Source organism: Zea mays, chromosome 2 (assembly GCF_902167145.1).
Source record: "Zea mays cultivar B73 chromosome 2, Zm-B73-REFERENCE-NAM-5.0, whole genome shotgun sequence".
NCBI classification, from domain to species: domain Eukaryota; kingdom Viridiplantae; phylum Streptophyta; class Magnoliopsida; order Poales; family Poaceae; genus Zea; species Zea mays.
Window position 1 is genome coordinate 172,441,195 of NC_050097.1, and position 144,179 is coordinate 172,585,373.

The following is a 144,179-nucleotide window of genomic DNA, read 5'->3' on the forward strand; positions in this document are numbered from 1 at the left end:
AAGGTCAAAGATATTCTGGAGTGGAAACCCCCAACCACTGTTCACCAAGTCCGGAGTTTTCTTGGACTAGCTGGATATTATCGCAGATTCATACCAGATTTTTCTAAGCTTGTGAAGCCAATCACAAGTTTATTGAAGAATGACATTAAGTTCAATTGGTCTTCTAAGTGTAATGAAGCCTTTGAGCAATTGAAGACACTATTGACCACTGCTCCGGTATTGGCTCAACCGGACATCACTAAGCCTTTTGATGTATATTGTGATGCATCTGGCAGTGGGCTCGGCTGTGTACTGATGCAAGAGGGCCGAGTAATTGCGTATGCTTCAAGGCAGTTGCGCCGGCATGAGGAGCATTATCCAACCCATGATTTGGAGCTGGCTGCTGTGGTTCATGCCCTGAAGATATGGTGTCACTATCTGCTGGGAAATATCTGTCACATATATACAGATCATAAAAGTTTGAAGTACATCTTCACCCAGTCAGAGTTAAATATGAGGCAAAGACGATGGCTTGAGCTTATTAAAGACTATGAACTGGAGATCCATTATCACCCAGGCAAGGCCAATGTGGTGGCAGATGCACTGAGCCGTAAGGTTTCCTGCCACTGTCTTACAATGAAGACCTCTGACAACACCTTGTGTCAAGAGATGGAAAAGCTAAACCTGGGAATAATCCAACAAGGGACTCTGAATCAGCTAAAGCTTGAGTCAATCATTTTGCAAAGGATAATTGATGCTCAAAAGGATAATCTGGGTATGAATCACATACGAGAGAAGATAAGGACTGGAGTAGCCAAATGTTTCAAGGAAGACGATCAAGGTGTGATATGGTTTAAAAACCGCATAGTAGTGCCAAAGAACGAAGAACTCCGCCAGCAAATGCTTGATGAAGCACATCTTAGTCGTTATTCTATTCATCCCGGAAGCACTAAGATGTACCAAGATTTAAAGCAACATTACTGGTGGACAAAGATGAAGATTGAAATTGCACGATATGTGGCTAGATGTGACACTTGCAGACGTGTCAAGGCCATACACATGAAAACTGCTGGTCCATTACAATCTTTGCCAATCCCAACATGGAAATGGGAAGACATCAGTATGGACTTTATTGTGGGACTGCCCAGGACGGCCAAAGGGTATGATTCTATTTGGGTTATCGTTGATCGACTCACAAAGATTGTCCATTTCTTACCTGTAAGGGCCAAATATACAGTAGCCACTTATGCAGCATTATATATCAGCCGTATTCTCAGTTTGCATGGTATTCCAAAGACCATAGTGTCGGATCGTGGACCTCAGTTCGTATCCAAGTTTTGGGAAGAACTTCATAAATCCTTGGGTACCAAATTGCTCCACAGTTCGGCCTATCATCCTCAAACCAGTGGACAGACTGAGAGGGTGAACCAGATACTCGAGGATATGCTGCGGGCATGTATTCTGGACTTCTCGCAGAAATGGGATGAATGTTTGCCCCTAGCGGAGTTTTCATATAATAATAGCTATCAAGAAAGTATCAAGATGGCACCCTTCGAAACTTTATATGGACGACGGTGTCGAACTCCGCTAAATTGGTCTGAACCTGGAGAAAGATACTTCTTTAGGCCTGATATGGTGAAAGAGGTCGAAGAAAAGGTTTAGAGAATTATTCATAATATGAAGAAAGCTCAGACTCGACAGAAGAGTTATGCAGACCGACGACGACAACCCTTATGCTTTCTGGTAGACGATTATGTCTACTTAAAAGTTTCACCAATGAAGGGTGTATCGCGTTTCGGGGTTAAAGGGAAGCTTGCACCCAGGTACGTTGGTCCATTCCTGGTGATTGAGCAATGTGGACCAGTGGCATATCGACTCCAACTACCCGAAACATTGTCTGCTGTACATAATGTGTTCCACGTGTCACAATTGAAGAAGTGTCTTCAGGTTCCCGATCGAACCATTGAAGTGACTGATGTTGTCCTGGAACCAGATTTAACATACTCAGAACATCCTATTCGAGTTCTGGATCAAAAGGACAGGGTCACCCGAAGAAAGACTCTCAAGTTCTACAAGATACAGTGGAACCAGCATTCTGAAGATGAGGCTACATGGGAAACCCAAGACTTTTTAGACAAGAATTTCCCAGGCTTTTTAGCCTCTTGTAAATTGTAAAGCCTGTATAACTGTGTAATAGAGAAGTGACCCCCACATCACCCCTGCCTTGTACCAAAACTTAAGAAATAAAAATGTGATGTGTTTCCTTTACCATTACCTACCCTAGGATTTTAATCTCGGGACGAGATTCTTTTATGGGGGGAAGGATGTAACACCCCTAGTGTTACTATAACTAAAACTTGAGCATGACATCATAAGCATTAGCATTGCATATGTTTGACACACCTAGAGTGCATTCACTAGGCAAAAATTTCAAACAAGTTGTATTATTTTAATGTTTTGCAAATAGAACACTAGTTAAAGGACTTAACCCTAAATAGTGGTTAAAGGGGTAACACTTAACCCAAGTTGAGAAAACCCAAAAGCTTTAGGGTAAAAGTCATAAAATGACCCCAAAAATAAACTTGAATCACATTTATGCCCCTGGGATACCAGAAACCCTAATTGGAACCCTGGAAAACCCTAAAACCAAATCCTAGGGACTTATGTGCAAAAGTGATGAACCTTTGGACTAAAGTGTAAAAACTACTATGTTTGAACATATAAAGTCATTTGGTTCACAAATATGTGAATTTGCAAGGTAAACCCTAAGTTTTGGGCTTATTTGCAAAAATCACCTCTTAAGCACTATAGAGCCTAAGTCTGAAATTCAGTTTTGTTGGTTTAACTTTGGAGCCCTGTATCTTTTAAAATATAGGGAATTTGCCCAAAGTGACCACAACAAGTTTGAAGACCAAACATAGGAGAACAACTTTGTTTAAGGATTCAAGCCATGTTCTTATAAGAAATAGGGAGAAAATCTCAACCTAAGTTGGACTGTCAGGCTGGTTCTGTCTGAATATCAGGCTAACTGATGCATGCCCTGAACTTCAAGCCCAATTTCAAACCCGATGCAGTGGCTTTTTAGGGCAACATCATATGGCAATATTGTAGATGGCATATTGCTCTACAACTTTGCTGCAGAGCTTGGTATGAGTTATCATCAGAAATCAAGAGAAAACTTGGCTTCAAATTTGGCTGTCAGGTTCATTTAACTGAACTTCTGATGGTACAGTGCTCTAACCGGATCAGCTCGACCGCCATAGAAAAGATCTCACCGCCGGTGGCTTTCCGCCGTGATTCACGTCGCCGGCGTCATGATTCGTGCTCGGGTATGTGGATAACTTCGCGGCGTCAAAAGATCGTCACCGCCCATGACCTGGACACCACTCCGACTAGCCGTAGCCCATCTCCCCTGGCTCACCGCCCGCGGTAAAGTGCTCACCGTCGACCGCCGCCTCCCGGTCGTGCGCCGCGTGGCTCAACCCTTCCACCGCGTCGCTGTAACTTGCTACTGCTGTCAAATCAACGCCGGTGAGGTTGCCACGGCGTAGGACACTAATTCGCGTGCGCCAGTGCTCTTCTCCATCTCCGGCCGCCGCGCGTCTTGCTCGAAATTCGCGGCCACCGCCCGCTAACACTATAAATTGACCCCTCCCCGACCTCCGTAGGGTAGTAAGCTGTCCAGCCACCACGAATAAACCGCAATCGTTCGCTGAGGTTCGCGAATTCGGAGTTTCCCCCAAATCCGATTTCCGCCACCGTGAAACAAGCCTCACCGTCGCCAGCCATACTCTGGTCAGTTCCCGTCCTCTGCTCCCTTGTTTAAGCATTCACATACGTCTGCGATACTCGCCAACCCATCCAATTGAGCTAGGATCCCATAAATCATCGGGAACATGTAGGTTGTTAGTTCATCCGCGCGCTCACCGTGGCCAGAAACATTTGGTTAGCCGTTCTTGAAATTAACTTGGGGAAAACCTTCACTCGACCCTGAATTTGGTTTCGACCAACGTAGAGCGCCAGTACTTGCCCCACTCGGCCGGTCCAGGACCTCGCCGGAGTCTCTCCGCGCACGTCGCCGTCGTGGACCGCCCACTGCGAAGAAATAGAACCTCAAGGGCCTCTGTGCAAAGCGTCAGTGACACAGGAAAACAGTAGAAAGACCGGATCCCAGTTAATGAGAACCCCGAGGGTATTTTTGCAAAGCCGCCAGCGCGGGCGCCTTTCTGCCCTAGCTGGGCCGCCTGGGCTGCATTCGGCCCAGTGCTATTCAATTGTTTTTCTTTTTCTTTTATCTCCAGAGCCAAAACAATTATAGAAAAATGTAGAAAAATGCGAAAATTGTGAAACTAATTTTCCTAGGCTTGTTATTTTCCCTAGAAGTTAATAAAAATAGTTTTGTGATTTTTAGTGGAAATAAGAAATTTTAGGGTATTTAAAGTAGTTAAAGGTATTAGTTATGGATTTTTAGAAAATAATTGGTAAGTCCAAAAATGCCCAAACTTTTTATGGGAACTTAAAACAATATTTATAAGCCTTGGGTAGAGTTTGAATTGATTTGGACCTTGTTTGATCACCAAACCCCAAAACACCCCCCTGCCCTATGAACTCCTTTACCGACTCCGGAAACCCTAAGTTCTCGTTCCTTGAAGGAAAGTTGTATTCAAGACATAGATAATAAGTTTATATTATCTTTGCATCCTCATGAGCATCCCATGGCATCCATTCTTATACATATGTATGGTTATGATTAGAATGTGAAGAAGAAATCGAAGTAACTGAAGAGGAGACACCACCACCACCTTCGGAATCTCAGGCCAGGAATTGTTTCTACTTTGATATCTGTGGATCTGAGCCTGATTCACCTGTGAACGAAGGCAAGCCCCGGTGCATGCAACCCCTTTCCTTGTGTTTTTAAATACTTTTCGCACACTTAAGTCTAGTGAAATGTGCATTAAGTTCATAGGAGTTGCTTGGAACCCTTTGATGCATTACTTTCCTTGATATCCATACCTTTATAGATACTTCTGTGAAGTATCAAAATATGTTTTACAAAAATGCTTAGCCTTGCTTAGATCTTGTGGATAGAGGTTGTCCTCAATTTAACCCGGGAGGGGATGGCTTCTACCTGCAAGTATATTTTCATTGGAGCAATAGTGGGATCTTACTGCAAAGCTCCCTGTGATGCTCTTTCATCCTAAGGAACAGACACAATCCTAAGGATGGGAATACTGAAATTGAGACTTGGGTTAGGAACAGGTGATGTTCTACCCAAGTTGGTTAAGGATTAACGCGTATGTAGGCGTGCTGACCGAGGACCCTTTAACTGGTCACATGCCTCGTCATGGGTAAGCCTTGCCTCGGGCAGACTAAGGCCGGAATAAGATAACACGAAATGGGCGTGGAGCGGTGGCGAGAGTAGCGTGTACCCTCCGTGGCAAGAGGCCGGACGGTGGTGTATCTGTGCTCTCGGTTTGCGTGAACCTGATCCGGTCTTAAGAACCCCGGTGGCGGGTTGACATATGCAAGGGTTAAGTGCTACATATGTCGTGTGATTGGAGATCCTCAGCTGAGTATAATCGATTCGGATCGCCGTACCTTCGCGGTTATGAAGACTTGGTCACTTCCCTGCAACCTAAAGTCAAGACGTGAACACTATGGATAAAAATGATGTTGTCTTGATGTGATGTGAAATTAGACTAGATGCAAATAGAGTCTATTAATACTCAATATGGCGTTAAAAGATTGAAAGTAAGGACTCACTTTAGTAAGCTACTTCTGCAAAACTATAAGTTGATTTTTGCTAAAGCCTCTCCTTGACTCCTATTTATCCAGCATACCCTTGAGAGTCTTTTTCTTAGTCGGGTAAGACTTGCTGAGTAATTCCATACTCAGGGTTTATCCCTTTGTTGTTTTTAGGTGAGGAAGTGACAAATTTTTGTTGCTTTTGCTCCAAGGTGGTACCAAATGAAGAAAAACAAGACTGAAGTTCGGGAGGACTCGGTCCTCCACATAGGATCTTTTGCTTTAGCTTATCAGGAGGAGTTTGTGCCTCCCTTGGTTTGTATAATATTACTACTCAGCACTCACCTTTTTAGTTCTGGTCTGTAACAAAATAACTTAAGCTTGCTTTTGAAATAAATGTAATTTATGTAATCCCTTCCGCATTTCTTTATCTCCGATGTTCTGTAATGTCTGCAAGACGGGTGAAACGTTCCTGGTGAGGTAAGGAAAGATACCGAGCTTGTCAAGTGACTTAGGAACATCTACAGGGTGTCTGATGTCTGTTAGACAAGGACAACTGTAGGTGGGCCTAATTACTTGGGAGGTTCCGTCACACGAGATGCGCGCAACGATGATCGCGCGTGACATCCTCCAATACTTCGCAGTTTTGGGCGGCCCGAGTGACGACCTACATTTGTGCTTGTGTCATCGACGACGTCCTCCGACCACTACCTCCTTCGATTCGTGTTTTATTTTCGAATATTGTGTTTTATGCCTACCACATGTATTATTTACGCTAAAAACTTTACGATTTCATGCTTGAACACGGAGTTCGTATATTAGTTTACTGCATGCACATTGGAAAGGTAATTCCTTGATTTATGCTGTTTGTAATTTGCGCGTATGCAATAGAAACTCCCACGATTTTTCCATAATTTTTGGATCTGTATAAAAATAGAAACTGCATGCATGCGGCTGCCATGTTTTTCGGATCTGCCATAAAAATAGGATCGTAATAACAACCTACTAGAGCTATCAACCTCTCACATTGGCTCGATATTTACGCTTATAATTGAGGAATTTTATGCTCAAAACTTAAGGTTTTTATGCTCCACTCGGAGATGCGTCCACCAGTGAACAACATGCCAGATTTTTTACGCAGTGTAACGAATTGCATAAATACCTACACCGTGTAGTATAATTTGTATCAGTATATATCATAAACTAGTTCTAATGTGTTTAGCTGCATGACTGTTGGAGTGATCCTATACTTATGAAGGAAATAAAACATTAAATATGATTTTTTTTATTTCTATGCATGCAATTCATTTCCTTTTATTGCATATTCTTTCCATCATAAATTCGTGCGCATGCAACCGGTAACAAATTTTTACGCAGTATACCGAATTGCATAATTATTTACATAGTGTAGCATATTTAGTATCAGTATATATCATAAAATGGTCATTACGAGTCTAGTTGCTTGGCTGTTGCAGTGATCCTAAATTTATGGAGGAAATAAAGCATTTAAAAATAGAAACCGCCACACATATTTTTCCTAAATTTACGTGCATGTAAGGGAACGTGTTTGACCAATGCATGCATTTCGCCATAATTTTTGGATCTGTATAACCGCATGCATGGTGCTGCCATGTTTTTCGGATCTGCCATAAAAATAGGATCGTAATAACAACCTACTAGAGCTATCAACCTCTCACACTGGCTCGATATTTACGCTTATAATTGAGTGATTTTATGCTCAAAACCTAGGGTTATTACGCTCAAACCTGAAGATGCGTCCACCAGTGAACAACATACCAGATTTTTTACGCAGTGTAACGAATTACATAAATACCTACACCATGTAGTATAATTTGTATCAGTATATATCATAAACTAGATCTAATATGTTTAGCTGCATGGTTGTTGGAGGGATCCTATATTTATGAAGGAAATAAAACATTAAATACGATTTTTTTGTTCTATGCGTGCAATTCATTTCCTTTTATTGCACATTATTTTCATCATAAATTCGTGCGCATGCAGCTGGTAACAGTTTTTACGCAGTATACCGAATTGCATAATTATCTACAAAGGGTAGCATATTTAGTAGCAGTACATATCATAAAATGGTCCTTACGAGTCTAACTGCATGGCTGTTGCAGCGATCCTAAATTTATGGAGAAAATAAATCATTTAAAAATAGAAACCACCATACATATCTTTCCTAAATTTACGCGCATGCAAGGGAACGTGGTTGACTCATGCATGCTTTCCTTTTTTGTGCGCACAGACGTGGGCACGGGTGGCGCAACCGACAACCTGGTTCAGTCGGTGCGCTGGGTTGAACCAGGTTGCAAAGGTGATCGACCTAGGCTTTCTTTAACTATTGGAAGCCCAGGGCTCCCGTTATACCTGCCATATATATATATACACACCAATGGGTGCGAGAATTGAGGATCACGACCCTACCAGCGCGCGGATGGCAGAACTTAGTTGGGGAGGAAGAAGGCCCTGACATGTGGGACCCACAGAGGTGTGGCACCAGGCGAGCGTGGGTGAGGTCCCGACCAGTGGGTCCCTCATGGAAGTGGTCGACTGATTTAGGGCATGGGAGAAGAGATGGCTGCGTGGGAGTAAGGGGGATGGGCCGACACCAGGGGAATACGGCCCAAGGCGCCAAATGGACTCTTATTCTTTTTATTTATTTCTGTATTCATTTTCTTCTCTGTTTTCTTCCCTAATATAAAATTATATTCAAATTCAAATTTTGAACTAACTTCAAATGGAGTTCAAATTTAAAGTATATTTAAGTGCTCAAACAAAAACTCCAACTTGTTATACATGGTTTATTTTATTTTCTATATCCATTATTTACTTAGTCAAATGAGATATTCCCATATTATTCCCTTTTTTATTTAAAAATATTCAAATTCCAATCCATGATAAATTTTAAGAATTCAAATTTAATACACACTCAAAATCAATCATGATGCAGTAGATATCTATTTATCTTAATTAATTTATTTGTTTGATAGATGTTTGAAATATGAAACACACTCATAATGTTTCTTTCTTTTTAGGAAGATAGCATTTTGAATGTGGGATAAGAATTAAAAGTTACTCCAAAATAAAATATTCATTATCTATTTATTTTGAAAGAAGTTATTGTATACTTTTATTCAAGGGCTTCTCGATTGTTTTAAGAGTATGTATAATTTATGAGGAGAACAAATCAATGGAGTAACTTTTATTATTTATTCTCTCGAGCTTCCATTTTATGAGTTAAATTTAAAAAGACTAGTCGAGATTTGAGTCATCTAAATTTTAATACTCTTTTAAATAAATGTTTAAAGTATATCTTTTAATGAAATGAATAATCTTTTAGTTGAACAGAAAAGCTTTCTATTATTTCTTTTCTAAATTAATTCTTGGTTTCAAAATTCAACCCTCAAAAATCAGACTCAAATATAATTTGAGATATCTGAATTTACTATTTTATTTATTTATTTATTTCCTTATAAAATTTTTGGGCTTTACAAATCCTACCCCTTAATAGAAATCTCGTTCTCGAGATTTGTAAGAAAAAAGGATGTATTACCATATTGTCTCAACACATATGTACAAGCAAAAATCTTAGCTTGATACATAACTTATTAGCAACACATAGGGTCAAATAGACCTTATTATTATTCCTAAAATAGTAAAATACTAACTACTAACTAAAGTAACATTTAGGTCTTACAAATAGTTATATATATGTATCTTGGTGGAGCTGGTGGTGGTGGTGGAGGTAGTGGGTGTTGTTGTTGTTGTTGTTGTCTTTCCAACCGTTCTGCCTCATTTCTTGACGCATCTCCAACCGGTCCTGACATATTTCTTGGCGTTCTTGCCTTATCTGATTTTGCATTTCGTTCCCCGTGTTTGTCATTGTTGTAGTACCTGCATTTGGGCGGCAACCACTGGATCAGTTCCAGCCGGTGGAGGATTTGGAGGATTCATTTCTATTTGCTATTGCCTGATAATCCTCCTATTGTGGGGGTTGGCTAGTAGATTGATTCCTCCTCCCTTCCTGGTATTGACCATCTGAGTTAGAAGCATATGGTAAGATAGTTTTGCAAGGGAAATTATTTGGTAGGCAGAACGAATAGGCTAATAGCTAGTCATAAACTGAAGATTCTTTGGCAGGTCTTAATCTGTTGTTTTATGTCAAGATTGGGATAACTAGTCGTATAAGGTGAATGTCCAAAGGTAAGATAGAATATGTCCGTTTAAATAGATCACGTTAGATTAGATCACATTAGAATATATAATCCTATTTAAGAATACCATTTAGTTGAGCATATCAAGCTGACTTTATCTTTATGAAATTCTAGTATCTTTTTTTCTTTTTTTATCTAAGTGGAACTTCCCATTAGTATTTTTTTATAAACCTAATATTTTTCATGCATTAGCAGGTAGGGCATAGAAAAAAACGGTACATCTGGTTTTAGCTATTAGGTGAGTGTAGAGAAGATTTGGGGGTAAGGGAAAGTTAGGTAAGGGAGACTTTTTTATTCTGGATGGTGGATCTTGATTCATCTGAAGATCTGTTTCTACTCATATCGTTCATTGTCGAAGTTAACCTTCTTGGGTCTGGTCTAGGAACCATCGGTTGTGGTGTTAGATGCCATTATCTGAGTTGGGATAACAATTGTGGGTATATGGGGTAGGTTGATTAAACAGAATTTGGCTTTGCTTTTGAGATAGAATGGATTATATGGTGCAGGTAGGTCAGAATCTCTGTTAGGTTAAAATAGAGGGGTTATGCAACCATCGGATGGTTAAGGTAGTTGCATGACACCGAGTTGGTCTGTCGTTCTTAATTTAGTGCAGAGTGAATTAAATTAGAACATATTTTATAGGAGTAGAGTCTCATTTATTTCATCAGTATTATCCTTCTTGTTAAGCAACTTACATTAGATTAGCTCCACTTTAGCCTTCGTTAGGTTAGATTAATTTATCACATTAGATCAGATCTAAGTTATATTTGTGTGACTAGATTAGACTAGATAAGATCTTATTATTTTGGATTAGATCCCGGTTGTTACTTTAGGATGAGATAAGTAAAATGGTTAGGATAAGATGAATCTTTCAAGATAAGATGAATTTATTAAGATAAGAGAGAGTCTTTTAAGATAAGATGGATCTATTAGGCTTGATATATTCTAGTGGGGGCATTCTTAGTTGGTCTAGTTTATCTTATAAATAATTTATGAGGATAAGATTTTTTTAACATAAGATCAACCTATTAGGATAAGATAGTCCTTTAAGTTAAGAAGGTTCTATTTAAAATAGATACACTTTAATGGAGGATAATCTAGGTTGTTTAGTTATCTTATGAATTTTATTTATTTATATTTATGCCTATATGTATATGCAGATGTAATTGTGAACATTACTCCATAACTCATCACACTCAATCAAAGATCCAAATCAGACATGTATCACAAGAACAAACATTCAAGCATACAGATATTTACAAAAATAGTTTTGATTTTGTTCCTAAGAGTAGGTCTCCTATTCCTAAAGGTCACTTTAGGTACATGATTTTAAAGTGTGAAATCCACTTTTGTCTTTAGAAGTGATAAGGTAAGAATATTCAGAGTAAAGTAGAAATACATGAGAAAAGATTAAGAAAAGTTTAGAAAAGAATTAGAGTAGCAAAGGTAAGTAAATAAGTGTTGTCCAGTTCTATCTAGGTTTCGTCTTACAGTCAACATTCCTCTGATACCACTTCTGTCACACCCAGGTTTTAGGGACCTGGGCACGAACATAATCACCAGGTGTGCTGGACCAAGTCTCACACATATGATGAATCATGGTACAGAAACGAATTTCACATCTTTACTATATAATAGGAGTTCTATACAAAATAAATAAATAAATAAATACATCGAAAGGAGACAACGATAGAACAACCCAAAGTTGAATGGGAGACGACGACCTAGATCTCTCACGAACACATCGCAACATTCCTCCATGCGCCTCATCATGTGGTACCTGTTCTTGACCTGTGGGGTGTGAGACAGCAAGGGTGAGCTCACATATGTTCATCGCTCAACAAGTTGTGGGGAATAATATGCATTAACTCACCAAATGTGGGAGTCCATGTGAAGTGTAAGGCTAATCAATAATGGGGGTTAAAGCTGAGCATTGCTTTTAATAAGTTGGTCAAATTTTATTAGCAGTTACTAAATGTAAGTAAATACCAAACCATAATATTGGAACAAAATTAATAATAAATCCAATGCAATGCAAATGATAAATTGAATTTAGTTTCATAATTTAATCATGTGAGAGTCCTGAGCTGCTCATGACCGCGAGCACGGCTAGTATACCAGTTTTACACTCTGCAGAGGTTGTACCCTATACCCACAAGTTGTGTATCCCATGTCACCAGGGTTAGCCAGACCCTAAGACACTACCGAGGTGAATGGCTAGGGATCCAGTACGATGTCTTTACAAAGTTCCACTAACTTCAGAAAACCCGGTACAGTTTCTAGGAAGAGCAATGCAGGAATCCCCCGTCTGACCACCATCGCACCAAAATCAACTCGGGAACCTCCCTACACGCCTACTGCCCTTGCCCCTATCGAGTAAGGTAGTCCTCCACTAGCTTTGCTAGTTAGTCAGCCAATGACGTCCCATTCCACCCTTGTGGTGGCACGTGTTTCTCAAGTTAAGCTCCATGTTCCAATTAAAAATAATGATCTTGACATGAATAATAAATAAAATAACAATATAATTGGAACATGGACATAATGTAATATTAAACCCAAAACTATATAGAGCAATAGCAAAACTACCCAAATAGTTCATGGGTAAACAAGGTATAAAGATAACCAGACTAGGGTGACCTATTGGGTCCCATCAAAATTAAGCCTATGCATGAATAAGTGATAATAAAGAACATTATTGGGTAATAAAAGTGGTCAAGGGCACAAATTGCCTGGGACTTGAGATTCCAGGTACCAACTTGCTTTTTCGGTGACTCGTGACCTCACTGCTACACGTAGCAATACAAACAAACATGGTATAGGCAAAATTAACATCACACCAAACATAAGAACAAACTGCGTAACAATGATCTCCGCGTTGCTACGAGATCGTGGCTCGTGAATCACTAAAATTGGAATTATGGTTAAAGAATTATGATTTATGATAGATCTATGTGGTTTAAATATTAAACTTTATTATAAATTTGTTAGTGTATATCATATGAGAGACTATTCCATAAATAATTAACTCAACCTTAATCTAAGTCATTACTTGATTAAAGATCATCTTTTAGTCAAATTATAACCATAAGATCAGAATACTATATTAATATTAGAAAAGCTAATCCAATAAACATAGATTAATCCGAATAGTTACTTAATCATAGAAGTATGTGATATCTAATATTGCTACTGTGTAGTAAATATTTCTATGAGGTTAACACAATTAGAATGGATCAAATCGGGGTTAAGGTGTAAAAGTTATGATTTTATCAAAAATTTAGGTGTCAAACATAAAGCAAAATGAGTGTTATTTTTATAACTAAGTTACATAGTAAAATATGGTTACTAAACGATAGACAATATTATCATGAGTCTAATGCAATTGGAATGGATCGAATCGGAACTAAAAAGAATTAGTTATGCTTTTTCTAAGATTTTGGAATTACTTTTGCATTAAAAATTATTTTCAAATTACTCTTATTGAAAAACAGATTTCCATGGACCGCAGCCACCATTTTATAAAAGACCAGGGGGTTGCCTATAAGAACCAGGGGCTAACATTAAGTATTTTCCGTAGATAAGGGACTGTGGGTTTATTCAAAAAAAGGGCAGGGACTCTTATGCAAAAAGTGGAGGTCGAAGGGGTATCTTTAATTCCCCACCATCTGATCAAAAACTGAGGGCCCAGATTTTAACCTAGCTCATGCAAACGGGTATGCATTACCTACCATGGGATCTTAGGTAGACGCCTCGAATATTATGAAGCTCGAATACAATCTCGTTCCTTGGTCACGTTATCAACGACCCACGCGTATCCGGACCGAATCGTTACATGAGTTTTAATCCCGACCGCCAATACCCGATCAGATGGCCGCGACTTTGTGGGCCAGCTACATTAGATCTCAGACATTCGATACACATCGACGATAATTGGGTTATCTTCGTTCCCCAGACACGGACCATGGCGGCGGGACACCAACTGTGGCGGCGCCATGGTTGAGCTGCACCAACCATCGATCCCTAGCACTAAGCTCCGATCTGCGGTATTCTATACATAGGCGATACTTAGGCGAACTAGATGAGGGCTTCCTTATCGGCGATTGTGCCATGATGACCATCACCCACGGAGCAGGGCGGTCCACGGCGGCGTAGTTTTTTCCGGTGAGAGATTCTGCCTCCACAGCTTGCCATACCCGCACAGGAGAAACACACCGACGACCGCCGTGCCCTGGCATACGCGCCCAATCACCTCACTGAGGCATGGCAATCCCGCAGCCCAATACCGGAGATCACAGTAGTGGCAGACCTGGCGATGCTTCTCTATTTCCTTCTCCAGACCCCCCCCTTCGGCCATGGCTCCACTACTTCACGCGGTGACTTGTCCTCTCGACTTGGATAGGAAGAGGAGCGCAGGGCGCATTTATATATATACCCATGGGTGCGAGAATTGAGGATCACGACCCTACCAGCGTGCGGATGGCGGAAGTTAGCTTGGAGGAAGAAGGCCCTGACATGTGGGACCCACACAGGTGTGGCACCAGACGAGCGCGGGTGAGGTCCCGACCAGTGGGGCCCTCATGGAAGTGGTCGACTGGTTTAGGGCGTGGGAGAAGAGATGGCTGCGTGGGAGTAAGGGGGATGGGCCGACACGAGGGGAATACGGCCCAAGGCGCCAAATGGACTCTTCTTCTTTTTATTTATTTCTGTATTCATTTTCTTTTCTGTTTTCTTCCCCAATATCAAATTGGATTCAAATTCAAATTTTGAACTAACTTCAAATGGAGTTCAAATTTAAAGTATATTTAAGTGCTCAAACAAAACTCCAACTTGTTATACATGGTTTATTTTATTTTATATATCCATTATTTACTTAGTCAAATGGGATATTCCCATATTATTCCCTTTTTTATTTAAAAAGAATATTCAAATTCTAATCCATGATAAAGTCTAAGAATTCAAATTTAATACACACACAAAATCAATCATGATGCAGTAGATATCTATTTATTTTAATTAATTTATTTGTTTGATAGATGTTTGAAATATGAAACACACTCATAATGTTCCTTTCTTTTTAGGAAGATAGCATTTTGAATGTGGGATAAGAATTAAAATTTACTTCAAAATTAAATATTCATTATCTATTTATTTTGAAAGAAGTTATAGTATACTTTAATTCAAGGGCTTCTTGATTGTTTTAAGAGTATGTATAATTTATGAGAACAAATCAATGGAGTAACTTTTATTATTTATTTTCCCGAGCTTCCATTTTATGAGTTAAATTTAAAAAGTCTAGTCGAGATTTGAGTCATCTAAATTTAATACTCTTTTAAATAAATGTTTATAGTGTATCTTTTAATGAAATGAATAATCATTTAGTTGAATAGAAAAGCTTTCTATTATTTCTTTTCTAAATTAATTCTTGATTTCGAAATCCAGCCCTCAAAATTCAGACTCAAGTATAATTTGAGATATATGAATTTACTATTTTATTTCTTTATTTATTTTATTATTTTTTCCTTATACAAATTTTGGGCTTTACAGGATGTAAAATGTAAAATCAGGCAATGGAGGACCGAACCAGTCTAGTGTGCACCAGACAAGTCAGGATGCAACGACTACTTCACGTCTCAACGGTCATCTGCTGACGTGGACCTGACATGGCAGGTCCGGTGGCCCACTAGACTGGTTACTGTGCCAACCACCCATCAGAATAGTAACATGCTAAGTCAGGTGTCAGGCAGTCCGGTGATGCACCAGACTAGCACTGTAGGGGTCTGGTGCACCAACTGCAGTGTAGATTTGTCCCACTTCTACAATGATTATTTGGGGTGGTTGGGGCTATAAATACCCCCAAACAAGCATATTGAAGACACAAGAGCTACACCAATCATCCATACATTCATTGCAACTCCTCCCAAGCATTCAAAGTCACACAAATGTCACATTTGATCAATTTGAGTTAGAGTGACATAGCGCTTTGTGTTCTTGAGTTCTTGCAAGGCCTTGTGCTCTTATTTTGGGTTTCATTATATCTCTCACCCCATTCTCACATTTGTAAAGCTAGCAAGATACAACTAAGTGTGTGGTGATCCTTGCAGGGACTAAGTGTCCCTCGAGATTGAGAACACTCAATCGGTCTAAGTGACTGTCTAAGAGAGGGAAAGCGTTAAAAGAGACCCATCCTTAATAGACTCCTCAATGGGAAGTAGGTTCTTCGAACTGAACCTCGAGAAACAAATCGTCCACGTTCTTTGTGTTTGATCCTCGATTGTGATTTCTACCTTCCTCTCCCCTATCTCTAGTTCTCTTACTTGTGCTTGATTCCATATAAAAAGTTGCTCCCAAAGTTATCCGCAAATATTTTGAGAAACTTGTGTAAGAAGAACTCCCTCTCCCTCACTCTGATTATTCTCATTCTCGTTCTAACGCCTAACCTTGGTTGAAGTTTGGTTTTAAAGTTATAAATTTCAAGTTTCACATATTCTCCCCTCTAGGCAACTTTCATAGTAAGATCCAAAAAAATCTACACCAGCCTCACACCTTCTATCAGTCTACGTAACCAACGAAAATCATGTCAGGTGGCACCGGACTCCGCCTCATCTGCCACCACATTAGCTAGTCATTAGAGTAGAAACTTGTCATTGAGTCTAATAAGTCTGGTGCACACCAGACTAGTTTGGCGCCATGTGCTTTAGCTCTTCAATAGACAATCGTTTTGTGTAAGTGGTCTGGTACACCATCGTAGTGGTCCGGTGCACCAGGCCACCAAAGCCCTGTAGGAGTCCTCTCTGTATAATTGGTCCTATGCACCATCAGACAAGGCTGGTGCACCAAGCCATAGAAACCCATAAACGCCTTCACTATGTACTTGGTCTGGTGCGCCATAGACATGTCGGAGTTAGGTCCAAATTGGGCTTTTCTTCCTCGATTCAATTTAGCCATCTTTGATGACTTAGAAAATCTTTTGTATAGTCTATCCAACTAGTCCAAATCATAATTCTTCACCTTTTTTAGCTCTCTAACTTATATTCTAGTTTTGGCTCAAACTAGGCTCCAAATGCACCTTTTCAAAAATCTAAACATGTAGTCCTACTAAGGTGCTCAAATATGTCCCTAAGGACATTTAGAACTTATCCAAACTTATGTACTACTCATAGTTCACCTCATCCAAAGTATAGCCTTCCAAGCCTTGGTCTGAGCTTATACTTGCTTTGAATACTTCAATTTGATTCTTATGAATCTGCAACCATATTCTTAGCAAACTAGTTAGATCACAATGTTGTGTTGGTCATCAAACACTAAAACCAATATAGAAATGGCATATAACTCATTTTCATTTCAAGCAAGAAACCCTTCAAGGTCCTCGGTGGCATTCTTGTACCGTTTCGATGTCACATATGCTCACATCGCGTCCCTGGCATCACGCAACCTCATTTGCAAGAGAACAAAGGTGATTGAGTAGATGGTGCCTAGTGATTAAGATGTCTCGAGGACTCCGGGCAGTTATGTTGTCTCCTTTCTACCCTTCCATAAGTGTGGCCTCACTTCACCTCCTCATCGCTTCCTCCGCTAGCTCCTTCACTATTATGGCATCGAGTTTCAACACTTGACTCCAATGGGATCCGACACATTGTCACATTGTGGCCCTTTGTGAGGGATTTCTGGTAATTGAGCCCCATTTCGAGTTATGGCGACTTCTCTTCATGGTCTCCATCTATAGGAAAAAAGAGCGCTCATGTGCCTTCTCGGCACTGCCGATTGGTCGCGCTAGTATTCATCTCTAGGGGTCCCAAGCCTCGAAGTACATTAGTGCCCCAACAACAAATCCCAACAAGAGGTGGCATGCGGAATGGTTCTACTTGAAGAACGCCCTCGAAGCATGTTTTCCAACGTTCTCAGGACGAGCGATCATGGAGTAGCCCATGATCTAGGGCTAATGTTGTCCAACCGATAAGAAGAGAAAGCTAGCTAAGGTGGGCCCTATCCTATATATATAGGCTAATCGACCATGACATAAAGGTTGTCAGTATGATCAAAGCCTACCATGCGATGTGAGAGCACCTAGAGGGGGGTGAATAGGTGATCCTGTAAAAACTTGAAACTTAATCCGCAAAACTTGATTAGGAGTTAGCACGAAGAAGCCAAGTAGCTAGAGAGAACTTGCACAACACGATAACCACAAAGAGATCAACGCAGAGATGGCACAGTGGTTTATCCCGTGGTTTGGGCAAGTCCAACACTTGCCTACTCCACGTTGTGGCATCCCAATGGACGAGGGTTGCAATCAACCCCTTTCAAGCGGTCCAAAGACCCACTTGAATACCACGGTGTTTTGCTTTCACTTTACTATATCCCGCTTGCGAGGAATCTCCACAACTTGGAGCCTCTCGCCCTTACACTTTGAAGTTCACAAAGAAGCACAGAGTAAGGGAGGGATGAGCAACGCACACAAGATACGAAATCAGAGTACCAACACGCACACAAGTCACAACAAGAGCTCACAACACAACCCGGCGAGTTCACAACTCAAATGGAGCTCTAGTTGCTATCACAAAGAATCAAATGCGTGGAATCGAAGTCTTGGTGCTTAGGAATGCTTAGAGAATGCTTGGTGTGCTCCTCCATGCGCCTAGGGGTCCCTTTTATAGCCCCAAGGCAGCTAGGAGCCGTTGAGAGCATTCCAGGAAGGCAATTCTTGCCTTCTGTCGCCTGGCGCACCGGACAGTCCGGTGCGGATCTCTGTCCTTATTTGGCGGAGCCGACCGTTGCAGTCTTGGAGCCGTTGGCGCACCGGACACTGTCCGGTGCACACCGGACAGTCCGGTGCCCCATCCGACCGTTGGCACTTGCCACGCGTCGCGCGCGGATTCCGCGGCCGACCGTTGGCCCGGCCGACTGTTGGCTCACCGGACAGTTCGGTGAATTTTAGCCGTACGCCGCCGACGAAGTCCCGAGAGCAGCTAGTTGACGGATGCCAGCCTGGCGCACCGGACACTGTCCGGTGCACCACCGGACAGTCCGGTGCACCCAGACTGAGCAGACTCTTGGCTGCTTCGAGCCACGCTTTTCCAATTGCATTTTCTCTGATTCTAACATTTAGACAAACATGTTAGTACACAAAAACCAATGTACTAAGTCTAGAATCTTACCTTTGTATTGATTTGCACCTTATCCATCATTTGGCATAGTTTATCACTTAAGCACTTATGTTGGATACTAAATCACCAAAATACTTAGAAATGGCCCAAGGGCACATTTCCCTTTCAATCTCCCCCTTTTTGGTGATTTATGCCAACACAACATAAAGCAACTAAAAGAAGTGCAACATCAATTCAAATGAGAACACGAATTTGTTTTGAATCAAATTTGGCATATATGGATCATTCTTTGCCACCACTTGGTTTGTTTTTGCAAATCACACTCAATTCCCTATCTCTAAGTCAAACATACTTGTTTGAGACATAAAGAGAGTTGTTCCAATAGAAATTGATCAAAGATTTCAAAAACTCCCCCTTTTTCCCATAATCAACCATTCTCCCCACAAGTGGCCAACTTTTGACAAAAGAGACAATAAGAGATTTTTGACAAATCAAAAGTTATATTCTACTATTTTAAAAATTCTCAAGTGGTAGTTGATCCATTTGTTGCTTTGGCCTTATTTTCTCCCCCTTTGGCATCAAGCACCAAAACGGGATCAATTTTGGCCCTTTAACCCCATTGCCTCACCAAAATCTTCAACTAAGAGTAAAAAGACAATAAGAGTACAAAGATGAACTTGGTATAAGTTACTCTTTCATCGGAGTGCAGTGGAAGTCTTGCATGGTCCAAGTCCACCTTTTCCCTTTCAAACCTCCTTTGAGACTAAATTAAGCAAACTCAAGCACACAGTTAGTCTCAAAGGGTCAAGTTGTAGCACATCTCCCCCTAAATTTGTGCATCACTTGCAAATGGACTTGTAAGGTCCGGGGAGTGCCTGTACAACCTGAGCACCATAAATAAACAACAAAATGCTTAAGGAACATGATCAAGGCATAAAACACATGTATGCTATAAATCAATCCAAGTTCCGCGAATCTAGGACATTTAGCTCACTACGCAGCTTGCAAAAGGTCGACTCATCTAGAGGCTTGGTAAAGATATCGGCTAGCTGGTTCTCGGTGCTAACATAAAACACTTCGATATCTCCCTTTTGCTGGTGGTCTCTCAAAAAGTGATGTCGGATGTCTATGTGCTTTGTGCGGCTGTGTTCAACAGGATTATCCGCCATGCGGATAGCACTCTTATTATCACATAGGAGTGGGACTTTGCTCAAATTGTAGCCAAAGTCCCTGAGGGTTTGCCCTCCAAAGTAGTTGCGCGCAACACTGTCCTACGGCAACGTACTCGGCCTCAGCGGTGGATAGGGCAACGGAGGTTTGTTTCTTAGAGCTCCACGACACTAGGGACCTTCCTAAGAATTGGCACGTCCCCGATGTACTCTTCCTATCGACCTTACACCCAGCATAGTCGGAGTCTGAATATCCAATTAAGTCAAAGGTAGACCCTTTTGGATACCAGATCCCGAAGCAAGGCATAGCGACTAAATATCTAAGAATTCGCTTCACCGCCACTAAGTGACATTCCCTTGGATCGGCTTGAAATCTAGCACACATGCATACACTAAGCATAATATCCGGTCTACTAGCACATAAATAAAGTAAAGACCCTATCATAGACCGGTATGCCTTTTGATCAACGGACTTACCTCCTTTGTTGAGGTCGGTGTGTCCGTTGGTTCCCATTGGAGTCTTTGCGGGCTTGGCGTCCTTCATCCCAAACCGCTTGATCAAGTCTTGTGTGTACTTCGTTTGGGAGATGAAGGTCCCATCCTTGAGTTGCTTCACTTGGAACCCAAGGAAATAGCTTAGCTCGCCCATCATCGACATCTCAAACTTTTGAGTCATCACCCTGCTAAACTCTTCACAAGACGTTTGGTTAGTAGAACCAAATATTATGTCATTGACATAAATTTGGCACACAAAAAGATCACCATCACAAGTCTTAGTAAATAGAGTTGGATCGGCTTTCCCAACCTTAAAAGCATTAGCAATTAAAAAGTCTCTAAGGCATTCATACCATGCACTTGGGGCTTGCTTAAGTCCATAGAGCGCCTTAGAGAGCTTACACACGTGGTCGGGGTACCGTTCATCCTCGAAGCCAGGGGTTGCTCCACGTACACCTCCTCCTTGATTGGCCCGTTGAGGAAAGCGCTCTTCACATCCATTTGGAACAACCTGAAAGAATGGTGAGTAGCATAGGCTAACAGTATGCGAATTGACTCTAGCCTAGCCACAGGAGCAAAAGTCTCCTCAAAGTCCAAACCTGCGACTTGGGCATAACCTTTTGCCACAAGTCGTGCCTTGTTCCTTGTCACCACCCCGTGCTCGTCTTGTTTGTTGCGGAACACCCACTTGGTTCCCACAACATTTTGCTTGGGACGAGGCACCAGTGTCCAAACTTCATTTCTCTTGAAGTTATTGAGCTCCTCTTGCATGGCCAACACCCAGTCCGGATCTAGCAAGGCCTCCTCTACCCTGAAAGGCTCAATAGAAGAGACAAAGGAGTAATGCTCACAAAAATTAACTAATCGAGACCGAGTAGTTACTCCCTTGCTAATGTCACCCAAAATTTGGTCGACGGGATGATCCCTTTGAATCATCGCTCGGACTTGAGTTGGAGGTGCCGATTGTGCTTCTTCCTCCATTACATGATCATCTTGTGCTCCCCCTTGATCATACGCCTCCTCTTGATGAACCTGTTCATCGTCTTGAGTTGGGGGATGCACCATTGTTGAGGAAGAAGGTTGATCTTGATCCTTTTGTTCCATTGGCCTCACATCTCCAATCGCCATGGTGTGCATTGCGGCTGTTGGAACGTCTTCTTCATCTACATCATCAAGATCAACAACTTGCTCTCTTGGAGAGCCATTAGTCTCATCAAATACAATGTCGCTAGAGACTTCAACCAAACCCGATGATTTGTTGAAGACCCTATACGCCTTTGTATTTGAGTCATAACCTAACAAAAACCCTTCTACCGCTTTGGGAGCAAATTTGGAATTCCTACCCTTCTTCACTAGAATGTAGCATTTACTCCCAAAAACTCGGAAATACGAAACATTGGGTTTGTTACCGGTTAGTAGCTCATACGAAGTCTTCTTGGGGAGGCGATGAAGGTAGACCCGGTTGATGGTGTGGCAAGTCGTATTCACGGCTTCCGACCAAAAGCGCTCTGGGGTCTTGAACTCTCCAAGCATCGTCCTCGCCATGTCTATAAGTGTCCTGTTCTTCCTCTCTACCACACCATTTTGCTGTGGTGTGTAGGAAGCGGAGAACTCGTGCTTGATTCCTTCCTCCTCAAGATACTCCTCCACTTGAAGGTTCTTGAACTCGGACCCATTGTCGCTCCTTATCTTCTTCACCTTGAGCTCAAACTCGTTTTGAGCTCTCCTTAGAAAGCGCTTGAGGGTCCCTTGGGTTTCAGATTTTTCCTGCAAAAAGAATACCCAAGTGAAGCGGTAAAAATCATCAACTATAACAAGACCATACTTACTTCCTCCTATGCTCAGATAGGCGACGGGTCCGAAGAGGTCCATATGAAGCAACTCCAGGGGTCTTGATGTTGTCATCACATTTTTGGCATGATGAGAACTTCCCACCTGTTTCCCTGCTTGACAAGCTGCACAAGGTCTATCTTTTTCGAAAGTAACATTAGTTAGACCTATCACGTGTTCTCCCTTTAGAAGCTTGTGAAGGTTCTTCATCCCCACATGTGCCAAACGGCGATGCCACAGCCAGCCCATGCTAGTCTTAGCAATTAAGCATGCATCTAGACCGGCCTCCTCTTTTGCAAAATCAACTAAATAGAGTTTGCCATCTAATACACCCTTAAAAGCTAATGAACCATCACTTATTCTAAAGACAGACACATCTATATTTGTGAACAGACAATTATATCCCATATTACATAATTGACTTACGGATAACAAATTATATCCAAGCGACTCTACTAAGAATACATTAGAAATAGAGTGCTCATTTGAGATTGCAATCTTGCCTAAGCCTTTAACCTTGCCTTGATTCCCGTCACCGAATATGATTGAATCTTGGGAATCTTTATTCTTGACGTTGGAGGTGAACATCTTCTTCTCCCCTGTCATGTGGTTTGTGCATCCGCTGTCGATAATCCAGCTTGATCCCCCGGATGCATAAACCTGCAAGGTAAATTTAGGCTTGGGTCTTAGGTACCCAACTCTTGTTGGGTCCTACAAGGTTAGTGACAATATCCTTAGGGATCCAAATGCAAGTTTTATCTCCCTTGCATTTTGCCCCTAGTTTCCTAGCAATCACTTTCCTGTCCTTTCTACAAATCGCGAATGAAGCATAAATTGTAGAAGGTTCATTTATTATTTTCCTAGAAACATGAACAACATTTCTTCTAGGCATGTGATTAATAACATTTCTCCTAGCTAAATTTCTATCATGCATAATAGAAGAACTAGAAGCAACCATGGCATGAGAATCAAAAGCATCATAACTTCTATAAACATTTCTAGAATGTCTCCTATCATGATACATGAAGGCATGGTTCTTTTGAGCACTACTAGCCATAGGGGCCTTCCCTTTCTCCTTGGCGGAGATGGAAGCCTTATGGCTTGTTAAGTTCTTGACTTCCCTCTTGAAGCCAAGACCATCCTTAATTGAGGGGTGTCTACCAATCGTGTAGGCATCCCTTGCAAATTTTAGCTTGTCAAATTCACTCTTGCTAGTCTTAAGTTGGGCATTAAGACTAGCCACTTCATCATTTAATTTAGAAATGCAAACTAGGTGTTCACTACAAGCATCAACATTAAAATCTTTGCAGCTATCGCAAATCATAACATGTTCTACACAAGAGTTAGATTTATTTGCTACTTCTAGTTTAGCATTTAAATCATCATTAACACCTTTTAAAGTAGAAATAGTTTCATGACAAGTAGATAGTTCACAAGAAAGCATTTCATTCCTTTTAACTTCTAGAGCAAGAGAATTTTGAGCACTAACAAATTTATCATGCTCTTCATATAAAAGGTCCTCTTGTTTTTCTAGTAATCTATTCTTATCATTCAAAGCATCAATCAATTCATTAATCTTATCAATCTTAGTTCTATCTAATCCCTTGAATAAGCATGAATAGTCTATTTCATCATCATCACTAGACTCATCCTCGCTTGAAGAAGCATAAGTAGTATTGTTTCGAGTACATACCTTCTTCTCCTTTGCCATGAGGCATGTGTGATGCTCGTTGGGGAAGAGGGATGACTTGTTGAAGGCGGTGGCGGCGAGTCCTTCGTTGTCGGAGTCGGACGAGGAGCAATCCAAATCCCACTCCTTTCCAAGATGTGCCTCGCCCTTCACCTTCTTGTAGTTCTTCTTCTTTTCCCACTTTCCACTCTTCTTTTCCTAGTCACTATCATTATCGGGACAATTAGCGATAAAATGACCAATCTTACCACATTTGAAGCAGAAACGCTTCCCCTTCGTCTTGTTCTTGTTGGGGTGCTCCTTGCGACCCTTTAGCGTCGTCTTGAACCGCTTGATGATAAGGGCCATTTCTTCCTCATTGAGCCCGACCGCCTCAACTTGCGCCACCTTGCTAGGTAGTGCCTCCTTGCTCCGTGTCGCTTTGAGAGCGACGGTTTGAGGCTCGTGGATTGGGCCATTCAATGCATCATCCACGTATCTCGCCTCCTTGATCATCATCCGCCCGCTTACAAATTTCCCAAGAATTTCTTCGAGCGACATCTTGGTGTACCTAGGATTTTCACGAATATTGTTTACCGGATGTGGATCAAGTACAGTAAAGGACCTTAGCATTAGGCGGACGACGTCGTGGTCCGTCCATCGCGTGCTTCTATAGCTCCTTATCTTGTTGACGAGGGTCTTGAGCCTGTTGTACGTCTGTGTTGGCTCCTCCCCTCTTATCATCACGAATCTCCCGAGTTCGCCTTCCACCAACTCCATCTTGGTGAGCATGGTGACGTCGTTCCCCTCATGTGAGATCTTGAGGGTGTCCTAGATCTGCTTGGCATTGTCCAAGCCGCTCACCTTATGGTACTCGTCCCTGCACAATGAGGCTAACAACACAGTAGTAGCTTGTGCATTTTTATGAATCTGTTCATTGATAAATAAAGGACTATCCGAGCTATCAAATTTCATTCCACTCTCTACTATCTCCCATAAACTAGGATGGAGAGAGAACAAGTGACTACGCATTTTGTGACTCCAAAATCCGTAGTCCTCTCCATCAAAATGAGGAGGTTTACCAAGTGGAATGGAGAGTAAATGAGCATTGGTACTTTGAGGAATACAAGAATAATCGAAAGAGAAGTTTGAATTAACCGTCTTCTTTTTCTCATAGTCGTTGTCGTCGTCCTTTTGGGAAGAAGAGGATTCGTCGCTGTCGTAGTAGACTATCTCTTTGATGCGCCTTGTTTTCTTCTTCCTCCCATCTTTTCTTTTGTGGCTCGAGCCCGAGTCAATAGGCTTGTCCTCCTTTGGATCATTGACAAAGGACTCATTCTCCTTATCGTTGACCACCATCCCCTTGCCCTTAGGATCCATCTCTTCGGGCGATTAGTCCCTTTCTTGAAGAGAACGGCTCTGATACCAATTGAGAGTACCTAGAGGGGGGTGAATAGGTGATCCTGTAAAAACTTGAAACTTAATCCACAAAACTTGATTAGGAGTTAGCACGAAGAAGCCAAGTAGCTAGAGAGGAGAACTTGCACAACACGATAACCACAAAGAGATCAACACAGAGATGGCACAGTGGTTTATCCCGTGGTTCGGCCAAGTCCAACACTTGCCTACTCCGCGTTGTGGCGTCCCAATGGACGAGGGTTGCAATCAACCCCTTTCAAGCGGTCCAAAGACCCACTTGAATACCATGGTGTTTTGCTTTCACTTTACTATATCCCGCTTGCGAGGAATCTCCACAACTTGGAGCCTCTCGCCCTTACACTTTGAAGTTCACAAAGAAGCACGGAGTAAGGGAGGGATGAGAAACGCACACAAGACACGAAATCAGAGTACCAACACGCACACAAGTCACAACAAGAGCTCACAACACAACCTGGCGAGTTCACAACTCAAATGGAGCTCTAGTTGCTATCACAAAGAATCAAATGCACGGAATCGAAGTCTTGGTGCTTAGGAATGCTTAGAGAATGCTTGGTGTGCTCCTCCATGCGCCTAGGGGTCCCTTTTATAGCCCCAAGGCAGCTAGGAGCCGTTGAGAGCATTCCAGGAAGGCAATTCTTGCCTTCTGTCGCCTGGCGCACCGGACAGTCCGGTGCGGATCTCTTTCCTTATTTGGCGAAGCCGACCGTTGCAGTCTTGGAGCCGTTGGCGCACCGGACACTGTCCGGTGCACACTGGACAGTCTGGTGCCCCATCTGACCGTTGGCACTTGCCACGCGTCGCGCGCGGATTCCGCGGCCGACCGTTGGCCCGGCCGACTGTTGGCTCACCGGACAGTCCGGTGAATTTTAGCCGTACGCCGCCGACGAAGTCCCGAGAGCAGCTAGTTGACGGACCGGTGCTCCACCGGATAGTCCGGTGCTCCACCAGACAGTCCGGTGCACCCAGACTGAGCAGACTCTTAGCTGCTTCGAGCCACGCTTTTCCAATTGCATTTTCTCTGATTCTAACATTTAGACAAACATGTTAGTACACAAAAACCAATGTACTAAGTCTAGAATCTTACCTTTGTATTGATTTGCACCTTATCCATCATTTGACATAGTCTATCACTTAAGCACTTGTGTTGGATACTAAATCACCAAAATACTTAAAATGGCCCAAGGGCACATTTCCCTTTCATGATGAGAGTGGCGCCACTGATGGAGCGCTAGATCCCCATCTTTTGGATGACTCTAGATCCATCCTAGAGGGGTCACTGATCTGTGACGTGAGCTAAAGGACAATGAAATAGGCTAGTGGATTTGTGAGGTGATTGGGAACTCAAATGTTGAGTTCACGGTTGTGGGTCACCCCCTGATGTTGCCTGCACCTAACGGGAACACGATGGATGTGTTGATTTTCTTCATTCTTTGTTTTAGTGTTTTTTGAATCTTTACAACTCTTTCGCCCATGGTCCGATTTCCAAATCCGCCTTTCACGTGTGCTGCTCCCTAAAGACTCAATCTTGCATGCGGTGAACTGTAGTGCCACTGAGGCAAAAAAGAAGAAGGTCAAGAAGAAGAAGAGGGACTAGAAGCTTCAGAGGGATCCTGCACGCCGATGAAGGCTAGTGGTACGAGGATGAAGAGATCGATACCGATGAGGACTTCAACAATGACTTTAGCGACGACGAAGTCAATGACATGTATTTGTTTGGGCCTTTGTCCAGCGAGGCTCGAACACTGCTAGTGAAGGTGAAAGTGGTTGCTTCTCCTCATGTTTTACCTATTGAGGAGAGTGAGGGAGTCAAGGTTCCCCCGCTGCTTTTGGACCAAGCTTCACCTCTGGTGGCCCTAGGATAGGGAAGCCTAGCCGTCTCTTCGATGTTGTTAGTGCCATTATTCGAGAGTTGACACGGGCGAAAGCCTTGGCGGCAGTGGTGGGCGTAGTCGGGGAGATCCCTACCCCCACCTCGGTGGGCTTATCTATGGTGGTGATGGCTCTGATCTCTCTATCGGCTTTGGTCATACTTCCTTCCACTGGAGCATTACCATCATCCTCCGAGCAGGCTCCTCCTCCTAGCCCAGGTCTATTAGCCTTCGCCAAAGGAGGGGTGCTCCTTCTAGGGTGGATGACTCAATGGCCCTCGTGTTGAACCCTCCGGCCTTGACTGACGTTGTCGCTAGACCCAAGTTAGGGTCACCCACGTCCATTCCTATCATCGATGGGTCAGGCGTTGGCGAGGGATCCCTCGGGTTCACGTGCGGGCTGGTCCATCGGTGGATCGCTCTCCCTACCGAATGCGATGGACAAGGAGCGACGACTTGTCGGTGGTCTCGCTCTAGATAGACGAAGCTGTCGAGATGAGGGTAATGGACACCATGATGGCCCTCCAAATTGAGGCATTTGCTTTGATCCAGGTATGTTATCCCAACCCCTTGTGTCTGCATCCTCCAATCTTGGTTTAAGCCTTTCATTCCTCAGGACCTGAAGAGGAGAGAAGGTTTCCTCTTTTCGCAGGTAGAAGGAGGTGTGGGGCGTCTTTCTAGAGAGGAGGCCTGGCATTAGGAGGCACTAGAGATTCTGTTCTGGAGACAGCTTGTCATGCCACAGCCGACGCTCGAGAAGTGGAGATCGTGGCCCTTAGACGTGCCCTATGAGGTTGAGGAGGAAGTGGTCGTGGCCCGGGCTATGGACATCGTTGTAAGGAAAATGGACACAGTCCCATTTGACTAAATGATTTTGGTGTTTGATGGTCAACATAACATGTGAACTAATGTGTTTGTTAGTGTTAGTGTTTGTAGTTCACAGGATGCAAATTATTGATGGACTAAGTAAATGAGGAAATCAACACTTCAAAGAAGACATTATAAAGTCGTATTGAAAACCTTTATATATGCTAAGAGTCCAACACACCAAGAAGTAGAAGTGAGATGCAAAGCCACAAACAAAATTGAAGTTATCAAAATTGAGACAAAGGGGTGACTGAATTAGTAGTGTCTCACGATTTTTTTATATACTCAAATTGGCATGGTTTCAACTCTGAGATGTAGATCTTTTCATGAGCTTTCCAAAAAGTTGAAGATCAACAAAATCGAAGTTTGAAGCTAAGAGTTATGACCACAATACCAATTTGGGCGGCTGAAAAAAGGCGCAACATAGGAGTGGACTACACAGGTGCTTGGTGCACCAAATATACTCAAACTAACATGGCTTCAACTCTGGGATGTAGAGAACTTTATAGGGACCGACGAAAAAATAGGAGTTCAGAGCTAAAAGTTATTCCCAAAATACAAAAAGCATCATGTTTGGTTAGAAAAAACGTAAGAGGTCCACTGCGCCACCAGACCGGTTTGGTGCGCCAAGTACGGAAGGTCCAATGCGCCATCTTCAGAAGCTTGAATGGCTACCTCTAACAGTTAGTACACGTGGTGGTCCCGTGTGCCACAAAAAAACTGCAACTTGCTTTCTAACAACTAGTTAAGATTTACCGCCTATATAAACCATATCACCCGGCTATTTGGAGGTGTGGGAGCCCAAGCAACATACCAAGTGAACTGAGGAATATCTTCATAGCTCTAAACACCCAAGTGCTTAATATAATCACTTGATGATTATAGTAGTTGCTTTACGAAGTGCTTAGGTTAGTTAGACCACTATTGCGCTTGATTTAGGGTGCTCCTAGTAGATCGAGTGTGGTTAGAAAAAACCCACACAAACCCCTCAGCTCTTGCTCGAGCCATTGTACTTGTACCGAGTTTGTGGTGTGGCCGCCACCGTGTATCGGAAGGAACGAGGCCTGCGACGTTTTGGCTGAAAGCTCGATAGTGAAGACAATGGGGAGCATTTGAGTAGGTAGTCAACCTTTTGGGGTTGCCCACAACTACATGCGGAATTTCCACTTGTCATTATTGTCTCTTATCTGCCCTCATGTTGCGCTTCACGTGCTTGAAGATTTGGTGTGAGTTCCCTCATTGGAAATCCTCCCGTCCCCCCTTCTGACAAGGTTGGTTAAGGGTTTTAGCCCTCAAGCGGTCGGGGCTTGGGCTCAAATACTCACTACAATCGTAGTGACCCCCACGCCTAGGATGGTGAACATGCGGTGCTTCAGGTTGCTCCCTCAGCGTCACGCTTGGCCTTCTACTAGTGTGGGGATCACCCTTAAGGGACACAGCCATGCCGACCTTCACGGTGGACATGCCCTGATCGGAACTTCTCCCATGTCGTCTAGTGAGGAGCTCCACGTGCTTGGCCAAGGCACACTCAAAGAGCGGGTGTGTTTCCTTGCTTGTTTTGGGGGAGAGATGGTTACTTTCCTCATCAATGGAGTAAAATGACTCGTAAGCAAGGAGGTCATATATAAATTCGAGGGCATGCTTGGTCATACCCACGAACTCGATGTTCGCGGGGAGTCACCATGCATGCGGCTCTCGGAGCAGGAATGAGCTAGGGATGACCACATCCTTCATTCGAGGACTCCATGAGGACATTTACAACATGGGCCACCAGACTACAAAGTTTTAGCCCTTGGAATGCCTTGATGGAGGCGGAGACAAAGGGCTGTGTGGGTGTCATGACCAACACTAGAGACCCTTTGCCTTCGGTCGTGATGATGATGTCAAGAGCCCCAAAACGCACGCTGCCGCCTAGAACCCAGTTGTTGGCATTTTCAGCCATCTACACCAAGTGGTGTGAAATGCATCATGACACGCAAATGATCCCCTACCTGGTGCGCCAACTATCGATGTTCTAAAACCACTAGAGAGTGATCTGCATGCTTTACACATCCGGTGCAGAAGGTGTGCAAAGGATGACACAAAGATTTTATAATGGTTCGGGCATAATGTCCCTACGACTAGTGGGTTACTTGTGTACCCTGCAATAAGTTTGTAATGGGTGTGGATGAATTCCATGTGTGTTGTAAGTGTGTTCACTATTTGTGCTATCTAATTGCTCATGTCCTTTAGTCGCCACCTTGCCCTTCCTTTTATAGACCAAAAAAGGGGGATGGCCTTGGTACACAAACACATCGTCTTGACCGGTCGGATGAAGCTTTCATTTTGCTACTTTGTCCTTTCGTCCCATTGAATGCCCATCGTCCAATGGTGACATCGTTGTTCCTTACCGTGTTGTTGTCCTGACCCGAGGCATGTGTGTCTTGTCTTATCTTGGTACATACACCTGGTTGTCCTTTGATTCATAGCTTGGTTCTTTAGTTAGCTTTTGTACTGATGGAGCGTGTGGGTGCCCTCTCTAGAGTGGTCATTCAAGTTGTCCGATCATCAGAGCATGTGTTTCTAGTTTTTAACTCATGTCCTGACATTCAAGCGTTGGTCTGGTACTTTTGTACCATCTTCGAGATGGGCTTCAGTAATGCTTTCTAGAGTATGTGGCCCTCGAGGGGTTGGGCACAGCCTCTGACCTCTAGGTCAGACAAGATGGTCTTCCCTAGAGTTTGGTATTGTGTCTCAACCTCTAGGTTGAGCGAGCCGATTCCTACGAGAGCGATTTTGCGTCCGAATCTTTAGGCAGTCGAAGGTTGGGTGAGTCGGTGACCTATGGTCGGGACTCAACTGAAGTAAGACTATTCTCGAGGGTCGAGAAATTGATTCACATGTTGTACCTGGGTTATTCATCCTTGGGACTACTAAAATAAAGTACATTAGAAACGTAGGTGTGCAACAGAACTCACACTGAATGAGGCACCGGATACAACACTCAAAGAAGTATATAGCATGTTCAGGAAGATCCACAAGGCACTAACTGTGTTCGGTATGACACTAGATACCACACCGAACATGTGAATCATCTAGGCCCCTTAGTGATGTTTTGGTAATTAATGACAACTATTTGTAGACTAACGGTTCTTGGAGAAATAAGAATGCAGGTTGGACCACATAGAACCGAAAATCTTGGAGACTTATAAGCATTGGTTGTGGATCAAGTGAAGGCAAAGGTATAATATAGGCTTTTGTTTTTGCCGGTCTCCAGGAGTTTAGAGAAGATATGTGACCGGATTAGTAGGCTAGATGGCCATACTATTAAGAGGGGTCAATGACTTTGGTCTGTGTAAAACTTAGTGCCTCATAGAGCATCTAGTGGTTGCATTTGCATGAGGACTAACAGTTCTTCCAGTTTCGAGAGTTAAAAATCTTTTTGAAAGCGTGTTTGAAAAGATGCTAAGTCATGGGGCTGGCGGACCGTCCGGGCCAAGTGGGCGAACCGTCCGCGATCCATCCAGTGGGGACTGAAGTAGTTCACTTCGGACTGGTCCTGTACATTTGTACTGCGGACCGTCTGGGCCTTGGGGCTGGACCGTCCGCAGTCCTGACAAGAGAGGGTTGATCTCTGCACAGTCCCTGTATTATTGTGCAGACTGTCCAGCCAGGGTCGGTAGACCGTCCGCAGGTGCCAAATTTGTTTGGGCAGGGACTGTGTCTTTTTGGGCACTTGTACTACGGACTGTCTGCGGCCTAAGCCCGGACAGTACTGACTCGCAGGTCGCGGACCGTCCGGCCTTGTAGGGCGGACAGTCCGCGTGTGTTAACTCTTCATGGTCAGAGCTATGGTGCTCCAAGTTGCCAGGTCTCGGACGGTCTGGCCAAGGTTGGCGGACTGTCCGGACCTCGCTTTTCTGACAGCTCTGACAGATTTCAAATGGGAAAACTAGCCGTTACTTGTACGGTGGGCTGTCCGACCTCAGGGCGCGGACCGTCCGCGTGTGCGCAAAAAGTGTGCTAGTTGCACATAACGGTTGGAATTGAGGTGGGCTATAAATAGAAGGGGAGCTCGTGTGTGAGGGCTCTCTTGTCCATTCCTTGCACACATTGAGCTCATTTGTGATCCTCCCGCTCATTCTCTCACACTCCTTGATTGAGATTGCATTCTAGTGAGAGATTGAGAGTTCCTAGTGCATTTGCATCCATTGGTGATTCTTGAGGCACTAGGTGGTACACCGGGCAAGCGTCATCGACTTGTTACTCTTGGAGGTTGCCGCCTCCTAGACGGCTCAGATGTTGTCTTCGTCGAGCTCTCCAAGAAGATTGTGGAGGAGTCGCAGTGTTGATTGTGAGGGGTTCGCGCCTACCTCGCCGAAGCGGCAAAGGTGACATTAGTGGAAACTAGGTATTGAGTGATTTCTTGTCCACTTGGCTCAAAGATCAAGTCGTGTCTTGATAGAGGAGCAAGTGAGAGCTTGAAGTCCACCACAACGTGGATTAGGGGTGATCGGCAAATTATCGATACCACGTGATAAAATCTGGTGTCTTTCTTTTCTTGCATTGCTTATTACCGTGCAAGTAATTAGTATTTCGCATATTGCTCTTCTTGTATACAATTACCATAGTTGATTCTCATAGATTGCTTACTTGTTATCACTAGAGAATTTATACCTCTTGTCATATTGATTAAATTTCTCTAGTGTTTTTTATTTTAGTCAAAACCGTCTATTCACCCCCCCCTCTAGCCAGTGTCCTAGATCCTACAAGTGGTATCAGAGTCGAGGACTCCATTGTTTGTAGATCTAATCATCCCGGAGTGGGACAAAATGGCTAGTAACAACAATGTGCACATTGGGAAGCCACCGCATTTTGATGGGAATAACTATGACTATTGGAAAATAAGAATGTCAATGCATCATAGAGCAATGGGTGGAAAATTTTGGCCAATTGTCAAGGATGGGTTTGTTGTGTTGAAAGAAGATGAACCATCGGCTACTGACAATGAAAACATTCTTACAAATGATCAAGCCATGAATGTATTCTATGATGCTCTTGACATAAATGAGTTCAATCGTATCAAGAATCTCACAACTGCTCATGAGATTTGGATTAAGCTAATGGAAATTCATGAAGGAACTACAATTGTGAAGAGTGCAAAGCTATATGTGTGCAAAGGAAAATTTGAGCAATTCATTATGAAAGAAGATTAAAGTGTATCCGATATGTTCAACAGGTTAAATGAGATAGTGAATGGGCTCAAGGGACTTGGTTTTAATGTACCAGATGTGGATTTCACTCATAAGTTCCTTAGATCTCTTCCGGAGAAGTATGAGACTATTGTGACCATGTTGGTAAGAAGTGATCTATCTACAACTTCTCCAACCGAAGTATTGGGGGAAATTCTTACTCAAGATATATTCAAGAAATCTCAATCTGATGCTATAAGTTTGGCAAAGAAAGTGAAAAATGAATCAATTGCTCTCAAAGCTAAAGCCTCTAAGGCAATTGAAAAAGAAGATAGTGATGATGAAGAAAATGAAAGTGAGAGTGATGGAGATATGGCTCTATTTGTAAAGAAATTCAACAAATTTATGAAGATGAAGAGGGGTCAACCTAGAAGAGGCCAAACATCAAGAAGAAATGTTTTTAATGATAGAAAATGTTTTGAGTGTGGGGAACCTGGTCACATCGCCATGAATTGCCCTAACAAGAAGAAGAAGGGCAAAGATGAAGATGATAAGAAGAAGAAGAAATTCTACAACAAGAAGAAAGATGGCAAAGCCTACCTAGTTGAATGGGATTCGGATGATGATGATGATGATGATGACACCTCATCCAAGCTTAATGTCGGAATTGCCATCAAGGAAGCCCCTTCACTTTTCTCATCCCCTCATTGTCTCATGGCAAAGGGAGATGCCAAGGTAAAAATCATCACCAATTTAAATGATATAGATGATGATGATGATGTTGAGGATGATGGCTATTCATATGATGATCTTGTTAGAATGTTAGGTGAGGCCGATAACTACATGCACAAAGAAAAAGAAAAGTTTAAGACCTTGAAGGAATTGTATAAAAACCTCCTAGTGTCTTTTGAGGAACTCAAGACCTCTCACAACGATCTAAAAGAGAATTGTGAGAAGCTTGTGGAAGCTCAAAACTCATCTATTGTGCATGAAGTTGTGGTGGTCACCGAGGATGTTGGGGTCACTTGTGACTTACTTGATAGTCCTACAAGTGAACCACAACCTACTAACTCTATTTGTGATAATGCAAAGTTTCTCTTATAAATGATAACATTGCTCATGATGAATCACAAATCATTGTTGAGAATGAAGTATTAGTAGATAGAGTGAATGCTCTAACCCATGATCTAGAAAATGCATATGGTGGAAAGGCTAAATTGGATTTCATATTGGGGAGTCAACGGTGCTCACTTAATCGTCAGGGTCTTGGATATGTTCCCAAGAAAGGAAAGAATGCTTTTGTAAAGCAAAAGACATTGTTTGTGAAAGAATGTGATAAAGTGTGTCACAAGTGTCACAAGAAGGGACATATCAAGAAGAATTGTTGTAACACCATAAAAGCCATCAACTAAAAATAATAATATTTAGGTTATTATGTTAAATATGGTAATAATTTTTTAAGTGTTTAATTATTTATTTGCATTTTGATCATTTTTCTTTGTATGCGCATGATTGATGATTGGATGTTTTGTAGCAATTCTTTTTAAAAGAAAATCCTAGTAACTAATATAATAATTATTAGTCTAAAAACAAGTATTTTATTTATAAATAACTTTGGTGAATTTTTAGGGAATTTTTGAGCTCTTTAAAAATTCATTTCGAAATTTAAAAAAAAAAGAGAAACCCTCCCTAACCCTAGGCCCAACTAAACTACGAGCCGCGCCCCCCTGCTGGCTCCTCCCCAAGCCGCCGCCGCCAGCCTCCGTTCTCCCTCTCTCCTCTCATCTCTCTCTCCTCTCATCTCTCTCTCCTCCCTTCTCTTCCCTCTCTCTTCTCTCACCCACGCGCTAGGGAGCCGCCCCGACACGCCCTGCCCAGGCCGCGCTGCCCAGGCGCGCCGCGCCTTGCATGCCGCCCTGCCACGCCATCCCGCGCGCGCCCCAAGCCCCGCGATGACCCCGCCCCGACGGTGCCCTGCACCGCACGTGGCGCCCTACCAGTCCCGCCCGCGCCAAGCCGTGCCGCCGAGCGACCCCGCACGTTCACTTCGTCGCGCGATACCGAAGCCCAAGTGTCGCCGTCTGTTCGTCTCGCGATTTATTGGAGCATCACTGCATCCGTTTTCCTCCCCTCATTCCTCCTCTCCCCATTACGAGCAGGAAATGACAGCACCATTGAAGTCCTCCATGAAGACCCGTCGGCGCCCTCATGAACTCCCTGGCCACCTCTCCATCTCTCCCCTCCCTCTCTCTATAAAAAGGAACCGATGCCCTCTCCTCTCTTCCTCCCCTACCCGAGCTCGCCTCTTTCTCTAGCTCTCCTCGCTCGCCATCGCTAGTGCACTGCTCGTCGCCGGAGTTCGCCGGAGTTCACCGGAGCTCGCCCCGCCGGAGCCCGCCCGACGTCGAGGACCCCTGCCCGCTTCTCTTTCTCGATCGACCTCCTTACCGAGCCATCTCCATCTCCCTGCGCAAGCGAGAACCAAGGTTAAAGACGACCCAAATTAATTTGTGTATTTTATAAAATACTTTTGATTCGATTCATGAATTGTATATTTATGTGGTTGTAATATGAACTTGTGTGATCCAAAATTCATGCGAGCGCGTTATGGAATTTTTGGTAGATACGTAGTGCACTGTGATTGTTCATGTTAGTCGATGCGATGATTTTTGGATTAGAGAGAAATATGACGAAAATTTAGTAGTCACGCGTTGGAAATTTTTTAGTTAAAATTTGGTCACAATGAACTTTAGAAACTAATTTGGTCACAATGAACTTTAGAAACTAATTTGGTCACAATGAACTTTAGAAACTATTTGGAGAATTGTAGTCATAGGTTCATTTTAATGGATTTAGAAAATAGTATGAAATTCATGTCATATAAACATTATAGGATTTTAAATGATTTAGCTCCGATTATTTTATTAATATTTTCTTTTAGAAAGAAAGGAGAAAATACCACTAGTAGTATGGAAAATAGATTTTTACTAGCCAAATAAACATGTTCGCAAGTATAGCACTTAAATTTTTAGAGTAAGCGAAGTACTTGTTTATGTCAAAATAACCCGCTTATGTTATAAAAAGTCCAATTAATAATTTATATGGATTTTTAGAATATTAATATTAATAGATTCATTTTTAGCCATACTCAACAATTCAAGTTAGGAATAAAAAGAATAAAAATTACTAGTCTATTTATTAGTATTAAAGACAATAACTACCATTTATTTTCATTGATGATGTTAATACGGATTAATACAAGTTAAAATTGTATTTATAGCACCCACTCATAAATTCACCATTTAGGACTCACAATAATAGCTATAATTGAATTAATAAGTATTTACGCGTTTAGGACGTATTTAAGGTGTGATACGTGCGACGTGTTAATGTGTATGTAATGGTGTATGTTTATGTAATGGTGCATGTTTATTTATTGGTGTATGTTTTCTCTTTGTATGGCAACGTACGACGTTATTAGAAGCTGATTTTGTGGTAGAGGATCCGAATTCGTTCGAGGACGATCCGCAGGACGCATTTGAACAAGGCAAGTGGATTCTCCCTCTGCATATTCTTTTTGTACCCAATCATTGCATATAATAATGTTTACTTTTTGTTACACTGCATAACTTGATGGGTTTTACCTAATTAAGGATTTCCAAGATTTACCAACTGTATTCCTTGTTTACCCTGAGAAATTATTAAGCTTTGCAATTTATGCTACCGCTCAACTTAATGATTTTGATGTCACTCATTAATTGGTATTAATGTTCCAAAATTGAAATTAGCAATTATGACATTAACCCGATGGTTAAAACAACATTATTTCAAATTAATTGGAACATGGAGTGACCACCCAGGATAACAGTGCAACCACGAGTGCTATCATGACTCTGGCTTTGGTAATTAGCTTTATATGCTTAGTGCCTGGCAACCTTACCTGAAATATGGGCAAGAGGGGGAGTGGTGGTGTTGGCAGCCCACGTTAACATGGGGACCTATTCTTGGCTAAGGTACCTCACCCAGGGGGTCACCACCATCGGCTTTAGAAACCTTAGCGGGTTGCTTCGTATTAAGTGTATTTTATGAAAGCCTCATAATGGATCCCTAGCCGTTCACCTCGGCAGTGTTTAAGGGTCCGATCAACCCGGGCTAGATGGGATACATGGCTTGTGGGTAAAGTTGTACCACCTCTGCAGAGTGTAAAACTGATATATCAGTCGTGCTCTCGGTTAAGAGCGACCTGGACTCCTCACATGATAATTAAACTTGAAGATGGAAATAAACTGAGATCCGATGATCTGCCAATTGTTCGCTTAAGTGGTTTCACTTAAGTGTTTTTGTTATACTCATATTCCTTTGTTTAATTGGGATACTTGGGATTCACACTTATTAGTAAGACAGGTGTTGTTACTAAAATGTTGACCAACTAAAATGCTTACTGCTCAACCTTAGCCTCACCTTGTTATACCTGCATTAATTTTTCCCCCACTTGCTGAGCCCCGACCATAAGTGAGCTCACCCTTGCTAATATTTTGATCAGAGGGTGATGCTGGAGACTTTGATAGAGATTTTGACGACGATGAACTCTAAGTCTAACGATACGTCGGTCATCTTCCTGTGGGAGATTGCCCCTGTTATTTAAATTCCGCTTTACTTTGATGTGATACTTGTTAAAGATACAATGATTCAGATGATGTAATAAAGTATTCTAATCTCTTTACGCCTTTATTGCATTGTCTTTTGATATATTACACTTGTGACGTCAACATATGTGTGGAAATGGATCTTGGCACACATATGGTATGCGCTCAGTTCTACCCCCTGGAACCGGGTGTGACAATTGTCCTAAGCTAAAGAATGTATCCTCCACTTGTTTTGAGCATTGTTATGTTCTTTCTCATAATGCAAAAGGTGTTCATGCTAAATTTGTTGGTACTTCAATTGTTGGCAATAAGAAGAAAGCTATTTGGGTGCCTAAAAGAGATTGATTTCCTTTTGTAGGTAAACTACAAGGCGGGAGGGAATCATTAGGTGTTGGATAGTGGATGCACTCAACACATGATCGAAGATATGAAAATGTTCACCCAAGTGAGTGCGGAAGATTGCTCAAGTTATGATAGTATCACATTTGGAGATAATCGGAAAGGAAAGGTTAAAGGTTTGGGTAAAATTGCTATTTCGAATGATCATTCCATATCAAATGTGCTCTTGGTTGAGTCTTTGAATTTTAATTTACTGTCTGTAGCTCAATTATGTGATTTAGGATTTAGTTGCAATTTCACCGTTGATGATGTTATTATCTCTAGTGTTGATGGTAGCAATCTTAAGTTTAAAGGTTTTAGATATGAAAATCTTTATCTTGTTGATTTCTCATCTAGTGAGGCAAAGCTCACAACTTGCTTATTCTCAAAGGCTTCACTAGGTTGGTTATGGCATAGAAGATTTGGTCATATTGGAATGAAGCAACTCAATCGTTTAACCAAACATGATTTAGTTCGTGGCTTGAAAGATGTGAAATTTGAGAAGAACAAATTGTGTAGCTCTTGTCAAGCCGGAAAGCAAGTGGCAAATACTCATCCAAATAAGAGTCAAATGTCTACTCATCGGCCTTTGAAATTACTTCACATGGATTTATTTGGACCAACATCTTTTGTGAGTATTGATGGTAATTCCTATTGCCTTGTGATTGTGGATGATTATTCTATATTTACTTGGGTTTACTTTCTTCGGGATAAATCTAATGTGTTTGAAACATTCAAGTCATTTGCTATATTGGCTCAAACCAATTTGATTTTGATATCAAGAAAGTTAGAAGTGATAATGGGTCGGAATTCAAAAATGCTAGAATTGATTAATATTGTGATGACAAGGGTATTAAACATGAATTTTCTTCCAAATATACTCTGAAACAAAATGGTATTGTTGAAAGGAAGAATAGGACTCTCATTGATATGGCTAGGTCTATGTTAGCGAAATATAATGTGTCGGATTCTTATTGGGTCGAAGCAATAAACACCACATGTCACTCATCAAATAGACTATATTGTCACAAGCTCTTGAAGAAAACTCCCTATGAATTGCTCATTGGTAGAAAGCCAAATATCTTATATTTTAGAGTATTCGGTTGCAAATGCTATATTTTGAGGAAGGGAAGCTAGCTCTCTAAATTTGAGAAGAAATGTGATGAGGGTTTTCTACTTGGATATTCATCAAATAGCAAGGCTTATAGAGTTTTCAACAAGACTCATGGTATTATTGAAGAAGCATATGATGTTGAGTTTGATGAAACTAATGGGTCTCAAGATGAAAGCGATAATCTTGATGATGTTGGTGGAACTCAATTGAGAAATGCTATGAAAACAATGGCTATTGGTGAAATAAAGCCAAAGGAAGATGATGATGATAATAGTGTGGTTGTCATTCCATCCTCTTCAACCCTAAATAAAGAAAATCACCAAAGCCAACAAAATGATAAAATTATGGATGCTCATGATCAAGATACTTCAAGTTATTCGGTTCCTCCTCATGCTTCAACTAGCAATTCTCAAATGGTATCAAGAATCCATCATTCTATTGTGAAGGATCACCCAGTTGATCAAATTGTGGGTGATATTAGTAAGGGTGTTCAAACTCGCTCTCGCATAGCTTCATTTTGTGAACATTTCTCTTTTGTATCTTGTATGGAACCTAACCGTGTAGATGAAGCTCTACTTGATGTTGATTGGGTGAATGCAATGCATGAAGAATTAAATAACTTCACTCGAAATGAAGTTTGGGAGCTTGTTGAGAGACCAAAGAACCACAATGTTATTGGTACCAAATGGGTGTTTCGCAACAAGCACAATGAAGATGAATTAGTTGTAAGAAACAAGGCAAGATTAGTTGCAAAAGGGCATACTCAAATAGAGGGATTGGATTTTGGTGAGACATTTGCTCCCGTGGCAAGATTGGAAGCAATCCGGATCCTTCTTGCTTATGCTTGTGCTCATAATATCAAGCTCTACCAAATGGATGTAAAGAGTGCCTCTCTAAATGGTAAGATTAGTGAACTAGTGTATGTTGAACAACCTCCCGGTTTTGAGGACCCTAAAAGACCTAACCACGTGTACAAGCTTTCTAAAGCTCTCTATGGGCTTAAGCAAGCCCCACGCGCTTGGTACGAAAGGCTTAGGGATTTCATGCTTTTCAAAAACTTTAAAATTGAGAAGGTTGACACTACCCTATTCACTAAAAGAATTGGCAAAGATTAGTTTGTTTGTCAAATTTATGTTGATGATATTATCTTTGGATCTACTAATGAATTGTTTTGTGAGGAGTTTGGAAAATGATGTCAAAAGAATTTGAAATGTCTATGATAGGAGAATTGAGCTTCTTTCTTGGTCTTCAAATCAAACAATTGAAAGATGGAATCTTTATAAGTCAATCGAAATATTTGAAGGATATGCTCAAGAAGTTTGGCTTAGAGAATGCAAAGCCTATCAAGACTCCAATGGCAACAAATGGTCATCTAGACTTAGATGAGGGAGGTATTATGGTTGATCAAAAACTTTTTCGCTCAATAATTGGTAGTTTGCTTTACATTACCGCATCTAGGCCCGATGTTATGTTTAGTGTTTGCATGTGTGCTCGATTTCAAGCTTCACCTAGAGAGATTCACTAGAAGGCCGCAAAAATAATTCTAAGATATTTGAAGTATACCCCCAATATTGGTCTATGGTATCCCAAAGGTGCTCAATTTGAATTAATTGGATATTCGGATTCGGATTATGCGGGTTGCAAAGTTGATAGGAAGAGCACCTCCGGTTGTTGTCAATTTCTTGGGAGGTCTCTTGTTTCATGGTCTTCTAAAAAGCAAAAATTATGTTGCTCTCTCTACCGCTGAGGCAGAATATATATCGGCCGGTAATTGTTGCGCTCAATTATTATGGATGAAACAAACTCTATTGGATTATGGGATCATTTTTAAGAATGTGCCTCTCATGTGTGATAATGAGAGTGCGGTAAAATTGGCTACAAATCTGGTCCAACACTCAAGAACGAAGCATATTGATATACGGCATCACTTCTTGAGAGATCATGTTGGAAAGGGAGATATCACTATATATTCGATTGGCACGAATGATCAATTGGTCGATATATTTACAAAGCCATTAGATGAAACGAGGTTTTGCTCATTAAGAAGTGAAATGAATGTGATAGATCTCTCAAACGTGGCTTGAGGTTGAATACACATGTGTAGTATTGCATTTCAATTCTAAATATTCTCTTTAGGCTATTTATTGTGTATTTTTGATGAATTTTTGACTCTTGTTTGATCTAAATAGTTTTATATGAAAATTTGTATTCCTCAAATACATAATGTGTATATGCATGCATACTAACCCTTGGATTGGTCAAAATGTCTATATATGAGCGACAAATCAAATTTGAAATTCAAAATCAGAAAGTGGACAAAGTTTGGAGATTTGAGTATCAGGTTGCGGACCGTCCGCCGTATCAGGATCTGGACAGTCCGAGTCAGTAGAGCAGACCGTCTAAATTGACAGGGCGCGGACATTCCACGATAGGCAGATAAGTCGGGCAGAAGCAGTCAGAGTGTCACTTTCAATGGTTGTCTCTCTCTCTCTCTCACCACACGCCAAAAGGTGACTCTTGTTGATTGTGAGCAGACGGTGAAGCGCACTTGCGCACGGACTGTCCGGGAGATTGCTTGGAGTTCATCAACCATGTCTTCATCTCGGTATTTCAAAATCTCATGGACTTTGTCAGATTTATTCAAATTTGGGGATTCTACAGATTTTCTCTCTGATCTAGAATTGGGCAGTGGATTTACAAATATGATTGGTGGAATTGCTAGTGTTACTCATTGTGAATGTTGTGCAAAAATTTGAACAGATTTGGATGGTTATTTTCTATCGAATCATTGATTAAATGGATGGGGCGGCTAGGGTTCTAGAAATCGCCCCTGAACGGTCGCGGACCGTCCGCCAGGATGGTGCGGACAGTCCGGCCCCCTGGCACCGACAGTCCGGCCCCCTAACGCGGACAGTCTGGTCCCTGATAGAAAGTTCCACTTTCTTTCTCTATGTTGTGGCGTTATCAACTATTCACCAGTGGCTATTTCTCATATATATTGCAGTGGTCTGGGTGGTCTCAGGAAGAAGCTTGCCGGTCGTTTCAAGTCGAAGTGCCCTCGTGCAGATGATGTGGATTATAATCCAGCTACAGACTTTGAGGCTCAATCCTCAGCTGGGGGCAGCATCTCTATGGACACAGAGGATATTCCACATGCTCATCCAGATTATCCAATCGACATCACAGGATGGACTTATCCAAAGAGAAGATTCTCTATGTCTGAGTACTACTCCAGGAGGACAATTAATCAGTATGACCTGCCCTTAGACACCAACATTCAATTCTTTCATACTCAGCTTCAGTTTGATGTCTTCTGGGGAACACTAATGGATATAAACTTTCACAAGCATCAAGTTATCGATTGGACTTTTATGCTGGGTCAATCAGTCATGAAGGGATTGATTCCAAAATTCGAGGCTCTCTTTATCTCATTCTCTTTATCTCGATAAAAATATTAACGTATCGATGAGCGTTCATATCTGTATCGTATTTAAGATTTCACATTTATATTGTGTTTATCTGGTTATATGATGTACCTTTCTTGCTTAGCTATATGTTAGTGGATAGGTTTGGAACCTATGTTGCATAACTTTTTGCGGTAGAGATAGTAACACTTAGTCAAAACTATAATTGTACATAAGATAGATTGGTTTAGTATAGCTTAGAGAGAAATTAGACTACCTAATTCAATGCCCTATTAGGTGTCACCGTTTCTAAGATTTACTTCATTATTTACTATACCAGTACATAATTTCAAGTTTTAATTCAACCTGAGGTATAAAAAAAGAAATATATCAATATGGAAGATTAGAAAATAATACTCCGTTCATCCTATTGATTAGGGCGTATTTTTTTGGCACAGTTTTTAAAGCAAAACTTTGACCATTCATATCTTTCAATGAATACAAAAAAAACCATTATGTTAAACTACTTTTACATATGATTCCAAATATATAGCATGCATACATAGAGTGAGGCGGAGTCACAAAGAAATGGCCTCATGTCGATGGCAATGATTCAGAGTAGGCTTGGGCAACACAAATTGAAACCAAAGACTGAACTGGATTAACCAAAACCAAATCAACTCTTAGTAATTTTGGTTCCATATTTAAAAAAAATAAACCAAAATATAATATTAGTCCAATAGACCAATAAAACATTAGGCCTAGTACAATATAATCTTTCCAAATCCTAAGTATATAAACACATGACCCTTCCAAATCAATCCATCCACAACCTCAATCATCTATCTAGTCACCTACACACCTTTGCAAATTGGGGTGTGTTGTTTTTTTTACTAAACTTCGGTAATGTTTGATTAGATCCAAAACCGAACTGAAAGAACCAAAACAGAAATTCTCGGTTCCGCTTGTCCTAAATGTATCCGTACATCCAGCCACAATTCAGACTGCGTCGGCGGCTCCTTTGTCCCAAGGAGAAGTCAGACGGAGCTCGACCATCTGAATCTACCGCTTGTCGCCTAGTCCGTGTTGATGCAATTTGCAGCTCCTCCAGAACAGCGTCCTCCCTTGCGTCTGCATGAACGATCATTCGCTGCTATGTTCAACGGTTCAATGCTCGTGATGCCTTCACTCACAAGTGATACACATATCAGGATATTTTTTTTATTACAGTACCACGCATACACAACCCTATAAACACTAACAGGCAAACCCTACAACACATACAAATTCGAATCGAAGCCGGTCAGATCCTAAACAGTTAGGGCGTGTTCAGTCATTCTTATCCCATATGGATTAGATATGATTAGAAAAAAATATTAAACCCACTCAATTCCATCCAATCCATATGGATTAAAAGCAAAACAAATAAGCCCTTAAGTGTAACTGCAGGAGCAACGTAACTACAGAGGAATGGCTTCCCATTTGAAGACTGAATCCATAAATTCTAGAAACGAGATTAACAAAGGCACCGTACACCGTAGGCATCGAACTCGTTGAATCATAAAATATTCAATCAAACCTAGAACCTCGTGTACTACTGCATATGCTTCTGGGGCTCTAGTAACCAATAGGCTACATGCTCTTTCACACTGAAGCCCTCTGTTCCCATCATGGGAATCCCATGCGCTTTCATGTTTACTGCCCAAAATGTAAGACTTACTACCAATCAATTACTCCTAATGATTTTGCCCTGTAGACAAGACATCATCAGTTTGTTCGAGTCTGTTAGCTTCCTGGAGGAAGGGGAAAGCAAGACGGCGACAGGGAAGGAGAAGACTTGGAAGAGGGGAAGAAGATAGGCAGTAGTGTTTTCTGTTCTTTTTTTCGATGTCCCAGTTTACAGACTGAAGCCATAAATATGGCACAACGACTGGGCCACACTATTACAGTCAACGAACCCACTCTGGGCCGGACACCTTGCTATTGGGCTTAAGCTTCCTTTTTAATCTTGGCTGTAGCAGCACACCATCTTCTTCGCTTCCAGTCTCTGGTGCAGGTTCACTTGTCTTGGCATCCTTGCGTGTGCTAACAGTACCCCCGCCTTGAGCGCCAGCTTGTCCCCAAGCAGGTGCTGATGGAAAGCGCTGTCGCAGAGCCTCCAGATCTTCCCATGTAGCAAGTGACTGGGGAAGGGACGACCACTGCACCAGTCCTTGCTGCACCGCGCGAACTCCGCGAGATACCATGCGACGCTGAAGAATAGCCACAGGCACTTGAAATGGGTCAGACAAATCTGGTATGACAGCAGATACCTGTGTAGGAGGCTGAATAAACAGTTTGAGTTGTGATACGTGAAAGACGGGGTGAACTGTTGATGAATTTGGTAGGTCCAATTTGTATGCAGCTGAACCAATCTTGGACAGAATCTGGTAAGGACCAAAGTAGCGAAAACTGAGCTTCTAGTTGGCACGAGAGACCAGGGATGTTTGGACGTATGGTTGAAGCTTGACAAACACCAAATCCCCCACTTGGAATGTGCGATCGGAACGACGCTTGTCCGCTTGATGCTTCATATGTTGTTTGGCACGGTGTAGATGTTGCTGCAATAACAGATGGATACGCTGTTTGTCTTGGATGAATGCAGCCAAATCAGACGAAGAATTCTCCAATGTCGGAATACCGAAATGCCGTGGGACATAGTCGTAGAGAGCTTCAAATGGCGATCTGTCAATAGAGGAATGGTGGCTAGTATTATACCAAAACTCTGCTGAAGCTATCCAATTAGCCCACTTGGAAGGACAAGAGTGTACAAAGCATCTTAGGTACGTCTCGAGGCATTGATTCACGCGCTCGGTCTGCCCGTCCGATTGAGGATGGTATGCACTGCTCATGTGGAGACTGACCCCGGCTAGCTTGAAGAGTTCTTTCCAAAAATTACTTGTGAAAATCTTATCTCGGTCAGAGACAATAGCAACTGGGAGGCCATGCAGCTTGTAGACTTGCTGAAAGAATACCTGAGCAATGGAAACTGCTGAAAATGGGTGCGCCAATGGAATAAAGTGAGCATACTTAGTGAATAAATCAACCACCACTAAGATGCAGTCAAAACGTTGTGACCGTGGCAACCCTTCAATAAAATCCATTGAGATCGTATGCCAAGCAGCTGTGGGAACCGGCAAGGGCTGGAGCAAACCAGGTGAAAGTGTGCGGTCTGGTTTCGCCTGTTGACAAGTAACACAGGAAGCCACCCAAGTCTGGACAAAGGACTTGAGACCCGGCCAGGCAAACACTTGCTTGATCTTCCTGTAAGTGACGGGCACGCCGGAGTGGCCACCAACGGGGCTATGGTGGAAGGCAGTAACCAACTTGTGTTGAAGTTGAGGATCAGAGCCAACCCAGATTCTGTTCTTGTACCGCAAAAGACCATCCTTGAGGGAGAAGTGGGGAACAGAGGAGGCATCCAGAGGAGAGTTTAACCAATAATTCCTGAGCCTTCGAGTCATGCAAATAAGAGTCAGCGACCGATGAAGCCCATGATGGTGCTACGGTGGAAATAGCAGCACAACTGGAATCATGAGAAGGTTTTCTAGAGAGAGCATCTGCTGCACTGTTTTCACTTCCTTTCTTGTAGGAAACCGAATATTGCAGCCCCAAAAGCTTATAAAAAACTTTCTGTTGCCAAATTGTATGCATCCGTTGTTCATTCAAATGGACTAAACTTCTCTGATCCGTGTGAATAACAAATTGCGAATGCTACAGATAAGCTCTCCAATGGTCGACGACCATTAATATTGCGAGGTATTCCTTTTCGTATGTAGAGAGGCCTCGAGTTTGTGGTCCCAGTGCTTTACTGACATAGGCGAGTGGGTGGCCACCTTGCATTAGCACTGCCCCGATGCCCTGGTCACAAGCGTCTGTTTCAAGCACGAAAGGCTTGGAGAAATCAGGCAAGGCTAAAACTGGTGCTTGGCTCAGCTTGGTTTTTAGACAATGGAATGCAATGTCCTGTTCTTGAGTCCAAAGAAATCTGCTATTCTTCTTGAGTAGTAGGGTTAAAGGCTTGGAGATAATACCAAAGTGTTGCACGAATTTCCTGTAGTATCCTGCAAGGCCAAGGAAACTACGGAGTTCTTTGACATTAGAAGGTGTTGGCCAATTGACCACTGCAGTAACTTTGTTGGGATCGGTCTGCACTCCAGCTTCACTGATCACGTGCCCCAGATAGGAGATAGAACGAGTGGCAAAGGTACATTTGGACAGCTTCACTTTCCATTGATCTTTCTGCAAGAGAGATAGTACCACGGACAGGTGCTCCACATGATCGTTCAGTGTTGGACTGTATACTAATATATCATCGAAGAAAACAAGTGCGAACTTGCGCAGAACAGGCTGCAAGGTAGAGTTCATGGCGCTCTGGAACGTTGCTGGTGCCCCAGTCAAACCGAATGCCATAACGCGAAATTCATCGTGGCCACTGTGGTTTTGGAACGTTGTTTTGAACTCCTCGCCTTCTTTGAGCAGAATCTGATGGAAACCTGCCCTTAAGTCCAAACTGGAAAACCAACTAGCCCCTTGCAACTCATCCATTAACTCCTCAATGATAGGAACAGGGTATTTCCGCTTAACCGTGAGGGCGTTGAGATGTCTGAAATCGACACAAAAACGCCATGATTGATCCTTTTTCCGCACTAACAAGACCGGACTCGAGAACGGACTGTTACTGTGCTGAATTATGCCAGACGCAAGCATCTCATTGACTTGTCGTTCGATTTCATCTTTGACAGCTGGGGCATAACGGTATGGCCTAATGAAAACTGGCTGGTAACCTTGAATTAGAGGAATTGAGTGATCACAAGAACGTGAAGGAGGTAGACCTTGCAGAATATCAAACACTGGTTGGAAACTCTGCAATACTTCAGAAATTTTGGGATCAACATCCCCCATTGCCGAGTCGCTGTCCATAGCATGCAATAAATAGACCACATGGAACAAGTCTGGACTGTCTGTATATTGATATTTGCCTTGAAGTACCACGGTATGGCCCTTGTAGGGAATTGACAACCATTTTTCTGTCCAATTAATTTTCATGGGACTAAATTGTTCAAGCCAGTCCATGCCCAACACTGCATCATAAGTCTTTAGGGGAAACACCCGAAAATCAGTAAAGAATGTGTAGCCCTGAACTGACCATGAAATGGAGCTGAAAAATTGGGAACAAGAAACATTGCCTCCATCGGCCACTTGGACTGTCACAGGATGAGGTAGAGGAGATATACCAGAGAGCTGCTCAGCTAATGTTGAGCTAACAAATGAATGTGAGCTGCCTGAATCTACTAACAGAACAATAGGATGCCCTTGGCATTCGCCCGAGAATTGTATAGTCCGGCGCGAAGGAATCCCTGAAACTGCTGACAGTGAGAGAGACAGTAGCTCGCCTGGTGGTGAGAGCCCAGTATCCACTTCGTTAGTGCTTGACTTGTCTTCAATTAATTCCCACAATTCTTCCAGGGCATGAAGTTGGACTGTTGGTGCACAACGATGTCCCGACACCCATTTGTCAGCACACCGGTCGCATAACCCACGAGCTCTGCGATAAGCCTTCAATGATGCAAGTTTATCATCCATCTGACGAGAGCGAGGCAGGGAATTCAGCTTGCCAGAATCAGCCACCAACGCTTCAGGTTGTGGGGGTCGGGGCAGGGGCAGCGGAGAATAAGCTGGTCTTGTGGAAGAAGTGGATATAAACTTGCGATGATCTGCTCGCCCCGGCTCCGAGACTTCCTCCTGCAATTGGGCAAGAGCACAAGCAGTATCGAGAGTCGAAGGTCGCTGTAACAATACAGCAGACTTGATATGATCTTTTAAGCCATCAATAAATCGCATAGTGTAGAAGCGAGGGTCTGTGTGAGACTCATAAGCCAATAGCTGATCCACTATTCCTGAGAATTGTTCAATATAAGCTGCTATGGTGGTGGATTGTTTGATGTGGAAAAGTTGTCTAATGAGGGCGTCATGTTGATCCCGACCAAAGCGTTCAAGGAGTAGTTTGGTGAATTCTGCCCAAGGGAAAAACCTAAACCGCGGGCCTAATGATTGCAACCAGCGAGAGGCTGGTCCTGTGAAGTGCATTGTAGACACACGGATCCAGGCGGAGGGATCAACATTGCATAAGTCAAAATAGTCCTCGCTACGAGTGATCCAAAGACGTGGGTTTTCACCGTCAAATGGAGGAAACGGAACCTTCGGTAAGGGACCGAACTGTGAGGACTGCGTGAACCCCGCTGGGGGGCTCTCCGCTGTGACTGTGTGGTGACCCTAGAAGATGGGAAAATGTGGGCGAATTGAACGGGGGCATACCATTGGGCGGGAGGTGGGTGGACGCGTACACACGTCCAAAACCAGCCTCCCGACGATGATGGTCGGAGCAATGCCCATCGGGGTCGTCGATCCGCAGACCGGTAGATGGACGCGCAGGGCCCGATCCGAATTCGCCGAGGATGCCGGGTTGTAGGTGCGGCGGCTCCAACGGACGACGTTCCCCCAGTTGAGGTATGTTGGCGACGGCGGCTTGGACAGCTGCGACGCCGCGTTTGACCTCGGCGATCGACGATTCCATGGCGGGGCGCCACGCCTCGAAGGCCGCTGTGGTGGATTCCAGCGCTAAGACGCGCAACATCGTGGCCGCGGCGACCCGATTTGCTTGCTCGGTCGCAGAAGAGACGAAGAACTCCAACTGCGCCGTGACATCGGTATGGATGTCCGCCTCGAGGTCGTAGAACTGGTCGGCAGCAGACACCGCCGCCTTCTCCAGTTCACCCACGCGAGACTCCCATTTGGCGTCGTGGTCGGCGAATTTTTTGTCGAGTTCGGAGATGAAGGAGCGAGTCTGTGCTTCCAAGGCGAGTTTGAGTTGGGGATCCATAGCGCCTAGGGTTTTGGCACGGCGAGTGTAGTGGATAGAATCCAGATCCGAGGAACGATGGTCTTTGATACCACTGTTAGCTTCCAGGAGGAAGGGGAAAGCAAGACGGCGGCAGGGAAGGAGAAGACTTGGAAGAGGGGAAGAAGATAGGCAGTAGTGTTTTCTGTTCTTTTTTTCGATGTCCCAGTTTACAGACTGAAGCCATACATATGGCACAACGACTGGGCCACACTATTACAGTCAACGAACCCACTCTAGGCCGGACACCTTGCTATTGGGCTTAAGCTTCCTTTTTAATCTTGGCTGTAGCAGCACACCATCTTCGCTTCCAGTCTCTGGCGCAGGTTCACTTGTCTTGGCATCCTTGTGTGTGCTAACAGAGTCCGATAATGTGATCTTGATTCCCAACAAGACAACAATAGAAATGCTTAATTAGAAACGGACAATACATTATCATAACCAGCGTCCAAAACTTGGATGCAACAACCTGCAGACCAAGATGAAACCACCATTAGAAGTGAATTCTGCCTCTGATGTATTCATGTATAAGCAAAAAATAATTCTTCAAACTCACCTAGGCAGTAGCGGCAATCAGGTTCTTTATTTCTTCAAGACAGTTATCAAGAGCTTTGTACTCCTCAGTGTCTGAGAAGTCCATCGTCTACAGGGAAAAGTTTACAGATGAGTAATCTATGATGGGCATGAAACAAAGTGGTTGATGTTACCGAAGATAAGACTATTAGTGTTTGCAGAAAATCTCAAATAGTATATTATAGCTTCCGTAGTTTCGCAGCACAAATATAATAAAGAAAATGTAAGCAACAAATGGCAAAGGAAAAAGATGTAGACAATAAAAAAATCGCCAAGCAATAGATGGCACAGAAATGGGGTTATATGGATGATATGGATTTCCATTCTGTTATACGGCCATCCCAAATTCTTCTCTAGAATATATCTATGAACTTTTTTATTATATAGAAATCGAACAATGCAGACAAAATTTGAATACCTGTTTCAAGGTACTTTTAAGGTGCATCTCAGCTGTTAATAATTCTCGTCGGCTTCCAGTTGAGGAAGAAATTTCCATGTACACCTTGCAAAGCTTTAAGGAAGCTTGAGCATACTTTGCGAACTTCATTTGGTCATGCAATAATCCTGAGCCCTGTGAGGTGAATAATTTAGTTCATAAATTATTACGACAGTGAAATAGTTATGAAGTGTAGAGAATTAGGGAACACCTCACGAGCATTACGGGAAGGGTGACTTTCATATATATAGCCAGGATAAAACTTGGAGTACAAGATACATATCTCTAGACCACATATCTCTGATATAAAGGCATCTAAAACTGTTCCAGGCATAAACTAATAATGGCAATAAGTAACTAAAATGAGTAACCATTAGATGCCTGTGCATTACTATATTGCATAAGTCCATCCTCCTAACAAATATAAAATAAGTCAATTTAAACAAAGCTCAAAAAAAGGACGGCTCGTTATCCACCAATAAGCACCACGACCCTTCCCACATGATGTGCATGCTGCCTCCACCATTTACCCTTGTAGCCAGTGAGAAATAGTTGCCAGTGAAGTCGCAACTAACCTAACTAGCCCCAAACAAAAATCCCTAGGATCATGGTAGAATGCAAAAAAAAAAAAAAAAAAACAGCCCGGTGCATGTGTTCCCGCTTGCGCAAGGTCCGAAAAGGATCAGACCTATTTGGGTCTATAGTATGCAGCCTTTCCCTGCATTTGCAAGAGGCTGTTTCCACCACTCGAACCCGTGATCTCCTGGTCACACGGCAGCAGCTTTACCTCTGTACCAAGGCTCCCCTTTTGATCATATAGAATGCAACTAGAAATAAAAAAGTGAACCAGGTGTCCTTAGAGTGTTGGACTCCTGGAGTAGTGGAGTAGCCACATTGGAGTAGGACACACTTCTAGAGGATCATGAATTATACAAGAGTGCCTTCCTAGCATAAGTGCATTTTACCTCGAATTTTTGCATCCATGAATAGAATTATAGAAATGGCATGTACTACATCTACAAATGTCAGAAATTTATTTTACATACTTTTCACCAAAGGGTGAGTTGAGTATTTGAGTATGTTCCCACAAAAATATTTCTCATCCAGAATGGCAGTATTTCTATGTTTCTACTTTTGTTAGGGACAAGTTATGAACAGTATGGAATTTTTTGTTTCCTTTAGAATGCAAGCCTCCACAAAACACAAGCTCAAAGAACAGTGAAAGTAATCCACAAGAATAAAGTCATCATCCAGTACACACACAAGGGCTTGTTTAGTTCAGTTTTTTTTTCTTACGAGCTTTTCTAAGAATCTGGATTACTGGAGAATCTAGCTGTAGGGAAAATCTGAATATCATGAGACTTAGATGAAGGGGTACATAGGGTTTAGGATCTAAAAAGCAACGGATTCCTCCCATCGTCACGACTCGGCGTATTTTGTTCACGTTGATTTGGACAATTTTCACCAAAGCGATTCTCACATAAGCGGACTGAGAAGCAAATTGTTTGGCTAACAGAAGCCGATTCTGACGGCCAGAATCTGAATTTAAGCTGAAACAAACACCCCTAAGGTATCGTGTATAAACAATATTTTTGTACCATGATAATATATCCCGCAATCTGCTCCTCAGTACACACACACGACTATACGAAACATTCAGCTTGAGAACAGTATATGCACCTGAAGGGATCGAACTTGCTTCAACAAAGCTTCAGAACATGCTATGAGGTTACCCTTGGTCTTATGCCATCTTGCATACAAACCCCATATGGCTGCATTGCTGCCTCCACTTCGCACAATCTGCAAACTCAAGCAAGATATTGAGTTATTGACTGCAATCTGGTATCTAATATGAGATGAAATACAATTCAGAGAGGGTGGTAACCTGCTGGAGGATATCACCAGTAATATCTAATAATTGATTGGATTGTCTTGTATCTTTATTTGCATCATCTGATGCTTCGTGAGTATCAACAAAATCTGGAGATTGTTCTTCAAGCATTGTCATCACCTTGTCCAATATACCAACACTAAACTGCTTGTTTGAGGATAAATTCAATACAGTTTTCAAAGCTTCAAGTGTCTGCAGAGGGGAGGGGGCACATTATCTACTGCATATATGTTCAAGGAACACTACCTGCTTCAAATTAAATGCACGGGTAAAATAGAAAACAAAACCACAAACAACAAAACGTCCTATGAAAGCAGAAAAGTCAGATTCTCAAAAGACATACTTACCAGTCTAATATTCCCTGTGTCCAAAGCAACTTTACTGTAATTTTCCCAAATTTCCCAGCTATTCCTCCTACAAATATAACAACAACAAAGCCTTTTAGTCCTACAAATAATATTTGTTAATTTATAATATTAGTGGACTTTATGAACATCAGGTGGAACATACTTGAACTTTACAGCTTCCCTGAATGCTTGGACTGCTGCTTGGCTTTTTCCTCTAATCATGTGCCTACATAATTAGCTACATTAATGGTCGGTACAAGATAAAAAATGATAGCACAAGCAAACGTCATCAATACATCTTATTTAGCTATTCCCCTACAGTCTACAGAACATATCAATCGCACCCTATCATTACATTGCTCATGTGCTTCGTACAATATAACTTCTATACCATATGATTTATTTTTTTCTTTTTTATGAAAATTAGAGATTGTTCTAAAAGGCATAATAAACCAACTGGCAAGTACTAACAACCAATGAGCACTTGATGAGTGTGACACAAGGCTCAACTCAATGTACGCAAATTTTCACAAAATAATTTTTGAAAGATAGACCATGATGGCCAACAGCAGAATACCAGAGAAATGCCAAAAGCAATATATTCTACAGAGCAGCTTGAATTGACAAGGTATCAGTCCAGGATCAAAACAAAATAGAAAACATCAACAGCACAAATGAGAGAAACACACACGAAGCAAAACATGAAGACATGGTAAATCAGGGCACATAACACCTAGTCAAGCATAAATGCTAATGACATTGCAAATCAGGCCAAACCATCAGCATCCTAAATACATGACAAGGAACAAGTATAGGAATGATATACAGGCAGGCTATGTTGTTCCATGCTTCTCCATTCTCAGGATCTATCTGTACAGCACGACTAAACGCATCCACAGCTTTGTCAAGATCCTTGTCCTGCATGACCACATAAACAGTAAATCTATTTGACAACATATGTTCTAAGATCTATGAGCCATGCAGTCAGTAAAGATAATAGAAGCAAGCAGGAACATAAAGGCAAATAAATCATGTCGCCACAACCAAATTCAAGCTATCAAAGTAATTGTCATCGCAACACATGACATTATAGTTGGCTCCACACTAAAGTTGTCATGCCAATGCCAACACATGACCTGATATTTGTCCATTGCACTCCATGGGCACTGACCAAGGAGATACAAGTTCTACGGAAAAATCAATGTGAAATTACCAACCATATACCTATTAAATGTCATGATAAAACCATTTTTGTTGGAGCACTTAATTAAGGGTAGAGAGTGCAAAATTTTCAATAAATACACCCTCGGTATCCTTCAAGGACAAATATTGTGAATGTATTCATGTGAGCCATGGATAAACATAGAGCAATGGAGCGTAATCAAATGGCCATTAGAACAACTCATCTCTTGCAAACATTCCACCAGCTAGCACCTAGGTGGCTTCCTAGTCCAATATTTTAAATGCTGCCAAAAAAACTTCATGTTTCCTGCCTATGATATGATAAATTGATATAAGTTTAAACTTGAAAGCATATTTTTAGGATCCTAAAGCCATAATTGAAAAGCCTTAAGAGATCCAGTAAGGTTCCTGTCTTAAACTTCCACAAGGCAGCAGTCTGACCTCTAGTTTCATATTGCCAGAAATGCAAAACAATAAGTTGCAAATAAGTAGTGGTCCATAACAATCAAGAAAATAACAATTAACAAGGCATTCTTATTCAAAGAAATGTACAAACCTTAAATTTTGAGAAAGGCCACTACTACACATGCATAATAAAATATACATACATACTTTCTCTTTGCAAAAGAAATTGAAACTTCGTAAAATTACCTTCCATGCAGCTGTGCCATATGCAAACCAGCCATCTGGAATCAAAGAGTTCAACGACAATGCAGATTCCCTATTCAAAGTTCAAAAGTATGAGATTCTGCAAGTTATTGACAATGATAAAGAACATTTTTGCTTAAGAAAGTCTTGTACCATAGAATTTTGGATGTATGGAAGTCATTCCTGTTGTATGCACTGCGAGCCAGAGAGCGCTAAATGAAAAAGTAAGACACTGTGAGCACAATTTCACAATAGAAAAGAAACTCACAATTGGATAATTGGATGTCATTGCTGACCCAAACAGCAAGGGGAAGCAATGATGTTGCATTGCTTCATTCATGGCTATCTATCTGAACCTACTTTATCCCAATGTCACTCAGCAAGTTATGTTCACAATTAAGGCTATTGACTACTTTTACTTTAGGTTTCAACACAAAATAAACTGTCTCATTCTCCGACATAAGGCAACTTAACTCTTAAACAAATGAGCAGGCTGCGACAGGCAACATGGATATCATGTGGTAAGCAACTGTATAGGGTGGCACAGTATGAGGAACCACAATTGGCACATGAGCAGACTGTATCCAGATCCAATGTAAGGTTGCGCACGCGGAAAACATGATTGGAACTTCATAAGAATCTTTGGTGTTTGAAGTATGAGACTTAGAAGAACTCATGTAATATTAAGAAAGGGGCAAGAGTTGATACAAACTCAGCACCCCCCTCCCCCCCCCCCCACACACACACGACTCTCAAAGAATAGGGATCACCCTTTGGGGGTGGGGGGGAAGCTTGGACGACATGGGAAAAAAACACGGTCGGGGATGGAATGGCCGCCCTCCTGATATTAAACTAAGAGACCGAAACAATGATCCTAGCCAAAAAATCCCCGAACTCCGGTCCCCCATCACTATCGAGCTGGCGTCAACCATCCACTCTGTTGGAATGTGAACCCTAACCCTAACAGGAGTTGGGTGATATATTAATAGGCTGAGTAAACTGGGCCAGGCCCATTACAGAGGGGTGAGATGGTCATTACACGGGGAAGACCCCAAACCCTAAACGGGTATTCTAACACCCCCCCGCAGTCACAACTCTATCCTGTACAGATGTTGAGACTGGATCGAAAGTCTAAAAATACACTCGACGGTAACCCCTTGGTGAAGATGTCGGCGAACTGCAGCGTGGTGGGGACGCTGAGAACCCGAACGTCACCGGCAGCGACACGCTCGCGGACGAAGTGCAGGTCGATCTCCACATGCTTCGTGCGCTGATGCTGCACGGGGTTGGTGGAGAGGTAGACCGCGCTGACGTTGTCGCAGTAGACGAGGGTGGCGCGCTGGAGGGGACTGTGGAGCTCGTGGAGGAGCTGGCGCAGCCAGGAGGCCTCTGCCACGCCGTTGGCCACGGCACGGTACTCGGCCTCAGCGCTGGAGCGAGAGACGACGGGCTGACGCTTGGCGGCCCAAGATACGAGGTTGGCGCCCAGGAACACGGCGTAACCGGAGGTGGACCGGCGCGTGTCGGGACAGCCAGCCCAGTCAGCGTCGGTGTAGACCACGAGCTCCGACATCGGGGATGGTTGGAGAAGGAGGCCGTAGTCGAGGGAGCCGCGGAGGTAGCGCAGAATCCGCTTGAGCGCGGTGAGATGGGGCTCCTGCGGAGTGTGCATATGCAGGCACACCTGCTGGACGGCGTATGCGATGTCGGGCCTGGAGAAGGTGAGGTACTGGAGCGCGCCGGTCAGGCTCTAGTAGGACGTCGCGTCGGCGACCGGAGGCCCGTCGTCCTCAAAGAGCTTCGCCTGAGTGTCGACAGGCGTGGAGCAGGGCTTGTAGTCAGACATGCCAGCCCGCTCCAGGATGTCGATGGCGTACTGGCGCTGGTGGAGGAAGAGACCCTGGGGCCGGCGCTCGGCGGTGATGCCGAGGAAGTGGTGTAGGGGCCCCAGGTCCTTCATCGCGAACTCCCGCTGAAGGGCGACGATCGTGCGGTGTAGAAGGTCGGCGGTGGATGCCGTGAGCACAATGTCGTCGACGTAGAGCAGGAGGTAGACGGTGTTGTCGCCGCGCCGGTAGATGAACAGGGACGTGTCCGACTTGGCCTCAACGAAGCCAATGGAGGCCAGGTAGGAGGCGAAGCGACTGTACCATGCCTGTGGCGCCTGCTTGAGGCCGTACAGGGACCGGTTCAGCCGGCAGACCAGATCCGGACGGTCAGCATCGACGAAGCCGGTGGGCTGGCTGCAGTAGACAGTCTCCGTCAGAGTGCCATGGAGGAAGGCATTCTTGACATCGAGCTGATGGATCGCCCAGTCGCGAGAGAGGGCAAGGGAGAGGACGGCGCGAACAGTGGCGAACTTGACGACGGGGCTGAAGGTCTCGTCGTAGTCCACTCTGGGGCGCTGTGTGAAGCCCCGAAGGACCCAAAGGGCCTTGTAGCGGTCGAGGGAGCCATCCGAGGTCAGCTTGTGGCAAAATAGCCACTTGTCGGTGACCACGTTGGTGCCTGGTGGACACGGCACCAGGTCCCAGGTGTGGTTGGCCAAGAGGGCCGCGTACTCCTCCTCCATAGCACGACGCCAATGTGGGTCGGCGAGGGCAGTGCGAACGGAGGGCACCGGAGAAGCGTCGGGTGGAGTGCTGGACGTATTAGCTGCCAGGATCAGCCGGTCGACGGGGCGAAGAACGCCAGCGGCGCGCCGAGTCACCAACGGGTGGACGTGTCCGGGGTCGCGGTGGATGGCGACCGGGTGGTATACGGACGGCTCGTAGCGGACCGCCGGAACGTCGAGAGCGGCGGGTGTGGCCGGCTCGCGGCGGTGATAGACGACAGCGAGTCGGCGAAGCGGGTCACGCTCGTCGACGGGGCCGAGTTGGGGGGCGCGGAGGTAGTGGTGTGGCCGCGGTAGACGAGCGTGGGGTTGGCGAAGCGAGCCGGGGCCGCGCGTGGCGCAGGCGGGGTCGGCGGGGCCGCGCATGACGCAGGCAGGATCGACGGGGCCGTGCGGGGCGCAGGCGTGGTCGACGGGGCCGCGCGGGGCGCAGGCGGGGTCGACGGGGCCGCGCATGACGCAGTCATGATGGACGTGGCCGTGCGTGGCACAGGCGGGGTCGACGGCGCCGCGCGTGGCGCGGAGGTGGGCGCGAGCTGTGGCGTCGTGGCTGCACGAGGAGCAGGTAACGGCGCAAGACGGGGCGCCGGGGGTGGGGGGGAACCGGGTCGGACTCGAGGAGAGAGTCAAGATCGGTGGGTGGGGTGGAGCCTGCAAGGGGAAACACATCTTCGTCGAAGACGACGTGACGAGATGATGATGCGGTGGGAGGTGAGGTCCAGGCACCGATACCCCTTGTGGTCAGGGGAGTAGCCGAGGAAGAGGCAGCGAGTGGAGCGAGTAGAAAGCTTGTTAGGGGCGGTGGCGAAGATGTTAGGGTAGCAGGCACAGCCGAACACGCGCAGGTGGTCGTAGGAAGGGGTTGTGCCGTACAGGGCGAAGTGAGGTGTAGGGTAGCTCACCGCCTTCGAGGGAAGACGGTTGAGGAGATGCGTGGCGGTATGAAGGGCCTCTGCCCAGTAGGTGGCAGGGAGAGACGCCTGAAAGAGAAGGCAGCGGATCATGTTGGTGGTGGTGCGAATCACGCGCTCGGTCCGGCCGTTCTGAGCAGAGGTGTAGGGACACGAGAGACGCAACTGGACGCCGTGAGTGAGGAAGAAAGAGCGGGAGGCATTGTTGTCGAACTCGCGGCCATTGTCACACTGTAGGGCACGGACCGGGCGCCGGAACTGGGTGGATACCCAGGCAAAGAAGTGAGTGAGGGTGGTAAACGTGTCGGACTTCAGCCGAAGGGGGAAAGTCCAAAGGAAATGGGAGTAGTCATCCAGAATGACCAGGTAGTACTTGTAGCCGGAGAGGCTAAGGACAGGAGATGTCCAGAGATCACAGTGGACAAGATCAAAGGCCTGAACAGCCCTAGACGTGGAAGTGGAAAAAGGAAGACGGGAGTGACGGTCGAGCTGACAAGCATGACAGAGGTGCTCAGAAGAGCCCCGAGTATATGATATGTCGGAGTGGCCAGAAAGCTGGGACATGACATTAGGTCCAGGGTGCCCGAGGCGACGGTGCCAAATGGCGGAGGAGGTGGTGGTGGTAGCAAGAGCATGTGATGTAGTGGTAGTAGTAAGTACAGGAGATGAGGCTACTCTGGTGTGGGGAGTGGAGGGCAAGTGAAGAGAATAGAGGGGGCCGGAGCTGTCACAGCGAGCGAGCACAGCATGTGTGGGAAGGTGGCGTATGGTGAGGCCCCAGGGGTCGAACTCCATAGAGCACTGGTTGTCACTAGTGAAGCGACGAACCGAGAGGAAGGGATGAGTCAGTCCGGGAGCAACAAGGACGTCGTTAAGGCAGAATGGTCCTGGAAGAACCGATGTACCTACTGAGGTGACCGGGAGGGTGGAACCGTTGCCGACGGCGATGGAGGTAGGATGTGAGGGGTGGGGTGGATGGGAGTAGAGTAACGAATTAGTGGTGGGGTAGTGTGGAAGGAGGCCCCGGAGTCAACCACCCAATCGGTGGTGGTTCGGGGAGGTGGAAGTGGCGAAGGTACAGTGTGAGCGGAGAGGGCCAAAGAAGGTGCCCCGACAGAGGCACTAGGAAGGGAGGGAGATGACACGGGCTCAACCGCAAGGGAGGCGATCGTAGCACGTGGGAAGACAAGCGGTCCAGGCACGTGACGGCCCGCCTAAGGGTGGACCTCGACGCAGTCCCGAAGAATAGGGTTCCAGACTGGATCGAAGGACACGAACATGCCCCGGATGAGCTGGTCGTCGTGGAGGAGGACACGCACAGTCACGAGAGCGGCGGGCGAGGTAAAGCTCATGGCGACCGGTGCAGGCCGGCGCAGGGAGGCGCGGACTGGACAACCGGGCGCGGAACAGCAGGGGCGGTTGGGTGCTCGGTGTCGGGCGTCCTCGGCACGGGACAGCAGGGGCACTGCTTGGCAGAAGGGGCGCGGGTCCTTCGGGCTGGTGCTCCTGGACGGCGCGGGGTCGACGGGCGCGAGCAGGACGGGCGTGGTTGCCGATGGGGGCGGCGGCGCCTGAGCGCGGGTGTCGCGGCTGTTGGGTCGCTGCAGGCTCGCAGGCGCGGTTCAATTCGGCGCGCCGGAGCCCGAGAGGGCGAAGAGGTCGTTGTCGCCGATGTTGCTGAACTGGCAGCCATCCACTCTAGGCCACATGGGGAGGCTGCCGAGGTCGAGTGCGGGGTCGCCGGCGAGGTAGCAGTAGTCGAGCTGCGGCGCGGGCAAGTCGTCGAACGGGACGCCGCCGAGAGGGGCGAAGGAGAACGCGTCGTCGCCGAGCTGAGGCAGGGGCGTGTCGGCGTCGGCACGGCCGCTTGCGCGGGGCGCCGGTGCAGGGCGCTGGGCGCGGCTCCTGGAGCTCGCGCGCGTCGCGCGGCGTCGGGCGCGCGGGGAAGGTCGCGGGCGGAGCGGTGGCCCGAGCGGCTGGCGGCGCGGCTGCGACCTGGCGCGGTCGCGGCTGGGGCGGCGTCGGGGCATCGGGCCTGCTGGCGGCTGAGGGAGATGGGCCGGCGGCTGGGGGCCGACGGCGGGAGGGAGGCTGGCGGCTCCTGGCGCGGCTGTGAGAGCGTCGGGCGTCGAGCTCGCGGACGTCTAGGAGCAGGGCGCGGCTTCTGCGCGGGCGCTGCTGGGTGTGGCTTGGGCGCGGGGCAGGGGCTTCCTGGCGCAGGCACTGCTGGCAGGTGGCGGCGGCCAAGGAGAGAAGGGGGAGGGAGAAGGAACCAGGGGGCGACGGCTGTGCAGGGAAGGATGGGGCGGCGGCTGCAGGGGTGGAGAGGGAAAAAACTCTAAACCTAGGCTGATACCATGTTGGAATGTGAACCCTAACCCTAACAGGAGTTGGGTGATATATTAATAGGCTGAGTAAACTGGGCCAGGCCCATTACAGAGGGGTGAGATGGTCATTACACGGGGAAGACCCCAAACCCTAAACGGGTATTCTAACACACTCTGTAACGGCCCAACGGAGGGTGGCGCACAGGACATCGTAACCCGGGAGCAGATGGGGCACAATGAGGGGATTTTTTTAACCAAGCCAGAAAATTCGCCCCCGAGGGAAATTGAACCCGGGGCTTGGAGGTACTACTCGGAACTCGGAAGCCTTTAAGCACTAGGCTAGAGGCCCTTTCGCGGACGACATGAAAAATAATGGTGCTTCTTTACTCATTTTGGGAGAATCCTGAAATTTGAGTTGACTTCTGAACTGTCCGGAAACTAGAAGCTTTCTGTGAGTCTATATCAGATTCATCAACAAATCTGATTTATTGCTCCAAGCCCAACCAGAAAACAAAATAGCACCTACTTTGAACATGTAGGTTTGAGAGCACTTCAAAGCAGATAGATGTTTGTGAAAGACATGGATTGTACAGAATCAGTTTTTTTAACAGATGATTGTACAAAATCATTACCACATATCACTTTTCAAACTGATTTATAACTCCACATCCTTTTTCTGGTTATTCCACTACCATATTCATGGCAATCTCAGAAAAGATTATGCTTCTCCCAAAAGCACTTACAGATCAGAAGTGATTAAGGCTGAGCCTACAGATTAATCAGACTAGACACTAAGAGGCCATTCACTTCAATACAAAATAAAACCTGTCTTGAAGCTTTTAAGTTTCATCAAGAGAATTGGAAACATGCTAAAATCAGAACATGTTTGAAACTCTCTCAAACCTTGGTCTCAAAACATTGGTGCTAGATGAATGAGCTATCCTATTGTCATCAATACCATTCCCTAATCCAATTCATGTATACAATGATCCGTCGCAAACAAGATGATCAAGGAACTGAAAAGAATTAACATCAACTTTACCATAGCTCGCGCAGATTTATTATTTGAAACTTCCAATGCTTTTTTATAATGGTCATCATTATTTGTAACATCACCAAGTGAACACCTAAATGAGTCTCTCATCAGATAGCAAAATACAAGAAAACAAAAGGTAAACATGACATAGAACATGGTCATTCCACACAATAAACTCTAGAACTTGGTAAATCACTCAGCAATCGTTTATTTGTATTTGTATTGACAATAATCAAGAATATCTAACTGTTATATCCACAGACTTAAAAATATTGTCTTCAGTATATTGCAGTTCTTATACTAGACAGGAGTACTAAGGAGATACCTTGAAAAGGTAAAAACTCAAAATGGTATTTTGTGCAGTTAATTGCTTTTGGAGAGGGATTGTGGAGAACAATCGTTATGGTGGTATTCTGGCATCACTATTTACAGTAATATTTATCAATTATTCAATTGTCAGGAAAGGGTCGGATTATTCAGTTATGCCGTTAGCTACAGACCTACAGAGTTCCTCAATATTTCCTATCCATCAATGTCAGCGCTTCTACCTCCTTTCCACTTCCAGTTTGTAGGTTTAAGTGGCAAATGGTGAGATTGCGAAGTAAGATTCAGAAACATATATCGAATTCACTGTAAGATAAATGATTAGAAATTTTTCCATAGTACTCCGTCCGAAAGTCAAGTCATAAGCCCATGGCACTGTGACCAAGGAAGGCTCAAGTATCACAGTTTTCATTTATTCACCATGGGCCCCATAATACACCGCCGTCCATTCAGTTTGAAAACTAATTGGATGCTAACTAGGCGCTAATGCCATGCAAAACACTTTCCCGCCTGGATTCATGCTTTCCTCTTCCCCGCCTCTGCATCCAAAATCACTGGCCACACCGCTTGTTAAATTTCCTGTGAGGCCACAACCCCCTCCTGCAGACAGACTGAATATTGGCCTGTCTAAGACTGAAATTTGGAGTGAAGACCAAAAATTGGTCGTAATGTCCTGCCTGCCACTTCTCAATTCACAGGACCAAAAAAAATCAGTGTCATGCAGGGGCGAAAATGGGACGGGAAAATCATGTACCGTCACATTCCGAATACCGTTTTTCTCGTTCGTTTTTCAAATTATTCAAGAACCGATTAGGAAAAGGACGAAAACGATTTGGCTAGTTTTACGATCATTTTCATATTTTCCTTTTTTTGATTCGGGATGATACCGGTTTTTAACGCTTTTAGATAATGTGAGAATATAATTTATGCAAGTTATAGACTTCTGTTGTGTTCAAGTGAATGAAGAGAAAAATGAAAGTTGTAACTACTCTAGATAATATGAATGATGAAGAGTTATTAGTGTATTTTTAATACCTTAAAAATTAGGCAATATGCCACTTTATTATGTATTGGTGGAAACTATAAAATATGTCTTTCCGACAAGAGTTTTGTCGTTTTCAATCGTTTTCGAACAACCGATAATCCCGATCCCATATTTCAACTGTTGGTTTTTCGTTTTCGTCCCATTAAGAGAAAGGTCGTTGGTCTATTCTTAAAATTAGATATCTCCAGGGCTTTCGGTTCAGTGTCTTGGCCTTCGTCATTGAAATTCTTACTCATCTTGGCTTTGGACCAACTTGGCGTAATTTGATCTCCTCTCTAATGTTCACGTCTTCTACGCAAGTACTTCTAAATGGTTCTCCTGGTAATCGTATTGCTCATCGGAGAGGTCTTCGTCGGGGAGACCCCCTATCTCCTATGTTGTTTGTGATGGTTATGGATGTTCTTAACAGCCTATTTAGAGCAGCTAAAAGCAGAGGACTGTTACAAAGTTTGGAAGAAGCTAGGGTTCAGAATAGACTATCGATTTACGCTGATGATGTGGTCCTTTTTGTTAAGCCCATGCTTGAGGACCTGAATTGTGTTAGATTGATCTTGGATTGCTTTGGAGAAGCAACGGGGCTGGTAACAAATTTGCGCAAAAGTTTTGCCATACCAATAAGGTGTGATGGGCAGGTGGTTCAGGCTGACTGTAATATTTTGCAATGCAGCTCGGGATCCTTTCCGTGCAGCTATTTGGGGCTGCCTATCTCTGATAAGAAGCTAAGAAAAAGGGATCTTATGGTGTGGGTTGATAAGATTGCTGACCGGCTTCCCAACTGGAAGGCTCGATTGCTCAGTCTGGCTGGTAGGACAGCGTTAGTGAGGCATGTGCTTTCGGCCATTCTTGTTTATATCCTCATGGCCATGAATGTTCCCAAACGGGTGATCAAATCTATCGATAAAATCCGGAGGGGGTTTCTATGGAAAGGAAGGACGAATGTTAACGGTGAAAGTTGTCTTGTTCCTTGGGAGATAGTTACAAGGCCTCTAAAATTTGGCAGCCTTGGAGATTCTAATTTACAATTCAAAAGTTGGGCTTTACAGGCTAAATGGTTATGGCTACAAAAAACTGATCCGTCCAGATCATGGCATGGGATGAATCTTCCTATTCAGCAGCAGGTCAGACAATTCTTTAATCTTTTGGTTTTAACTTTGGTCGGAGATGGGACCAATACTCTATTTTGGTTAGATAAATGGTTGAATGGGAATGCTATCAAAGATATTGCACCAGACGTTGTCTGTTTGGTGGACAGTAGTCATCTCTACCAGGACTGTTGCTCAGGCTATGGATAATTGGCAGTGGGTTAGTGATATTGGGAGTCATCTTTCTCTGGTTGGGCTGCAGCAGTACTTGAAGTTATGGGATGTTCTTGGGGAGGTAACGCTTTCACAGGAGGTGGATAGGCTTGTTTGGATGCACACTGCTTCTGGGCAGTTCTCTTCAAGGTCTTGCTACAGAGCCTTCTTCATGGGGTCCATCTCCTTTGAGCCATGGAAAAGATTGTGGAAGACTTGGGCTCCCCCTAAATGCAAGTTTTTCCTTTGTTTAGCAATAAGGAATAAATGTTGGACTGCTGACAGGCTCCAAAGGAGAGGATTGTAGTACCTGGTGTGTTGTCCCCTGTGTGATCAAGAGCATGAAACAGTCCAGCATATCCTCTGCACCTGCAGTTTTACTAGACAATTTTGGCATCTTATTTTGTTGTCCATCGGGCTTGGTGACCTCACTCCGTTTGTTGCTGAACAATCCTTTGCTGAGTGGTGGGGGAAGGCTTTTAAAAAAAGTGCAAAGGTGCAAGAGGAAGGGTTTCAATAGTGTCGTAATTCTTGGGGCTTGGTGCTTATGGCTCACTCGTAATAAGGCTGTTTTTGATGGAGTGAGCCCTTCCATTAGCTCGATTAAAATGTTGTTTTTAGATGAATTGATCAGTTGGAATAAGGCGGGAGCAAATCATTTAGACAGTCTGGGACTTATTGTCACCTTAAATAGGGTCTAGTAGGGCCTGTCAGCTTCTTGGGTGTTGGAGAGGAGGCTTGGATGTTAGGTCTTGGTTTATTTTATTTTATTTTCTGCCCTCAGGGCGTTGTATTTCGGTCCACTTTGGACCTTCCTCTCTTAATATAATGGTGCGTAGTTCTCCTGCGCGTTCGAGAAAAAAAAAGAAAATATGAAAACAAAATCAATTTCGATGTTTTTCCGATCGTTTTCGACCATTTTCATCCCTAGTGCCATGGCATATATGACTCGCCATGGTGGAGAACTATATCCAGGAAACTCAAGTCAAGTGAACTCTTCCCCTCCATCTATCTCCTGATTCATGCTGCAGTCCGGCCCACAAGCTCCTCAACATTGGTCCCCCAGATATCCATCACTGTGGTGTTATGGACTTGTGGCATTACATAGCAGCCACGTTGAGGCTCATTAGTTGGAAAAACAGAGCTGACAGAGTAGTATACAATGTTAACACGAGAGCAGACATGCATTCATTATGCATGCCAAATGAGGAGTCACACTCGGAGGAAACCGAGAAAAAAAGGGGGAGAAGCTTCAGTCAGAGACAACCACTTCTGGAAATGAGATTTTGCTCGACTTAGGGGGTGTTTGAATGCACTAGAGCTAATAGTTAGTTTGCTAAAAAATTGCTAGTAGAATTAGCTAGCTAACAAATAGATAGCTAACTATTAACTAATTTACTAAAAAATAACTAATAGTTGAACTATTAGCTAGGGTGTTTGGATGCCTCTAACTAATTTTAGCCACTAACTATTAGCTCTAGTGCATTCAAACACCCCCTTAAACTTTTGGATAGATAAAGTACCCCCTCCATTCCAAATTATAAGACGTTTTGGTTTTTTTAGATACATAGCTTTCATTGTGCACTTAGATATACACTATGCCTAGATATATATATCAAAATTAATGTATCAAGAAATGTCAAAACATCATACGATTTGGACTGGAGGGAGTTACAAAGAATTGCTTATGAAGATGGCAGAGAATTTGTACATTTTATTCAAAAAGCAAAATAGTCCCAAGATACTTACCATAACCTTGGGTCATTTGGTGTAACAGAAAGTCGAGCATTTATTAGACTAACTGCATCAGCCACTTTACCTAACAATCTGCCAAATAACAAAATTTCAGCGTTACGAAAAAAGATTCAACTGAATGTAGGCATGTTCTATTTCAAGTTGCAATGCATACCGATAGCAATATATTAAATTGTCCCACAATTCAAGATCTTTAAATATCTCCAGTGCTTCTCCAACTATGCCACAACTGATCAAAAGTTCACCATATTCTCTGGAGTAGTAAAAAAGTCCAAGTCACATTAGTGTTCTGGAAAGGAAGAACAAAAAAAGCTTATGTATATTAGGTATGGCATAGTTGGCTTACTTCCTCAATGCAGGAAGAGTTGGCATATGAACCGCAAAAACCATTTTAACTCTTTGTGGGGCAGCAGGGAATTCTTTGCTGATATCTTCAACCTAAGAAATACATTGAATTTATATTAGGTGTGCTATATATAAAAAACAGTTCTCAATTAAACATAAAATGAAGTGTTTAAAATACAACAATGGCAACAGTCTCGAAAAACAGGCATGTTGCCTAGGCCTATCCAGTCAGGTTGAACCTAAAAAAAATATCAATAGCAGCAGCTCACAAGTAATGTGAAGATCTCGGTGATAGAAACACAGCACCACAATACTAAATTGTTTGTCTTGGCCTCTAGGATCAATGAGGCTGTTTATTTATACAGGCACGAGCTGCCTATTAAAGAGGAATCCTACTCAGTTACATCCCAACTGACTATTAAGTATTGACTCTAAATGAACTAGACGCACGCAGCTCTGTTCTTTTTATCTCTAACCTCTAATCAAAGTCAGTTTCTAATCCAGCCGAAGAGGGTCCCAGACAACTAAGACTGTAACCAATGTGTTAAGAGATATAGTGATTGTAATGTAATAGGGCTGTGTGTAATGGGCATAGGCCCAACATCTCTGTTATAAATATATAACCCAACCCAGTTTAGGGTTTCCAATCTATCATGGTATCTAGCTAGGTCTTCTCCTCTCCCTCCCACAACCGCCATCTTCCCTGGCTTGCCATGGCGGCACCCCACAGCCCCCTCACGTCAGCCAGCAGCAGCAACTGTCACTGCCCGGCCTCCTCCCGACCGTGTTCCCCCTCCGCCTAGATCCGGGCTCCCTCCAAGACGCGGGCCGCCTGCACCGGCACGCACCGCCAAGCTGCAGGAGCGGCGCCAATCTAGGTTTCTGTGCCCTCACCCCCGCATGCGCCTACCGGTCGCCGACCTTCCCCGTCGGCTGGCTCTGGCACGGCTGTGCTGCCCCCGCCCAACACCGCCATGGAGCCTGGCGTGGCCCCCTACCTCGCGCGCTCGGGGACAGGCGTCGATGCTGCCCAGGCCGCCGCCTCCTCTCTCCATTGCGTCGACCCCATCCTCCCTGCCGCCATCCCCGCTGCTGACGCCGCCCTCCACAGCGCAGGTGCGGCCGCCGCATCTCCATCTCGCGTCGTCGTCCCTCTGCAGCCGCCTAGAATGCCTCTGCACCGCCACGGTGGGGAGAAGCGGCGTGCGCTCCGCCAGGCAGAAGAGGAGGCACATTGCCGACGTCCGCGCCGCATGGAAGAAGGGAGTCGATGGCATTCGCACGACTGAAGCCAAGAGGAGGGTCGGCAATGCCGCGCCGGGGAGGGAGCGTGGCGGCAGCATGTGAGGTGTGGTGGCTGCTGCTGTGGGAGAGAGGAAACTTAACTAGATACCATGTTGGAATGTGTGAAACCCTAAACCAAGGTTGGGAGTATATATATTATATAGAAGAGTTAGGTGGGCCAAACCCATTACAATAGGGGTGATTATGTAAATACAAGAAAACCCTAACCTAACCCTAAACAGAGTCTAACAATTCTGAATCGCTAGCTTGTCTAGATCAGATGTAATGTCATTCATTGTCGCAAGAAGACAAGAGAAAGGGGCTCAACGGTGTCCTCATTCTAGGGCCGTGGTGTTTGTGGCTTCATTGTAACAAGGTGGTTTCCAATGGAGAATCTCCTTTAGCAAGGTTGTAGAGAAGCTTCCTGGATGAATTAGTGTGTTGAGTTATGGTTGGTGCCAAAAATATTGGCTCCCTAGGATTAGCTAGGGCCCTAAGGGCTGGTTTGCCAAAAATTGAATACCAAGGGATTGCCTCCGCCTCAATCACCTCCAATTCCCTGGTCACCAAATTAAGCCTGAATTTAGAGGTTTTCATTCCTACAAGTTCTATATAGTCCCCCCCTCTATTTAGGCTTCTATTTGGCAGGTTTCGCTGCTTTGTAAACCTCTTTACTCTTCTCTATATAAGATGTGTAATTCTCCTGCGCGTTCGATAAAAATGTCATTCGTTGCCACCATCTCGGCGTACCAATTGGTGTTGACACCATAACCACCATGGGTGGCCACAATTGCAGTCTAGGTCTCTGTTCTTAAGGCGTCGCCTAGGCGTCCAGGCGGTGGTCTAACGCCTAGGCGCCTTGCCCGCCTACCTCGCCTAGGCGCCGCCTAGGCGTCCAGGCGGTGGTCCAACGCCTTGGACCGCCTTACCGCTTTAAAAACCATGGTCTAGGTGTCCGAGATGTCTCTCATTGTAGCGATGCCAGGAAACGAGGGCAATATGCCCTACCTTCCTGCTGACTTGACATATCTTGTCAGTGCGCCGAGCTTGTGGACATCGATCAGACAAAGATGACGATGAAACTTGGTAGCCACCATGGCCACCAAGAGGACCACCACGTCCATTGCATCGACCATGGTCGCGGACGCGATTGTTGTTTTCACGCCCTCAACCAACAGCATTAGCAGAGGCTTGATAACCTCAATGAAGTAGATCTATCCTAGAGTTCAAGCTGAGAAGTTGAGAGGTGGTTTCAGCTACGATGACATGCTCAACACGGGCCACTAGAGACGAGACCATTGGATTGTGCTCATCAAGAAGTCTCGCTAGAATGTAGAGACAAGTTTGTGGAGCTACATGGCGCCATAGGATCTTGTCGCAAGTGAGGTTGATGTTGACTTGCTCTTGGTCACGACGCCAGCTAATAGATGGGGGTGGCTCTGATACCATGAAAGATACATGGGGCTAGGATATTAAATTGCTTGCCTTAACCTCTAGGGTACTTGATGCATGCAACCATGTTTTGTTTTATCTCTAACCTCTAATCAGAGTCGGATTCTAATCTAGCCCAAGAGGGTCCTGAACTAAGGTTGTAGCCTATGTATAGCATATTCTAACACTCGGTGTAGCCAATGTACTTTGATCTGTTAACACTAGAGGGAAACAAAATCTACTTTTTTTGAAAAGACAGGAGCAGAGCTCTCCAGTATATTCAACCCTAGCCTGGAACTCGCTCCCATAGGGAGTCGAACCAGTACGTGAAGAGTGCTACTAGAACCACCTGACCTACTCAGCTAGAGGCACATTCGCGAAACAAAGTCTACTTAACTTTGTATTAAGCCACAACCATAACGATCAGTTACCGGCCTGATTTCAGAGGGGGAAGGCGGGGGGTGGGGAGACAGTGTTAGACTATTAGTGTCTTAGGCCTAGAGCCCAACCCAAGAGGCATGTTAGGGTTATAACCCTAGGCATTGTTATATGGAGGATTTCTCCCTCTATCATGGTATCTTGAGACAAGTTGGCCCCTAGAGCCCTGCAACAGCAACTGCCACCACAGTCGACGTGCCCCTCTCCTCCAGCATTGCCACCACTGCGACCTCTCCCTCTAGCCGGCATGCTGACCCCTCCTAGGCATCCATTGCGGTTGGTGTGCCCACTCGTCCTCACAGCCGTCACGGCCTTCCCCCTGCCACCAACAATGTCCCTGCCCTAGATATCGTCGTGCGCGTGCCCGACACTGTGCGCTAGATCACCGCGGGCATGAGCACTATCGAGGCGCGTGTCGCTGCCGGCACAAGTGCATACGCCACCGAGGCTCACACTGCTGCCTCTGTGGGTGTTGCCCTAGTTGTTGCCGCCGCGGGAACGGGCACCACTGACCTAGGTGTGGCTGCTTCGCCATTGCACCTCCCACTCTTCTCCGGCTCGATGGTACCCTAGTCTCGCCCGGTGTCGCTACGAGTTGTTTTCCCCCAATGACGTTATTGTCGCCACTCTGCCCATGCTAATGGCATCACTATCGCCAAGTGTGTCGTTATCGTTGCTCATAAGCGCGAGCAAACTGCTGCTCTCAACTGGGAACAAGAGTGTGCTACCAATAATGTTCTTGCTCACCAACATCCAGAGGCCGAGCAACAACCCGTGGGTGCTATGGTCTCCGACCCTTTCCTCGAGCCTGATGACATTAATGTTTTATAGGCGTACGAGGTTGTCATCGCTAACTTCCATGCTCAGGAATCTAGTGTCCAGAACATTCGGTCGTTGGTTCTCGTCCTACTTGGCCTAGCCTCCATCTAAGCCCACTAGTGTGACCTCGTCCTCAACATGCAGCTCTACGCCCTATATGATTGTGTCCTCCCGCCGCTGCTCGTTCGACAATCCGATCTTGGTGTCGGATGGATAGCGTAGTCCTCTTAGATCCTCAGCACTGTCGTCGTGAAGTTGTAGAGCATCGTCCATGAGCACGGCGACACTGTTCGCTAAGCCTAAGTTGTCATTGAGCAATTCCTCGACAACTGTGAGGCCTGCAGTCCTGCACCCTCCACCTCAACGTCGAATTCAGTAATTTTGTCTAGGAGGACCTCTCCATCATTGAGTATTTTGTCTAGCACGATGACTCTGACTCATGCTGTCATCGACAAGGTGGACAACTCCGACGCCTCCAACCACACAACTCCATACGCTAGTATACTCTCTTTCCATCCCCCACCCTTCTATCATTATCGAAAATGGCAACATTCTTCCGATCACCACATTAGGTAATTAGGTTTTTGCTTGGTTACTTCCACCTTAAGAACATTTTTGTTGTCCCCAACATCATCCAGAGTCTGTTATTTGTTCATCAATTTACTACTGTCAATTCTTGTTCTATGGAGTTTGACCATTTTAACTTGTCTGAAGAATCTTCTCGCCCGACGTGATAGCTCTAGGCCCATGTACACTCTACAGCTTCCTGCTTCCACTACTTCATCTCTATCAACGTCGATGTACTTACTACTAGACTCCCTCCAGCACTTGGCATCACCAACTCGGTCATCCTTGTCTTGACTTGTTGTCCAAATTGTCTAGTAGGTCAATCATCTCTTGTTCTAAGGGCACTCATGAGCATATATGTCGTGCTTGTCAGCTAAGTCGTCATGTTAGACTTCCCATCTCTAGCTTCTCTCAAGATGTGCATGTTTTTAACCTCATTCAATATGATTTGTGGACCTCTCCTATTGTAAGTGTTTCGGGATATAAGTACTATTTGGTGACTTCTGATGATTGGTCTTATTACTCGTGAACTTGTACTTTGCGCTTTAAGTCTGATACATTTACCACTCTTTCTCATCTCTTTGTTTGGGTTTCCACTCAGTTTGGTTGCACTATCAAGGTTATTCAAAGCGACAACAAGAGAGAGTTCGATAACTATTCTTCATATGCCTTCTCCCTTTCCCACGATGTTCAGCTACAGGTGTCTTACCCATACACCTCTCCTTAGAACGGCAAGGCCGAGCATATGATTCGCACCCCTATTCAACATTATGCATTCTCTACTCTTTCAGGCCTCCGTCCTTTCTCGCTATTAGGTTGAGCATTCACACTGCCACCTACATAAGGGGTGTTTGTTTCCACCCAGCAAAGTTTAGCTCTTGTCACATCGAATGTTTCAATAATAATTACGAATATTAAATATAGTGTAATTATTATAAAACTAACTACACAGATGAAAACTAAAAGACGAGGCGAATTTATTAAACTCAATTAAACATATATTTAATACTAAATTGATATTTAAAATTTGATGTGACACGAACTAAACTTTAGTAAGGAGAACCAAACACCCCCTTAATCGCCTTCCCGCCAAGATGGTCAGTGTTCCCACCCCTTCGCTTTGTTTGGTACCACTCCTGCATACAAACACCTTAGTGTCTTCGGATGCGCCTATTATCCTAATATTTCCGCCACAACACCTCACAAGCTTGCGCCTCGCTCGACCCATTGTATCTCTCTTGGGTACGTAGTGGTGTCGAAGCGGACCTCGACCCCCTTGGTGAGGTTCCATAGTTGTATCTTCCCCTCGACCCGTTCTATCTTTCCACAAGCCGTAGTGGTGTTAGAACGGACCTCGACCCCCTTGATCTCCTCGAGGATGAGATCGTCGTAGACCTTGTGAAAAAGAGTGTTGGAGAGAAGGCTTTTGGTTGATCATTGTTATAGTCTGATTTTAGGAAGGTACCTTTGGACCAAGCGTTTGGATTGAAAGCCTCAGATGGCTCTACATTAGTGAATGACAAGTCAAAGGAGGAAGAGAGAAAACCTGAACAGGATTAGACCCCCTTCAGGAGTAACGGCAAGGAGGTTACAAAGGAGGCGTTAAAGGCATACATGCATGGCACTTCTTCCATACAAAAAGTCACAATTGCTTGTCTCCAGTTGTATGGAGTCTTTATATGGAGGAATGGGCATTCTTGTAATTCTGAGTAGATATGTATGTAACATCAACCCTATAAATAGGTGTACAGTGCCACTACTACAGAGGTCGGACACTAGTATGTCCTGAGCCTATAGCACCTTCGTATGTAAGAATATCCGAAGATATGTCAGCTCAAGAGACCTTCGAAGGTAAAACATTCTGAAGGTCTCTTATGTCATGTTATATTTATTATCTCTCTTTTATGCAATGAAAGAAAAAGGCAAAGATGTGTAACCTTCTGCAAATTGAACATATAACTCGTCTATGTGTCTTTGTCTTACATTTTCCCGTCCACACTCCCCTCAACACCTTCGAACCCTTCAAAGGACGAAGGAGAGGGACTTTAATTGTTTTGCCTTGTTGAGGTTCCTTGCAAAAGCTTCGACATGTCTTCAACAGAGGGGAAGGGAACAATCCATGTGATCCAAGTTTTCAGATGAACGTAGCAATGAATTTTGCCGAGGTGCTCTAGAGGAAAAACCCATGTGAGTCAGCACTTTGAACAAAAATTCTCTTGCAAACACACAGCTAGAGAGAATATGTTGAGCATTCTCTTCCTGGTCACAAAAGACACACTGAGGGGGATGAGGTAAGCCCTTTTTGCTAAATGATTTGTTGTCCAACATCTATTCCTGACAGCAAGCCACAAGAAGGTTTGCATTTAGGAGGAGCCCACGATTTCCAAATGTATTTCTAGAGTTTGCAAGATATTGGACGCTCTTTCCAATCACAGCTGGATTTCGGACATTCAGGGGGGCCTTTCAGTGGGTGTTATCAACGAGTATCTCCTCCTGTGGGATTTATTAGATTTGGTTCAGCTAAGACCTCATGTTGAAGACAAGCATTTCTTTCGCCTTGCTGCCAATGGAAAATATTCTTCCAAGGAAGCTTATAGGGGTTTCTTTATTGGGTCAATTGAGTTTGAGCCTTTTCATATAATTTGGAAGACTTGGGCTCCTCCGAAATCTAAGTTTTTCATGTGGTTGGTCGCCCACAAGAAGGTGTGGACAGCTGATAGGTTACAAAGAAGAGGTATGGATCATCCGGAGAGATGTCCATTATGTGATCAGGATCAGGAAACCTTAAATCATATGCTGCTGGGCTGCATTTTTGCTAGAGAATTTTGGTTCAAGCTGCTGCTTCTTGTAAATCTACAACACTTGGCCCATTAGTCCTGTGAAGGGGTTTTTATGGATTGGTGGCAAGACTTGAGCACCAAGATTCCTGGGATTGCAAGAAATGGTCTTAATTCTCTTGTCATTCTTGGTGTTTGGACCCTTTGGAAACATCGCAATGGCTGCGTTTTTGACAATAAGAGTCCTAGTGTTGTTGTTGCTATTAGAAGTGTTGGTTTGGAGATTGATCTTTGGGTTATGGCTGGTGCAAAGAAGCTGTCCTTGCTTACTGCCCCCATCCCAGGTCTACCTGCTAGCTAGATAGCTGTAGTGCTGTTTTGGTAGCAGTGTTTTTGTCATGGATGGTTTCATTTATGCTTGTTATTGGCCGCCGTAGGGCGGCCTTATCTGTATCTTGGGGTCCTTTTTGGACCTTTTTCCCCTTCTTAATATATTTTCGCGCAGCCCTCTTGCGCTTTCGAGAAAAAAAAAGAGTTTGCAAGATATGGACCCTTAAAAAAGGCCAAATAAGTTGATCGGGCAACACCCCTCCTTCGCTGATTGATGGATGAGGGCTAGCAAGCACCTCTCAAGAGATGTTAAAAAGGGCTCCAACTCGGTTATTATCCTAGATGCTTGGTGCCTCTAGAAGCACAAGAATTCCATTGTTTTTCAGGATGCTCAGCCATGTCTGGAGGTGTTGCTTCGCTCTTTCGAGGAGGAACATTATCTATGGTGCTTTGTGGGTGCCAAGAGTCTTAGTCAGTTGGGTATGGGTTAGGGACCAAGTGGGTGTTAGCCGTTGGCTCTTATGGTCTGGTCCTACCCATGTTGTGTATGAGCAATCATCTGTTTGTGTCTCTAACCCCTTATTTGGTCCAGAATTTGGGGTGATTTTTGTATCAGGCCCACTCTCCTTTTCTCTCTTAATACAATGATACGCAACTCTCCTGCATATTCGAGAAAAAAGGTGAGTGTAGCAAGGGTTGAGGTTGCGAAGAAGGTTGAGGATGAGAGCAATCCCAGACCGGCTCACCGAGGTCGGAGGGAGTCTGTCATTGCCCTTCGTCTGGTGGCAATACTCGATGACAAAGAGATCACTCTGGATGAAGACCCGAAAGGCGACGTCGAGGTGGAGGGTTCAGGTCTCACGGTTGTCAAGGAACTGCTCCTCAATGGCAACTCACGCCTGGCAAGCAGTACCACCATGCTTGCAAGAACCAGCGACCGAATGTTCTGAACACCGGCCGCCTAGACATGGAGGTTGGTGACGACGGAGGCCTCGTATGTCGATGGTGTTGCAACTTTGTCGTCTTTGTTGTAGGTGATGAGCATTGAGCGGGATACCCACAAGATGTCGCTCAGCCTCCACGAGATGCACAACAAGGGCATCCACAACGGCACACTCATGCTCCCAAATGAGAGCAGCAACCCGCTCGCACTCTCGAGCAATAGCATCGGCGAACTCTTGGCAGCAGCAAATGCAACGGATAACCAGACTGAGCGACAACCACCTCATCAGGAGAAGCACGAGCTGCAACAAAGGGTAAGGCAGGAAAGGCAAGGGCTCTAGCCACGCTGGCCAGAGGAACCATGGGGGCGCCTGTAGACGCGCCAGCCACTAGAGCAGACCAGAAGGAGAAATGTGGCGGTTGGAGGAGGGGTGTGTGCCCGCGGCGACATCGTCTGCACCAACGGCGACTTTCACGCACGCGTGCGCCATGAAGCAGGGGCGGGTCAGCAGCCATGGTGTTGGCGGCTGCATAGGTGGACCACCTAGGGTTAGGGTTTTTAGCAGAATACTTTTGATACCATGTAAGAGTACACAATAAAATAGTTGCATTACTAGTATGTTAATACATTTATATGGGGCAACACCACTAATGGGCCATGGGCCACATATTATACAGAGACTGAGGCCTGGCTCAGTCAACACACATATATTATAACACCCTTGTCTACTGCGACAACGTCAGCATGGTCAACCTCTCCATCAACCCATCTAGCACCAACGCACGAAGCATCTCGAGATTGATCTCCACTTTGTCCGTGAGCACGTCACCATTGAGGGTGTTCGAGTCCTCCATGTTCCGATGGCTTCACAATTCGTTGACATCTTCCCCAAGGGCCTACCATCTTGTGTTCTTAGAATTTCGATCCTGTCTCAACATCCATTGTGCCTAGATTTTTTACTATGGGAGGTGTTAGACTGTTAGTGTCTTGGACCTAGAGCCCGGCCCAAGAGGCCTGTTAGGTTTGTAACCCTAGGCACTGTTGTATGAAGGATTTATCCCACTATCAAAGAGGACGAGGGAGAGGGAAACGGCTAGAGGGGTAGAGAGAGTCAGAGAGAACAAAGGGGAAATGGAACTGGAAGAACAAATATTCATTAGATTGAAATTTAGTTTGCATTCAAAATTTTCAAAAGACAGTGGTCTGCCATGGACTGTTACATAAAGATTGTAATTGTAAGTTTAGAGCATCATGGTTAGGAATTTAGTAACTAGAAATTTTCCCAAAATAGATAACAAATAACCTAAATCAACATATTAGTTAATCCTACAACAAGTGAAAGTAGTAACCAACACGGTAGTGCAATGTTAGGGTCTTAGGGGAACCAATGAAAACCGGGCAGCAATTGAATAATATACCCACAAACAATTTTGGTCCTATATGGAAACAAGGTGTTGGTCATCCAAACAATAAAGTTGTTCGCTGCAGCCCCTGCGGCTGTTTATCTCACAGTGTACTGTACCAGTACTGTAGCTATAGCTTGAAAAGCGGCAGCGGCTTAAAGCTCAAGAGAAAAGCCTGGAACTAAACAAAATAAATGGAACAATGGCATAGATAAATATCAAAAACCTGATGACCTGCAAATACTCCAGTGATGGGGAAGCTAAAAATGTAGTGAAACTGTAACCATAATAAAAAAAGATACTGTCTACCTGAAACCTGAATGAACACACAAACTGTTAGAGTATATGGTAGGCCCATGTGGCTAGGCCCATGTGGCCCATGTATAACACTATATAGCTACCCATTAGGGTTAGCCCTAAGTATCAATTATCACCTTAACACAAACATTGTGATTATTGAACCTTTGAACAAAGATTATACAACCTGTTAAGTGATTTACCACTTACCAAATTCTCCATCATTAGTAATGCCCGCTGCTTTGTCCGACTGCGGGTTGACTCCCATCTAACACGCAGTATATCGCACAAACTCCTGACCTGAAATAAGAAGAAAAAAAATACTTACAAAGGCAGCTCTGATATTCACCAAGCTATCCTTATTATATTTTCAGACAGGGAAAACATGAGTAAACGATAGTGAATTATCTAGATATTGTTTGAGCACATAAATGAATGTCCAGCACAGAAATAAGGTTGGAGTAAAAAACTAAAAACTGTGGAAAGACATCTCATGCATGAGATTAACCATCGGAGTATGAACTGAAGGATAAATGTTGTCATTGTGTTAAGAAAAAAGAATCAGCACGAGCCTCAAGCAGTCAAGAAATGTAATCTTTGATTTTTTTTATGTTTTTGTGTTAGAATAAGAAATGGTGTACGACAGGCCTAAAGCCTCCAACAGGTCACAGGAACACAATATCGCACAAGAAAACACACGAGCACATGTGCTTTGGCGGCTGGAATGACTTAGCCTTTTCTGGTTCTCTTCTACTAATATAGCCAATGCGAGCTATGAACCAGGCTGTGCTAGCCGATAATAAATGCAGAATATTACCCAACTAATCAGCCTATTACTTCACATTACTCTATGATGAAACTGAGCTGAAGTAAATGATATGAACCTAGACACTAGCATGCACCTAGGAACAGGATTATTTCCAACATTCTCCCTAAAATTGCTATGTTTTGACTTGGAGTTGATGCGGACCTTTCCAATCCTATCAAGAAGCTCAAGGGATCTGACTCGCCCGAGTGCTTTCGTTTTAATGTGAGCGAGCTGGCCCTTAGTGCCAACAAAATCAGCAATAATCTTCTCATCATCCAAGCACTCCCTGATGAAGTGGTACTGTGGTAGCGCATATTGATGCGTTCGCTATGCTCATGGAAGATGGGATTCTTCAGCGCTAAGTCTGACTTGTCAACAACCTCGAGCTCGACAGTGCTGGTGCCCCTTCCCTTGAAGTCGCCAAGACCGCTTGTGTGGCTGCTGTTGCGGCAGCGACATACTCTGCCTCGTAGGACGAGTGCCACAGCCTTCTGCTTAAGAGCATGCCAATACACCCAGCTATTGTCGTAGAAGAATAGGCCACCAGATGTACTCTTCCTTGTGTCAACATAGCCAGTAAGGTTGTTATCACTGTACCCGAGTCGCATCTCCCTTGTCATCCCATAGTAGCAACGGAGACTTAGTCCCACCAACATAGCACAGGATCCACTTCACTCTTACCATGTGTTCCTCCATAGGCTGCTCCATGAAGTGATTCACATACCCCACGCTGAATGTGAGGTACGGTCACGTGTGGACAAGGTATCGAAGGGTTCCAATGATCCTACGTTACAGAGTGATGTCCACCTCCGCTATTGTTCTGTCACGGCTCACCTTGAGCCGCTACTCCATGAGGGTGTGCGCAGTATTGCAGTCTTGCATCCCTGCCATCTCCAGTATGTGCTTGGCATAGTGAGTTTGGCACAGAGTGATGCCGTTGCTGCTTTGCTGTACCTCGATTCCAAGGTAGAAGGAGAGCAATCCCAAGTCACTCATCCTAAACCTTGCCTTCATTTCTGCCTTGAAGCGGTTGATCTCCACCGCAGTCGGTCTAGTAATGATCAAATCATCCACATACACCCCAAGGTGGAGCAAGTCACCATGGGTTCACCGGTACATTTCCAGCTTGTGCAGGCTCTGCTCGAACCCAAGAGCTCGTAGTGGCGTGTGCAGCTTCTCGTTCCAAGCTCACGACAACCCATAAAACACCTTCTGCACGCACAACAGCTTGTGCTCAGACCAAGCGATGGTGAAGCCCGGTGGCTGCGGGACATAAACTTCCCCCCAATTCGCCGTTGAGGAATGCCAACTTCACATCCATGTGATGCACCGGCCAACTTTCTTGTGCAGCCATAGCTAGCAGCAGTTGCACGGACTCAAGGCAAACCACACACGTGAACACCTCGTTAAAGTCGATGTCCAGCTACTGCACATAGCCCTTGGCGATGAGGCAAGCTCTGTGCTTGATAACAGCTCCAGTCTCATTCTTCTTGATCTATAAGACCCACTTCAGCCCGATGGCGATGCCCATGAGGAAGTTCCACCGGCCACCATGTGTCGTTCTGCTTGATGAAGTCCATCTCCTCAAACAAGGCCACCTGCCATGTTGGGTCGTGCTCTGCTTCAGCAAAGGAGCGAGGTTCACCCTCCTCGCTGGCCAATAGCAGCCCCTCACCATCGCCGACGTGATTGGTAAGGCTAGGCCATCTACCAACAGCAAGAAGTAGCGGCGCTCGCCGGATGCCGCCGGCAACAAGTCACAGGAACACAATATCACACAAGAACACAGGAGGTCACGAGCACAAGTGTCTTGGTAGCCAGAATGACTTAGCTTGTTCTAGTTTTCTCTTCTACTAACATAGCCAATGTGAGCTACAAATCAGGTTGCGGTAGCCCCTAATAAATGAATAATATTGCCCAACTAATCAGCCTATTACTTATTATCCATGCTAAAATTTAGCCAAAGTAAATGCAATGAACCTAGACACTAGCATGCACCTAGACATGTTTCCAACAGTGCCAAACATGTTTCCACCAGAGTAATGTAGTGCAATCAGTCATACCACAAAGTAAGATTCATCCTGAGAATCAATCGACTCTATGTATGGTGCCATCTCCCACCCTGTATTACCAAAGTAGTTACACATGGTGATAAGAAAATATATACTAAAAATCCTGTTAAATACATAGCATGGGAAAATACTGTATAAGTTAAAAAAAATGCATCCTCTCCGAAAAAAGACAAGGTCTATAGTTTGAATGGTCTTGTCAATAAATATTAGGCTTATTAAACTCCCTATGAAAAAGGTGTGTTGTCTCCTACATACAACTAATAAACATTAATCAATCACTTTCCATCCTCGTGCATGCATTCAACATTGTAAGAGACACTAATTAGGGTAGATAGTCCAGTAATCTTTTATGCCTTCTTGGTTCATGTGCTAAGATGAGATTTATTTATACTTGTCTGAGGGAATATGCAGTATTAGTTAAAAAGAAATAGTCCAGATCATGTCAAACTTTGTTCAAGTGCTAAGGTTGTCCTCACCCGAGAGCCTATCACATCGTCTATATTTTAAAATCCACTTTACCTGAAGTGCCAAAACAGTGTTTTGCACACCTATTTTAGACATACTGGTGATGACAGCTTAAGATAAGATCTAATGTATACCTTAGAGTTTAGGCTGAGAGAGTATGCAGTATTAAGTAAACAAATGGCCCGCATGGACACATACAAATAAAAACTGAAATGGTATGTCAAAGTCAAACCATAACATAGCTTGATTTTCCATGCCATCTACTAAACATTTTTTCATTTGGACTTCTATTCGCAAAAGAAACATAAAAGTTTGTCAGCCTTAGTTCAGAAGAAGTGACAATGCCTTCGCATGATCAGAATAAACTAAATGCTATCACTAAACAAACTACTTTACTCTCCATGCATATGTGAAAAACAACTAAACCAGAACTCGCATTTAAAAAAAAAAATAGAAAGAATGCCAATTGAAGCCATCTTTGTCGCCTAGAACTCTATTTGCAAATAAACTTCTTTGCATGCTTAAAACAGGAGCACGAAATTGCAAGTTCCCACAAGGAATGAGAACAGACATACCAGACATTTCATCAACACGACTCCTCCGGCTCACATACAAGCATTGTGCAAGTACAGCAGCCTGCTGTATAGCCGATAGTGATATTTTTGCACTGGGGTTCGTGGCGTCTTCACTGGCAGAATTACTCCCATCTTGCACCAGTCTGGGCATTCTTAGTATGTCACAGAATTCATCGTCTTCAACAGGAACGAAGCTCCTTGCATTTTTCAAAGCTGCATTGTCATTCTGAGCTACTGTGGGTTCTGTCACTTGTCCTTCATCAGGGCCTGACTTATTGGTCTTCGCAACAAGCACCATTTGAGACTTCGCATCCACCTATAACAATAGTTGGCTCGCTTCATTTTTCAAGAACAGATGTTCTCTCTTTACATAATAGAAAGGTCAAACGCTGTTACTCCTCCATTTTGTCATGTGAGCACAATGGCATAGGCCTTGTCAATTCACTAAGTGTGTCTATTTCAGGAAACGGATGGTGTAGTTATTCAAATATGTCTTTTCTCTACTGTACTTCACTGCTGTTGCAGTATGCCACTTAAGTATATGTAGTAAAATGCAATTAATATTTGTCCAACTTAGAACCATCTTAGCTTGTGTGCACAGTAAGCTTGAATTTGGTGAAAAAACTAAAGGTATTCCCTCCATCCCAAATTTTTTAGAACGTCACAAAAGACATGCGAGTCATTTCATTAAGAAGATAGATAAAAAAGAACGAGGTGACAGAAGAGTCAGCCCCGTGTACAAGGCTGGTTAGGCCATAGGCAACCACTAACAGCTCAGCCTAACCCCCGGAGATGAGTTGGCGGGTGAGAAGCTCCTGAAAACCGGAGGCTCCCGCCATACTCCAAAGAGTACACTCATTCTCCACTTTTTGTAGGACAGATTGAACAACAGACCTTTTATCTTCAAACACACAAGCATTCCGATGCTTCCAAATCTCCCAGGTGATCAACATGATGGCGTTTTGGCTTTTCTAGTTACATGTGTGTGTGTGTGTGTTTTAAATACGAGTAAAAGCAATGTATCTAGAAAAGACAAAACATCTTACAATTTGAAACGGTGGGAGCATGTTTTGTTTAGTGTGTTTTGTGAAACAAAATGATGTATCTATATCAATCAAACTCAAAGAAGATGGTGTACAAAACATGAAGAAAAAAATCAGAGTACAGTATAATCCACCTGGTATATTGTTCGGAAACCAAGGATCCCTGTAAGGGAAAGGTGCAGACCACATGCTTCTTGTGCGCTATTGAGATGCAACCTACCCAAACATCCAGACAAGACCATAAGTATTTGTTCATAAATGGCTATCAGTTTTCCAATCCTACGTAGTTTGAATACGTATTGCCTGAATGCCTAAGGATATGTTTATGGTTGCTGACTTGCTGTGCCATGTTGTGCTGCACTGCACAGGTTACCCAAGCTTACTATAATTTTCAGTTACAGATCCTAAAATGATGCTTCCAATCAATGGCAGAAGATAGTTGAAGGCCAAACGGGGCCATGCCTGCCCACACATCCAACCAGAAAAAAAATGGAGATTTCTTTAAAATTGTAGTCTTTAAATTTGATGATATGTGCAGATTACAAGTTTACAACTACTGGCCCCTCCCAGAATCTACTGGAACTTCCTTCGGTACTCTTTCAAAGTTCCAACAACTGCATGAGAATAAGTTAGAAACAAACAACCAATCACAGTGACAAGAGGAGCCTAAGATGTTATAATTCTGAGAAACGGTTTACAATAAGAGAACATATCAAGTGCAACCGTACCTATTGGTGCAACCGTGCGACCAAGGCACAAAGATAAAAATGGGAGGGCCTTCCTAAAAATATTCTCTTTCAAAACAACACTCCCACATCCCCCTAAATATTTTTAAAAATGTCATCTCACCTCAATCCTTGTGTCTTAGTTGCACGGTTGCACCAATAGGAATGGTTGCACCTGATATGTTCCCTTACAAAAATATATACATCATTTATTTTCTAATGTTTACTTTTGGCAATCCTAAGAAATAGTGTTCATGTAACTTTAGTAATGTGGCCTTGTTCTCTTACAAGCAAGCAAAGAACTAATATTCTGAGGAAATTTAATCCTCTCAAACTAAGAGTGAAAAAGAGATCTGAGGAATTTAAAGCTCTCAAACTGAGAGTGACAAACAAACCTTGAAGCATCAACCCGACCATATTTGTATTCCACGATTCCAGCCTCTAAGAAAGCAGCTGAAACAAAATAAGAACCTTCTCCATCAGACAGTAAACAATCCCAGTAGGTAGAAACCTTTTCCAGTTCACCAAAATGATCCAACATCTTATTCTTGTACACTTGCACTTGATCAAACAGAGACGATGATAACTCATCCAAGATGTTCTGCTGCAACATTGATATTCTAAACAACCACCATGACACGCTCCAGCAATCAGAGAGATCCAGACTCTGTACGCTGGTAAACAAAAGCCTTGCAAATACAATGAACTGCAAAAAAATAAGATAACAACTCGAAATACTGTAAATACAGAACCAGGAAGACATTTTGTGTCTGCTGAATTTGGCAATGAACAAACAAAATCAGATGCTTTGCCACCATTTGTGGTACTAAAAGGCTCAGCTCAATACAAACCAAAGCTTTTTATCACGGAAATTGGTTTGACTTAAACACAAGTACAGCCATTTGCAATACTAGACACCAATAGAAGATGAGTTATGGTGTATGGAACTATGGGCACAAGCTAATGGCCCCTCTATAAATTAAATATGTTAAAAACATAATAAAAAACTGTATGATGTACTTCACAATTTATACAATGTATTATTATGGGCAATTCGGGCTGCAGGGTTTGGCCCCCCAACCAACGGATATTAATTTTATGGAGTGGTGGCATCAAACAAATGAAGCTATTCAGGGGTCCTTCAGAGATGGCCTAAACTCCCTCATTATGCTGGGCGCTTGGATTTTGTGGAATCTCCGGAACAGATGCATCTTTGATGGCCTTTCCCCTAATGTTGCTAATTTCCTAATCCATGTGGGGGATGAGCGCCGTCTGTGGGAGACTGCCGGGGCCAAGGGGTTGACATCCCTTGTTGCCTCCCTATCTCATGTAGCCTAGAGTTTTTATAGATGAGTCAGTCTATGCTAGTTTCGTTCAGGCCGCCGTAAGGCGTCAGTTGTACCCCGGTCTATTTTAGACCTTGTTTATTTCTTCCTTTAATATAATGATACGCAGCTCTCCTGCGTGTTCGAGAAAAAAAAATAGAATGTATTATTACACTAATAATGTAAAGCAGTTAGAATGATCGGCACTCCATATCTAGGATTCAATTATGTTTGGTACTTTGGTGGAGGCATTTCTTGTTGTAGATGAAATGAATTTGTGATTGTTCATAAAGAAATATCTAAGCAAGTAAGTATCAACATATGGCATAGGGGTACCAAGAGTAGCAGAGAAAATAGCAAGGACAACAGGGAGCAAGTCTTGTCATTGTAGAGTATGTCTACGAAATCATGACATCAATGCCTAAAGCATAGAGATTTTTATAGAGGTTTGGGCCACGGGGTGTGTAATACCCTATATCCTCTGGCTAATCATCGATTGATGAATCCAGGTCACAAAGATTACCAGCCCCAACACCAGTGAGCTCCAAGACCTCCTAGATATGGAGTGTGTTGTGGTAAGCTAGACTACCACCAACTTTTGCTACTTTCACTGGATCAAATTGATCTCCCTTGGCTAGTGTTGGGTGGAAGTCTCAACGGAATCCCTTTTAATGCTGCTCTACCTCTCCCTTCTGTAGCCCAAGGGAATGGTTGATCTTACATGTATATTCTACTACAGGCCCTACCTATCATCAGGCAAACTGCTCCAGTCCTGTCACATCCTTGCATAATTGCAGGTCCTTTGCCTTGTAATCATGCATTATGTGTCGGGCATGCGTCGGTGTAATTGTACTTGTTGAGGTGACCTACCGGGGGCCCTCCTCACTCTGCCTTAATGGAGCTGATACAACGTGATAGAAGCCTAGTATGGTTCCGAGTACCATTTATTACATGAAAGTACTTTCATACTACCTAGTCATCGCTTTTTACCATTCCTAGTAACTGACATAATTGCCTAACCAGATATGGTCTTAAACATGAGGTCATGCATATACTCTATAGTGGCATTGGATACACATGTACCCCTTGAGAGCGTGTCAAGGTGAAAGTGTGTCTGTAAGGTCATCCACTGCATTTTAATGTGGTACTCAGGCTCCCGCAATCACCCCTTCCTATGGTGATCACCATACCGATCGCAGAGGCAGGTATGATATCTGCATCTACGGACACCCGGGCCACCTGGCTTAATATGATTGGTAGCCAGTGTAGCCCTCTGTACTTGATTGTGTTTTATGGTACACTTCACGTGCGCACGCGTGGCTATGGGATCAATGCATGTACTATGTAGTGATTTCAAGTGTCGTACAGCCTAAGTCATGCCTAAGTCATGTCAACACACTTAGTCAGGCATGTAATGTCGTCCATCACACATTTAATGTGTTGTACCCGAGACTTATATACTAAGCTTTTGCTACCGATTTATCCTCATGTGTAGGGTCCATTCCAGGGGCATACTATCCCTAGTGGGCCTAACACATACTTCTATCATAGGATAGGATTACACTTAGCTGCCCTGAGCTCTTAACTCCTTCGAGGCCCCAGAGGACATAGATCCAAGCCGCCCTCAAAGTATGAGGTCAGGAACTCTAGGAGCCTTGGAGCCAAAGGAGGGCCTTGAGCAGCTAAGTGTCGTAGTCCCTGGAGGATGTACTACCTTGTGCACTTGTTTCCTTGTTGCCCTAAGATGCGAGGGGCCCTGAAGATGCTCTGAAGACTTTCATAACTGCCCTCAGACTAATGGGTGCCCTGGGGTATGGGATGCCCTGAGGACTTCCATAACTGCCCTAGGGCACGAAGGCGCGAACTTAGTCTCTGATCAATGTCCCATGGCACAAGGTGCTTTAGGGTCTTTGAATATTCTACCCCTAGATGTCCCGATGCACTAGGGGCTTCGAGCCTCACAACACGTAGTATGCTAGAAAGGCCAACGCGCCATCCAACAGTTGGGTTATTCCATCTGTATGCCTCTGTATAAAGTCACTTAGACTCAAGCCCCTCCCTTGGCCAAGGCTAGAGAAGGTCCCTAGGTCTCGAGGCCCCGGGAGCAGTGGTCCCTAAAGTTAGTCTCTCGAGTCGGGTTCTCTGTGTGCGTCTTGACGACAGCCGGGTAAATGGCCTTCCCTAAACGCTGACAAGCGTCATGATCTTTAAAAACGTTGTGTTGTCGCAATCTCTCATTTTAAACTTTGATAATGTTATGTGCCAGGCAAACTTGGACTGAGGCTATCTCCGGCATCTTACTCATCCTCATCTCTCATTTCAAACTCCATTTTGTAAACAGTGCAGTGTACAATGCAAAACAGTACAAAACGGTGTTTTGCACGGTCAAATGCACGATCTGCTGGCCATAGCCTGACCAGGCTATAGTCTAGTACAGTTCACATGACTAACCTTTAGCACCCAAGATGATGTAACATATGCTCAAGAAAAATGTTATATGACATCAACATAAAGTCCAGCTACTATAACTTTGCCATTTCACAAATTTCAAAACCCGCCATCCAAGTCTTTCATCAACAACATGTTATTCAAAAAACATAGATCAACTAATTACGAAAAGGTCAAAGAAGAGGTGTGCATGAATTGGACCAAAAATAACATGAAAACATCACTTTAACCAATATATTAAATTCCCAGACATAAATAGAGAAAATAAAGAAGCCAACCCCAACATACATACCTGCAAGAGTGAAAATTTCCCATGAACATGAGAGCCAAAAGAAGCTAAATTGTCAGAAGCCCATGCATCCCATGTGTCTCCAAGATTACTATAGCATCTTTCATCAAAAGATGACATTGAAAAAGGAAAAGTGGGAAACTTCCTTGGAGGCCTAAAAATAATTTTGAAGACAAATATATATATCAAAAACTAGTACCTCCCTAAAAAATCCAACAGGTTTAGGTTAACATGAAAAGGTAAATCAGATTTGATAGTCATGTCAGTTGTAATAATAGAAGCCTGTATTACAGCTAGATATGAATCAGAGTATCAAACAGAATACAATGTACTATTTCATCATATAAGAACACCAGTCACCAGCTCATCCTTTCTTTTTTATAAATTGTTTTCCTATGGTATACAGACAATTTGCTTTACAAAAGAAAGTATTCTCAAAAACCAAATCAATTACAGCTCAAACAGTATTACTAGACCATGAAACTGCAGATGTTCCCGTAACCAAAACAATAGAGCACATGTGCAGACCATATTCTGTTGCATGCATCTCCAGCAAGAAGCCACAAACAGTTCCTGAAAAATGTATGCCCTCTTTGACTCCAAATGCAGGTCATTTTAGGCTTTTGCATATGGGTCAAGAAAGTAGATAAAATGACCTCAGTGCCCTTAATGCATACTCCATTGGGACAAATGACTCATTCATTTGTGAGGAAAAATAACAGTAATATTAATATTTATTAGGCAGGAGCAAAGAGGGAACAAAAGGACATGAGTTCTAGGACAACTTATATTTATTGAAAATTAAGTAGGTTAAAATGACCTAAATATAGAAAATGGAGATAGTATGTAAATGTAACCACATTGCATTCCCTCACCAAGTCAACACAGTTGCCTGTTCCCTCAACTACATCCATCTGACTGACATGTACAAGGAGTATACTACATATTAGCAATCAAGAGAATTCCCATTTTTGTTTCATGTCAACATTCAGGAACAAGCTAGATAATCTTAATATCTTACTTGGCAAACTGCAACGATATTCTACTTTGCCACATTTTAGAACTATGTGAAATTAGCAATTTTGAAAGTGCCTTTAAAACCTGTGATCGAATTTACAGAATGTTAATTCTAGACATTAACTGGAACTAGCCCATCACATTATGTTGGACCAGACCAATGCTTAAAACTATATCCTCAGTCTAGTAGGCAAGCTGTCATTGATCAAAAGACCCCAGGATATTTAAAATCTAATGTTTCCACTAAGTTATTTGCCAACTAATCGCACACAGTCAGCCGAGCGTTCCCTAATCATACAGTAAAAGATTGAAGAGAGACAGAACCCAGAAACTAACTCACCCAGTCACGTTCTGTTGCGTGAACGCGAGCAGCGCGGCCACTGCAGCGGAAAGCACAACTGCGCACCTGCAATCGAACCCCTCTCCCGCCGCTGCCCCGTCCCCATCGACCAGCAGGAACGCCCGAGCTGCGGCACCTAGGTCGGCGTAGAACTGCGCGGCTGAGCCAGGAGGCCTAGAGGGGGCGAATGCCGGAAAGAAGTGCGGCGCGGCGGTGGCGAGCGCAGCCTCGTAGTCGCCGGCCTCAACGGCAGCGATCGCAGAGGCCGCGGCGGGACCGAGCGGATGCGCAGGGGGAGGGGAAGCGGGTGGGGGCGGGGAAGAGGGCAGCGAGGGGAGAGTGCAGCGGAGGAGGCGGAGCTCGGCCTCGCGGAGGAAGCCGGGGCTCCGGGTGGCGCAAGTCATGTCGCTGGCGGCTGTGACTTGTGAGGGTCAGGAAGAAGAATTGAGAAGACTGCGCCCCGCGCGGGTTATGTCCATTCACTCCATTGGCACTGGGCAGCACCGAGGTTTAGGGCTTTGTCTGGAACATGTGATTTTTTCCCACGTTTTTTTAAAGGAACAATTGGATCTATACCATTAAAAGATCCAAACTTTAGATATATAACATAGACCCCACATGTCATTGACTCATGTAGATCCATATGTAAGTGAGATAGTAATGGTATGGATTCAAAGTGGTGATCTTTTAATGGTATGGATCCAAATTTCCCTTTTTTAAATAAACAACTGAATCACTGATTCCTGTTATATATAATTCCTGTACAATTTCTACATTCTAAAGAAGGTCTTAGGATTTAACTGGTTAATTTTAGTTAGATATTAATTAAATGAGATATTTATTTAAATATGAATATATTTTTTGAATTATTAGTATATATTATTAATATATTTTTTATACAACACAAACGGACACGCGGGAGGATTTCTAGCGGCAGGCGCCTATTACTATTATTGTGTTGTTGTAAAAGAAAATAATAAACTGTCATCGAATTTGAGCACATATTATACTATTTTAAAAAAATTGATTGTCGTACTCTTATCTTTATATATTTTGAGGTGTTTAATTTCTGGGACCAAAGTTTAGTACGTGTCACATCAGATATTTCAGTAGCTATTACGAGTATTAAATGTAATTTAATTATAAAACTAATTATACATCTTAAGATTAAACGATAAGAAAAATTTATTAAGCATAATTAACACATGATTGGTATTTTATTGTAACATCACATAATCGAATCACGAACTAATTAGGTTTAATAGATTCATCTTATCATTCAGTACTCAACTGTGTAATTAGTTTTACTATTAGACTATATTTAATACTTAACTAGCATCCAATGTGATAGGGACTAAAAGTTTAGATAGGGAAACAAACGGGCCCTTTGTAGCAATCATTATCGTAACTAGGTGAGCGCCCGTCCGTTGCAACGGGAACATGTAATACCGTTGAAGGAAGGGAGCAGAGGGGAGGGTGTATCAGCTGGACAGGGAAGAAGAGCACGGATCTGGGGACGATGATAGCGGCGACGACGTGCAAGGGAGAGTGCGGCGCGAGGGTCGGGGCAACGGACATGAGCTACGATGTTAGGCTGGTCAGCCAACAACCCACATATGCGAGAGGCAGAACAATATTATATGAATAGTGATTAATATGATAAAATACATTGATATGCAAACTCCCTTTTTTGAGAAATGAAACCGTAGCCATGCAGAGAACAGTATATGGCCATTGTGCTAGAATTTTGGCCTGACTTAGCGGTTGGAAGACTCAAACCAGCCACAACAAAAGTTTTTAGTAAAATGTTCATGAGTAGCACCAACAGGACTTGTTTTACGGCCTAAGCCCATGAGGAAGTTGTCTGGCTTGATATCACGATGAAGAAACCCCCTCGTGTGCATGTACTCTACCCTAGATATTTGTATGACAACAACAGGAAGACATTAACTTGGCGAAAACCCACCAAAAATATTCAACAATTGAGAAATTGGGCCATCAATTTTATAGTTATGCCGCCATACAGGTAACAAAAGCTAAAAAACAAAATGATATATCTCGCAAGAGAAACTAACCATCTGATCAGCTAGCATAAGTATTGTTTTAAGAGAAAACTTTCTGTTGCAGTAGTTGCAAATCATTGAGGCTTGGACCAAGAAGATCAATGACCATGACATTGTACTCCCCATCCACTCCAAACCATTTCAAATGAGGAATTCCAGCTGAAGTTTAGAAGAAAAAATATTGAATCAGTGAAAGCATATGAAACAAACAGCCTTGTATTATTACTTACTTCCCCCTTGGAGAAGCATGTATAGTTTTGACTCATAATGAAGCTGAGGATGCCTTGATTTTACAGATTCCTGGTAAACATGAGATGACGAAAAACGGCCAGGTAGCATGCCTTGAGGCTGAAAGGGGTACTACCAAGACTAAGACTGAAAGATCATATTGCTTGAAAATGGCTAACCTCATTCTGTCTGAAAACGTAATACTATATGTTTAGGCTAGAAATCCATTACATATAGAACAATATAATCTAAATTTTCCATATGCATTTCTCTAAATTTTTATTTAATGTCCATCCTGCAAATTGGGTTACCATACTAAGTTGTTTCCATTGTCTCAGGTGCTCTTAATGATGCTGTTGCTAAGAAATATGATTTGGAAGCATGGTTCCCTGCATCAAAGACCTTTTCGAGAGTTAGTATCCTGTTCAAACTGCATTGACTTTCAAATTGCTCTCTGCACCTTCACCCAGAGTACGCTAGAATATTACCAGTTACTGAAACAACATTTCCCATGTATGAGACAAAGTAGTGGGTATGGGATGATCGCGTTGTCCTCTATGTAACTTGAATAATAAGGTAAAATGATAAAATATTCTTTGAACGAAATGTTGCTGACAAATATCCAAAAATAAGGTAGATCCAAACAAATTAATGGCACTAAAGACTGAGGCACGAGAAAAATGACGTCCATATTTGTGGCTCACCAATTCACCCATGAGAATGCAAAAACATAATTCCAATATTACATCTTTCACACTGCAAGCAAACTAAGAATAAACAATATGAACAAGTATTATTCTTGTTGCCCAATAAACAATACAGTTATCAATGAAAACATCAAAGCTCCAAGTCCTTGCTTTATATCCCTGTATTCCCATCCGCTTCTATCTAGTATTTTAATGGGTACAAAAACCAAAACTGAGGCACACATTTTTTTGCTAGTCTCAAAACAGAGAACCAAATCTATATTTTTTGCTATTATGAAAACAAATAACTGAAGCATATATTTTCTGGTATTCTCAAAACAAAGAACTTAACCACATATTTTCTACATAGGGCTAGACAGTTGTGTGTTGAGGCCAATATGGCGACAGCCGACATCCGATAGGCAAATGTATCTAATAACTTGTCACAAAAATGGAATTCGCATCGTAAAAAGAAACTACTCGAGCATTGAGAGTCCAGCAGGAAAAAACAGACATGTAGTGTTAAACATAGAAAAATGGGTCATCACTAAGAAATAATTTCCAAGTACTACTTTCCTGAAGATAAACAGTAAATGGAATGATGTGGTTGCCAGTTGCCAGACACTTCATCCCAAATTCCCAATTTCAGAAGGTAAGGTAAAAATTCTTCAGCAATCCAATCAATAATTCAGACTCAAGAGTCAGAGCATAACTAAAACCTATTAGCTATTGCTATGCAAACTTCATTCAAAGAAACGCAACTTGCTAGTATTTCTTGTAACCAATATTTACATGGCTCATTAAATGTGGAATCAATATTTAAGGTCTATATAGAACCAAAAAACTGAGTAGAAAGATGTTCTCATTTAATTAAAGAAGCCAACCATAAACAGTGATACGACATTCTTCCAACTAAAGGAAATTCAGTGAAATGCCAAAGAGAGCTTCTCTTGTGTATCTCTGCTAGAGGTTACGGGCTTATACTCATTGTTCTGCACTAAGGTGGACTGACACAAATACTCTAGAATAGTTATCAATTTATATTTATCTCCATCTAACCAAAAGAACTAAAAATTACATCCATGGCAACACACCTTCAAATTGCTAATTTCGAATATTTAGAGAGAACACATCGATATAGAATAAATTAAGAAGAGCTAATCATAAGGCTCGCCAATTTCTCCTTTGAATAGTAACAGATCCGAGGCAATCCTACAACTGATGTTGCAACTCAATCAACAATAGAATCCACAAAAAGACCACTTGTGTACCTAGGAATATAAAGCATGGTTATTTAGACAACATACTAAAATTAAACTGGCTTACAAACAGAGGGAGTAACTGGCAGCCACAACAGACAGTGAACAACCTAGCGTATACTCCATTATTGGGAAGATAGTTTAAAGAACTTCTAATTTTTCATATTATGCGTTGTCATTTAATTTATAGTATTAAACCTAGAAGTATTTTCTGCAAAATGCACATTGTCAATTACCACTAAAGTGTACCATGTAAAATACGCTACATGTGTATATCTGTGTAAACAAATTAGCATTATTTTCTCTACTCTTGTAAAGTGATTCTTAGCTATTCTGCTACTTGTTACCCCACATTTACTTCTTTACAGATATTTACTGATAAATATATTGGTAAGTCTTGTGAAGATTTTAAACTATTGTTCTAGGGATTGCAAAGTTCATGGATATATTAACTACTCGACTTGTCTCAACCCCATTTACACACTCCAGTCACCAAGAATTGTATCCTTGATTGTAATTCCATAATGACAAGTTACTGACTGTTGTATGCCCTAAATACACCCATGACAAACAGGCAAAGCTGCACATTAACTTGTTAATATTTTTAAATTGGTTGTGATAGCATACTTTTGTCTAACACATGTGTCCTTCGTTGCTCTACACTTCAGTAGGTCTTTACAATATAATATTTTGGAAGCGCCATTCAGTGACCATGAGATTGCTAATTTAGTCTAACACAAGTTTGTATAATGTAAATAGAAATTTTGTTGAATCAAGTAAACCAATGCTTCAAACAATTCAATAAATAATAGTAGAAGATATGCGACCAACTTTCAATTTTGTATAAAAAATCGTACACTGGTTATTCTGTTTATTAATTCTTGACGACAAATAAAATTCAGTCCACATCATGGTTGGATCTGTCAGCCCAAAGAGAGAAAATGCAACCAACTAAGTTTCGACAAAAAATGGGTAGAAAGTTGGCTTGTCAGCCCAAAGAGAGAAAATCCTCTCATTCAGAGTGGTGCATGACTTTTGCATCATCATTGCCCTTACAACCTAGCTTCCCTCTGAAAGGGAAATGTGCCCTTGGGCCATTTCTAAGTATTTTGGTGATTTAGTGTTTAACACAAGTGCTTAAATGTAAAATGGTGAACAAAGTACAAACCAAGGATAAATGTATGTTTCTCAGACTTAGTACATTGATTTATGGACTAATGTATTGTGTCTAAGTGCTGGAAACAGGAAAAATCCAATTGGAGATGTCTTGGCTCGAGCAGCCAAGAATCTGCTCAGTCTGGAGCACCGGACTGTCCGGTGGTGCACCGGACAGTGTCCGGTGCGCCAGGCTGGTTCGAGCGAAGTGGTCGCTCTCGGGAATTCACCGGCGACGTACGGCTATAATTCACCGGACTGTCCGGTGTGCACCGGACTGTCCGGTGAACCAACGATCGGCCGGGCCAACGGTCGGCCGCGCGATCTGCGCGGGACACGTGGCCGAGCCAACGGCTAGAAGGGGGCACCGGACTGTCCTGTGTGCACCGGACATGTCCGGTGCGCCAACGGCTCCAAGTCTGCCAACGGTCGGCTTCGCCATTTAAGGAAAGAAATCAGGCACCGGACAATGTCCGGTGTGCACTGGACTGTCCGGTGCGCCAGACGACAGAAGGCAAGAATTGCCTTCCCAGATTGCTCTCAACGGCTCCTAGCTGCCTTGGGGCTATAAAAGGGACCCCTAGGCGCATGGAGGAGAAAACCAAGCATACTCAAAGCAATCCTAAGCACCGAGACTTCGATTCCACGCATTTGTTTCTTTGTGATAGCATCTAGAGCTCTAGTTGAGTTGTAAACTCATTGGGTTGTGTTGCGAGCTCTTGTTGCGAATTGTGTGCGTGTTGCTGCTCTGATTTTTGAGTCTTGTGTGCGTTGCTCATCTCTCCCTTACTCCGTGTTTCTTTGTGATCATCTTTGTAAGGGCGAGAGACTCCAAGTTGTGGAGATTCCTCGCGAACGGGATTAAGAAAAGCAAAGCAAAACACCGTGGTATTCAAGCAGGTCTTTGGACCGCTTGAGAGGGGTTGATTGCAACCCTCGTCCGTTGGGACGCCACAACGTGGAGTAGGCAAGTGTTGGTCTTGGCCGAACCACGGGATAAACCACTGTGCCATCTCTGTGATTGATCTCTTGTGGTGATTGTGTTTTGTTGAGACTCCTCTCTAGCCACTTGGCTATTATTGTGCTAACGCCTAACAAAGTTTTTGTGGCTTAAGTTTAAAGTTTTATAGGATCACCTATTCACCCCCCCTCTAGGTGCTCTCAATTGGTATCGGAGCCGTTCTCTTCAAGAAAGGGACTAACCGCCCGAAGAGATGGATCCTAAGGGGAAGGGAATCGTGATCAACGACAAGGAGAAGGAGTCCTTCGTCAACGAGCCAAAGGATGACAAGCCTACCGACTCGGGCTCGGGCCACAGACGCAAAGATGGGAAGAAGAAGAAGACAAGACGCATCAAGGAGATCATTTACTACGACGACAGCGATGAGTCCACTTCTTCCCAAAAGGACAACAACGACGACGACTACGAGAAAAGGAAAACAGTCAATTCAAACTTTTCTTTTGATTACTCTCGTATTCCTCAAAGTACAAATGCTCATTTATTATCTATTCCACTTGGTAAACCTCCTCATTTTGATGGAGAGGACTACGGATTTTGGAGTCACAAAATGCGTAGTCACTTGTTCTCTCTCCATCCTAGTATATGGGAGATTGTGGAGAGTGGAATGCACTTTGATAGTACGGATAGTCCCATGTTCATTAATGAGCAAATTCATAAGAATGCACAAGCTACTACTGTTCTTCTAGCTTCATTGTGCAGGGATGAATATCACAAAGTGAGCGGCTTGGATAACGCCAAGCAAATCTGGGACACCCTCAAGATCTCTCATGAGGGGAATGACGTCACAATGCTCACCAAGATGGAGTTGGTGGAGGGCGAACTCGGGAGGTTCGCTATGATAAGGGGAGAAGAGCCAACCCAAACGTACAACCGGCTCAAGACCCTTGTCAACAAGATAAGAAGCTATGGAAGCACGCGATGGACGGATCACGACGTCGTCCGCCTAATGCTAAGGTCTTTTACTGTCCTTGATCCTCATCTTGTAAACAATATTCGTGAGAATCCTAGGTACACCAAGATGACGCCCGAGGAGATACTTGGAAAGTTCGTGAGCGGGCGAATGATGATCAAGGAAGCAAGATATGTGGACGACGCATTGAATGGTCCAATCAATGAGCCTCAACCTCTAGCTCTCAAGGCAACAAGAAGCAAGGAGACGCTACCTAGCAAGGTGGCACAAATTGAGGCGGCCGGACTTAATGATGAAGAAATGGCTCTTATCATCAAGAGATTCAAGACGGCGCTAAAAGGTCACAAGGGGCAGCCAAGCAAGACCAAGACAAAGGGGAAGCGCTCATGCTTCAAATGTGGTAAGCTTGGTCATTTTATTGCTAACTGTCCCGACAATGATAGTGATCAGGATCAAGGGAACAAGAGGGAGAAGAAGAAGAACTATAAGAAGGCAAAGGGCGAGGCGCATCTAGGCAAGGAGTGGGATTCGGATTGCTCCTCTTCCGACTCCGACAATGAGGGACTCGCCGCCACCGCCTTCAACAAGTCATCCCTCTTCCTGATAGTCGCCTAGAGGGGGGGGTGATTAGGGCGAAACTGAAATTTACAAATATAAACACAACTACAAGCCGGGTTAGTGTTAGAAATATAAACGAGTCCGCGAGAGAGGGCGCAAAACAAATCGCAAGCAAATGAAGAGTGTGACACGCGGATTTGTTTTACCGAGGTTCGGTTCTTGCAAACCTACTCCCCGTTGAGGAGGCCACAAAGGCCGGGTCTCTTTCAACCCTTCCCTCTCTCAAACGGTCCCTCGGACCGAGTGAGCTTCTCTTCTCAAATCAAAGCCGGGAGCAAAACTTCCCCGCAAGGGCCACCACACGATTGGTGCCTCTTGCCTTGATTACAATGGAGTTTTGATCACAAGAACAAGTGAGAAAGAAAAGAAGCAATCCAAGCGCAAGAGCTCAAAAGAACACGACAAATCTCTCTCGCTAATCACTAAAGCCTTTTGTGGAGTTGGAGAGGATTTGATCTCTTTGGTGTGTCTAGAATTGAATGCCTAGCTCTTGTAAGTGGTTGAGAAGTGGAAAACTTGGATGCAATGAATGGTGGGGTGGTTGGGGTATTTATAGCCCCAACCACCAAAAGTGGCCGTTGGGAGGCTGTCTGTTCGATGGCGCACCGGACAGTCCGGTGCATACCGGACATGTCCGGTGCCCCCGCCACGTCATCACTGCCGTTGGATTCTGACCGTTGGAGCTTCTGACTTGTGGGCCCGCCTGGATGTCCGGTGCACACCGGACATGCACTGTTCCTTGTCCGGTGCGCCAGTATGGGCGCGCCTGACATCTGCGCGCGCAGAGCGCGCATTAAATGCGCCGCAGAGAGCCGTTGGCGCCGTAATAGCCGTTGCTCCGCTGGTTCACCGGACAGTACGGTGCACACCGGACATGTCCGGTGAATTATAGCGGAGCAGCCGCTGCCCGTTCCCGAGGCTGGCGAGTTCCGGAGGCCGCGCTGCCTTGGAGCACCGGACACTGTCCGGTGTACACCGGACAGTCCGGTGAATTATAGCGCGCCGGCTCTGGATTTTCCCGAAGGTGGCGAGTTCGAGTTCGAGTCCTCTGGTGCACCGGACACTGTCCGGTGGTGCACTGGACAGTGTCCGGTGTACACCGGACAGTCCGGTGCCCCAGACCAGAGGTGCCTTCGGTTGCCTCTTTGCTCCTTTGTTGAATCCAAAACTTGATCTTTTTATTGGCTGAGTGTGAACCTTTTACACCTGTATAATCTATACACTTGGGCAAACTAGTTAGTCCAATTATTTGTGTTGGGCAATTCAACCACCAAAATTAATTAGGGACTAGGTGTAGGCCTAATTCCCTTTCAATCTCCCCCTTTTTGGTGATTGATGCCAACACAAACCAAAGCAAATATAGGAGTGCCTATTTGAACTAGTTTGCATACTGTAAGTGTAAAGGTTGCTTGGAATTGAGCCAATATAAATACTTACAAGATATGCATGGATCGTTTCTTTTATTCTTAATATTTTGGACCACGCTTGCACCACATGTTTTGTTTTTGCAAACTCTTTTGTAAATGCTTTTCAAAGTTCTTTTGCAAATAGTCAAAGGTAAATGAATAGGATTTAGCAAAGCATTTTTAAGATTTGAAATTTTCTCCCCCTGTTTCAAACACTTTTCCTTTGACTAAACAAAACTCCCCCTAAATGAGATCCTCCTCTTAGTGTTCAAGAGGGTTTTGATATATCATTTTGAAATACTACTTTCTCCCCCTTTTAAACACAATAGGAAAACCAATTGATAATATTCTTGGAAACACGAAGTTTTTGAAATTGGTGGTGGTGCGGTCCATTTGCTTTGGGCTCATACTTTCTCCCCCTTTGGCATGAATCGCCAAAAACGAAATCATTAGAGCCCTTATGGTGCTATCTTCCCCTTTGGTCATAAAAAAATGAGTTAAGATTATACCAAAGACGAAGTCCGGTCCTTTTGCTTTGGGCTCTTACTCTCTCCCCCAAAGACGAAGTCCTTTTCTTTGATGCTTATGCTTTTTTTCAAGAATGGAGAGTGACTTGGAGTGTCAGCGAGAGATGAGTTTCGGAGTGGAAGCCTTTGTCTTCGCCGAAGACTCCAATTCCCTTTCAATACACCTATGACTTGGTTTGAAATGGACTTGAAAACACATTAGTCATAGCATATGAAAGAGACATGATCAAAGGTATATTTATGAGCTATGAGTGCAAGTTAGCAAAAAAAATTTCTAGAATCAAGAATATTGAGCTCATGCCTAAGTTTGGTGAAAGTTTGTTCATCAAGTGGTTTGGTAAAGATATCGGCTAATTGATCTTTAGTATTAATGTATGCAATCTCGATATCTTCCTTTTGTTGGTGATCCCTAAGAAAATGATACCGAATGGCTATGTGCTTAGTGTGGCTATGCTCGACGGGATTGTCGGCCATTTTGATTGCACTCTCATTATCACATAGCAAAGGGACTTTAGTTAATTTGTAACCGTAGTCCCGCAGGGTTTGCCTCATCCAAAGCAATTGCGCGCAACAATGGCCTGCGGCAATGTACTCGGCTTCGGCGGTTGAAAGAGCGACCGAATTTTGCTTCTTTGAAGCCCAAGACACCAAGGATCTTCCCAAGAACTGGCAAGTCCCCGATGTGCTCTTTCTATTAATCTTACACCCCGCCCAATCGGCATCCGAATAACCAATCAAATCAAATGTGGATCCCCGAGGGTACCAAAGCCCAAACTTAGGAGTATAAGCTAAATATCTCAAGATTCGTTTTACGGCCGTAAGGTGGGATTCCTTAGGGTCGGATTGGAATCTTGCACACATGCACACGGAAAGCATAATGTCCGGTCGAGAAGCACATAAATAGAGTAAAGAGCCTATCATCGACCGGTATACCTTTTGATCGACGGACTTACCTCCCGTGTCGAGGTCGAGATGCCCATTGGTTCCCATGGGAGTCTTGATGGGCTTGGCATCCTTCATCCCAAACTTGGTTAGAATGTCTTGAGTGTACTTCGTTTGACTGATGAAGGTGCCCTCTTGGAGTTGCTTTACTTGGAATCCTAGAAAATACTTCAACTCCCCCATCATAGACATCTCGAACTTTTGAGTCATGATCCTACTAAATTCCTCACAAGTAGATTCGTTAGTAGACCCAAATATGATATCATCAACATAAATTTGGCATACAAACAAATCATTGTCAAGAGTTTTAGTGAATAGAGTAGGATCGGCTTTTCCGACTTTGAAGCCATTAGCAATAAGGAAATCTCTAAGGCATTCATACCATGCTCTTGGGGCTTGCTTGAGCCCATAAAGTGCCTTAGAGAGTTTATAGACATGGTTAGGGTACTCACTGTCTTCAAAGCTGGGAGGTTGCTCAACATAGACCTCTTCCTTGATTGGTCCATTGAGGAAGGCACTTTTCACGTCCATTTGATAAAGCTTAAAGCCATGGTAAGTAGCATAGGCCAATAATATGCGAATTGACTCAAGCCTAGCTACGGGTGCATAGGTTTCACCGAAATCCAAACCTTCGACTTGGGAGTATCCCTTGGCCACAAGTCGTGCTTTGTTCCTTGTCACCACACCATGCTCATCTTGCTTGTTGCGGAAGACCCATTTGGTTCCTACAACATTTTGGTTAGGACGTGGAACTAAATGCCATACCTCATTTCTAGTGAAGTTGTTGAGCTCCTCTTGCATCGCCACCACCCAATCCGAATCTTGTAGTGCTTCCTCTATCCTGTGGGGCTCAATAGAGGAAACAAACGAGTAATGTTCACAAAAATGTGCAACACGAGATCTAGTGGTTACCCCCTTATGAATGTCGCCGAGGATGGTGTCGACGGGGTGATCTCTTTGAATTGCTTGGTGGACTCTTGGGTGTGGCGGCCTTTGTTCTTCATCCTCCTTGTCTTGATTATTTGCATCTCCCCTTTGATCTATGCCGTCATCTTGAGGTGGCTCATTTGATTGATCTTCTACTTCATCAATTTGAGCTTCATCCTCATTTTGAGTTGGCGGAGATGCTTGCGTGGAGGAGGATGGTTGATCTTGTGCATTTGGAGGCTCTTCGGATTCCTTAGGACACACATCCCCAATGGACATGTTTCTTAGCGCGATGCACGGAGCTTGTTCTTCACCTATCTCATCAAGATCAACTTGCTCTACTTGAGAGCCGTTAGTCTCATCAAACACAACGTCACAAGAAACTTCAACTAGTCCTGAGGACTTGTTAAAGACTCTATATGCCCTTATGTTTGAATCATATCCTAGTAAAAATCCTTCTACAGTCTTAGGAGCAAATTTAGATTTTCTACCTCTTTCAACAAGAATAAAGCATTTGCTACCAAAGACTCTAAAATATGAAATGTTGGGCTTTTTACCAGTTAGGAGTTCATAGGATGTCTTCTTGAGGATTCGGTGTAGATATAACCGGTTGATGGCGTAGCAGGCGGTGTTGACCGCCTCGGCCCAAAACCGATCCGAAGTCTTATACTCATCAAGCATGGTTCTTGCCATGTCCAATAGAGTTCGATTTTTCCTCTCCACTACACCATTTTGTTGTGGTGTGTAGGGAGAAGAGAACCCATGCTTGATGCCCTCCTCCTCAAGGAAGCCTTCAATTTGTGAGTTCTTGAACTCCGTTCCGTTATCGCTTCTTATTTTCTTGATCCTTAGGGCGAACTCATTTTGAGCCCGTCTCAAGAATCCTTTTAAGGTTTCTTGGGTCTGAGATTTTTCCTGCAAAAAGAACACCCAAGTGAAGCGAGAATAATCATCCACAATAACTAGACAGTACTTACTCCCGCCGATGCTTATGTAAGCGATCGGGCCGAATAGATCCATGTGTAGGAGCTCCAGTGGCCTGTCGGTCGTCATTATGTTCTTATGCGGATGATGAGTGCCAACTTGCTTTCCTGCCTGGCATGCGCTACAAATCCTGTCTTTCTCAAAATGAACATTGGTTAATCCTAAAATGTGTTCTCCCTTTAGAAGCTTGTGAAGATTCTTCATCCCAACATGTGCTAGTCGGCGATGCCAGAGCCAGCCCATGTTAGTCTTAGCAATTAAGCATGTGTCGAGTTCAGCTCTATCAAAATCTACTAAGTATAGCTGACCCTCTAACACACCCTTAAATGCTATTGAATCATCACTTCTTCTAAAGACAGTGACACCTACATCAGTAAAGAGACAGTTGTAGCCCATTTTGCATAATTGAGATACATAAAGCAAATTGTAATCTAAAGAATCTACAAGAAAAACATTGGAAATAGAATGGTCAGGAGATATAGCTATTTTACCAAGACCTTTGACCAAACCTTGATTTCCATCCCCGAATGTGATAGCTCGTTGGGGATCTTGGTTTTTCTCGTAGGAGGAGAACATCTTCTTCTCCCCTGTCATGTGGTTTGTGCACCCGCTATCGATGATCCAACTTGAGCCCCCGGATGCATAAACCTACAAAACAAGTTTAGTTCTTGACTTTAGGTACCCAAATGGTTTTGGGTCCTTTGGCATTAGACACAAGAACTTTGGGTACCCAAACACAAGTCTTTGACCCCTTGTGCTTGCCCCCAACATATTTGGCAACTACTTTGCCTGATTTGTTAGTCAACACATAAGATGCATCAAAAGTTTTAAATGAAAGACTATGTTCATTTGATGCATTAGGAATTTTCTTCTTAGGCAACTTAGCACGGGTTGGTTGCCTAGAGCTAGATGTCTCACTCTTATACATAAAAGCATGATTAGAACCAGAGTGAGACTTCCTAGAATGAATTTTCCTAATCTTGTCCTCGGGATAACCGGCAGGGTATAAAATGTAACCCTCGTTATCCTGAGGCATGGGAGCCTTGCCCTTAACAAAGTTAGACAATCTCTTAGGAGGGGCATTAAGTTTGACATTGTCTCCCCTTTGGAAGCCAATGCCATCCTTGATGCCAGGGCGTCTCCCACTATAGAGCATACTTCTAGCAAATTTAAATTTTTCATTTTCTAAGTTATGCTCGGCAATTTTAGCATCTAATTTTGCTATATGATCATTTTGTTGTTTAATTAAGGCCATATGATCATGAATAGCATTGATATCAACATCTCTACATCTAGTACAAATAGTGACATGCTCAATAGTAGATGTAGATGGTTTGCAAGAATTAAGTTCAACAATCTTAGCATGTAGAATATCGTTTTTATCTCTAAGATCGGAAATTGTAACTTTGCAAACATCAAAATCTTTAGCCTTAGCAATCAAATTTTCATTTTCTAATCTAAGACTAGCAAGAGAAATGTTCAATTCTTCAATCCTAGAAAGCAAATCATCATTATTATCTCTAGGGTTGGGAATTGAAACATTGCAAACATGAGAATCAACCTTAGCTAACAAATTAGCATTTTCATTTCTAAGGTTGTCTATTGTTTCATGGCAAGTGCTTAGCTCACTAGATAGTTTTTGACATTTTTCTACTTCTAGAGCGTAAGCATTTTTAACCTTAACATGCTTTTTATTTTCCTTGATTAGGAAGTCCTCTTGGGTGTCCAAGAGATCATCCTTTTCATGGATGGCACTAATCAATTCATTAAGTTTTTCCTTTTGTTGCATGTTGAGGTTGGCAAAAAGAGTACGCAAATTATCTTCCTCATCACTAGCATTATCATCACTAGAGGATTCATATCTAGTGGAGGATTTAGATTTAACCTTCTTTTTGCCGTCCTTTGCCATGAGGCACTTGTGGCCGACGTTGGGGAAGAGAAGTCCCTTGGTGACGGCGATGTTGGCGGCGTCCTCGTCTTCGGAGGAGTCGCTAGAGCTTTCGTCGGAGTCCCACTCCCGACAAACATGGGCATCGCCGCCCTTCTTCTTGTAGTACCTCTTCTTCTCCTTTCTTCTCCCCTTCTTGTCGTCGCCCCTGTCACTATCACTTGATAATGGACATTTAGCTATAAAGTGACCGGATTTACCACACTTGTAGCAAACCTTCCTGGAGCGGGACTTGTAGTCTTTCCCTCTCCTTTGTTTGAGGATTTGGCGGAAGCTCTTGATGACGAGCGCCATTTCCTCATTGTCGAGTTTGGAGGCGTCGATTGGTTGTCTACTTGGTGTAGACTCCTCCTTCTTTTCCTCCGTCGCCTTGAATGCGACGGGTTGAGCTTCGGATGTGGAGGGATCATCAAGCTCATTGATCTTCCTCGAGACTTCGATCATGCACTCAAAACTTACAAAATTCCCGATTACTTCTTCGGGGGTCATTAGTGTATATCTTGGGTTGCCACGGATTAGTTGAACTTGAGTAGGGTTAAGGAAAATAAGAGATCTTAGAATAACCTTAACCACCTCGTGGTCATCCCACTTTTTGCTCCCGAGGTTGCGCACTTGGTTCACCAAGGTCTTGAGCCGGTTGTACATGTTTTGTGGCTCTTATCCTTTGCGAAGCCGGAAGCGACCGAGCTCCCCCTCGATCGTTTCCCGCTTGGTGATCTTTGTAAGCTCATCTCCCTCGTGCGCGGTTTTGAGCACATCCCAAACCTCCTTGGCGCTCTTCAACCCTTGAACTTTGTTATACTCCTCTCTACTTAAAGAGGCGAGGAGTATTGTTGTTGCTTGAGAGTTGAAGTGCTCGATTTGGGCCACCTCGTCCTCATCATAATCCTCATCCCCTACAGATGGTACCTGTGCTCCAAACTCAACAACATTCCATATACTTTTGTGGAGTGAGGTTAGATGAAATTTCATTAAATCACTCCACCTAGCATAATCTTCACCGTCAAAGGTTGGCGGTTTGCCTAATGGAACGGAAAGTAATGGAGTGTGTCTAGATGTACGAGGATAGTGTAAGGGGATCTTACTAAACTTCTTACGCTCTTGGCGTTTAGAAGTTACGGAGGGCGCATCGGAGCCGGAGGTCGATGTTGATGAAGTGTCGGTCTCGTAGTAGACCACTTTCCTCATCTTCTTGTGCTTGTCGCCACTCCGATGCGGCTTGTGAGAGGAAGATCTCTCCTTCTTTTCTTTGTGGTGAGAAGAAGATTTCTTCTCCTTCCCTTTATTGGAGGAGCTCTTCTTCTTCTCCTTCCTCTTGATGCGGGACTCTTCCGATGAAGTGCTCCCGTGGCTTGTAGTGGGCTTTTCGCCGGTCTCCATCTCCTTCTTGGCGTGATCTCCCGACATTACTTCGAGCGGTTAGGCTCTAATGAAGCACCAGGCTCTGATACCAATTGATAGTCGCCTAGAGGGGGGGTGATTAGGGCGAAACTGAAATTTACAAATATAAACACAACTACAAGCCGGGTTAGCGTTAGAAATATAAACGAGTCCGCGAGAGAGGGCGCAAAACAAATCGCAAGCAAATGAAGAGTGTGACACGCGGATTTGTTTTACCGAGGTTCGGTTCTTGCAAACCTACTCCCCGTTGAGGAGGCCACAAAGGCCGGGTCTCTTTCAACCCTTCCCTCTCTCAAACGGTCCCTCGGACCGAGTGAGCTTCTCTTCTCAAATCAAAGCCGGGAGCAAAACTTCCCCGCAAGGGCCACCACACGATTGGTGCCTCTTGCCTTGATTACAATGGAGTTTTGATCACAAGAACAAGTGAGAAAGAAAAGAAGCAATCCAAGCGCAAGAGCTCAAAAGAACACGGCAAATCTCTCTCGCTAATCACTAAAGCCTTTTGTGGAGTTGGAGAGGATTTGATCTCTTTGGTGTGTCTAGAATTGAATGCCTAGCTCTTGTAAGTGGTTGAGAAGTGGAAAACTTGGATGCAATGAATGGTGGGGTGGTTGGGGTATTTATAGCCCCAACCACCAAAAGTGGCCGTTGGGAGGCTGTCTATTCGATGGCGCACCGGACAGTCCGGTGCACACCGGACATGTCCGGTGCCCCCGCCACGTCATCACTGCCGTTGGATTCTGACCGTTGGAGCTTCTGACTTGTGGGCCCGCCTGGATGTCCGGTGCACACCGGACATGCACTGTTCCTTGTCCGGTGCGCCAGTATGGGCGCGCCTGACATCTGCACGCGCAGAGCGCGCATTAAATGCGCCGCAGAGAGCCGTTGGCGCCGTAATAGCCGTTGCTCCGCTGGTTCACCGGACAGTCCGGTGCACACCGGACATGTCCGGTGAATTATAGCGGAGCAGCCGCTGCCCGTTCCCGAGGCTGGCGAGTTCCGGAGGCCGCGCTGCCTTGGAGCACCGGACACTGTCCGGTGTACACCGGACAGTCCGGTGAATTATAGCGCGCCGGCTCTGGATTTTCCCGAAGGTGGCGAGTTCGAGTTCGAGTCCTCTGGTGCACCGGACAGTGTCCGATGGTGCACCGGACAGTCCGGTGCCCCCAGACCAGAGGTGCCTTCGGTTGCCTCTTTGCTCCTTTGTTGAATCCAAAACTTGATCTTTTTATTGGCTGAGTGTGAACCTTTTACACCTATATAATCTATACACTTGGGCAAACTAGTTAGTCCAATTATTTGTGTTGGGCAATTCAACCACCAAAATTAATTAGGGACTAGGTGTAGGCCTAATTCCCTTTCACTTCCCCAACTAGCGTCACACATGCCTTATGGCAAGGGAGAAGAAGGTATGTACTCAAAACTCTACTTATGCTTCTTCAAGTGAGGACGAATCTAGTGATGAGGATGAAATAGATTATTCATGTTTATTTAAGGGCCTAGATAGAACCAAGGTAGATAAAATTAATGAATTGATTGATGCCTTGAATGATAAGAATAGGCTTTTAGAAAAACAAGAGGATTTGTTGTATGAAGAACATGACAAATTTGTAGAAGCACAAAAATCTCATGCTCTAGAAGTTAAAAGAAATGAAATGCTTTCTTGTGAATTATCTTCTTGCCATGAGACAATTTCTAGCTTAAGGAGAATTAATGATGATTTGAATGCTAAGTTAGAAATAGCTAGTAAATCAACATCCTGTGTAGAAATTGTTGAAACTTGCAATAGGTGTAAAGACTTTGATATTAATGCTTGTAGCAAACACCTAGCCTCAATTTCTAAATTAAGTGATGAGGTAGCTAGTCTTAATGCCCAACTTAAGACTAGCAAGAGTAATTTTGATAAACTAAAATTTGCTAGGGATGCCTACACGATTGGTAGACACCCCTCTATTAAGGATGGACTTGGCTTCAAGAGGGAAGTCAAGAACTTAACAAACCATAAGGCTCCCATCTCCGCCAAGGAGAAAGGGAAGGCTCCTATGGCAAGTAGTACTAAAAAGAACCATGCTTTTATGTACAATGATAGAAGACAGTCTCATAGGAGTTGTAATGCTTTTGATGCACATGCCTATGATTCTTATGCTATGTTTGCTTCTAGTTCTTCTTATTTGCATGATAGAGATATGTCTAGGAGTTATGTTCATCATGTGCCTAGAAAGAATATTGTTCATGTTGCTAGGAAAGTTATGGATGGTCCTTCTACAATTTATCATGCTTTAAATGCTTCCTATGCTATTTGTAGAAAGGATAGGAAGATAGTTGCTAGGAAATTAGGGGCAAAATGCAAGGGTGATAAAACTTGCATTTGGGTCCCTAAGACAATTGTGACTAACCTTGTAGGACCCAACAAGAGTTGGGTACCTAAGTCCCAAGCCTAAATTTGCCTTGCAGGTTTATGCATCCGGGGGGTCAAGCTGGATTATCGACAGCGGATGCACAAACCATATGACGGGGGAGAAGAAGATGTTCACCTCCTACGACAAAAACAAGGATTCCCAAGATTCAATAATATTCGGTGATGGGAATCAAGTCAAGGTAAAAGGATTAGGTAAAATTGCTATTTCAAATGAGCACTCTATCTCTAATGTGTTTTTAGTTGAGTCTCTTGGATATAACTTGCTATCTGTCAGTCAATTATGCAATATGGGATATAATTGTCTATTTACAAATGTAGATGTGTCTTTCTTTAGAAGAAGTGATGGTTCACTAGCTTTTAAGGGAGTATTAGACGACAAACTCTATTTAGTTGATTTTGCAAAAGAGGAGGCCGGTCTAGATGCATGCTTAATTGCTAAGACTAGCATGAGCTGGCTGTGGCACCGCCGCTTAGCACATGTGGGGATGAAGAACCTTCACAAGCTTCTAAAGGGAGAACATGTGATAGGTCTAACCAATGTTACTTTCGAAAAAGATAGACCTTGTGCAGCTTGTCAAGCAGGTAAACAAGTGGGAGGAGCGCATCACAGCAAGAATGTGATGACCACATCAAGACCCCTGGAGCTGCTACATATGGACCTCTTCGGACCCGTCGCCTATCTAAGCATAGGAGGAAGTAAGTATGGTCTAGTTATTGTTGATGACTTTTCCCGCTTCACTTGGGTGTTCTTTTTGCAGGATAAGTCTGAAACCCAAGGGACCCTCAAGCGCTTCCTAAGGAGAGCTCAAAATGAGTTTGAGCTCAAGGTGAAGAAGATAAGGAGCGACAACGGGTCCGAGTTCAAGAATCTTCAAGTGGAGGAGTTTCTTGAGGAGGAAGGGATCAAGCACGAGTTCTCCGCTCCCTACACACCACAACAGAATGGTGTGGTAGAGAGGAAGAACATGACGCTCATCGATATGGCGAGGACGATGCTTGGAGAGTTCAAGACCCCCGAGTGCTTTTGGTCGGAAGCCGTGAACACGGCTTGCCACGCCATCAACAGGGTCTACCTTCATCGCCTCCTCAAGAAGACGTCGTATGAGCTGCTAACCGGTAACAAACCCAATGTATCGTACTTTCGTGTATTTGGGAGTAAATGCTACATTCTAGTGAAGAAGGGTAGAAATTCTAAGTTTGCTCCCAAAGCTGTAGAAGGGTTTTTGTTAGGTTATGTTTCAAATACAAAGGCGTATAGAGTCTTCAACAAATCATCGAGTTTGGTTGAAGTCTCTAGCGACGTTGTATTTGATGAGACTAATGGCTCTCCAAGAGAGCAAGTTGCTGATCTTGATGATGTAGATGAAGAAGAGGTTCCGACGGCCGCTATACGAACCATGGCGATTGGTGATGTACGACCACAGGAACAAAAGGAGCAAGATCAACCTTCTTCCTCAACTATGGTGCATTCCCTAACTCAAGACGATGAACAGGTTCATCAACAGGAGGCGTGTGATCAAGGGGGAGCACAAGATGATCATGTGATGGAGGAAGAAGCGCAACAGGCACCTCCAACCCAAGTTCGAGCGATGATTCAAAGGGATCATCCCGTCGACCAAATTCTGGGTGATATTAGCAAAGGAGTAACTACTCGATCTCGATTAGTTAATTTTTGTGAGCATTACTCCTTTGTCTCTTCTATTGAGCCTTTCAGGGTAGAAGAGGCTTTGCTAGATCCGGACTGGGTGTTGGCCATGCAAGAGGAGCTCAACAACTTCAAGAGGAATGAAGTTTGGACGCTGGTGCCTCGTCCTAAGCAAAATGTTGTGGGAACCAAGTGGGTGTTCCGCAACAAACAAGACGAGCACGGGGTGGTGACAAGGAACAAGGCTCGACTTGTGGCAAAAGGTTATGCCCAAGTCGCAGGTTTGGACTTTGAGGAAACTTTTGCTCCTGTGGCTAGGCTAGAGTCCATTCGTATTTTGCTAGCATATGCCGCTCACCACTCTTTCAGGTTGTTCCAAATGGATGTGAAGAGTGCTTTCCTCAATGGGCCAATCAAGGAGGAAGTGTACGTGGAGCAACCCCCTGGCTTCGAGGATGAACGGTACCCCGACCATGTGTGTAAGCTCTCTAAGGCGCTCTATGGACTTAAGCAAGCCCCAAGAGCATGGTATGAATGCCTTAGAGACTTTCTAATTGCTAATGCTTTCAAGGTTGGGAAAGCCGATCCAACTCTTTTCACTAAGACTTGTGACGGTGATCTTTTTGTGTGCCAAATTTATGTCGATGACATAATATTTGGTTCTACTAATAAAAAGTCTTGTGAAGAGTTTAGCAGGGTGATGACACAGAAATTCGAAATGTCGATGATGGGCGAGTTGAACTACTTCCTTGGGTTCCAAGTGAAGCAACTCAAGGATGGAACCTTCATCTCTCAAACAAAGTACACGCAAGACTTGATGAAGCGGTTTGGGATGAAGGACGCCAAGCCCGCAAAGACTCCGATGGGCACCGACGGACACACCGATCTCAATAAAGGAGGTAAGTCCGTTGATCAAAAGGCATACCGATCAATGATAGGGTCATTACTTTACTTATGTGCTAGTAGACCGGATATTATGCTTAGCGTATGCATGTGTGCTAGATTTCAATCCGATCCTAAGGAGTGTCACTTAGTGGCAGTGAAGCGAATCCTTAGATATTTAGTTGCTACGCCTTGCTTCGGGCTTTGGTATCCAAAGGGGTCTACCTTTGACCTAATTGGATATTCAGATTCCGACTATGCTGGATGTAAGGTCGATAGGAAGAGTACATCCGGGACGTGCCAATTCTTAGGAAGGTCCCTGGTGTCATGGAACTCTAAGAAACAAACCTCTGTTGCCCTATCCACCGCTGAGGCCGAGTATGTCGCCGCAGGACAGTGTTGCGCACAACTACTTTGGATGAGGCAAACCCTCAGGGACTTTGGCTACAATCTGAGCAAAGTCCCACTCCTATGTGATAATGAGAGTGCTATCCGCATGGCGGATAATCCTGTTGAACACAGCCGCACAAAGCACATTGACATCCGGCATCACTTTTTGAGAGACCACCAGCAAAAGGGAGATATCGAAGTGTTTCATGTTTGGATCTGTCAGCCCAAAGAGAGAAAATGCAACCAACTAAGTTTCGACAAAAAATGGGTAGAAAGTTGGCTTGTCAGCCCAAAGAGAGAAAATCCTCTCATTCAGAGTGGTGCATGACTTTTGCATCATCATTGCCCTTACAACCTAGCTTTCCTCTGAAAGGGAAATGTGCCCTTGGGCCATTTCTAAGTATTTTGGTGATTTAGTGTTTAACACAAGTGCTTAAATGTAAAATGGTGAACAAAGTACAAACCATGGATAAATGTATGTTTCTCAGACTTAGTACATTGATTTATGGACTAATGTATTGTGTCTAAGTGCTGGAAACAGGAAAAATCCAATTGGAGATGTCTTGGCTCGAGCAGCCAAGAATCTGCTCAGTGTGGAGCACCGGACAGTGTCCGGTGCGCCAGGCTGGTTCGAGCGAAGTGGCCGCTCTCGGTAATTCACCGGCGACGTACGGCTATAATTCACCGGACTGTTCGGTGTGCACCGGACTGTCCGTTGAACCAACGATCGGCCGGGCCAACGGTTGGCCGCGCGATCTGCGCGGGACACGTGGCCGAGCCAACGGCTAGAAGGGGGCACCGGACTGTCCGGTGTGCACCAGACATGTCCGGTGCGCCAACGGCTCCAAGTCTGCCAACGGTCGGCTTCGCCATTTAAGGAAAGAAATCAGGCACCGGACTGTCCGGTGCGCCAGACGACAGAAGGCAAGAATTGCCTTCCCAGATTGCTCTCAACGGCTCCTAGCTGCCTTGGGGCTATAAAAGGGACCCCTAAGCGCATGGAGGAGAAAACCAAGCATACTCAAAGCAATCCTAAGCACCGAGACTTCGATTCCACGCATTTGTTTCTTTGTGATAGCATCTAGAGCTCTAGTTGAGTTGTAAACTCATTGGGTTGTGTTGCGAGCTCTTGTTGCGAATTGTGTGCGTGTTGCTGCTCTGATTTTTGAGTCTTGTGTGCGTTGCTCATCTCTCCCTTACTCCGTGTTTCTTTGTGATCATCTTTGTAAGGGCGAGAGACTCCAAGTTGTGGAGATTCCTTGCGAACGGGATTAAGAAAAGCAAAACAAAACACCGTTGTATTCAAGCGGGTCTTTGGACTGCTTGAGAGGGGTTGATTGCAACCCTCGTCCGTTGGGACGCCACAACGTGGAGTAGGCAAGCGTTGGTCTTGGCCGAACCACGGGATAAACCACTGTGCCATCTCTGTGATTGATCTCTTGTGGTGATTGTGTTTTGTTGAGACTCCTCTCTAGCCACTTGGCTATTATTGTGCTAACGCCTAACAAAGTTTTTGTGGCTTAAGTTTAAAGTTTTATAGGATCACCTATTCACCCCCCTCTAGGTGCTCTCACCCTCTCCGTACCAGGAAGAAGAGGAACAGCAGATGAGATAACATATTAAACTTCAAGCAGTCAACACATGATGGCAATCAAAATACAGAACATAGAAGAGAAAACAGATTCAAATCAAACAATAAAAATAAAAACCGAAGAAATGACGACTTGGCTGGCTCCAACGGACAAATGTGGTGATGTCCCGAGGCAACTCCTTAGCTGTTGTGACAGCATCGACAAGGTAGGACTGGATAACCACTAAGACAATACATGTGTATTGACTACCTAGTAAAGCACAATTTACGACAAGACAAACCAGGGTATAGAATGCAGTTTTCTAGCTCAGACCAATGTGTCAACAAATTCTTAAGTCTACAACATAGTCTACTGTTCAACAACCTAGTGAAAGATAGATACATAATCACCTAAATAGAAAGGCATATAATGCAGGGCTGAGAAACAATATGATTACACAATAATCAAATAGAACTATCTTGAGCTCCAAACATGTTGCCAAGCAAGGTGATGTCGGAATCGGTGCCGCGGGAATTAGACGATGAAGCTTGGGTAGTTGTTAGATGAAAGTAGAAACATTTCTTAAAAATGTGAAATTGAAATATGTCCAATGTTTAGACATACAAAATTATCACTAACACATGATAGTTCCAAAAGAAAGATAATCCTGCTGGTCACAAAATAAGTCATTTTGGACAAGGTTTGGTCAAAGCTTAGACATTATTACATTTTGTTCTAAGATATATAAGTTACATGTATAGATTTGTATTCAGAACACTTGCAAATTTTGATGAACTCGAAGAATTGTAAGAAATATTCTAGACAAATCAGAGGTAAAAAAATATTCTAAAATAAAATAGTATCAGTAAGAGGTCAACCAGCACCATCTAGAGCTTATCAACAAATAGTTACGGTCTTTCAAACACCGATACAGAGAAAATTATTGTTTTCATGAAATGTCATATAGGAGAGCCAAAAAATTATATGCCTCATAATTAGGTTGTCTCATAATTAGGCTCTCTATTCAGTTTGATACTTGCAATTACAATACTCTTTTTTTTGCTAAATATCAATTGTCAGACATGTACCACGTTTGGAAATGATTGTACCTGCTAGTGGCATCTCAACAGTAATGGGAAAACATGGCACAAACTTGGACAACATTAGAAAGGTGACTTTTTATTAATATGCATCTGTTTCATTGTTGCTTACTCTTGGAATGAAAACGTGTTACAACTTAAATTGTGGTCTTATTATAGATGACAATCATGCTCTAGTTTGCCTTGCATTAAGCATATTTACTTTCTCCTAACTTTTGGTTTGTGTTCGCCATCTAGATTCATGCTCTTTTCAGTAGTTTTTCCTATTTTTTAACCTTAATATATTCTGCAACCTATATACATCCATTTGATTTTTACAGACAAACTTTTGCCTTGTGCTTAACATAATTACGCTGTCAACCTTAAAAAATCGGTCTCTGTCTAGCACCTTCTAAACCCAACCCATATTCATTATATGTGGAGAAACATTTAAAAAAGAAGCATCAAACTAAGTTCAAAAATAGGGGTTGTTGCACCAAAATACACTTTCCGAAGAGAACACATGCATACACTCTATATATTCTATAAGACACCATGAGCACGAACAAAACATAAATGAATCTAACCAGCAACATTCAATTCCTGGTACGATCGAAGAAAACACATGTATGAGTTCATTCAGACAACACCATTAATCACTACACTGTATTTATGAAAAACTATGTTCGTACAGTTTGACGAATATAAATCAGGACAACTAGACAAATTATAAATACTGGTGAGAGTGAGATAAATGAACCTTAAATAGATTATGTACTGACCATGTAACCGAAAATATGCTCTCCAATCCTTGGTCCCTCTGAAGGGATCAAAGGCTCCACAACAAGTATGATCTTCAGCTGAAGAACAGGAGACCTGAGCAGCAGTTTGATTCGAAAACGAGTAAGTCTTAATTAAAACCTTCCAATAACAGAATTGCATTTGCAATTTGGAGCATGATTTAAATAACACAGCGTGACCGTAGGACAAAAGATCTATATCTAACTAAATCGGTGTTATCAGAAGAATAAGCTAAATCAAAGCAAAAAAGGGCCAATTAGGTTTCCCACATTCAATACTACTATGTACCAAGCAGTAGGTTCGTGTTTTCATACCGGACTTTATAGACACTATTTATATAGGGAAAAAATAAGGTGATATAGATAAAGTTTGTGCCATTAAATTTTTTACAATGGAAGGTTTTAATTAAGCAAACATTTTGCACCAGTGAATACAAAAGTGAAAGAATTCTAGCCCAAAAAACTCCAAGTTCTGCAAGAATACAACAGGCTTGCAGTGGTTTCCACAAAAAGTCGTGATAAACGACTGAAACATGTAAGCTCCTAATATGAAGCAATTTCTCCAACGTTCTTCACATGCTCACTGCAGATATAACTCGTTGTACCTATTCCACATGCCTGAAGCAACCAGTGATTCTCAGCATAAATGGACCAGCAACAATTCCAGCAACGACTCTCAAACGACTCTATGCTGCCATTCACTTCATTCACACGAACTTATTAAAAGCCCAACCATACTATACGGACAAACATGGCTAAATATGGTCACGAGCAAAATTAATCACATGCCATCGCGAAAACAGTGAACACCGGTGTAGCATGTATGCAGCGAATCAAAATGGCTGATTTTGTTCACCTTCACAGAGCGCGTCGCAGACCTATTCCTTGGTCACATTCAGCGCGCGCAGCAAGATGGCAATGTTCTGTGCTTTCTTCGGATCTAGCACCTTGTTCTCGGTCCTGGGTGTCGGCAGCACCGGCCTCCTCGTGGCCTCCTTGGCTGGGTTGCAAATGAACAACCTCTCGATCATCTCCTCGTTCACCCTGCAGGAATTCAATGAAACTTCTCAAGACACCGACCACGAACGACCGAACCATCTGGAAAGGATGGGAAGTTTTCGCGGAGCTCTCACTGGAATGAGCTGGACTTGAGCTGATCCCACACCATGACGCGGTCGGAGCTGGCCCGGACCTTGTCCCAGTGCAGCGGCTTCAGCTTCGGCCGTGGCGTCATGTCCTCCGATTTGTCGCCTTGGTCGGAGCTCTCGGGCGGATGGCTTGGGAACACATCGGTGGGTGCAGGGACGCTCTTAAAGTTGGCAGCTTGTGGTGGTGACGACAGTGCGGTGAACGGGTTTCTTTGGACGAGTTGGGCTTCCGGACACGGCTCTCCCAGTAGCCCACCAGCGGCGGCGGTGGCGGAGGAGGCGGACCTGCAACCGGAGGTGGCCGTGGCGGGTGTGTGCTCGTCGGTAGGGATGGTGGCTGGGAGAGGAATGAGTTTGTTTCAATGGTGTTGGTGCTGGATCTGGGAGCTGGTTTGTCGTTTAGTGGAGAGCACGGTGGCGATGGGGACAGCGGTTTTTGACGAGGAGGTGGCGGTGGTGGCAGTGTCGGTGCGAAGGGAGGCGGCGGGGGCGGAGTAACCGGCGGGAGCACGGCGACGCGCGCACTTTCCGACCTTAACTTGATGGAGCGGCGGGCGGACTCGCGCCTTGAGGAGTAGCAGCCACACGGTCTGGTTGGTGTTCTTGGAAGGCCCATTGGAGAACAGTAAGATCTGGCCCTCGGTGGTGGCCACTGCCTCCAAGCTGGTGTCGAGCACCCGCGACGGTGGGGGTCGAGCTCAGACGAGGGGGGGGGGGCGGTAGCGAAGGGAGGTGGGGGATGAGGATAAGCACTGAGGGGATGCGGGGTAGGGGGAGCGTGGGCGGCGGACGCGGACGCGGCGCGAGCATCGCGGAGGGCAGGGGGAGCGTGGGTTGACGACGCAGAGCGGAGGCTGTTGCGTGGAGGGAGAGCCAGGCGGGGGCATAGTATGGTCTACACTATTGCCTTAATAGTTAGTAGAGAAGAGATAGAGATTACATGAGCTAAACAACTTCATGTTTTGCATGTTTATGTACAAGTTTTTTTGAGTGACAAGTAGCATTTGCATTATAGAGTGCTTCTATATCAAGGGTTTGTTTGATTGGAAAGGGATTGAGTAATTTCTACATTATAAAGGAGGTCTGAGGGTTTTAACCGGTTAGTTGCCCCTATATTGTTATGGTTTTTAGTTAGATATTGATTAAATGAGATATTTATTTAAATATGATTATTTTTTATTTTAAAATTAATAGTATATATTGTTAATATATCTCTACTATATTAAAGCATCAGTTTTATCGGTCGTCCTGCGTCGTTTTTTACAAAAACCACCCTCTATTTTCTCTTGGATCAACTTGTCGTCCCTCATCCTCACGCCTCCCTCCTTATCTCAATCGCTCGCAAAACCTAGCCTCAGCGGCGGAGCCAAGGCCGGCTAGCCTGGGCACGTGCCCGGGCTCCGCCGTTGGCCATAGTAAACGCAGAGCAATGAGGTCTTATAGTGATGAAAACGGGATGAGTACCCGATACGGGTATGAAAACGGGACGATTTTTCGAATATGGATACGTATATTTTTATTGTCAGGATGGATACGGGAACTACCCGAATAATAATCACCGGATACGGGTACCCGGTGGCTACAGGATGCAGTCTGTTTACCGTCTGTCTGTCTGGGCGTCTTGCGTGACATGCGTCCACATGCGACCTGATGACCCAACAGCCCAAGTGGCAAGCATCGAACTGCCCTGGCCCATTAGGTCGTTACGCATCACCTTGCAACAGCAACTAGCAAGCTTACCCATTTAGATTTAGCTTAGCCCAATTGGCAAATGACAATTGCCCAAAGCTTAGTCCGATTTAGGCCACTTTGGTTGCAACTAAATTGTTGAGAACTACGTTACCACGGATCACCAGATCCGCTCCCTTCCCTCCCGTCAGCAGTAGGGGCACGAGAAGTCGTAGGAGCCCGTTCCCTTTTCCATCAAGCACGACAGAGAGCACACGAGACACTGGATATAGGGTTGGGCCTCTGGCCTCTTTCTCTTCTCTGTAATATGAAGGGGTGTACAGGTTCCTTATATAGAGATGTGAGACCCCTCAGGGGCAAAGTCGGTATTTGCCCACATAACCCTAACTAGGGTTACTTAACACTCCCCCTTGGGCGAATGTCGCGACCAACACATGCCTCTTTAAAACTCCCAAAAACCCAGTGGGAAAAATATGGAGAAAGAGTACATGGTGACTCAAATTGCATTTTCACTTTGTTGCCTCGTTAAAAACCTTATGCGAGAAACTTCAAAAAACTCACCAAGGAAAAAGAGTACATTAAATGTCATCAAGACAAATTTCGATCTTCTGGATCAGGATTCCATCGAATCTTCTACAAGGGCTAAATTTAGAAATGTGCTCCCCTGATCCTTGCAAAATCGTATCAATAATGGCACAACATCTTCTTCTGGAAGTATACGCACATAGAGATTTAGCAAACGGATTGCATACTGTTGCAAAGATTATATCATGAACTTCACCTCTACTCACTTCTAGGATATACGGGGTAAGGGCACGTATCAACATAAACAAGCCACTTTGACTGATGGTGTTCGATCGACTGGATCTTTATATTTGATAGAAACTTCCATAAAGGTTCACATATTGATCATCAAGCTGATGCCTTTAGGGCATAGAATATGACATTTATTGTCTCGTGATTGTGATCAATATAAGCATTCGCTCCCCCTGACGATGACATCTGTCAAAGTCGTTATCCCTCATAACTCAAGCATATTCTTCAAGATATATGTCTCATTGTTCATCTGGAATAACGAGAATGGATGATTGGGGTGCTATCATTTTCTATCTTACACCACAATTTATACAAAGTTGTGCAAGGCAAGTGACATGTCCTTCTATAGAACTTAGAGGGTAATATAGTTGCAATAGTATATATTCTAAATATGACACAATGCTCTAGGTGTTCATCCATTGCAACATCTATGATGGTGCAACAAAAGTCCATCAAAGATCGTAATCCATCAGGGATTTTTCATCGATCAGATACATCATTATAGTATGTCATTATGGCACAATGGGGATATTTTGCTAGTAACACCTAAACCTTATAGGTTTCCGCCATCAGGGCTTTAGAGGATACCGTAATTCCACATCTAGTGGAAAATATCATGAGTAAAACTCGTGGAATGTACATGTGCTTATTTCGGTGAACTTAAAGTCCTTTGGTACCTCATCTTATTTTGTTTCAGGTCTATATGGGTTTTTATCCCTTTATAGGGGTTATCAAACTTTGGTGTTCAACACAGACTTTGTTTCTTCTGGAAAGGTTCCATCTGGGAACGATAATCTCAACTAGGAGATTTATATGTTGCATGTTTATAATTCAAAGATATAAGTCCTCCTAGGATCTCATGATGGATCTTCATAATCCTATTGACTGCATATTTTAATTCATGCCATTTGCCAGACATATTACATAGCGGAACGGTGGTTATTCAGCACATATGTGGGATGGGTCTCTCACAAGACCACTTGAACCATCACATTCACCACACATTATTTCAATAGTGCCCATAAATGTTCGAACTTCAAGCTCGTGACTTTCATTTTGCGATTATTGGTTCAGCCTCGATTGCATTTATCGATGACCCGATAAGAGAGCTTCAAGCACTCGTGCCTAGGACTTTGTTTTGGATCCGTTTGCAATCTAGAGAGGCAAGATAGATGTCGACACATTTTTCTCCCACATTTAATAATGATCTTTGTCATTTCCCAAAAACGAAAGATTCATTGTTCTGTATTCCTAGCACAATGATATTGCGCGCATTGTTAGGAATTTCATCATCAAGATGAACCTCTTCGTGAGGCAAATCACTAGCAGGGCGAGTTCATCGAAGGAGAGTTATTATAGACCACATGAATCTGCAATCAGAACATATGCTTTGACTAAGGCCGATGGATCATATTCGCAGGCGTCCCCGCAGAATAGATCAAGTGCCAATAAGTCAAATGTGGATATGATATTAACCTCGGGTATATCCACATCTACATCAGGTAGAAGCATTCAAACCTATATGGTTACTCCTCAACGATTTCTAGCAAACTCCATATACACAGGAGTACACAATAAACGACAGGTTCAGTTTGACTTTTGTGCGTTTATAGAATATTGAGGCATTACAGTAGATGGGCATTTCTCTCCCCCTAATGCCGAGATGTTCTAAAAGCATACAGATAAAATCCCCAACTATAATCATCTAGTTCTGGCCAATGTATGCTATTGTGGTGATTTATTTGGGAAATCTTACGCACATTACAGATAGGGGTTTTATGCGGTGAGCTTTGTACTTAAATTAATGTAGTGGCATGAATACTACATATTAGTCCTTCAACATGAAGGGTTACTCTCAACATTCAGCGAGACACGCAACAACAAGTTGCTTCGTGGTTACAATTCTGCCAACTTATTGTTATTATTACCAAATGCACAATCGATCATTGAGATTTAGACTAATATGCACAACACTATTTTATCCATAAGGGTCCTTCAGGGGCTCATGCATATCATTCGTCGTTTGGAGCCATTTGTTGACTTCAGATCATTAAGTAAAATGATCATCATGGTCTAGCGCTCACAAGGACATTCACTGGTTGCATTGTGCTTTGAGGCACATAGGAAAAATGTGTGTGTTTATATTGGTAGTAAAATGCACGACATTCGGCCAATGCTGCCAAGCAAAGATTTTTATATGCAGAAATGTATAGTCCAACTCGTTGTTATCACTGCCCATGGTTTACCCAATTACTCATACCGCTCTGAAATTGGGTATCGATTAATGCAACATTTTTAGGTATAATAATTTTGAGAGAGAACTTATAACAATGGTTAATTATTTGTGATGTAAGATGCCAGCGGGCAAACTTTTCTCCTCGTATTATATACCAACTTGTTCTATAAAGTATTATTTTGATCTCTTCATTGTTCAACAAAAAGAGCCAACAATTCATTTTATTTGGGGAAAATCATATGATTGCTAAGCTTTCGATTAAGCAAATGGTGACAACTGCTTGCCAAGAGCGAAACAAGATCGATATCCGTCAAGGACCAGACTTCAACAATAGATAGTGCTGCTCTCATATGAAGGAGGCATCCGGTCTCCACAAGATCTTCATAGTTCTATCACAAATTACCATCATTACCACTCTGGTGGTCAAGATTTATGGCTCTTTCGGCGCCAAGGACTAATGACAAATCAATGCCCAATTTCGCTTCAAGCTCTGCAGTGATGTGGGATTTTATGGCTATTATTTTACTCTTCTTACTTCTGGTACATCAGAGATAGATTACGGTAAGCATGTTAAAGGGTGGAATCCAATATAGTTTTGCTACATAAACTCCAGGTATATGTCCATTTAGGACTGGCCTTTACCATTTGACTTATAGTGTATACCATACTCGTCAAGGGACTATCTCGAGTCAATTCAGCGACTATCAGTATTCACAATTCTGAGAGATGTATGCAACACAAGCATAAAGGTCCTAGACAGGACGAGCAAAGTGGTTCGACGGGAACACACAATGGTTTTCACACCAACATAGTGGAATTTTCTCAAAATAACCTCTCGGTATACTCGCAACTTCGTGTTGCTAGCGACTACATGTCCTTTTATCTCATAGTTTGCTTCATGCCATTCAACGACAAAGAGAGCAATGTGCTAACATATGTTGAGCATTGTATGACTGAGATTTTTGGTCATAAATTATTTGGCAAGACCTTTTTGCTTACTAATAGAATCCCAATTTTGTGATGTCTTCTATGTCAAAAAGGCTTTCATGCATTATATTATATATCTTCGGGTTACTTCGGGTAAAACTTTATGCATGAGGAGAGAGCAAAGAATTAACTTATCTGTGTTTCATTATATTTCAATTTAATTTCCCAGATTGGCCTAGCACTATAGAGCTTGATACAACTGTTATGGCCACTTGGCGATATATATAAATATATGATGCCACACAACACAATCAAATAAAATACAGAGCCAAATGAAATTGTTTACGAAGGTTGCGCATAATGTGAATTTAGGGGTTTGAACAACCCACCATAATCCACACGAGTACAAGCTCTAGCGTAACTGGCGTCAACGCGTGTGCGACCATCAGGGCCACAAGAACACAATAAGCCTTCGTAACAAGCGCAACAGACGCAATTTTGGCTCAATAGTAGGGGTATACGATAAGTCCACGCAACGTGCGCAACAGGTGTAATTGCGGCTTGATGATCACGCCATACTAACATTACCTACAGGGCATGCGAAAAATACGCGACTCGGCAATGGCGGTCCGACTCAACGGGAGTGGTCCGATTAAGCGAGAGTGCGACATAGCAATCACCTGACGTAGCCAAGTTCGTACGACAAAAATACTGCGTCGTGTTGCCAGGGCGCAGCCAATGCTTAGCTAATGTCAAAACTCAGCCGATAAATAATGTACCCTGGTCGACGTGTCCAAATACCCAGTATACAATTTAATCGCTCAGCATGAGCCCGAAAGCTCAATGCATCCCAAGTACTCAGAGCGATACGAAACAACATAACATAGCTTCACATGCATTTTAATAATTTTCTGCTAAGTATTTACAACGAGTAATAAAAGCAGAATTAATAACACATCAAAATTAATGCATGAACATCACATTTTTCCAAAATTAAGTATGCATTTTATACTAATTAATTGCGACAATAAATAATCAATTAAAGTGTAACATATGGCAGAAAAACATGGTGATAACTATAAGGCAGCCAATACGTACTGTTGTAATAATGCATAGAACCTAATTTATATGGCACAATCATGCAAGCATCTTAAGCATATACCATGCATGTTGCGAGCCTACACATTCGCAGCTCGACAGAACTCTGGCAAAAGCACAAAGCGCCTCAGTCGCGCATGCATAGAGAGCATCAGGCCGTCAGCGCATGCATAGAGGGCGCATTCTCTTTTCTTTTCAACTGCTCCGCGCATGCATAGAGGGCGTTAGGCCGTCAGCGCATGCATCGCTCTGTTCGCACGTCCAGCGCAAACATGCAGGAGTGGGCGCCCATCAGTGCATGCACCGCTTTGACCGCATCCAGGCTGATCCTCACTAATCCGTGATCCGCTTTCTTTGGAGGTGCGACCATCGAGCCTTGGCCCCATACATGCCGGGTGGGGTGAGCGATGTTGTGCGGTTCGCACTGCTAGTGCTAGACCACCAGAAATGAAAGATATTGGATCTGCATGCATGCCATTCCAGATCATCGGCCTCGACGGCACTGTTGGCTATTCCATCGCACCGTCGTGCGAGCAAGACCCTTTTCTCCACCCTTCACCCAGCTATCATGGCTAAGGGCACGTCTTCCCTAGCCGCGAACACACATATGTGAGTAGGCTGTCGCCGATTAAGGTTTTGCGCAAGGCACTACCGTTGCTGACGACGTGCTCTACTGCTCTCCGTCCTCCAGCGCAGTCGACATGAGGTCGTCCTTGTGCAACAGGCACAGCTCGCGCGAGCTCCATCGGGGACAAGGCCATACCTCAACGGAGTGCAAGGTCGGCCGCGCCGTTCGGGAGTGATGGATGCGCATAGCTGGTGGTGCGGGCATGGGTACCGGCACACGGCGCAACTCTCTTTTTTCTTGTGATAACAGATCAATAACATATCATACCTTCCAATTGCATAGCTGAATCGAAACATGTCGCGTAGGATAGTTCGGCTAGGCCGGAGACCTGCTGTTGGGGACTTGTTCTCAAATGCTATGAGTTAAGAACAAGGCAACACAAAAATGTTAATGGTTAAAGTCCTTCGTCCTTTGAAGCATTATCTCCCTTAGGATATAATGATCTTCAGACGAAGGTCATGAAGGATGTACCTTCATCATCACAGTATATATTAATGAAAGAAGAAGCATAAGAAACATGAGAGATAACATGAATAATCATATAACACCATTAATATATCTTTATTATATCATCATGAATGAATATGAACAATATTGAATTACATTTGTACCTTCGGCTTGACAGAAGGCAAAAGTCCATACGTGACGCACAAGTGAATACAAGTTAGCGTGAACAGTATGGGTGTACTGTTCATCTATTTATAGGCACAGGGCGCAGCCTGTGTAAAATTACACTCATGCCCTTTATGTTTACTATTGACTTAAGGACAATCTATCGAGGGCTAGATAGCCTTTTCCTCTTTAAGTCGGTTTCTTTTTCTGCTGCTGAGCCGAAGCTTCCTTGCGCGTAGCTTCGGAACTAGTTTAACCTTCATCCCGACCATGCTTTTCATATTGTGTACAACTTCATTCCGAGTCCAAAGGTTCCTGTACATATATCACACTTGGGAAACATTGTTAATCATGTTTTTGAGGACCTTCGGAAGACGAAGGTCCCCAACAGTAGCCCCTCGCAGTATTAATTTGTTATAATAACTAATTTAAACTGCGACGTGAACGAAGGCCTTAAGCCAAAGGTCCGAAAAAACACCTTCCCTTTGCTAGAATAGCAACATTCAATGACAGACGGGGCCCTCCAAGTTGCAACGCACTGGGCGTATAAATATGAACCATAGCGGCAGCGTTTGATACGCCATTTTTGCCGTTTGCATTATTTTCTCAAACTTTTTAGCTCTTGCTCATTAGCTCTTGCCTGATTTTCGAGTTTTTAGAGCTTCAGTTTAAAGGCACGTTTGTTCCAAATTTGAAGAGAAGAAGATGAGTGGAGAGACGAAGATGACTGAAGAGAAGAAAATAACTGAGGAGACGAAGTTGTATGAAGAGAAAAAAGTTGCAGATCCTTTCATCGCTGGATTTTATGAGTCCATGGAATAAAGAGAAAATTACTAAGGAGATCATGGAGGGTTTATCCGAAGATTCTGAAGACAGTGATAGTTATGACGTAGAGAGTGGAGATGAAGATTCTGAGGATCGGCCCTGGCGGCCAAGTCATACTATCTTCAGAAAGTCGACTATCAAATAGAGTCATATTGACGCTATGAGGGTGAGGTATTTTCGCGACATGTCTATTGTCAGAGTTGGAGGAGATAGTACTGCCCCTGCTTCGGAGGAAAACGAAGTTGTTATTTACCAAAGCTTCTTGAAGGCAGGCCTTCGGTTTCCACTGAGTAAATTTGTGGTTGAAGTATTGAAGATATTCCAGATCTTCCTTCATCAGATCACCCCTGAAGCTATAATTAGAATGGGGATTTTTGTCTGGACTGTAAGGAGTCAGGGGCTGGAGCCAAGCGCGAAGTGCTTCTGCAGTATGCAAGAACTTTCATACGAGACGAAGGCTACTGGCAAAGAACAGTACCATAACAACTTCGGTTGTTATGGATTTATTGCTCGCCCCAATGCAAGCCACCCAGTGCCAACATTCCGGAAAAGATGGCCCGGGGCCTGGATGGAGGAGTGGTTTTATGTTAAAACTGATTTAAAGAAAAGGGAGGATATCAAGGAAATTATCCAGTGCCCCATCTGGTCTCGCTTCGGCCTCCGAAGGCCGAAGGTGGAAATTGACAGCAAAGTTGAAGCATGTCAGAAGGCCTTTTCTACTATGTGTGCCTTCATTGGCACGAGGGATTTAATTCAGGAGCATATAGCCTTTAGGGTATGGCCACTTGTAGAGAGCTAGGATATGCCGAAGGAGATCACTGTCGATTCCAGTGAGGGTGGTCTAGTCTGATTGAAGTATACCTTCAGATTTAGGGAGAAGTTTGATGAGCCAGACGATGACTGGTTGAAATATATCGAAGCTACCAGTGATGAGCTACTTGGGGCATACTCCAAGGTCGAAGATAATGCTTTGTCCACAACTTTCGGGGGTCGAGGCAAGAAAAGATTGAACAGGGTATTTGATGTTATTGGCTTCGTATACCCTGATTACCATTACCCGCTACGACAGCAAGAGAAAAAGAGACATATGCCTGAAGGTACTCCTCATGGTCTTGAGTGTACTGGAACAATGCCTGAGCGGTGACTGGCTTCATCTGAAACCCTTGAAAACTGGTGACCAACATGTCCTTAAGCTTCTACCATGACGTGATTGTCCCTGGCCGGAGAGAAGAGTACCATGTCTGGGCCACACTTTGGGCTGCCATGACGAAGGACTTCGCCATGACTGCGATATTGCCCCCGTACGAAGATATAGTTGCTTCGTAGCTCATCAGGAACTGCTTCGGATCTGAGTGCCCATCATACATGGAGAGCTGAGGTGGCTTGTGTGATGGGGGCCATGGGGTAGCCTGCAGTTCTGCTGATAGAGGAGAAGCTTCATCAAAAGCAAAATTTCTATGATGGAAATCGTCATACCAATCATCATCATTGTAGGAATTGTCTTGACGAAGCTCTCTTTGTGGAGGTCTTCAATCCTGGTCATCTTGAGTAAGATGACATATTTCTTCAGCAGCTTCATCGATCTTCTTCTGTAGATCGAAAAGACGAAGCATTTTCTCTCTCTTCCTTTCGACCTGCTGGTGGATAGCTTCGAGATCCCTTATCTCCTGGTCCAGCTCCTCCTCCTGGGGTGTTGGACTTGTAGCCTTCCTCTTTTGAGTTCGAGCTTCGCATAATGTGTCCTGGTTGACGTTCAGTGGCTGCAGTGCAGCCCCTAGCCCTGAAGAAGTTTTCTTCGGCGGCATGACGAAGGTCACGGCTTGTCGAAGGTGGTCGATTGAGTTCACCGGAGGTGGGCACCAATGTTGGGGACTTGTTCTCAAATGCTATGAGTTAAGAACAAGGCAACACAAAAATATTAATGGTTAAAGTCCTTCGTCCTTCGAAGCATTATCTCCCTTAGGATATAATGATCTTCAGACGAAGGTCATGAAGGACGTATCTTCATCATCGCAGTATATATTAATAAAAGAAGAAGCATATTGTTGGAGACTTGTTTTCAAATGCTATGAATTAAGAACAAGGCAACCCAGAAATGTTAATGGTTAAAGCCCTTCGTCCTTCGAAGCATTATTTCCCTTGGGATATAATGATCTTCAGACGAAGGTCATGAAGGACGTACCTTCATCATCGCAGTTTATATTAATGAAAGAAGAAGCATATGAAACATGAGAAATAACATGAATAATCGCGTGACATCATTTATATATCTTTATTATATCATCATGAATAAACATAAATAATACTGAATTACATTTGTACCTTCGGCTTAACAGAAGGCAAAAGTCCAAGAGTGACGCACGAGTGAATACAAGTCAGCGTGCATCTATTTATAGGCACAGAGCACAGCCTGTGTAAAATTACATTCATGCCCTTCATGTTTAAAATTGACTTAAGGACAATCTATCGAGGACCAGGTAGTCTTTTCCTCTTTAAGTCGGTTTCCTTTTCTGCTACTGAGCCGGAGCTTCCTTGCGCGTAGCTTCGAAAATGATTCGACCTTCGCCTCGATCATGCTTTTCATATTGTGAACAACTTCGTTCCAAGTCCGAAGGTTACTGTACCTATATTTCACTTGGGAAACATTGTTAATCATGTTTTTGAGGACATTCGGAAGACGAAGGCCCCCAACACATATGAAACATGAGAGATAACATGAATAATCATATAACACCATTAATATATCTTTATTATATCATCATGAATGAATATGAACAATATTGAATTACATTTGTACCTTCGGCTTGACAGAAGGCAAAAGTCCAAGCGTGACGCACAAGTGAATACAAGCCAGCGTGAACAGTACGGGGGTACTGTTCATCTATTTATAGGCACAGGGCGCAGCCTGTGTGAAATTACATTCATGCCCTTTATGTTTACTATTGACTTAAGGACAATCTATCGAGGACTAGATAGCCTTTTCCTCTTTAAGTCGGTTCCTTTTTCTGCTGCTGAGCCGAAGCTTCCTTGCGCGTAGCTTCGGAACTGGTTCAACCTTCGTCCCGACCATGCTTTTCATATTGTGTACAACTTCATTCCGAGTCCGAAGGTTCCTGTACATATATCACATTTGGGAAACATTGTTAATCATGTTTTTAAGACCTTCGGAAGACGAAGGCCCCCAACACCTGCCGTCTTGTCGGAGAGTTGATGCAGATCTGATCCCGCAGCAACATTGAGATAGAGCGTGCTGATAACGTGTTGTGAACTACGTTACCACGGATCACCAGATCCGCTCTCTTCCCTCCCGTCAGCAGTAGGGGCACGAGAAGTCGTAGGAGCCCGTTCCCTTTCCCATAAAGCACGACAGAGAGCACACGAGACACAAGATATAGGGTTGGGCCTCTGGCCTCTTTCTCTTCTCTGTGATATGAAGGGGTGTACAGGTTCCTTATATAGAGATGTGAGATCCATCAGGGGCAAAGTCGGTATTTGCCCACATAACCCTAATTAGGGTTACTTAACATAAATGACCTCCTAAGTGGCTAAGTCCAATATATGTTCCCATGGTTCTCAGTTCTCATGTTCTGCTCTTTACTTGTGAGCTTAAAAGATGTTGTATTCATCTGGTCACCCTTCATCGTGCCCTCTCAAAACACTTTTGGCCATATTTGGGAAGCGTAATATTTATTTTTAGTAGCATAAAATTAATTTAGTATGTTTTGATTTTGTTCTAGGGGAAACAATGCTCTCTTTACTGATACTGTGTCTGTGATTTAATCTTCGCTTAGTGATGCACATTAGAAATGTGAATCTACGAATGCAAGGTACACATGATTATTGAAGTCTTATGATTCTCAAGATAACATTATCTGGTAATTGACTTGTGTGTTAAGCTTCGTTGTGCACTAAAAATTATTGAATAATCTATATTAGTTGCAAAGCACAGGTATTATACTAGTATTCTTTATACAACACAAACGGACACGCGCGGAAGGATTTCTGGCAGCAACGCGCATGGAGGGATTTTGGCCAAACCAGATGCACCACGAAACTCGTGTTTTAAAGATGTAGTGATGTCTTATTACTATCATTGTGTTGTTGAGACAGAAAATAATAAAACTGTCATCGAATTTGAGCATATACTATACTATTTTCAAAAATAATCTTTTTGAGTTTTGTACTCTTAACTTTATATATTTTGGGGTGTTTGGTTTCTATAACTAAAGTTTTGTATGTATCACATCATATATTTGAGTAGTTATTACAAGTATTAGATATAGTCTAACTATAAAGCTAATTATACAGCTGAAGACCAAATGATGAGAAATTTATTAAGCATAATTAATACATTATCAACAATTTATTGTAACATCGCATAATCAAATCATGAACTAATCAGGTTTAATAGATTCACCTTATCATTTAGTTCTCATATGTGTAATTAGTTTTATAATTAGACTATATTTAATACTTCTAACTAGCATCCAAACATCCAATATGATAGAGACTAATTTTAGTAAGAGGAAACAAACAAACCCTTTGTAGCAATCATCATCGTAATTACATGAGCTAAACAACTTCATGCTTTGCTTGTTTATGTACAAGTTTTTTTCGAGTGACAAGTAGCATTTGCATTGTAGAATGCTTCTATGTTAAGGGTTTGTTTGATTGGAAGGGGATTAAGGGGTAAATGAAACCTTCTAACTAAACAAGCCCTAAGGTTATTAATAACGGTTGGGAATCGATGATGGTATCGAATTTCCAATCAGTACAACCAAGACTAAGTAGTCTTTAGTTTCGGTGCCTTTATCATTGGTTAGTGACTTAATCGATATTAAAAAAAAGCAATGTGGTCAAAGGATAATGATGTTAAGGACATCAATTTAATATCAAGCGGTACTATAGGGGTTATGTGGTCGCAGAGAAGCCACACTCCGGACGTCCCTTTAATATTGCTTCTAGCTATCAACTAATACTAAAAAGGTTCTTTAGTACAGATTGTATCACCAACTCATACAGAAGAGAATATATTGTCTATGTATTATAATATATTAATTTATTTTAAATCATTATATTTGATAAATTATATATATATATATATATTCATATCATTAATATATATATATATATATTAATACTTTGTCTTGGCATTTATATTAAAAATCCTATAGAATAAATATATAAATGATTACTACTCATATATATAGCACATGCTAAAGCTATAATCCCGCGGATGAGATGAAATGGGTCGACAACGACGTGAGGGAGGGGTTGATGGCGGCGGCAACGCGAGTGAAGGGAAGGGGGAGGGGATGCAAGGAAGAGGGAGGGGAAGGATGATGGATAATCCAAATAATATTGTCTATTAGATTTGAGTGGGTAAGGAAGAGGGGTTATGCAGCGATCTGAACCGTTGGTTTTGATAGTGTGTTAAGTTCGGGTGCAATTTGTTTGGTGAATTTAGTGGAGGTTATGGTGTGAGGTGATTTGGTTGGTTAGGTTTGTAAAGTGTAAACTGGTGGATTATATAGTGGTATAGATATAGGTGAACAAAATTATATGTTACATAAATTCATTCATCTAACTTAGATTTTGATATGAGACTTCTCCCATTAGGCTGTTTGGAGTAGATCATGCATATGGTCATAGAAAACATCGTTTTGTACTATAGACTACACCAATAAGGTATTTGTGCTCACGATAAGATAAATCTAAAAGGTAGTGAAGTGAATACACATTAACGAATCGTGGCAAAAGTAAAGTGATCGGGATAACGGGGGAGGACAAAAAATCGTGAGTTGTGAAAATGTATTTCGATCTGTGCCACTGATGTTATTGTCAATGAAAGCAACAATAGAATAACCATTTCTATTCTGTTAAGGACCTTTACAGATTATATCACCTATAATTTTACATAAGTTGTACCTTTTCTGTCACAGTAGCAGCATTACACATGCGATTTTGTCTCATAACTGATAGATAGTTGTATATGCCAATAGATGGGTAAACAAAAAAACAAAAGAATTTGGCAGAATATTGCCCGTCGTTTAGTCTTCGTCTATGTAATTAGTTTTATAATTAGACTATATTTAATACATGTAGTTGACATTGAAATGGCCGCCCTCCTGGTATTAAACTAAGAGACCGAAACAATGGTTCTAGCCAAAAAATCCCCGAACTCCGGTCCCCCATCACTATTGGGCTGGCGTCAACCGTCCACTCTGTAACGGCCCAACGGAGGGTGGTGCACAGGACATCGTAACCCGAGAGCAGATGGGACACAATGAGGAGATTTTTTAACCAAGCTGGAAAAATCGCCCCCGAGGGAAATTGAACCCTGGACTTGGAGGTACTACTCGGAACTCGAAAGCCTTTAAGCACTAGGCTAGAGGCCCTTTCGCGGACGACATGAAAAATAATGGTGCTTCTTTACTCATTTTGGGAGAATCCTGAAATTTGAGTTGACTTCTGAACTGTTCGGAAACTAGAAGTTTTCTGTGAGTCTATATCAGATTCATCAATAAATCTGATTTATTGCTCCAAGCCCAACCATAAAACAAAATAGCACCTACTTTGAACATGTAGGTTTGAGAGCACTTCAAAGCAGATAGATGTTTGTGAAAGACATGGATTGTACAGAATCAATTTTTTAACATATGATTGTACAAAATCATTACCACATATCACTTATCAAACTGATTTATAACTCCACATTCTTTTTCTGGTTATTCCACTACCATATTCATGGTAATCTCAGAAAAGATTACGCTTCTCCCAAAAACACTTACAGATCAGAAGTGATTAAGGCTGAGCCTACAGATTAATCAGACTAGACACTAAGAGGCTATTCACTTCAATACAAATATAAAACCTGTCTTGAAGCTTTTAAGTTTCATCAAGAGAATTGGAAGCATGCTCAAATCAAAACATGTTTGAAACTCTCAAACCTTGGTCTCAAAACATTGGTGCTAGATGAATGAGCTATCCTATTGTCATCAATACCATTCCCTAATCCAATTCATGTATACAATGATCCTTCGCAAACAAGATGATCAAGGAAACTGAAAAGAATTAACATCAAATTTACCATAGCTCGCGCAGATTTATTATTTGAGACTTCCAATGCTTTTTTATAATGGTCATCATTATTTGTAACTTCACCAAGTGAACACCTAAATGAGTCTCTCATCAGATAGAAAAATACAAGAAAACAAAAGGTAAACATGACATAGAACATGGTCATTCCACACAATAAACTCTAGAACTTGGTAAATCACTCAACAATCGTTTATTTGTATTTGTATTGACAATAATCAAGAATATCTAACTGTTATTGTTGAGCACCAAATTGAGTGGCCGGACGGTCCGCACTGGTGGTCCAGACGGTCCGCGCGTGCGCAGAACCAATTAGGGTCCCGAGTTTCTTGCTACAGTTGTTGGCTAGATTCTCAGAATTAGCTCGGTGAATTTATTTGTAACGGGTCCAGCCCCCTCCCCTATAAATATAGAGGAATACAGGCGATTAATTACTATCAATCGAATCAATAATCAGTTTATCTCGCATTTATTTGTTGTACATTTAGGAGTAGTTCTAGTCTAGTTCTAGTTTAGCCTTCCAATACCAAATGCTCCGCTTCTCTTCGACTCTACGTCGATTAGAGGAGTCTAGGTCGGCCTGCCGAGCCTATACAACACCTAGGATCTCTCCTCCCCGAAGGGGTCCCTCCTGGGAGCGAGATCTAGGCGCCGTCGGTGATCCTCGCCGCCCCTGCGCACACGTGGACCGTCCGGCCCTAGGGCGCGGACTGGCAGGAAACCCTAACCCTACGCCAGGTCACGGACCGTCTATGCCTGTGCAGAGAGCACCACCGCCGGTTCTCACGCAGTGATTGGCGCCCAAAAAGGCACCAACACACTTTTGGCGACTCCGCTGGGGACAACACATATAGACCCGTCAGATCGGCCCTCAATGGTCGGTTAAAGGGATAACTCTGAAGTCTCCCCCAACAATATCATAGAGCCGACTTGGGAAACCTTGCCGACTGATGAACAACTCCAGTTCGAGGAGCACAAGGAGCAGCTGATCCAAGAAGCAAAGGCGAAGTTCCTGGCCAACTTCAAGGTCGTTTGGCAATGGGCGACGGATCTGGATTCACTTCGACCTACCACAACTACCCCCGAGCTAAGCAACACAAATGAACTCCAACCTCTTAAAAATTATATAGATGAGCAGCGAGACCAAATGAAAAATATCGTAGGGGGTATGCAAAAGGATTGTAGGAGGCTAGTTCGTGCGTTCGATAAATCTACCGTCGCAAATTTTCCGTCGCACGAGGTTGAATTGGGGGTAAACACGCGTAATTCATCGGCTACAAGTTGTCACGACCATTCACAACCCTTTATGGGATGCCGATAGACAAATACCCCGAGCAACCACAACCTCCTATGCACATCAGCAATAGATTAGCTGATCTGCACATATCCGAACCGTCCGCACATGAGCGCGGACCGTCTGGGCCAACAATGGTCGGTCCCATTTTTACGGAGTTACCGAGACATGTGCCCGAGCAACCACGTACTGCGTAAACCCTAAACTACCCAGTCAGACGGTCTGCATACAGCGACGAACGGTCCGCATACAACAACGGACAGTCCGACCACGTGGCCGGACACTCCGCGTATACCGCCGGACGATCCGTGTATCCAACCGAACGGTCCGGCACATAATTTTTTTTAGAAGGATTGTTACCTAAATCTCCATCCATCCCAGCAAAAACTTCCCAACATATCCTACGGCACCCCAGCATCTTAATACAGAATCCCAAGCCCACGGGGGTGAAGTGTCCCGATCCTTTGGGACTCAAATGTGAAACAATTACTAGTCCCAGAAGGCTAGTAAACACATTCCTTACTTCAAATAGTACAGAGTTTTGAATGATAGTTATTACAATACCAAAATACAAGCTCTAGCGAGCCTAGAATACAAAGCACAATGGAAGATCATCTAGCCCAAGCCACAGGCAGACTGGGTGCAGACCCAACCCCCTTCTAGTCGAACATAGCAGAAAAGAAGTCTTCAGCTGCTGAAAAACATAAATAAATCTGGGTGAATACACTAGTTATTCCGCAAGCCCATCCCGCCTGTAAAGAGATAGAGGCCTATACAGTACATGCTTGGTATGGTGGAGTTGAAGTCACTCTTTTCTTTTTCAGAGAAAGGCTATACTTTGATGGTTTATCCTAGAGAGAGAAGTAGCACATTTTCACACTCAACCACCACTGAGCTTCCCGCTCCCGTGGCATTGTTTTTATTTCCAAAAACACCCACACACACTTCCCTATTTACAGAGATCAAAAACACTAATTGCCATACCACACCAGACTCGTCCATACCGGTGGACACAGACTATTCGAATAGGTTTCAAACTCTGCGCAGAGGGGTACACTTTACCCACTAGTCCGGCTCTGCGGTCTCATGGCCAATGAGACCCGAATCCGAATCTCTTTCCTTCCTTGCACGTCCTTACCTTAACGGTTATACCAGAAGGAGTCATGCCACTGCCATGCCCAAACCGGACAAAACATTCCCGCTCCTTATCCTCCCGGTGCTCCCCAGCCATCATAACCCTGGGGTTTGGACCGTACAAGTTCAGATTGAGTGACTGCTCATACAGTCTGGAGTGGTTGTACTTGTCATGAGTACACGTAGTGAAGGATGACAAACCGGTCCTTATATGAGGGGACAATCCTCCTGCTCACACCTAACCCGGCTGAGCCAACACCTGAGGCCCTCCCCTAAACCAGGGAGTCCCTGACTATCCCACTCAAAAGGTGATAAGGGTGAATACCCTTAATCATACACTTTTGAAAATATTTTACTTTTTAGAAAAACCACCATTTTCCTCAACCCACATTTTGTACTCAAAAGATATTCTTTAATGCTGGCCATCTCTCTACTCACAATGCAAGGGACCCAACCCTTATCCCTGGCTTAGGCAGTGGTAGAAAGAATAGGTAATTCATGCATCAAGGGAATAATGGACTTGCCTTCGTCGAAGTTCTCTTGGCACGAAAGGTCTATTTCCGAGAGGTCGGGCTCCTGCCCTTCTTCCAGAGCTATGCTTTCCGGAGGGTCGGATCCCTCTTCGCCTAGCACAAACATGCAATAAACACTACATCAATCATTGTGGCTTAGCAAAGTGTGTCAAGTTCCAAGTATTATTATTATTATGCGACCTAGAGAATATTTGGACTTATTTTTGGTGCATGAAATATCAACATAGTATACATATATATGAAAATAGGAAAAGAAATAGGGAAAAGGAAAAGGTTCCTGGTTAGCTGGGCCCGGGGGCGATTTCAGCCCAGCGAGTGCGCTCGCGCGCGCGGCCACGTGGGCGGCCGGCCCAACTCGGCCTGCTAGCGAGAACAGCGCCGTGGGTGCGTGTAACACCTCAGGTGTTACTTAGGGTTTTCACTTAAGACTACACAAGTAAGCCCATCATCATATGTGACTTAACTTGAGTAAAGGAATTCAAACTTGGAAATCAAGATCCTAAATAAGTGCAACCTATCTTAGATGTCATGCCTTGGCTTACCATGCACATAGAAGGGGGAGAAATTGCCCAAAACCCTAATGCACCCCCTGTGGACAATTGGAGTACTATAAGTAAGTATGACCCAAAAAGCTATGAAAACCACTTGATCATGTCTTGGGCCAATTATAAAAGATGTAGTGCACTTAATACCCTACAAATAATAGTAAGAAAGTAACCCCAAAAAGGTTTCAGAAAAACCCCAAAAGGTTCACCAAAGGGTTGAGCACAAAAGAAAAATCAAATTTTTTCTAAGTCCAAAACCAACCCTTGGCCAAAGATCAAACATGTTCACCCTCATTCAAAATTTAAAAACATTTGACCCAATTGACAAAGTGGCGCCAAAATACCTCTAGAATACCCTGGAGAAAGTTGAACCCCACCCTAAGTCGTTTGACACGACTTGGCATAGCTTTTGTCCCGGTTTGGACAGCTAGGACAGAGGCAACTTCTCACCCCTATATCTCCCTACCCCGACCGTATCTTGGCTTGGGACTCACATCAAAAAGGCAGGATATGGTGCAGGGAAGAGACCGTACACAGTGGTTTTGCCAAGATCTGCACGCTAAGGTGCTCAAATCGGCCGTTGAACCATGGCAGAAGCAAGCACACACGTGTTCGACGCGAGCTGACACTCGGGGGCGCGCTCAGAGCACGCCCGTGCGCGAACCCCCGCGCGCCCGCGGCCGCCCGTGACCACGCCCGCGCCACGGCTATAAAGCCTGCCCCAGTGCCCGACTATCTTCCCCGTTGCATCCTCTGCCCCGCGTCGAACTCCCCGGAGCTTGCCCATAGCTCCGGCGACCTCTCCGCGACCCGCCAGAGCCGCCCGAGGACAACCACCGTGGCCGAACCGTTTCCCGCCCTCCTCCACTCGATCCAAGCCCCTAGGTAGCTTCCCTAGGAGGCCGTGAAGCTTGCTAGAGCTTGAACCAAGGACCCCCGCCACCGAAAAGGCGCAATCACGCTCGCCTTAGTTCGGAACCCCGCCGGCGCACGTGGACCGGGTGAGTCTCTGCGCCATTTTCCGATTCACTGCACACATAGCCTCTACGTCATCTCGTGGAGCTCATCATGCCGTTTAATTGAACTAGATCACCGTGGTTAGGCCGGAGCTCTCGCCGCCGACGAGTTCACCCGCATGCGCGCGTGGACCGGTCGATTCCGGCCACCCCCGTCGTCGAGCCGTACCTCGCTGTGACCGCCAGGACCTCCCGAAGCCAACCCTGCCCCTCGCCGGACCTCTCTCGCCGCCGGTAAGCCGCGCCGCCCTATTCCTTTCCGCGGTTACTGTTTACATAAGGGGAGGGACCTCGGGGGAGAAGAAGAAAAGGCCAGGGGGTTTTGTGCGTTGTCAGCGACTCAGGGGAATAGTAGCGCAGGGGTATAACTGAAAGGATTAGTTTAGGAAGAACCCAGGGTCTTCGGTGCAAATGGGTTTTCCAGGAAACCTTTTTAAATATTCTGATTAAATCCAAACAGAACTTGAAAAACTCATAACTTCAGTTTGGTTTACCCAAATCGAGTCAAACCAATTTTGCCAGATCCTAAATGATGTAAACTACTTAGAAAAAAATATAAAACTTCTAAGTGTTACAGAAAACTTTAAAGTTTTGATTTAAATGATTAACTGGTCAAAAGCTAATGAAATAAGGAAAAATAGCTACACTATTAGACTGGGGTTAAGAAAATTTAGAGAAGTACTTAATCACTTCCTAACCTGTTTAAAAATAATAAACCCCTCTGTACACCCCATTAAGATAGAGTTTGCCATTTAAATCACTTTTTGCTTAAAGTTGAAAAAATATAAAAGGTGGTTTAAATAAAGAACCAGGGAGCACCCATATTTTTGTTAGCTTTCTTATTCAGTATAGTTCACTAGAAAATTTTATTAGACCCTTGTTTAGCACAAAAGAAATGAAATACCTTTTATTTTAGGAAAACAAGGAAAACTTAGAAAAACCCTAGAAAAATAACCCTGAAGAGAAAACACCCCAAACCTTGGGACAACAAATGTTTTGTATTTATAAACCTAGAAAAATTATAAGTTCTGTTGTTTGACATTTTTCAAATAACAAGTTAGTAGTAAGTGCCTTTTTAACATTAAACTTTAGAAAATCACAACTAAATAACCACCAAATAACCTTCTGTGATTTTGGCACAGAAGCATGTTATTACCTTTAGATACCAGCAAAAATGACCCTGAGGACAGAACCCACCCCTAGATAAGAGTTGTAGTGCAAAGTGACCCCCTTTGCCCCAACTTTTGTTATTTTGTCCCAGGATTATTCTAATTATTCTGGACCCCAAATTTATAGGACAGGCTACAGTGACCAATAGTACCCACTGTAATTTTTATAGAATTTTTGGAAAAACTTATATCACTGTTGTAGTTCAAACACACTCAAAAATCATAAATAGAAAAGGAAAAAGGGGGATTAATGGTGGAAACTAATGTTACCCTAACCAAACCAGCAAACCCCCACTTAAATGCCTACTAAAACATCTAAGGGACAATCCAAGTTTCAATCCACTATGCTTATCCCTAGACAAAACCCAAACCTAAATTGATAAGCATAAACCACTAAGAGCCACGTATGACCAGGAAACCCTAAGTTACTAACTAACTTAGTTTTTCTTCACTTAGCATAATGATTACTAAATCCTGCATAATCATAGCATACATATTCTTATTCATTGCATTCGATAGATTGCAACCTCGTGGGCGGAGAGTACATCCTCGTGCCAGAGCAAGGAGTTGCTCAGGAGGTAGCCCCGGATCCAGTACCAGAGCCTGCCCCAGAGGATCTGCCTGCCCCAGCTTTGGAAGGCAAGCCCCGGTTTATGCATAACCTGTTCTATATATTATTTTACTGCACTTAATGATTGTAGGCTTGTATTGTGCACTTAAGTGTAGGAGTTGCCTGAAACCCTAGTTGCATTACCTCAGGATTTCCTTTGAGATGGATACTAGTATGCTAGGTCAAATAACTGCTTTGCTAATTAGGGATCTCGGTAGAAGTCGAGTGATTTTTCTAGCACTCGCGCGAGGTCAGAAAATTGGTTGTATCTACTTTCATATCATACTGATATTGGTAGATAGACACGGATCCATGGGGATGCGTGGGCTACAAGATGGAATTGGAATAAGGATTAACGTGCGGATACCTGTGTCAAGCGTTTGAACGTACTAAGCACATGCCGAGAAATATGGTAAATCGGTAAGCCTAGTACCTGATTGAACCTGGCAGTGGACTTTACCCCTCACGCGACCTGAGACGTGGTCTCCCATTCCGGTTATGGTGGGTACAAGTGCAGTCACTGCACGACGGCAGTCGGGGTCAGTGAGGCATTGTACGCCAAGGCAGTGAGCCCTGATCTGCTGACGGAGAATCGACGGGGACGGTTGATGTGTGTGGGGACGGAGTGCCTCGCCACATCGTGTGTTTAGGTTTACCTTGCAAGGATAAAAACTCGATTCGAATCGTCTGCTTCTCGCAGCTAATGAGACTGCTTGATCCATTGTACTGCATTGAGTAACAAGTGGAAATGTGATGGTTTGGCAAATGATGTTGATTGTTAAATTGCTTGATACCATGAATGAGTAGATAGTACACATTTAGTCTTAAGAGAGTCACACTAAAACTTGACAAAGCTAAAACTTGATTTTTAGACTCAGCTAGTGCTTTTGGCAACCAAACCCCTCAGCCAAACAGCTGCATGTCTAGAGGTAGAGGAGTAGACTCCTCACACCGGGTAAGTCTAGCTGAGTATTAGTATACTCAGCCTTGCTTGTGGCATAATTTTATAGGTTCTCTGGAGGACATGGTTGCTGGAGTGACTTGGCCGTCCATCTTGCCACCGGGATGGACAGTCGAGTGGGACCCTGCCTCGGCTGAGGAGGAGCATGAGGAGTGATGGGACATGCTTCCCCCTCTCTCTATTTATTTATCGTTAGTTTTATTCCGCTGCATTCCGAACAATGACGACTACTTTTGCTAAAACTCCGATGATGATGTAATAAATTTAATACTCCTCAATGTATGGTTTTATGCTTTATTGTATTTGCTCTGTGCCTAACCATCGAGTGAGTACGTGGTACTTGATCCTGTTAGTGGCCTCGTCGGACTAGATCCGAGGGACTGACATGTTATTCCCATTTAAGTGTGGTCTAGCCTCTAAGACATGACTTAGGCACTTAAGTTGGAATAATTCGGGCGGTTCCGCCACAGCGCGGGCCCACGTGCCAGCAAGGGAGGGGAAACGACGTTAGGGGGACGAGACGGGGGGGGGGGGGGGGGGGTCGGCCGGGAGGAAAATCGGTCACCAGAGCTTGATGGTGGTTCTCCGTCGGTGATCCAGTTTCTGGGTGGTTGGGGAGGTGGCGAAGCATGGGTAGGGGTAGGGTGTCATGGTGGAGGGGTCAATTTGACCGATAGGCGTTTAGGGTGGCCGGTCCACGGCGAGGTGGCGGGCTCCCGCGATAGTGAGGTCGCTAGTGAGACCACTGAGCATGACGGGGAGGCGAAAGTGGTGTCTCGTGATCGTAGAGAGGTGGTGATGTTCATGAGCTAACTGAATTGAACCTTAGGCTACTAGAGAGGGGAGAGAGAACTCACCGGAGCGGAGGGAGAGCGCGGCGACGCTGGCTCGATTGAGCTCGGGGGAGGGGTGAGGGATGGTCGAGGCTGGTGTGAGGAGCTAGGGGAGCTCGGGGCGGTCCTTTTATAGGCGACCGGGCAGAGGGGGGGAGGAGGAGGTGGCATGCACCGGCGAGGCAAGCTTGCGACGGTGATGATGGCGCACAGTAGTGGCGACGAGATGGCTCGACAGGTGGTGGTGATGGGATGGCTCGATCACAGGAGCGGGGACGCAAGGCGCCAATTCGGCTGGTGGGCGAGTAATGGAAGGAGACGTGGCGGACGGTGGCCAGCGCTGATCACGTCGATGGCCGATCATGGGCGCGCGCGCGAGAGAGAGAGAGCTGACGAGCGGGACTGGGTTGTCAGTGGAAAGGCGGGTGCAAGAGAGAAAGGGAGGGCGTGACTGATGGGTGGGGCCGGTCGGTCAGTGGGGGAGGGATGGGCGTGGCGCTCTGGTGGGCGCGCGGAAGGTGGGCCGCGTGGGACGGGTGTTGGGGGCCTTCGTCTTCCAAAGGTCCTCAAAAACATGATTTAACAATGTTTCTGGAGTATAATACATGAACAGGTACCTTCGGACTCGGATCAGAACCACAGTGTGAGAAGCACAAAGAATACGAAGGTTGACGTAGCGCCGAAGCTACGCGCAAGGGAGCTTCGGCATGATAGCAGAAAAGGGAACCGACTTAAAAGGGAAAAGGCCATTTAGACCTCGATGGATCACTATAGAGTCATTAGTAAATGTAAAGGGCATGGGTGTAATTTTACATGGGCTGCGTTCCGTGCCTATAAATAGATGAACAATGCTCCCGTACTGTTCACGCTGACTTGTATTTGCTCGTGCGTCATACTTGTTCTTTTACCTTCTATCAAGCCGAAGGTACACTTGTAATTTGATATCATTTCTATTTGTCCATGATAATAAAATAAGAATGAGCTGATAATATTACATAATTATTCATGTTATTTCTTACATTATATATGATTCTCCTTTTATTATCGCATATTGCAATGATGAAGGTATGTCCTTCATGACCTTCGTCTGAAGATCATTATATCCTAAGGGAAATAATGTCTCAAAGGACGAAGGGCATTAACGTTTGACATTTTTTGTGTTGCCTTGTTCTTAACTCATAGCATTTGAGAACAAGTCCTCAACATTGGCGCCCACCTCCGGTGAATCCTTTTCGACCACCTTCGGCAAGCACTGACCTTTGTCATGCCACCGAAGAAAGCTTCAGCGACAGGGGCTGCCGCTCTGCAGCCACTGGACCCAAACCAGGAGGCCCTTTCTCTTCGAGAGGCCCGAAGCCAGAAGAGAAAGGCCACTAGTCCAACACTCCAGGAGGAGTTGGACCAAGAAATCAGAAACATGGAGATGCTTCATCAACAAGTACAAAGGAAGAAAGAGAAGATGGCCCGACTAGCTGATCTTCAAAGGCAGATTGACAAAGCCACTGAAGAAGTACGCCATCTTGCTCAAGATGAATAAGAGCAAACGCCCCAACATAGGGAGCTTCACCAAGAAGGCTTCTTCAACGAGGATGTATGGTATGATGATTTCAATCATGATACCTTTACCTTTGACGATGCTTCTCCCTTGGCAGCAGAACTGCAGGCTATCCCATGGCCTCCATCATACAAGCCACCTCAGCTCCCCATGTATGATGGACATTCAGACCCGAAGCAGTTTTTGATGAGTTATGAAGCAACTATATCTTCATATGGAGGCAATGCAGCTGTCATGGCAGTTAAGAATGTGGCCCAAACGTGGTATTCTTCTCTTCGGCCAGGAACTATTACTTCATGGCAGAAGCTCAAGGATATGCTGGTGACAAGTTTCCAGGGCTTTCAGACGAAGCCAGTCACAGCTCAGGCTCTGTTTCAATGCACGCAAGATCATGAGGAGTATCTCCAGGCATACGTCCGAAGGTTCTTGCGTTTGAGAGCACAAGCACCTACAATGCCCAATGAAATTGTCATTGAGGCCATGATCAAGGGGCTTCGTCCAGGACCTACTGCCCAGTATTTTGCTAGAAAGCCTCCACAGACTTTGGAGAAGCTGCTTCAAAAGATGGATGAATACATCCGGGCTAACAATGACTTTCGCCAAAGAAGGGAGGAAGCATACAGGTTCTCTGAGATGACCAGGGGCTTCGGAGGAAGAATCCACCCAAGGCATGTCAGGTCAGTCCCCTCCACCCAGAGTGACAATAGAGGAAGTCAACAACAGAGGCCACAATATTCCTCGCAAGCTTCGGGGTAGCAACAAAGCTCTTTCCGGCCGCCAGCTCCAAGAGGCAGAGGTGCCAGGGGCTTCGGAGGAAGGTTTGGGGATCAGCCTAGAAAAATTTATTGCTTATTCTGTGGTGAGGACAAGGGCCATACTACAAGGATGTGCCATGTCACCATTCAAAAACAAAAGGAAATAGCAGAAGCCGCAGCTCAGCAGAACGAGATGAAGCAGGTCATGCATACTGCTTCATATCACTCACCCTACATACCAGAGTATGTGGGTAACCATCCTGCAGCGTCTGTTGCTTCGGCTAGTCAGACACAGGCATCTTGGCCACAACCCCACCTCCGCCACCACTACAACCTGTATATTCACGAAGCCAGCAGCTAGAAGGGAGCCAACAGACCCATCAGCAGCGAGATTTTAGGGAGGAGTCCGAAGCTCGTACATTCAACAGTACTGTGCCAGAATCGAAGCATATATATTAAGAGATATCCTACCCCTGAAACAGTTTTTACATTCGTTGTTATTTTCTTTTTTAATAAGGAACAATTATTGAAAACCTAGTTCTTTTGTCATTTTCAATTTCTTGTAATAGCTTCGTTCTTGCCATAGTGAAATATATCTTCTCCACAGACTCACGAAGTCCAAAAAGTCGCTGAAGCACAAAAGTCGTTCCTAAGGGAACGCGGGGCTAAAAATCACATTACAAGTATCACCGAAGCTACAAAAAGTCATTCTAAGGAACGCAGCGTAAGTTCGCCAAAGATACAAAAAGTCATTTCTAAGGGAGCGCAGTGTAAGTTTTCTGCTCAAAAGTTGTTCCAAAGGGAATGCAGAGCCAAATACCGATGAAATATAAGGCGAAGCGCGAAAAGTCAACGTGAATACCGCCAAAATAGAAGGCGAAGAAGTTCAAATGACGTTCCTAAGGGAATGCAGAACTTACAGCGAAAAGTCAGCGCCGATACACCGAAAAATAAGCGGTGAAGCCGAAAAATAAGCGGCAAAGAGATTGTGTATTCCACTATGGGGTTGTGAGTGTGTGTCTTCAGCATAAATATCATTTTGCATAACATAGCATCATCACATCATTTCGCATAACATAACATCATACATCATATTGCATCAATGGCACAAGAAGGGGATACAATGTTGACCTTCGGAGAATGCTTCGAAAAAGTGAAATTGTGCTAAGGCACAAATTAAGTTTTGAAGAAATACAACTTCATCAGCTCTGATGTGGAGGAAAAAATCTATTGTTGACGAAGCATTAATGTTTTTGCGACGCTTGGAGGATTTTTTACGAAGCAAAAAAGCTCTTCTTTACGAAGCATGAAAAGAAGGGAAGGTGTTTTTTCGCCGAAGGCTCAAAAACGATATGTACATTAAAGTTTCATGCATCGCAAAGAAATGAATTACAAAACCATTCATATATTACATTCAAAACCCATGAGCACCGAATATTACAAGCATAGTCCAGCAAATGCTACATTAATATTCTAGCAATGTTTTTACAAATAGCTATTCTTCTTCCTTCATGACTTTTTCTACAGTTTCGGTTAGTAATTTGGTGACAACTTCATCTACAATAGCTTCGGCCATATTAATAATTTCTATTGCTTTCTTTGTCTCTAGGTCGGCCAGTGGGTCGAATGGCTCTGGGGGAGGAGATAGTTCAACTGCAGTAGAAGATATAAATTAGTTCGAAATCACAAAAAAAAAACAACAAAGTTAAAAGCCATTAAGTAATACCTATCCGTCTTTCAAGTTCCGCAGCTTTTTCAGCTGCTTTTGTTGCTTCTCGAGCGTCATGAATGTCTTTTTCGCTCTTTTTCATTATTTCATGGGCCATCCCTCGGCCGCCATTTTCCCAGATATCAGTGAAAAATTTTCCGCCTATTAAGCTTGCTTCGGTCGAGGGGTCCTTCGTATCATCAATAGAGAAAGCAGCTTCGACCTGGGCCAAAATTTTAACATGTTCGCACCCTGCTTTCTCCAAAATAGCTGCAATTCCCCTCGCACCAGAGAACGTGCAGACGTCCCCGCGGTCGCTCAAAATTTCTTCAAAAGCTTCGGCTTCGCTGCTGATCCACTCAATTACGCCCTCAGGATCACCTCTTATGAAGTTGTCTTCGTTCGAGTACGCGCCCACATTGGCGAAGCTAGTCTTTATCTTTTTGACGCATTCTACAGATTTTTCAAAACATCTTTCTTTTGATGAGCGAAGCTCTGCAACTGTTTTTCAAAATAATTTTTCCAGTACTCACTGGCATCTCGGGCAGCTTCGGCAATAGCGCATTTCAATTTGGCTTCGGCCAGTTGTTTTTGAAGGTTTTCAATCTCATTCCTTTGGATTTCAGATTGAGCCTTGAAGTTAGCTTCATCCCCCTTTACTTTGTCCACCAATGTAAGTAGAATTTTGTCTTTTTCCAAAGCTTCGTTCCTCAGCTTGATAACCTCTGTTCGAAGGTTGTTGAGGGCAATAGTGCAACTCCCGTCTTCGACATTCTTTTGCGCCCTTAAGGCGTTGCTAAGTATTAAACCCTATATGAAAAGAATGAATGGGTTAATATAAGAACAAAAGAATAATTCAAAATTCATAAACTTCCAAATATACAATTTTTGTACCTTCAGACTGTTATATGCAAGGCTATCCGCAAGATCGTCCTTCGTCATGGCGCAGAGGCTAGCTTCAAGCTTCGGGAACCCCATACTTCTGGCCATCTCCCGGCAGACAGATAATTCTTTGTTGTCTGGGAGGCAATATAAGAAGTCATTTTCGTCTGTGCCATTAAACACTAAGGCCCCTTTCGGGTACTTCAGTTCTCGGGCGTAGTGTTTAGCTTCAAAAATTTCTTCTTCAGATAATCTTTTTCCCGAAGCGTGTCGAATAATATAATCAAGGACTTCGGAAGGCGCTTCGGGAGTAGGAGCGGCAACTTTTTCAGGCAAAATCTGTTCTATAGCTTCTTCCTCCGCTGCCTTTTCTCCAATTTCCGAGGATTTCTCCTTGGCGGGCTCTGAAGGCCCAGCTTCGGCGTCAGCCCGGCTCATTGTAGCTTCGGCTTCGGTTAGCTTTGTCTCGGTTTCAATCTGCGCTTTCGAAGCCTTGGCAACTTTCCCTGGAGTAGAGCTTGAAGCTTTTATTGTTTCCAGCACATCTAGTACACTAGCCATCCTTTTTCTCTTGGGGTCGCTGCTAGACCTTTTTGTGTCTTTGGCACCTCCACTCCTGCCGAAGGGCTTAGAACTTCTAATGTTTGCGTCCCTTCGATTCTCGGTTCTTCAATTTTGTCAGTCTTCGGCATTGCAGCTGGCTCTTCAATCCTCTGCGTAAGAGAAGGTCCTTTGGCTTCAATAGCTGAAGAGGTCTCACCGCCAAATTCAGGCACTATGGCCGGTTCAATGTAGCGCGGTCGGTGAGTAAGGACCTTCAACTTTTTCCTCTTCGGTGCGGGCTCGCTTGAAGCAGCTGAAGCAGCAGCCTTCCTAGAAGTTGCACCCTTTCTTTTCTGCCCCCGCGGCGGGTACCGATAGTTAGGGTACACAAATCCAATAGCATCAAAAACCCTATTTAGTCTTTTCTTTTTTCGGCTCCTGAAGGCCGCAGATAGTGCATTATCGTCAGACTTGGAGTATGCTCCAAGTAGTTCATCACTAGTCATCGTCTGGTTCGATAA

At 43.8% G+C, this 144,179-nt stretch overlaps 1 protein-coding gene and 2 non-coding genes across 4 annotated transcripts; all 3 read right to left on the reverse strand.

Annotated features, from left to right (window-relative positions):
* Positions 1 to 50,083: 50,083 nt before the first annotated feature.
* On the reverse strand, positions 50,084 to 88,715 carry LOC103647292 (tetratricopeptide repeat protein 27 homolog). Of its 2 annotated transcripts, none has more exons than XM_008671839.3 (21): positions 88,183 to 88,715; positions 86,829 to 86,979; positions 83,159 to 83,469; positions 82,173 to 82,254; positions 80,996 to 81,311; positions 79,947 to 80,005; positions 77,286 to 77,375; positions 66,788 to 66,879; positions 66,596 to 66,694; positions 66,436 to 66,513; positions 62,029 to 62,113; positions 55,288 to 55,346; positions 55,138 to 55,207; positions 54,131 to 54,222; positions 53,468 to 53,530; positions 53,305 to 53,371; positions 52,952 to 53,149; positions 52,747 to 52,866; positions 51,049 to 51,201; positions 50,614 to 50,700; positions 50,084 to 50,526 (listed from the first exon to the last, which is right to left on the reverse strand). In XM_008671839.3, exons 1-20 carry the CDS (start codon positions 88,584 to 88,586, stop codon positions 50,614 to 50,616), a joined length of 2,676 nt encoding a protein of 891 aa, XP_008670061.1. In that variant the 5' UTR covers positions 88,587 to 88,715; the 3' UTR covers positions 50,084 to 50,526. The 2 variants fall into 2 exon arrangements, 1 of the variants encoding a protein (XP_008670061.1); XR_004856373.1 differs by having other exon boundaries at positions 50,086 to 50,526; positions 52,952 to 53,203; positions 88,183 to 88,687.
* A 4,655-nt stretch (positions 88,716 to 93,370) lies between these two features.
* On the reverse strand, positions 93,371 to 93,473 carry LOC111591027 (small nucleolar RNA Z221/R21b). The gene has a single exon (XR_004856791.1). It is a non-coding gene; the product is annotated as a small nucleolar RNA Z221/R21b (small nucleolar RNA).
* A 16,368-nt stretch (positions 93,474 to 109,841) lies between these two features.
* LOC111591028 (small nucleolar RNA Z221/R21b) lies at positions 109,842 to 109,944 on the reverse strand. The gene has a single exon (XR_004856792.1). It is a non-coding gene; the product is annotated as a small nucleolar RNA Z221/R21b (small nucleolar RNA).
* Between the last annotated feature and the right edge of the window lie 34,235 nt (positions 109,945 to 144,179).

Excerpts from the sequence above, each read along its gene's own strand:
- LOC103647292 (XM_008671839.3), bottom strand. The coding sequence starts at position 88,586 with ATGACTTGCGCCACCCGGAGCCCCGGCTTCCTCCGCGAGGCCGAGCTC. Across the intron at positions 83,470-86,828 it reads GGAAATTTTCACTCTTGCAG|TTCATTGTATTTGCAAGGCT; the intron begins GTATGTATGTTG and ends ATTTTTTTGCAG. Across the intron at positions 53,150-53,304 it reads ACACAGGGAATATTAGACTG|ACACTTGAAGCTTTGAAAAC; the intron begins GTAAGTATGTCT and ends TCCCCTCTGCAG.